The 144179-nt window shown below is 41.9% G+C and overlaps 1 long non-coding RNA gene across 4 annotated transcripts; it reads right to left on the reverse strand.

Moving 5' to 3' along the window:
* Positions 1-13125: 13125 nt before the first annotated feature.
* LOC130251535 (uncharacterized) lies at positions 13126-106618 on the reverse strand. Of its 4 annotated transcripts, none has more exons than XR_008840177.1 (5): positions 62283-62840; positions 60887-60980; positions 58099-58281; positions 55310-55391; positions 13126-13176 (listed from the first exon to the last, which is right to left on the reverse strand). It is a non-coding gene; the product is annotated as an uncharacterized LOC130251535 (long non-coding RNA). The 4 variants fall into 4 exon arrangements; XR_008840176.1 differs by lacking the exon at positions 13126-13176 and adding an exon at positions 53413-53680; XR_008840178.1 differs by lacking the exons at positions 13126-13176; positions 62283-62840 and adding an exon at positions 106535-106618 and having other exon boundaries at positions 53413-55391.
* Positions 106619-144179: the final 37561 nt, after the last annotated feature.

Here is a 144179-nt window from a genome sequence, read left to right on the forward strand (position 1 = left end):
AAGATGAGGTTTTGCTTCTCTCTCTGGCCAAACTGGCCTTTCAGTTATTTTCCAGCTACACCCATCAGCCACAAACTCTCAGCCCGGCTAATGTTTGTATTTCTGGGACCAAGGCAGGGGAGGGTGACCCCTCTGCAGCTGGCAGCTGCCCTGGCTCCTTGTTCTGCCCCCAGTTCTTGCTGTGCCGTGCTCTCCATGGCGTGATGGGGGCTGCTGGCAGAGCTCTGTGCGTGCTGCAGGGTTGCAGAGCACACCACTCTCTACTTTCTAAGAACAGCGTGCACATGATTACAGGGAAGAGTGAGCAAGTGCTTTTGCAACTTCCCTGCCTGCATTCAGCGTGCACAGCTGGGGGGAAGTGGCCACTGGTGAGCTGTGTGTGGGATCTTTAGAGAAGCAGGGAGACAGCAGTGGGGTGATGCAGCACCTGCTGATCACGCAGAAGGGCTCTCTCCTAATTAATGGGGTAATCAAGCCATAAATGAGAACCCTTGCTGGACAAGGTGTTAGCAAGGCAGAGTTAATTCCTGCACTCCACTGTTCTAACCCAGAGCTCCTGGTGAGGGCACAGTGGTGGTGTTTTGAGGAATGCACTTGTTGCAGGGTACTTCAATGGAAAGGTTTCCAGACCAGCTCTGCTCCAGATGTGGGTTTTTTTGCATTTTTGGGCAGCTGTTTTCCTCATGAGCTGAAAGGGTCTGTTGTTCTCAGCCCTTTCTGAAGGGACTGGGAGGTGAGTCTCTAAAGGCTTGGCACACTGCTGGGAGATGACTGGAGAGGTCTTATCCCCACTAATGGATAGAGATGCTTTGGAGACTCTGTGGAGCTCACAACAGCCCTGTGGAGATCTCAGCATGTCAAACACTGGGATCAGCACAGAAATCCAGTGTGTCTGGGTCCCTGTCCGCTCCCACACTGCCTCCAAGCAGGTCTGTGGTGCCTGGGTCTGGGTGGGCACACAGACCACTGCCACAGCTGTGTGATCCACCTACACCCAGGTCCTGGGGATCTGTCCTGGGATCTGTGTTTGGGGTGATGTGTGCCCCTGCCAGGCAGTGAAACCAGAGGTATTCCCTGAATCACCCATGATTAGTGTTTTATAACCTGCACAGGCCACAAGTAGCCTGATTCCTCTTCATTGTGGGCAGCTCCTTGGGAACCAAATGTCCTGATTTTATACAATTTACTTCAGACAAACGTCCCTTCCCTTTTTCTAATCTTGCCTTGCTTTTCCCTCCCAAGGCTGGCACATCAATAACTCATCTCCCTTGTATCCAGGAGGTTTCTACACAACAGGAAACTTCAGGGATGGGACAGAAACATAAAACATTCCTGCATGCTGTTTGCATCCTGCATGCTAAGAGAGGCAGTCTTGCACTGACTGGCTTGGGAGCTTTTGCTGAGCATCCTGGTTAAGCCTGGCTGTCATAAAACCAAGCTGTGACAGCACATATTTTTTTGCTTATTGGGTAATAGGGCTGAGGCTGGGCTTTGAGTGCTGTCTCATATGGGACATACATCCTTGGGAGCTGGCAGCAGCTGCTAATGCTGAACTGGGACAAAGTTAGCTAGAAATCTGCTGAGGATAGTGGCAGAACCCAGCAGTCACAGGCATTCAGCCTTTGCTCCAGGTCTGTCTTTAGGCAAGCAGGAAAAGCCTCTTTTCTGCCTTGCTCTTTGTTAGTGGTTTATCTGCTAGTCTGTGGCACAGAGTGTATCCCTTCATACAGATATTTCTCTGGGCATTTATGTATTTTTTTTTCTGCCTCATGACATAAATTTTCTGCCATTGCTGTTGTCCCCATCTGCCCACAGGATGGATATGGCAGACCTTCAAAATACAACCAGAAGTGAGGAGGACAGCACAGTATTTCAGTCTGCAAGGGAATGGGAGCCAAAATGCACCAGGAGGATTCAGAGTGCCCTTCTTGCCTGCCCTGGTGGGGTGTGTGCTGAGCAAGAGCCTGAGATGGGGGCATTGCCTGAGCTCTGCTCTTTTCTGTTGATTTTGCAACATTTCTTACACTTCTGTGCCTCTCTTACCCCTCTTTCCCTGCTCTGCTCTGTCTCTGGATGTGGGGCAGTGGGCTGAGCCCCCTGAAAGCTGCATGGCATCCCACTGCATTTGATGGTCTCCAAAGATAAGTTCCTAAGGAGTCCAAGCTTTCCTGGCCTGGCTGCATCTCCTTGCTGACAGGTCTGTCACTCTTACAAGCAGTATAGCAATTTCTCCATACACAGTCCTGACTTTACACCTCAGCCACTACAAATCCTCTTTTTACTTAAGAAAGATCAAAAAAATTCCTTCTCTCAGAACTTTAGTGGATGCAGACTTTCAAGGCTGCATTTTTTTCTCATTCTAAGAAATAGGATCATATTGCTCACATCCCCTGTCACCTTCTTATCCATTGCTGAATTGAATTCCAAACCACTTTCCTGCCCTGTAAAACCCCCAGGACTGTGCTTCACCTCCCCTCATTTCCTACCAGTGAACTACTCTCCTCCTGGACCATATTTTTCTGCCTTTCTGGGGATAGTCCATTCTGTTTCACTTGTGCCTGCTCCTTCTCTCTGCTTGGATCCAAACACCTTGCTCCTCTAAACCAAATCCTTCCTCAAACCTTAATTTTCTCCTTAGCTTACATTTGGGGGTGTGTTTTAAACCTCTGTATTTAAGATTATTAAACCTTTCGTTCACACACACACACACACACACTCATCAATTTTACCATTTTATTGGCTTTCTGCATTTGCACACTATCAGGAGCACCAGCTTGTCTCAATAGGACACAGGCCAGTGATAGCAGATAAAGCTCTGTGAGCTGTTCCTTTAGTAAACTAACAGGACAGGGATTTATCATGGAGGAAATGCATGGTTAGGTTAACAGCAGGTACATATAACATTATTCTGGGTGCGTATAAATGATAGAAATAATCACCAGAATTAGAGCACAGTTAAGCTGATTAATTAAAGCACAAACCCCAGATGCAAGTAGGGATGAACCCTGCAAAGATCTGCAAGGATGGGCTGAGGTCCCTGCAGCCCTGTCTGCACACACAGCACACCTGAAGGGCAGTACCAGGAAGATCAATAAAAACAAGTTTCAGATTATTTTTTCATTTTCATTGACAAAATGGCCATTTCAGCCAAACATTCGAAAAGTGCTTGCCAAAACCATCAGATAATCTGACACTTAAGGGAGAAGGGTGTGGGGATCCTTTTTTTCATTTTTAATGCTCTTTAGTGAACAGCTTACATATATCCTTGCACACCCACCCACCCACCCCCCTACCCATATATAAATATAGATGTATGAAAAATAATATGAAATGTAGTTCAATCTCATAGCACTTAATAATTAAAGACCCAATTTAAATAAGTATTTCAGCATATGCTTATAATCTACCTGGCTTCAATGGGACTTGAGCACACACTTCATTTCCAGAGCAAGCTTTTATGGCCTTTCTGAACTGGGATTTTACCTGAATGAAATCTAAAACATTGAACCTTTTCCCCTCTCTGTTCTTAGAGAATAAATGTCCTTTTATAACTGAGATAGGAGACTTTCAAGAGGAACAGACCTGTACAAGATTCCCAAATACATGGCAAAAGAAGTGATACTACACATTCTTCTGCTGGCAAGTTATTGTGGTCAACATTTGTATTTGATTTTATTCCATTCATAGTGTGAAGCAGCAGTTGTTCTGCCACAGAGTAAGAGTTATTTGGATCAGAGCCATGGTTTTGACTACAATAACTTTATTGGCCAGAGTCTAGTTTGTGTAATCACTAAAATTAACACGACTGTGTGAGTGCTGAGTTCAAAGCAGGAAACAACCTCAGATACAGCCACAAAAATTGCTCCAGTCCAATTACTGTAAAACAGATGAAGATAGTGTCTCAGTGAGTCACCCAGCCAAGATTCACATTTCAAAAAAAACCAAAAACAAACCCATTCCAGGGATAGAGATGAGGACAGAACTCTTTCAGAATAGCCATGAAAAATATGTGCAGAACATGGTCTGATTATACAAATTTGAACACTGTTCCCAGAAAAATGAAGCAAACAAAGATCCTTAACACTAAAGAAGAATTTCTCCTTGGTGAAGAAAATAGAGTGAATTTGGTCTAGTATGTTTTTCATTAGCTCTTTCCATTAAATGAACACATTGTGCAATGAAATTTGGCTTAATATTTAAGTTTTGATTATTAAATAACATTTCACAGTATTTAAGACCAGTAGAAAACATTTCTGTCATTTGTTACAAATCCCCAGGGAAATATTTAAAAACAAAATCAACAAGCAAACATGTTATTACTGTATTTTCAACTTGGATTTTCTATCATTCTGTTGAGCATGGCAATCTGAAAGTAAAATTCAGCAGGTATTGACTGGAAACCAAACTAAAAGCAGCTACCTGTGGTTCAGTCTTTATGCTGTCAGAACTGTGAAAGCAGAGGGAAAAGGGAGAAAAGGAGAGAAGAGGGGAAAAAAAGAAAATAAGAAAAACAAAGATACTGCAGAGAGGGCAAGGAGTAAAAAATACATCTGTTAATACTTTAATAACTTCAATTGTTACCTGAAACAGGCTAATTTTCTTGAAAAATACAGATTCTCCTGGTTTCAGGCATCGAATCACCATGATCAAACAGGATCCTTACTTTTATCTGATTTTCATTCATGCTAAGATCAATTGCTATCACTCCAGGCAAAGCCAGGCAAAGTGGACATAGAGATAATTCACTTTTGTTTTCAGCTCCCTTTTGCTGCTAGAGAGGCAGTCTGAGCACATGTGAAAATGAACCCCCAGATTATTTTTATTCATATCTTTAAAGACAGAGTATTAATGGAATAAAGCAGTATATTTTGTGCACTGCAAATAGTTCCTGTCATTTCTCTTGCTCATAACAAAGTGATGCTCAGCTGCTGATCTGCTTTCCCAAGGTTGCCTCCTCCTGAACCTGGGCTGGGCTGGCAAAGCCTTTCTCTCACCCCTGTAATGGAAAGAACACGACCCTCTCTGGTGAAAGCACTTTGGTGATGGGAGAGCACGCAGCTCCCCACAGCTGAGGTGCCTCCTGTGGTACTGCTGCAGCTGATGGGCTGCAAAGGCTTCCCAAGTGAAATATTTACTTTGTATTAGGTTCTGGTGTGCTGTACAGAGCTAAGGTCACCACCTAACATCCCGACGAAGAACTGAGCTGGAATCCAGGCTTTGAAAAAATTGGCTTGTTCTGGCTTGATCAAAAGAAGTCCAGACATGCAGCACTGCACAAACTTGGGCCACTCAAGCATTTAAATCCCTGTTTTACCTCTCCTTTTGCCCTAGACCCAGAGCCCTACATCCCCAGTAGTATTCTGTATAGACTGCTCTGCATGGTAACAATATGAAACAAAACCTCAGAGAAATCTGAAGACCAGAAAAAAAAAAAAAAAAGATTAGCCAATATAATATATTTTTTAACAAAACAAACCAGAAAAAGCAGGAAAAATGGAAAAAACCCTGTTGTATCTTGGAGGATGGATGGGAAAAAAGTATTTTGTGCTGCATTCCCAACTGGGGTTCACTTGGACCTGTGCCTGTAGGGATATGCTGTCTATACCATGGACATTTGTAATGTGCTTTGAGAGCCCTCTGAGTGCAATCTTGGAGCCAAGTAACATCATTATTATTACAGCCTTAGCTTCAGAGTGAAAACTGCAGACCCCTTTGTGCTGTATTCTCTCAATCCAAGGAGATAAGGAGCTAAGCATGGTGAAAAAGAACTCACATTTACAATAGGTAAAATAACTTTTTTTGGTGTCTCTTCTATGGAAGGAGTTAAGAGAGGGTTTGTGGCCATCCTGCCACATGGTGTCAATGCAATTAGTGCTGTCTAGGACAGCAGAGGTGAGCAAATTGCAGCCTGTTAGTCCCAAACACATTATGGCCTCCTAATGAACTCTATTTTATAGCCAAACTCCTTTAAATTGTCTCTTCCCGTGATTAATTCACCTCTTTCTCCCCTTCGGCAGGCTGTTGTTGATAGGGAGTGTCCAGTGTTGAATGAGTAAAAAGTACTAATGCATGTTCTTTCCAGGGAGAGATAACCCTTCTCTAAACATGATGAATGCATCTTTTTCAGAGGAAGATACCCTGTGTGGCAAGGACTTATGTATAAGCACTGGAAGCACGTCCTGTGGGGGGGCTGGTGCAGCTCTGTGCAGCTCCTGGCGATTTCCAGGGAGTCTGGGGGCTGCTATGGGAGCCAAACCAGCCTTGCCATGGTCAGCCAGGCAGGAGGGGACGGTCCTGCTCACCCCAGCTGGGTCTGGAGCTCCTCATCACTGAGCTGGGGACACCCCACAAGGGCTTTTCTGTCTGGGGACCTTTTTGGTGAAGAAATTTAGGGCCAGACTGGAGACGTCATAACCTGAGCTTGTCATTCCCAGTTCCCCTGCTCGGGGGGGCTCCTGAAGGACTCCTGGTTTCTGCAGTGAGTCCTGCAGGCTGGACTCCCCATTTTTAACCAGTCCTTGCTGAGGTCCCCTCAATGCAGGAGCAGAAGTGTGGCACGAGAGCTGCCTCCCCAAAAAGCAGCTCTGCTCTGCTTGCCCTCCTCTTTACCCAGATGCTCCCAGCTGAGGGTGGGAGTTAAGCAGACTCAGAGTGGGAAGGTGATGGCTCTTGGTATTCTGCAACACGGAGTTAAAAGGCCAAGAGGTGCATAAATACAGAGAGCAGACTAAAACTATGCACATATATTACCCATATATATACATATGAATGTCTTTATGTGCATACCCACACGAACAAACAAATAATATCACAGCACTCACAATTATTCATAGAGTCCTTTTCTTCCAACTCATCTTTGGCAAGAGAAGACAGAGGTAAAAGAAAGAGGGGTGAAAAAACCCTCCCCCAAGCTGATTATCAAATAAAATACTGTTTAATTTTCTGTCTAATAAGTACAAGAAGTTCCATAACTCCCTGATTAGGCATATTATCCTTCTTCAGAAAGTCAGCTTGATTTATGCAGAAAGTGATTTGGACATACTTTCCTCTGGCTATAGAGATTTCATAATTCCTGGTGTATGTCTGGAAAATCTCCTCTCGTCCCGAGTCCAAACCAAATTAATGTCTTCCAGAATGACCTGAGGAATTAATGAGGTTTTTGCTGTCAGTTCTGCCCATGCAGGGTCAAGTAAATCATTTGCTGGCCCTTACTCCAGTGTTTTTCACTGTCTTTCTGACTCCATGTACAATGATAACAAAGTTGCAGATGCCTTTGAAATACGGCATCACTGACACTCTCTGTCCATCTGTTGGGACATATTTTAGGCTCTGTTTCTCTGTCTGCTGTAAACTCTGCCTTTAATGGAGTCAGTAATTGCTGATAAATGGGGTATCAATGAAGTCAGTGTACTGTAGGTTTCCCCATTCTTTTCTGCTGATGTGTGCTATTTAAATCTCTCTGCCATTACTTACAGTTATTGTGTGTTCTTGTCTTTGATTCCAGCCCCAGGATTCTTGGCCCCAGGCACAACTTTTAATACATAGGAAAACTAGGTACTACAGAGACCTGTTTGGCAGTAAACAAGTTATCCTCAATTCCCCACTCTGCTGTCCCCAACTACAGAAAATGTGAAACACATTAAGAGTATGTACATTAAGTTCTGAGTAATTCACAGATTTTCTTTCTCTCATGTCATAAATATTTTAATTCTGACATTGCAGCCAAGCAATAAAAACCACCATCCATCCCCTCTCTCTGTCCTCTTTGGTTGCCATGTGATTGAATGCCTGAAGTAAAATGAGCCCACACTTGATCATACATTTTATATTACCTTTCTTTATAATTTACCACAGCTTTTAAAGGTATTAAAATATTACTTCAGATGAGTACTGCTTGTGCCTGTGACACTGTACGATCCATAATCTTTTAGGCTCTCTGCCAGCTATCTCTGCATTTATACCTCATTTTCTTGCATGAAAAGCAAGGATAATCTGAGCACATCTCAGCACAGAATAATGACTCCAGTCGAAAAAATAACAATGACATTTGAAGTAGCATCTGCATCCAGCTGGCCCTTCCCAAACACCCAGGCAGACAGTTCCTCTCCAAGCTTAAAGCTGAAGAGGCAAAAAGCAGAAGAAATAAATGGGAAAATCAGGTCATTCCATTGCTTGTGCCATGGTAGTGGCTGCAGCCTAGACCAGCAGGTCTAGGAAAAAGGTGTAAATAAATTAGTATAAAGTAATTATGGAAATGCTGTTACACAGGAGCACTGCTCCCAGTGCCCTTCAGTCAGGGCATGGTTGATGCCCAGAAACACAGGAAGCTGCTGGCAGTGCCTCATGGGTTGGGAGTGCCTTTGCATCCTGGCTCAGCCGTATGTTCTTTACTCTGCAAGGAATTTTGGACCTTTGGTTTGCTGTTTGAAGTCTGTTTCATAGTTCCCACTGCTCTCTGGGAATACTCAGACCAGCAATGCCTCTCTTTGGAGCTGATGGCACCTGACTTTGGAGGAGCAGTCCTCTGCAGCTGGCCCTTGGCATGGCTAAGATGACTGAGGCAGTGATCAGTCTGAAGTCTGTATTCCACTAAGCAAAATGTTATGACCTAAAGCACAAAAAAATACAATTTTTGTTGAGTTTAAAGCTTTGTGAGTGGATCAGTGAAGCAGCTTTGGGGCATGGAGCTGGTTTGGCCTGTAGAAGAGAGGCCAAGGCAAGGAGGGCTGCCAGGATTTCTGTGTGACCAAGGAGGGCACAAACACATGGGATGTGCACACTTTGTTCCCCCCTCTCTGGAACCTACGGGGTTACAGACTTGTGTGACCAGGGTGGGTGCCTTGGAGGAGAGTTAGATATCAACTGATTCTCCCACAGAGCCCTGAGGACCTACCAGCATGGACTGACAATGAACTTTGCAGAGAAATAACATTTTCCTTGATTAATTTTGAGTTTGCTGTCTGCAGTCCTTTGGATTCTTGGATTACAAAATAGAACTCAGCTCTTAGCCATATCCTTTCTACCAAGAGGCTGAATTTTTACATTTCTTTTCACTTATTCCTGATTATTTCTCCTATAGATTTTGAGTGCTTTTGTCTCTTTTCTACTTATTTCAGGAGGCCATAATAAAACAGAAAACTTTGGTGGCTAATCCTAATGTTAAAAAATGTATTTGTGCTCTTGCAGACTAAGTGCTCTTCAATTGCATCAATAGTTCCTAGGAAAAGGCCTTGCTTTGACACACTTGGACTTTCCCTGAATGCCTGATTTGAAGATACTTATCTGGGATTATTAATGTTTCATAAAATGCTTCAAAGTCTTCTTGTGAAAGAAGGATTACTACAACAAACTTGTAAATGGACAGCAATGTTGCATTTTGGCTAGAGGAGCAGTGGAAAGGATAATGCAACATAGTTCTTCATGTAATGGAGTAGCAGAAAGAGAGCTTTATTTAAAGAAACACTGCACTTATATAGGGTAGTTTGTGAAAAACAAAATAGAAAAGACTCATTGGTCCAAGAAAGCAACACCTCTTTGAAAACATGCTTTCTGCCAAATATCATGAGACACTCACATGGCTATCACATACCCTGCAGGTGCAAAACAATTGTTATATTTTCTTGTCCCTGTGCAGCCTGAGAAACCCAAGGTCTCAAGGCTGCTTTTTCCCCGTTCCCAGCAGTATCCAACTACACAGCAACATAAGCTTTGTTCCTCTTTATTAAGATTTTAAACAGGTTATATTTTGGTTATCTAATTTAAATTCCTGTCAAACAAAGCTTTAGTTTAATAAACCCCACATAAAAATATGTGTATCCCTAGATTTACCTAAAACCAACCTTCCAAAATATGTTCCCTCGATTCAGAGGCATCACATCATGGGAAAATCTGCCACTTGTCTTGGGATGTTGCTGCAAACAATCCCTGTTGCACCCAGTGTGCCTAAATTCTGCTGGCTTCATCTTGCAGCCACTAGACCTTGCTATATTCTTGTCTGACAGGGAAAATCTGTCTCCTTGTATAGATGGCTGAGGGGCAGTCAAGTCAGCTCTCAGGGATCTCCTGGGGAACCCTAGCAGATGTAACCTCTTAAGTCTCTTCCTGTCAGGCTCAGACAGCAAACTCATGAAAGAAATTCTCCCTCTTTGCTCAGGGGGAAGCCTGACCTGCTTTACACTCTCCTTATTTTGCTGAAAACTTCCTTCCTGGTCCTTTTCCCTGAAAGAAAGCAGCTTCTGGATTTTCATTCTATTGGGACAGGTATGGTGTGATGACTCTCATTTCCTCTCTTCCCTTTTCAGTTTCTTCCTCGTGCCTTTTTTTTTTTTTATTTTAATTTTTTTTTTTTTTTTTAAAGAGAAATGATGAATTCAGTGCTTTGTGCTGTGTCTAATTTAATGCAAGCAACAAAATCACATTCTGCCTCTTGGGATGATGTTACAAAATCTTCAGGAATATTACAGCATGTTACAAATCCTCTATTATTAAAAATTATTGTTGTTTGTACAACACAACAAATACACACACTCCATTCTGTTTTTGACTCTTGTCCAAATATTTCTACCCACTCTTTTTCCTCTCATTCAGCCCATAGCTTGTGAGATCATTCAAGTTCTAGCTCCCCCCAGCCTGGCATGACCAGCGAAGAGATTGTGTTACAAATTCAGTCACCTCAAATTTCTGCCAGGTATGTCCAGTAAGTTTGGGGTGTCTTTGTCCCCATCCCAGTCAGCCAGCACTACCTGGCTTATCCTGGCTAATGCTGGGCTGCAATGGCAAGTTTGAGTAGGATTGCAATGGAACCATTCAGTCTTGGATCAAGACTGCACTCTTTCTTTTTCACGAGCTTTCATCTTTTTTTTTCTTAAAGCCCTCTTCAGACCAGGCCCTTTGTTGTCCTTGTGCAATTCTACTTTCTTGTTTTATCATGATTAATTCATTTGGTCTTTCTACAGAAATGATTCATGAACAAAAGAGTCACAACTTCCTTCTTATATTTGGAAGAGTTGATTTTGAAAACCACATCTCCAGGCCTCTGTTCAGGGCTTACTTATTTTTTTTTTTTCCTGAATTTCACTCTTTATTCCTCTCTATTATAAGGCAATGACATTACTGTTAGGAGAATGAAACTTCAGCACTTGGCTGTGTTGAATCACTGTTTAAATGAAGGCATCTATTTGGGTTGTTTGCTGCTGTGGAACATGTGAAAGAGGCTTAGCCTTAATTAATGCTCTGTTTACTCTCTTCCAGAGCATCTCTGTTACAGTGCTTAAATATACTTGGTAGCTAGATCACAGTTTTCCAACTGCTTTGGAAATGAGCACTGAAGTCTGGGGAATTTCTTATGAACAGACACAATACTGAGCTGTTCATCTGCAGAATGTAGAATTTTACCTTTGCATGTGTGGGCATGGTCTGTCTGTGGCTCAGTCCCCATCATCTCATTCACATCAGGGTAGGGTTCCCAGCTTTGGAACTCATGAACCAGATGATTCTTGAGTGCATCATAGCAGGGACATCAGTATCTTGAGGAGGCTCAAAACGTGCAGGAATAACCATGTCTTGTGATCCTCTAATTTTCACTCCATCATCCTCCATTCTCCTTTAATTTCCTTCTTAGTTTTAAATGAGTTGTATAAAACCTAAATTCAGGGAAAACCTTCCCCTTGCCCTTCATTTGCCCCTCTGTGAAGTGTGTTATCAGAAACATCTTAAACCTACAGATTACACAACTCTTGTTCATCCCATTCATGCATGCTAACCTACACAGTTAGTTTGTCAAGCTCAGTTGTGACAGTTTTTTATTTGTTTCATATTTATAGTCTTTTTAATCTTTCTATTAAAGCTGCTTTAAAAATCTGTTATGGGAAATTTTGAAAAAAATAAGTTACTTTTTCTAAGTATATTTGACAAAAGACTTCAGTTTTTGATTAAAAAAGAAACCAAAAGCTTTAAAAATACAATTAAAGATTTTGTGAAAATATTTAGATTTCCATTTAAGTGTTTGTGGGATTATTGAAAATCAAACTATTTTACAGGGAGAAAAAAAAAAAGATTTCCAGTTTTTGTTCAGAAAATTTTAACCCTAAGGAAAATTTCCATACAAATGTTTGCATTGGTCTAGAAGTAGGTTTTTTGCCCCTCTTCTTCAGAAATATTTCAAAAGAAAACATTTCTATACGCTTCTTGACTTCCCTCTCACACCTGTGTAAACCAAATTCTATTCCATTGAAGTGAATGAAGCTATGCTGTTTGAAGAAAGAAAAAGTTTGAGCTTGTTGCATTTGAATAGATTGCTTTGTCTTTTCATAAGCTGGGTTTGTTCTAAAGAGGACACCCTAAATCCAGAAATTCAAACACCAGCAATTCCACGTTCAGCCCTTCATCCCTGCAAACAAATGCTTCTCTGGATTTGACTCCATAATCTTTCTTTACTAAGAATAAAAACAGCTGAGGCACAGAAACAGGAATGGATGTGGAGGATCATGAGCCATAAACCACTGGCCCCTCCTGAGGTGTCCTCAGTGCTGAAGTTCCTGGACACAACAATGTGGAAAGTCTCCACTGCTGCAGTTGGTGATGAGCAGAGATGCAGAGAACTGCAGTCCTCTTGTCCTGCTCCCCTTGGAGTCCTGCACTCATCTTCCAACAAATATCCAGGCCTGAATATCCCATAACAGAGAAATGAAAATTATGGATGTCACCACCAGCATTGATAATTTAGGATTTTTTTTTTTTTGTAGTAGGTAACCTTGAGAAATTATATCATAGGAATGGAGCTGAAAATGTCCTGAACTATGATAAGAAATATTAAAGAATAAAAAGCCTGTAGGATAATAATCTGTTCTTACCTGACATTGCCCAATATGCGCCATAAAACATAAAAAATTATTTTCTTTTTCTTTTTCTTTTTCTTTTTCTTTTTCTTTTTCTTTTTCTTTTTCTTTTTCTTTTTCTTTTTCTTTTTCTTTTTCTTTTTCTTCTCTTTCTCTTCTCTTCTCTTCTCTTCTCTTCTCTTCTCTTCTCTTCTCTTCTCTTCTCTTCTCTTCTCTTCTCTTCTCTTCTCTTCTCTTCTCTTCTCTTCTCTTCTCTTCTCTTCTCTTCTCTTCTCTTCTCTTCTCTTCTCTTCTCTTCCTCTTCTCTCTTCTTGTAGAAAAATGGATTAACCTTGTATTCCTAGGAAGGGAAAAGTATACAGATTTTCAGATTTTTGCTTCCAACTGATGCTTTTCATTTTGCCTTGAGAAGAAAGGCCTGGGAAAGTCATCAGAGTTTCCAAAATATGTGCCCAACCATTTTGGATATAGACATTTCCGGAAGAGCTGCCATGATTTTTGGTGGCAAAAATACCTGTCCACAGTGTTGTAAGTGCAAGATCTGGAAGCAGGGCAGTGGTTAGTGGGGAATCTGCCTTTAAGTTCAGAGTCTGAAGACTTGAAAGTTGAGATTTACCCAAATTATACCCCTGAAGACAAGTTTAACGCCCACTGGTCTTCACCGCAACCATAAAACTGCACAGAAACATCTTTGCCGTAGTCCTGTCTGCAGGGCAATTCCTCCTGATTTTTCCAGGAGTCCCACCACTGTTATTCCTGAGCAGCTGAGTTGACAGACAAGACTTCCATCTTCAGAGCCTCTTTCAGAGAGCTCCTTCAGCTAAGTGCCCTGTGGGTTTTGCTGCCTATTAAGTGTCTCCTTTCCCCCCGCTTCCCCCTAATTTTTTTTTTTTTCCCATTTCACAGGAATAAAACGAAGAAGGAAAATTAATTTTCATTGCAATGCGGTGAACTGTGAAAGAGACTCTTAGTTGTGGTCTGGAATGCAGACACTGCTGGCTACCTTCTCAGACCATGGCTAATCACACCACTGACAGACTGGAGCTCGCCGCTGATCCGAGCGCCTGCGAGCCTGGAACACGCCGGGCTGCTGAATCCTTGGAGTGCTGCATACAGCATGATTGCTGACAGTGGATCAGGGAAAACTCTTCTGGAGCTATTTCATCCTGCTAGGCACTCTGGTGGGGTTATTCTGCCATCTTTGAAATGCTCTGTTTACTCCCTTCTCATTAACGTGTAGGTGTAATCTTTTGTTTTGGTTTTGAAGGACAGCCTCTGGTATTTCCACAATAACAGACTGATGCATGTTATCCATATTAGCCTTGGAAGCAGTGGGAAAAGCATGTGGCTGTATTGCCCAAGCCCCTGTGTGCCCCTGTGGTTACAGCTGAGAGCACAGGGTGGAAAGACAATTGTGGAACACGTCCTTGGAACAATTCTTCAAAACACCCTGGTCTCAGCATGCTTCTACCACTTTCCTCCTTTTTGTCTGCTTCCTGAAAGCACCTAGATGGGGGCTGCTCAGCCTGTTGCCAGGTTCTCATTATTCTTCTTGCAAATGCCCATGTTTGCATATGGGCAAGGTACTTGTGTGTGAATACAGATGCTGGGATTAGCAATGGAAATATCCTCTCTCATCTATCCTGTTTTACTCACTTTACCACAGATTCAGAACAGTCCAACCAGAAGTGGTGACCAGCCTTATATGCAAAATAATGAGTGATTGGTCAGAAAAAAATGTTTTAAAAAATAAAAGGAACACTAGAAAGCTGAGCTGATCGAGAACACAAAATGTTCTGTAAGTATTTGCAAAGAATGGAAAACTCAACTCTGAACTAAATTGAACTCAAACTCTTTGGCTAGATAATCTGTGGGTCTGAATTGCATTTGTCTTTACTAAGTCAACTGCTTGCTCTGCTCCAAGTTGGCATTTTTTAGTTGAAGTGGATAGGAAACTGATGTGGAAAACCCAAGAAACAGTATCAACAGTAACACAAAGCAATTAAGCTAGCCATGAATATAATCTAATTGTTCTTGATTTCAGATGTGAGGTACATCCTCCTCCCCACATCCATACTTAGGAGCAAGGGAGGTGTAAATCACACGCTTGAAGGTCACTCACCTGTGTGTCTGGGTCTGTGATAGCCTCAGACACTGTCTGGTCATCAGCTGCTGGCTCTTAAATTGCTTGAAGACCAAAACCAAAGACTACTAAAATTTACCACACACACCTCTCTGTGTGTCTGCATTGTATCCACCACTTTTTACAGGCATGGCTGGAAAGGCAAGTAACCAACATCTGCCCCTTGTGCATAGGCCATACAGCCTCTTCCTTCCAGAAACCTGCATTTGGGATACCCCATCACACAAGTACATGGAGTGGCTCCAGGAGCAGGTTGTGAACCTGAGTCACTGCCAAATCAGACACTGACAGCCTCAGGAGATGTGGACAATGAAGACTGTCACCCTCCTGCTTTCCCTGTAAATCCCAGTGACTCTCTAAAGTCTTTAGAGGAAAAAGCTGCTAGACTGAAAAAAACCTTTACACTGACTCTGGAGCACCCCAATACTGCTCTGGAAGTGCACACCTCCTATGACAAAAGCCTCCTCTCCTCGGTGGGAGTGTTGGCCTCACTACCTGATGAACTCAGGAGGCTGTGGCACTATTTATTCTTCCACCCCTTGTGCTTTCTCCCTGAGAAAGCAGAATGAATCATGCCAGGTTTGAGATTCCCCAGAGGAATGGCTATATTTGGTACACATGACTTTAAACTCGTCCCTTCCACCCTTTGGTGATTAATGGCCTGTGATCCTTCGTGATTCATGGCATCCAGAAGACATTATTTTCTGGGATGTAAGAGTTGGACAGAATGTTTTCCTCATTAGTTACTGACTGTGTTTGTAAGTGCCTCATCTACCTTATCTGGGATGTTGGCTGTCAAAGAGGGAAGTGGGGAGATGGGGGAGAGGATCAAGGAGAAAGCCTGCTTCAGCACTGACTTGCTCGTCACTCAGGCATGACACTTAGAGCTTCTCTCAGCCTCTATAAGTCAAGTTTTTCCTCTTCCTGGTCTAGCCTGAGCCTTTCCTTGTCCTCACACTCCCCGAGACCCTTGAGGGGATGGTGTGGAAAATGAAAACCTTTCAGAGACAGCTTTTAACTTGACATTGATCCTACACACACCTGTCCATAGAGCTGGCTGTGCCAGATAGCTCCAACAGCTGGGTTCACACCTTGCCATGCAGAGCACATTTAGGTTGAATTACTACACTTGTACAAATTTTCATTTTCATGCACTTGATATACACTTTCCCCCCTGCTTTCCTCTCCCCCCACTGGCAACTTAAGGAGCCATTTTTCTTCCTGACGCCACCTTGGCACTCTCTCTACCAGCATGTGCAAACAGCTGAAGTTGTACATATGGAGACCTCATCCTCAGTTGCCTAATGGATTCAGAAGACATCCTGAATATTCATCATTTCTCTTTTTATGAGCACCTTGGCAATTGCCTCCGAAGCTAAAGGCTGTTGTAAATTAAGGAATGGCACTTGGTGAATACCAATTTATCCGTATTTCAAGACTTCCCTCACCCCCACCTCCCCTCCACACAATATTGAAGTTCCTATAGTCTTTGTGAATGCAGGGCATTGTTTCTGTGCTGCTGAGGCAGAATTGTTTGTTCATCCCTGAAGACTGTGAAATGTCTGCTCTGGGGCTGCTCATTTAAACTCCGTGCACTCACTGTACCCTCTCCGGAACTCCCTTCCTGGAGAAGCCAGCAATGACCTTCCAGAAGTAATGTTAAACACATGCTGAGGAAGCTTGGCTCCTAGACAGGCCCTTTTAATTATTAGTTGTAAATTAGCAAATATTTTTTTCAGCTCCATATCACTGCTTTGCTGTGTGTGGGATCCTCCAGGTACACAGTCCCCACGTGTTGCCTGAAATATCTATTGGAAGACTTATCTAGTAGTGTCAGTATTTGGTGCTTTTTAATTGTGTGTGATTTTTACACATACAAAAACATCACCCCTTCATTGTAATGACAGTGCAGAAATTAAAGCAGAGGGTTAATTGTGGTTGATAGTTACTGAGTGCTTTTTGAACTTGTGTCAAATTGGTGGGGAAAATCCCTGCTGCAGAGAGCACCCTGCTCATTGGAGAGCAGGAGAGAAGGAGTAGCTTTGTCCAAGGTTTACACATGGGACACAAAAATGTAGAAGATTCTCTCCTGCAAGATGCTGAGCACTCTTTCCTTGGTCTTCCCAAATTAAGTGGACTCAATATCTTCAGTGAAACTAAGTGGGATACACTGACCTGCAGTGATACAGAAATTCTGTGGCAAATGGAAGGATCAAGTCTGGATTTCTTAGGTCTCATTCTAGTCTTATCTCCATCTTATATGTTGATATTAATAGATAAAAATGGATGAGCCCTGAGCAGCCTGGGCTAGTGGAAGGTGTCTTTGCCCAGGGTTGACGGTTTGGCAAATGATCTTTAAAATCCCTTCCAACCCAAATCATTCTATGATCTTATTATATATTTCAACGGTCTTTATTCATTCCTGGGCCTTGCTAAGACTTTCATATATGCAAAGAGTGTTGCTGACATTCATAATTTTACTGGGGATGCTTGCCATTTTTTCCCCAAGGCTCCAGTTTCTGGAACCACATTTATATGACAAACTTAGCTGTCCAGGAATATAAATGGTTTCTAATCCTTGTTCTTGAAACAGAAAGCTTGGAAAGACAACCAGGAATGCTAGAAACCCAGAGAGAAAATGAAAACACCTATAATATATTTCCATTTATAACAATCTCACTGTTTCTAAGTCAAGATTTTGTACTTTTTGATTATGGTGTGGAAAATGCTGGTTCTTGCCTTTTCAATGTTCATGTCATAGGTAGTGTCTGGAGGGCGTGGAGGCTCAGGAGAAGGTGGGAGGTGATGGATCCCATGGGAGGCCAGCAGGTTTTCTGACCTGCCAGGGGGCTGCTGTGGAGGTGCCTGGCCAGGAAGGAGGCAGGCAGAGCCCCAGAAGATGGCAAGAAGGTGACAAGAAGATGTGGCATAGAAGGGGTAAATGTGGGTAAATGCCAATGGACAAGGCAGGAGGCTCCTTTCACACCTTAAACCAGGGCAATTCTCCCAGACTGTTCTCCAGGACCCTGGAGCTTTTTGTGAAGGTGCCACTTGGGGCATATTTGTGTTTCTCCTCCTTTTGCTGGGTTTGGAAGGAGCCTGGGTTGCAGTGCAGAGGGAGGTGCAGGCAGCTGGACAGATGCTGCAGCACTGGCACCAGCTGGTTGTGATGTATTAGGGCTTTGTTTAATACAATCAGCACATCTGGAGATACATCACTGTCCAAAATACAAGCACAGGTGTGAAATTATCCCCCAGGCATCTCTGCAAGCAGGGCAGGAAGGAGGCAAATCTGGATCCTTGCACTGTTGGTTTTTACTGCCTCCATGGGCAAGGATAGCTGTGATCTCCTCAGATACCTGCTGGAAATCACTTTTGGTCTGACTAGAGCCTCAGGGACGCTGTGGACATGGAAGACCACAGACCAGCTGCTCTCAGGAGTGAGCTTGATGCACAGGATAGTCCAGGGACTCAATCTGTGAGACCTGGGATGTGGGAAGCAAAATAAGCCCCTGGGCTTGGCAGCCCATTCACAAGGCATGGAGCCTTTATTTTTAACTTTGGTCATCTCCCAGCTGTCTGGGACATCATCAGAAGTCCCCTCTTTTGAGTTGTATTAAGAGCTGTCTATTAATAATTTAGCCAATCTCCATGGGTCTAGACCAAAAAGGAAAAAAGAAAGAGAATAATTTTGTTTAAAAGTGTTGTTTTAGATACATGTATATGAAAACATACATGCACACACACACACACACAATGTAGCCAGCCACAGAACTAGTGAAAAGGTATAAAAAAAAAGATATCAAAGGACTGTTGTCATTTTCCATTTACTTTTTGCATAAAACAGAAAAAAAAATAATCTCTGATCTGGGTGTCTGACCTGGATCACAGTCGCAGTAATTAGATCTTTCTTCTCTTTTTCTTCTCTTTAGGTGCTTTGTGTTTTTTTTTTTTTTTTTTTTTTTTTTAAGTGTGCATAAGGAAAGACACTGATAACAAGCTCAACACCGAGACTTCCAGGACTGTGATCAGCTAGGAAGAGTGCTTTGCTTTCAGGTACAATATTTCTGTTTTTGATTGCAAAAGGCCTGAAATGCCTCCTCAAACACAGAAGAGGTGAAATTACTGTGGTAGGAGGTAAGTGACTGCTCACTTGTACAGAATATTGCCTGTGAATCAAACTGCAGGAGAGAAGGTGAAGCCTGGGTGATGAAAAGCAGGATTTATTAAGGATATGGCTAAAACTTTGTGTGAGTCTTTGTCACACTTGCAGCAATTAATCTCCACAGCGATGAGAGACCGCAATTAGGTTCTTCAATGAGAGATGGGATTTGATTGGATAAACAGGAGAGAGAGATGGATGCAGCAAGTTTTAACTGGTATCTCCCTGGGTGCTTCCAGACAGAAGGGGGAAGTGTTTTTCACAAACAAGAAAAGAGTAAGAAAACTAATGAGATCAGTCTTATCAAGGCAGCATTAGAGAAGCCCTTTGCATGGGCACAAGTGAACAACAAATTTGAGGCTGATGCCTGATGGTGACTCAGGAAAGGGAAGCGGTTAATATAATCTGAACCGAAAAAGTTGGATGGGTTCAGATTTCATACACGTGTGTTTGTTCTTCCTCTCTCAACATGCCTCTTTATAGCTGAATTTAAAGTTGAATAATTATATTCCAATGCTGTAAGCACTTGATAAGCCTTTGCACTGCTGTGTATTTTTCATCTCTGGACCACAGAAAGCTGTCCAGGCACTAAATCAACTTTGCATAGGATGTGAAGCCAGCCAGTTTTACAGTCCTGTCTAGGGGAAATGAAGTACAAAAATTCTGGAGCTAATGAAAGCTTTTCTAAAGAAAGTGGCTAGTTAAAGATTGCAGGCAAGAATTGGCCAACTCTCAAATGGTACCTCAAATTTTTCTCTAGAATTTACTTTTTTTAATGTCAAATCTTGATCTTTTTTGAGGGTGCACATAGAAAGATAAATGAGACATGAGAGAAATCACCTAGTACTTTCTAGTCCAGAGTGTTAGCTCAATTTCTGAATGACTCAAAGACAAACTTTAAAATAAAAGCCAAAACTTCAGTTTAATTTTCTCTGTGAATGGTTCACCAGACCATATCTTCTGCCTTCATTCATTAGTGCTCATGTTGCATCATTGCTGTTGGAAACTGGTCTGTCTGTGGCTTGTATTTTTTCCTATGACAAAGTTGAGGGGAAAAGGTTTCTTTCTTTCCCATTACAGAAATCTGTGTCCTTTCTATTGGAAAAAAATCTATGTCTGACTCTAAATCAACTAGGTCAATCTTTGAAGATATATATGTGAACATATGTGTGTGACTGCTCCCAAAACAGAAATTGCCACTGTCACCAAAAAGCTATATAAAATTATTACTTCCTGATGCAAAAGGCTCTCTTAAGTTTGTATTCATCATGTTAAGTGATCATTGTAAGATATACATTATGTTCTTAATACCATAGAAGTTTAGGGGAATATTTACAATTGGACATAGTTGTTTAAAAGGTTATGTCTGGAGAATGCAGAGGAATGCAGCAAAGCTCTTAGAAGAACTTCAATTTGCTATCAAAAACCAATTTATTCAATGTCTCCTTCCAGAAGAATATATTGTTAGTTCAGCTGCAACTTCTTAACTTCATCATATTTTATATATTTTGGCCATCATGCATTGCCACAAAGTATATTATACAGTGTGATTTAAAATGTGTTCTGATTAAGTACACAGAAATGATCTTATTCACCGTGCAAGGAATGAAAGGGACATCATAAGTACCCACTGTGAAGGTGTAGATATATTTAGATCATCTGTTAGCTGAACCTTTTTATCCTATGCCTTGATCATGTTATACCTTTATTTATATTCTAAGGTATTGTTTCAATTGCAGACATGAAGAGCAGACAATGTCTTTCATCTCCCCCACTCCCATCACACAACCATTGGAAAGAAAAATACAGGAAATGTGTCTTCACGGGAAATGAAAATGGGAAAAATAAGAAAGGCTGAAAAACCATCAAGAGAAAGTGATCAGCTGAAAGATGGAGTGAAAGACCTAGAGAGTGGAATAAGGGAGTGTTCTGGGAGTATGCTGTTATTTTTATTGCTATAATGGTACATATCCAGGACCTAAAATTTTGTTGCATCTTAAAAACATGATGGGTAATTTAGCAAATGTAGAGAGAAGGACAATATAGACATTTGGAGGTTTCACTACAGAGAGGGGATTATAAGGTCTTGCTCTTTTCAGCTCAGAAAAGAAATGGCAGAGCTGCCAGACCCCTGAGAAATGCTGGAGCTGGCAGAGAACAGAAGGAGTGATCAGCTGCAATGTGCTCATGCAAGCACCAGTGACAACGTGAGGCAGCAGCTCCAAGGGCAGCGGAGGGATTCCTGGCTGCTGGCCCTCACAGAGACCAAAAGTACTGATGAATTCTGCAAGGGATGAGACAAATTAACTGGGAATAGGTCAACCAGTGACTCTTCAGAGTGATTGCCCATGTGTGACTGCTATCTCAGGAAATCCCAAACTATCGCTTCTCATAAACCAGCCCGCTCTAATGGGGATGAATCACCCTGTGATATGTGCCCCAGCCTGGTGCTCTCCTCAAACATCTGCTCCTGGGTCATCTAACAAGTAGGACACTTAGTCACATACACAGAGACTGAACTCACCATGATGAGCTAAAAATTCTGAGCCCCTGGTCCTGTATTGACCAGTTTCTGTAAGTGATGTTACCACAGAAATCCTTTCCCTTCACGAGGAGCCTGTGCCTTCAAAACCCTGAAAATAGACTTGTGTGATGAGCACTTCCTTCAGTGAAAATATTGATGGGAAAATGTTAAGAAAAATGAAGCAAGAAGGGGCTTGGCCCTAGTGAGACAGGCAGAAATATGCTTACACTCAAAATGTAATTATTAATATTTTAGCAAATGTGACAAAGGATATCTCAGTGCCCCTGCCAAATTTTTTAAAATACAGAGGAACTAACCCCTTCTTCTCTGGAAAGCTCCAACATCTAAACCAGCAACCATGACTTTTACTTGCAAGGGAAGAAAAAAGATTATTTGGGAAAATCCTCAAAATAATTTTTTAAGTGAACCCTAGGCCTTATCTTGCATGTCAGCCATGTTAATGCAGATGTTTCCAATTTGGAAATGAAGAGTGAGTTTTGTCTGAAGGCTATGTCTGTGGAGAGCCAGCTCTTCCCAAAGGAATGGGCCTCAGTTTTTCAGATAGAAAGCAGAATCCAGGAGAGTTAACAATAAGAAGACATCAGTGCTTAGGTTCTGATAATGAGAAAAAAATTAGATGAGGTTGGAATATTTGGAACAGACATTACAAAAAGGACAAAAGAAGAATAGAATAGAATAGAATAGAATAGAATAGAATAGAATAGAATAGAATAGAATAGAATAGAATAGAATAGAATCCTCATTGTTAGAAGCCTGTTAGATGTGAAGAGTAGCTAAATTAGACATTGTGAGATGGCAAAAGTGGTATCCAAAATCCTGAAGTCATGAACAAGAAAAAGAATTAATTGTCTCAGAAGGAGGACCCTGGTGCTCAACACCTAGACACAATATGGGCTCCCTCACAGCTCAAGAGGTGTCTCTATTGACTCCATCCTCATGTAAGAGTGGGAAAGGGGAATATTCCTGAAGTTATTGTGTGTAAGCCATCATTAATGCTCCCTGCTATCAGTGGTGTGGGGCACTGTTGAAGGGGACAAACCACAAACTCTGCACATGCGCATCAGTCCCAAGAGATCACGGAGAGCCACACAAGCTGGAGCTTTCTCCATGGGGTTACAACAGGAACACAGCCAGCCCAGGACAGCACAGAGCATTCCTAAGCCAGAGCTGCCCCTCCAGCCATCCAAAGGTTTGCTCTGGGTCACATGGGAAAATGGATGCTGTCCTGTGGCTGCTGGGATCCATAATGTGGTTGCCTATTCCAAGAGAAGACAATGAACTTCACACAAATTAGCTATTCACAGTAAGACATCAGAGAAAATGAGTTTTTCCCCCTCAGCTGAAAATTGCACTCATTTCTTTCCTGCTCCAGCCCTTCCAGCTTTCTAACCTGATGAGTTATGGACAGTCATTCTTTCCAGCCTTGGCTAAATTCTTTTCTAATTATACATGTTCTGAATAGACCTGCTGGTAGAACATTTGGTGCAGAGAGCACAATAAGTTCCACAGAGAGCTTGACGTGCCTCACCATAGATGCAATATTCATTTTCATCACCACAGAAGAGATGAGATGCTGAGCCAGAGTTCTAAAAAAACGTTGTGCTCCTTTACTAGGATGTGTGGGTGGGATTAACTTTGTTTGTTCAGTTAAAAGGCTGTGTTGTAAGACAACTTCAGTAGAATTAATATCCAGACATTTGTAAAGCAGATTTTACAAACACAAAAGCAGGGAAGATGCAAATAAAATCAGATCTATAAGGTACATAACCATCACAATTTTAACACTGCTTTGGGATAAAACTAAAAATAACACATAAAAGCATAAATTATGTCAAGAAATTTTAGCACATGGTCTTTTACTCAAAGATCTTCTCTCTGGAAATTAGGCTGTAAAGTGCTTAAAATAAAAAGTAGCTCTGAGAAAAGTGGGGGTTTCTTGTCAGGGAATGATTTATAGAACAAATATATTCAGATTTCAAGTAAAAAAACATTTCCATTTTTTCAAACACCAAGCCTGCAAATCCATCTTGGGACCTCCAAGCAGATTCTTTTCTTGCTTCTCATGGATACTAATAAAGTTTCTAGAGACCACCTGTGGCAAAGGCCCTACATGTGTACTGACTTTGCAAACTGAGTATTTGGATTTTACAAAAAGATGAAGAGCATATGAACAGAAGTGGGAATTTCCCTTCTTTTTATAGATTATCATATCCCAACTAACAAGATGATGGCAGAATATTTAGAGAACAGCTCACAAAAGATCAGCAGAAGGGAAAGGGAGGTGCTGTGCTTAGTGCATTAGGGCAGGTTACCTGATAAATGTACAGAAGGATGTTGGTTTTTAAGGAATACCTCCTTCCAAGGAGGGGGAAGAATGCCAGCCTTTCCTTTCTGTCCATTGCTGCTGTTTCCATGTATCATGACCTGCTCTGGGGAATTTGGAGACTTGAAAGACAATTCACTTTAGTGAACCCTGGTCCATATGACTGATTCACATGACTCTGCTTTGTGTTGGATGCATCTCTGCATTTTTGGCATGGTCCAGTGGCCAGGGATGCCAGCAGTTTCCTTTCATGGCTGCTATCATCATGGAGGCAGCAGCCACATTTCATCCTCTCACAGAGATGTAACTTTTGTTCCCTCTTGCTTTGTTGTTTCCCTTTATACATAATACGAGTCATTCAGAGTCAGTGTAAATGTTTGTTCAGAATAGGGGATGGAAAAATGTAAGAATAATTCTGGTAATGGAAGTAGAACATAAACAAAGAGCTTAGAGAAAGTGGAGGAGCAGTGGGGAGGTTTCCTGTTTAAAAAAGGAAAATGGAAAAGTTAAAATGGCTACTTATGGAAATGTAGAATAAACCTTCCTCAGCTTAATGTAAAAGGAAGAATTTGGATCTGCTCAGAGGTCCACAAGGTATTTTAACAGACAGTGGCAAAAAGGATAATCTTTATTCTATTGGAAAAATGACTTTTTAGTACTTAAAGACACAGGATTTTCATACTCATGAAGTAGAGTGTGAGCACTTGACAGCACAGTGGAGACATGGAGGTGTGTGGAGATTCCACCACTCCTGACAGCACTGGAGTGGGAAGGAGGATCAGCACATTTCTTTTAGTCCTTGCCATTACTGCTGGAAAGGAACTTCTTAGCCACAGGCATGAAGGATATCAAAGACAGAATTCCAGCCATGGATACTCCCTTCTTTCTCTGTGAGATCTTTGGATCACAGAACGCTGGAATGGTTTGGGTTGGAAGGGACCTTAAAGATCATCCAGTTCCAAACCCTTGCCATGGGCAGGGGCACCTCCCACTGACCTGTTTGCCCTATCCAACGTGGCCTTGAACACTTCTAGGGAAGAGGCATCCAAGATCCTAAAGATCCTCCCAAGACCTAAGTCTTGCATCTCTTCAGGCTCGTGAGACCCTCGTTTTGGGTCTTGTTTTGGAGGATGGAATGTGGTTAGGAGCTGCAGAGTCACTCTGATACTGCTGCATTGACTATTTCTAATGTGCTAAAGGAAAGGACATTTCCTAGGATTATTTTTTTGCTTAAGTGTATGTGTTTCACTTGTTATTTCAGATTTATTGGTGTTTACTTTTTTGCTGAATAATGAGCCTGAGGGTAATGGAAATCTTAATAGGTTAAAAAATTGGAGCCAATGTCATCAAAAGCTTCCTGTTCTCCACTGGTGTAGTGTTGCCACTTTATTTGCTTACTCTGCAGGACAAACGTGTTTGTTGCAACGTTTTGGCTGAAATCCTGATCACACTTTCAACAGGGCTGGGATTCCATCCTGTGAGCCCTGTCTGTGGGAAAATATGAGGGAGGAGGCTGTCCCTCAGCCCTGCAGCATGGCAGAATGTGTCCCCACAGAGCCCCAAGGGCTGGTGTCACACAGCAGGGCTGAGCCCACCTTATCCTGACCAAAGCTGACACTTCAGTCCAGGGAGCCTGGTGTGAGTTGTGGGCATGCCTGTGATGCAGTGGGGCCATGCAGAGGGTCAGGCCATGGCTCACATGCTCTCCTGGCCGATGATACTCCAGCCAAAATGCCACACGTAGCCTACAGATGCTCATGTGGTCAAGTGAAGGGGCAACACAAAAATTTGGAGGGTAATTTTACCACCTGCTACAGGCAGCTGATCACTGTTTCTACAATAGGAATCTTCAGTTTCAGTGCTGCCACTGGTTTTGTTTTACCTGTGGGTGTTTTGTGGAGATCCCCAGATCCCCATGACACGGGAATGACTTCCTGCAGCCAGCTGTGACACGAAGGGGACTGGCCTGCACATTGCTCTGTGTTTCTCCAGGCTGGATGGCATCCTGCAATGTGGGTCTCTCTCCCAGGAGGTTTCACTGCAAACCTGCACTGGGGGTGCTCACTGGGATGCCAGAGCCAAGCTCCCAGGGGGAGCAACACAAGTCCTTCCACCCATTTTTCTGACTGATCCAGTCGTTTCCATTTGGTGCAAGACACAGGGAAGAAGAAGTGTGTACCTACAGTCCTGATGAAAATTACTTCAGCCCAAAATTTTTAACACATCACCCAAACTATGTTTTCCAGCCCCTGTATTTTCAAGCCCCTGCTAGCAAGAAGCCTTGTGATGAGCAGCAGGAGTGCTTTGTAAAGGAATTTGCAGGCCAGAGGTGCCCACCATAAATTTCCTTCTGTCTACGATTACTATCATTGCATTTCTGAGGCACTTTTAAAATAAACTATGCAATGATGTAATGCACACAAAAGGGCTGGGGTGGGAGTGCAGAGAAAGGAAAAGAAGCAGCATCTGGATTTTGCCTGGTATCTTCCATAGAGCATCTTGATGTCTGTAATTAGTGTCATGTTATGAGAGCTTAAAAAAATAAAGGCGCCAGAGTTCCAAATAAAACATAAAATGGCTTTGATAGAATAAATGTTACTATCATTGTTTAAAAATGCTGTGACCTGTCTGCTATAGTTTCTGAGAAAGATATTTTCCAGTGCTGCTGCTCTTGCTCTGACTCTTTTTAAAATTCTATTATTACAGATAAGGACAGAGGAAAATCCTCAAGACAGACTTGTTTTAAATCTCTGTAACACAATGCCAGCATTGTCTCTCCTCAAGCTGAACTTCTAAATTAAAATAGGCATGATCTTTAACAGAGCTCTGAAACACTCTGTTCTACAGACACTTTATCCCCTTTATTAGAGAACATTAATAATTCAAATGTTATTGCTTAGGTTAGGCAGACCCATTTGTCTGGTGTTGGAATAATTTAGCTGCACTCCACTCTTCAGAGCTGTTTTGATAGCCAGTGGGCCAAATTCTGCAGCCCCTTTGAAAGTCATGGGAATTTTACCTGCATCTTGGTCATGTATTGGGGAGGAAGTCAAAACTGAGAAGTCTTGGCAACCTTTTCCTTGACCTTTAGCACACTCAGAGAAAGTACAAACTTGCTTTCCCAGCCCAATTTTGCAGACTGCATAAGGCAAGGTTTCAGTTCAGCCAGTTGGATTTCTGCCTCAGCAAGGCCTCTAGTTTTGGGATCTAAAAACTCTACATAAATACACTTGAAAAAACATGTATGCAACCCACCTTAGCAATATGACTTCCCCATAGCTTAATTTTACCATGTGTGAGGCAGGATTTCTGCAGCGTGCAAGTATACATCTAAATGTATCACATTTTCAAATCACAGGGATTTGCTGTGACTTTTTTTCTGGACCTTAGGAGCTGAGCCACTTTCTACCTACAGGTTAGATGTAGAACTCCATAACAACAGTGATTTCCACAGCTACACATCTCTGAAGTCTTGGGTATAGCTCAAATCTGCATGCAGTAGCAAAGAGATCAGTATATAAGCATAACTTTTCAAGGTGGTATTTTTTTGACATGAGACCAGCACTATTTCCAAATGCTCCTGTACTTGAAATACTTGGAATATGGAGCTGACTCTAACACTGATAAAACACAAACAATGCCCTGAAGAGGTCTTGTTTTATCTCTTTCAGAAGAGGCCACACTGATGGTGGACCAGGAAGAAATGGATTCTGATCCTTCTGTACAATTTATTTGGGTTAAAAGGGCCATTAAAGATGTTCTCAAAAACCCCTCCTGATATCTTTAGGTAGTCAAACACATTCATAATTTGACCCTGCATTTCCCTGACCTTCAAAACTGAAGATAGGATTCTTACCAATTTTGAGGATATTCTGCCAAGGAAAATATGTCAAAGCTGACTAACTGTTTCAACCATGGTAATGGGAGACTTAGTTCCAGAAAATATCCTTAAACCCATCACATATAGTATACCAGCCCAAATAAAAACCTCACAATTATGAAAATTATTCCAAGTTAGCCCTTTCTGCATGGCTGAACACATAATTAAAAGTTTAAATAGTTGTCCCTGGCAGACCTGGCAAAGGAGGGAAGTCTCCATCTGAAATTCCTGCAGTGGGGCCAGGTCCAAGTGTGCACACCTGACTTTTGGAGAAATTGTGTTTGACTGGCTGAGGTTGTGCATGGCAGGGCAGTAGATTTGACAGACAGAGCCTGAGTTATGCTTGAATAGACTCATTGATTCTTGTGTGACTTTTTAAGATCATGCTTCCACCTGTTTCTCTGAAGAACATCAGCTCTTCTCAGTGTGTTAATCCTCATTTCTGTGCCAGGAATTCAGATTCTTTGTCTAAGAAGAATTCTTTGTCTTGTTGCAGTGAAAGCAGTGACACCAAAGTGCTGCTGGTGGCCAGGGCCACCAACCCTGGAGCTGACTGCTGGACCTGCCAGTAGCCCAGGGAAGCCCCAGCCTGCTCCTCATCATCCTGTGGTGCATTGAGGCACTCCTGGAGATGAGCTGACACTTGTGGCAATAACACAGAAATGTGTGATGAGGCTCTGGTTAAAGAAAACAGCCACTGCAGTAGTGGAATCAGGAGGGAAGGGGGCAACTGAGACCCTGAAATTGAGACATGGTAGCCCTGAGGGCTGGTCTCAGCCTGCCTGGTCCCAAGCTTTCCTGGGCCTGCTCAACACATTCACTACATTTCTCCATCCCTCAGTCCTCAAGGGTTTCCTTAACAAAGCCCTCCATTAGTGTATGTGAAGTGCTGAAGGTGCATGGTTATCACATGTAAGCCTAAACACAGGGACAGCAGGGAAAGGAGCCTGACACTTACATATGCAATGTGAAAGTCTTACAAATGAGTAGGCATACACAGTTCAAATTAATCATTGTGGCCTTCAAATCTATTTAAATGAAACCTTGCATAGTCTGTTCAGCTGTTCCTCATGAATCATAATTTTAGTTGAAAAATGAAGTTCATATTTCTTTTGGGTCTTTGCTGTCCCATAGCCGAATTCCTGGAACAGTTGCAGCTTAAAGGAGTCTTCCTTGAGTAAAAAAATTCCATCCCTGGAAAGCTCTCAGAACTGGGGAGGAGAACTCTGGGAGAGAAATGGAAAGGACACCATGTTAAAGCTCTTATGCAGAGAACAACGTGTAATCTGCAGTCTTGGAAAATGTAGGTATGTGGTAAATGGGAGGATCTGATGGGAAGCAAAACACTTAATAAAAAAGTTAGAATCAAGCCTTTCTCCTCTCTGAAAGAACTAGGTACATTTACCAACTTTCCCCCAAACCCAATTTAATGTTTGTTTTGCCTGAAGTGCTGTAGTTGTTTCATGACAGTTGAGTTTGCATTTCTCTTTCTCAACACTTTACCCTGGAATGATTCCCTGACCTGGTAGAGGCACTCAAAGCCCTGCCCATCTCCCATCTTCCTGCTCAGAGACCACTGAATTGCCTGAACAGCCTCTGGAAGACTCATTCCTCATCCAAGGAGAGCTACTTCATTTCCAGAGTCTTCAGATTTGTTTGTGCACCCTTACAAGGTTGTCAGCACCACTGTGTTGCTCCTTCTTCTGAGACCTTTTGAAGGATGAGATGAGACCACAAATCTCTTTCTCTTTGGTTAACCTGAGGCCTTCAGTTTTGTTCCTTATTTCAGGCTGGATATAAAGAGATTAATTGGTCATTGCTCCTAAGGGAGTCAATGCCTTTTGCTATGGCAGCTTACACGACTTCTAACAAAACATTTCCAAAAAAATAACAATGGCTATGAGACTGCACCACTAACACACAAGTCTTGAGATCTCTCAAGACCATGTAGAAATCCTGGTGTGCAAAGCTGTTTTTGTATGAAACCAGTCCCAGTTTCACAACCATGATGTCACTTTTCCCACTGGATTTAATAAGTTCTGTAAGTCAAACTAGATGTGTGTGCAGGAGTTGAGTTGCTGGCCTCATTTGAGAGATGATGGAGTTGGCATGATGAGAGATGATGGAGCTCCAAGAAACCCTAGTGTGGTGCCATTCCTTCAGGTGCTCTATCCATGGCCTCAAGCAGTCACTGGTCTGAAGAATTTACAACCATGATGCTACAGTTGTTCTTCATGTTCACATTGGTAATTTCAAATCACACTGTTTATTGTCAACCTAACTCTCCTTCACACTTGCCAGTGCTTTTCACTGATTGCAAAACTGCAGAACCTCAACTTCTTGTTGAGAAGTGGGTCCAGATGTGAGTGCACCAAAGGAATGAGAGATTGTCAGGTGCCCTATCTGGGGAGAGAGATGGAGCAACTTCTTGTAGCAGGTAAGGAAAAACAAGTTACTAAGATCTTTGAGAATTTTACAGTACTTCACTTTATGAAGACATGGCTCTCTGTGGAGAGAAAACAGAAATAGCATTAATCAGCCATGTAAATGGTTGAAAATGAATCAGCTCCATCACAGATAGAGCTATTACAAACCTGGCAAATATGATGTTCTTCTGCAATTTCCATAGCTCATAATCTGCTCTCATGGACAGTCTCTTTAGCTGCTCTCCTGTCCTTCCCTGAATGAATCAGTTGCAATGTCTCAGAGTTGCTTTTCTCCAGACACTCCATGAGATTTACTTGCTCTGTTTCTGTTGCTCCCCAAGTCATTTGGCCCTCAAGTTTGGCTTCCATAACATGAAGGACTCAGTCCAGAAGCCCTCCACTCTTTGTGGCTCTCAGTGAGACACATCAGGTGGTCACTCCAGTGGTCTCCCAATTCTCAGTTCTCTGCAGCTCTTTCCATAGACCTCCCACTGAGCAAGTTTCCTCTTTCTCTATTTATTCACCCCCAAATGCCTCCACATAGTCTTAATTAGGTCCATCTGGGAAGCATATGTTCAGTTGCAGTGCCTTTGGACCCACATTAAAGGGCCAAGTTCTTCATGACAGAAAGAGTTAGAGACCAGGTCCTTAATGTTCACGGGAAGACAAATGGTGGAAAGAAGAGTTGTCCTTTTTGCTGACAGTCAGGCATTCTCTGGATGAATATATCCCACTTTTGCCAAACAGGATTGATATAGATGAGTGAGAAGAACTGGCAGCACTGTCTCTCTGATGTGCACAGTACTTTCAGGATCTCTTCCTCAACAGCAATTCTCCTGTCTGGTGGACAAGCAATGGAAAAACAAGATCAAGTCCCACAGGGGTGTTCACCAACCTTGAAGGTTTTCTGTAAAGGCCTACCAGACTCTTCCAGTCTGGCTCAATTAATAGGTGTAACTAAGGAGAATTCTACCTATGACTCCTAGGATGACAGGCTCTTCAGACTTGGCATGTTGCTGGAACTTCCTGTGCAGCAGTTTGTCCCCATTTCCTCTTGTCCTATTGACTGGCACGGTCAACAAGGGCCTGGATCCATTCTTGACATCACCCATTTGGATACTTACAGACATTGATGAGATCCCTTCTCAGTCATCTCTTCTCCAGGCTGAACAGGCCCAGTTCCCTCAGTCTTTCCCCATAAGAGAGATGCTCCAGTCCCTTCATCATCTGTCACCCTACACTGAACCTGCTCCAGGAGCTCCATGTCTCTGGTACAGAACTTTTGCAATATAATTATTTTAAAGCAGAGGCCTTGGGTGTCCTTAGGAAAGTCTCTTCTGGTAAAATTCACTTGCCTTAACATCTCCAGTGCAGGTGCTACAGAGCAGTTTCCTATACCTGCCTAATCTCTTCCTGGAGAGATAGAGGCTCTATGAAGACATGATTCATTTGGCCAACTTCATAATCTGTCTTGGAAAGCTTTAAGTCATGTTCTGGAAGAGTCTTTTCCCCCTTAGGTTGATATTATGGAGTCAAGAAGATTAGTTCAGGGCAGAAGTACCCCACCCTGACTTTCTAAACCAGCATTCAAGACCAACAGGGCTACATGGATATTTCTACACATCTTCTCAGGCAAGGCATCACCAGAAAGGAGTGTCTGGCTTTTCTGACCTTCAACACATTACAAAGCCTCTCTCTTTGCCTTGGCTTCCCTTAAAATAAGGTGGAGTGAGGAAGGTGTGAGTTTTTGTGGGACAGAGGGAATTCCTTTTTTCATAGCCATAATTGGATCCATGTAGGTGTTTTCACTAAAATGTGTGCTTTTAAAGGTCTATAGGTCCCACTTGAAGGGTTTAGTGGGTGATGTATACATTACAGCTATAAAATGGATATCTTCCTTTTGCAGCCCTTGGCAACATGGCTTGTCCTACACAGTGTGAAGGGACAAACCTCTGGCACTCTGCCCCTTTTTACCAGCTGAAGGACTGGCCCTATGTATGGATAAGTGCCAATCAGTGTGAGTTAGGGCTGTGAAATCACCTCCCAGAGAATTTTGGGAGCAGCCTCTTTCCAGTCTAAAGAACTTTCCTTAGGCCAGGTAGGAAAGCAGAGAGGGTAGAAAGTCCTGAGCCCACCCGCAATCACATTTCCTTGTCCAAGAACATCAGATTTTTGGGATATAGGCTGAAAAATAAAAACATCCTATAAGGAGACTGTTTAATAAGTTGAGGCAGCCAAGTATGTGAAAACTCCTGTGATCTTCTCAAGCCTTGTTGGGATTGGCAGAGAGGTTTCTGAAGCACAAGAAGGTGGTCAGACACTTGAAAAGGACTGATGTGCCAAGGGCCAGGTGGAAAAAACCCAATCTGTTAAATGTTATCACAGTATCTCTTCTTGGTGAGGTAAATTTCCAGGCATTTGTGACTTACTGTAGAGTAATTTCATGTGCTGATTCTAGCCATAAATGCCTGTCTTTATTCAGTGTATGTCTGCTTCAGGATTTTATGCAATTCCATGTGAACTCATTCCCCTCAACATACTCCATCAATACACACGTTCTGCACTTTGTGGCATCTTATTCCTAAAAATAATTGTGTAGCAGATAACATCTTTCCTGCACCTGCACTGCTGTGATTTCTCTACCTGCCCAGAGGCTTGCAGAAACAAATGTGTAGAAGCAAGCTTCCTTTCAGCTTTTGTGGCTTTTGAAAAAACAACCACAGACTACCTGAAACTGATGCTGCTTTAGATGAGCTGAACTAAGCAGTGCAGAGTTGAGTACCCATGTGGTCATATCATATTAATCTCATCAATATGGTGACAATTCCCTCTACCTAAAAGTCTCCATGCCCTGCACATCAAAGACTCCTGTAACCCGGGATCAGTGTGGGCACCTCTAGGTAGCTGCTTTCTAAAGGCACAAATCCCAGTACAGGTACTACAGAAAAACCCTTCTGACTTGATCTTACAGTGCTTTTCTTTATGAATCTTCTGTCTAAATCTGCAAGGTTTAATTCAGGGAAAACCTGCAGTAAGTGTAAACAAGAAAAATAGTCTCTAATAACTGCAGTTTATAGTTAATGGATCTATGAAAGTTTGTGAGGTTTTAATAAGTTGGTCTAATCAGCTGGAATGGTTTTGGTATTGGTGTTGGTGTAGACACACAAGCTGTTCCATCATTTTGCTGTAGTCTATATTGGTGTGTATGTCTACTGGCAAGAACACTGCCTAGAAGGCAAATTTCAAATTACAATTAAAGTGCTGAGAGTCATTGATGGTATTTATGAAAGTGCAATGAATCACAGAATTTAAGAAGTCATGAAAGTTACTGGCCTTAAGAATTTGTTAATTCTCTAGTTTCACAATCTTGATTTAGCACTAAGATTTCTCATGCCTTCCTTTTGCAAAAATGAGGCAACCCTACTGAAAGAACCATAAGCAATACAGTTAATCAGGTTTAGAACATGTACAGAAATTGTACGAATTTAACTGTGGCTTAATAGCATTTAAGTTACTTCCTGCTCCATTATTAAGTTTTAAGGTCTGGTTTCTCTGGTTCAGGGATGAGTTTAGGATCTCAACATACCTCTCTCAAGATACTTGCACTGTCAGGATGATGCATAAACTGATCCTTCTCATAGAAGATAAAACTGGCTGTGTGGATCACAGTGAAATTCACAGGCTCAAATGCCATTCTGGTATTCAGAGGCACTGCTGCTGGAGATCAGACCTTACCATGGAAGCTGGTGTTTGCTATTTTCAAAGGGGAAAGCCTGTGCCATTGAAGACATCTGGCTTGTTGTTGTAAACCTTAAAATTCCAGAGAGTAAAAGCCATTTTCAGGTACTCAATCACAAATCAGATTTGGGGTTATCAGTGTGTACATGTAAGGTTTAGGATACCTTTTAATCTATGTAAACAGTGTGCTTGAGAGCTGCATGTATTTATGTAGAGATCAAAGAGGTAGCAATGTCTATAGAGAATAAGCAGCAAGAAAAATCATAGGAATGGTAAATGATCAGTTGTGAGAAGGAAAACTTGAAAAACTTGTTTCTAGACATGGCACAAATAGGTTGCACTAAGATGTGGCTGTGACATGTGCACATGGGGGTGGCATGTTACCCACTGCCTGCAGCCTCTCTTTATTAAGGCTCACTGCACTAGGTCTTGGGAATGCAAAGCAGCTCAGCCTCCAGCTTACCCCACCAGCAGCTCCCTGCCTTTCCACCAGCTGCTGCCTGCAGCTGGAATTGCACCATGCAGAGACATGATGCATTCTCCCATGCCAGGGCTGGGCTTCTTTTCACCACCAGCTTTAGCCTTCTGTCCTGGAGCATGACCAGCTCTAGGGCCTCTTCCCAGAGCTCCCATTTTTTCTGCTGTCCTGTCTTCTACACTAACTCTTTGAACATCATCAAGAATGTGCTGAAGTCAGTGAGGAATTTCCTCTGGCCCTCAATTCCTTTCTCTGATGGCTTTGGGCTGGTTCTGCTGTGGCCTGAGAATGTCCAGCAAAGCATACAGCAACCTCCACATCCATGGAGACCAGCACACTCACCAGCTGCCCCACTGCTGGAACAATACTGGGAATCAAGGTGGCAGGGGCTGGCTCAGCCCTGTGTAATGTATGGGGCAAGGACAGCCCTGCTTGCCTCCACTCAGGCTGTCCAATTCCTGGCTCCATGAGCATTGTCTAGGTGAGGGAATAAACAACCTGCCTGGGGAAAGCCTTGGTTAATGACTGTAATAATAATGCACCCTTAAAGTGAGCCTCCTTTAGCACCCACTAGATTCTTTGGACAAAGGCTCCACTTGCTTCCCCGTGCTGCTCTAGCTGCTAGAAGATTGTGTCCTTCACAGCAGTTCCTTTCACAGAAAGCTGAGGTTGGCAGGGCCAGTGTGATGAAAAGCTGTTGAAATGTACTTTTTAATGAGAAAATGAAGTGTTCTCCATTGTGGTATGATTACTCTTTTTTTTTTTCCTCTCAAATTCAGCAAAAAATGAGGAAACAAAAAGAGGAACATGTGTTCATTTGTTGTAACTGGAGTTTGTGAAATGAGGTCTTCTTGAGAAAGCTACTAAACATTCATTTCAAAGAATATGGACGTTTTGGCATCCAAATATTGTAGCGTGTCCAGAATATAATTAGCTCCTGAAGTGGTTTGAACTTGTAAATATGTCTTTAGATCATAAACTGGTCCAGTAGCTCATGCAAGCTTTAAAGTTGACTCTTGGAAAAACAAGACTTGGAAGGAGAGCTCAAGCCACAATAGATATACACTGGGACCCGAGAGAATTTTCTTCGTGCATATGGTTCATCTATTTACATATTTTACTGTAACCTTTTCAAAACCCTTGTGCCTCGGGCAGTGGATGAGATTACTGCTAGAACAATATAGGTAACTGTGGATGGTTTGAACTGTTTAGCTGCCAGTATATATTTCATTCACAATTTAGGCTTTAATTTTCACCAGGCAAGTGAGGAAGAATGAGAAACATCTGCATCTGTGTAGTAAGTGTAAGAGGATCTTAGATGCAACATTGAAATTAAATCTCACCTGTGCAAATGAGGCTGAGAAACACGTTGTCTGTTGGGTAAAGTGAGGTAAAAAGAAGTGGAATGATTTCCTACAAATAGGCTCAGTGGAAAAAATTGAAAGAAGATCCCAAAAGACACAAAGGATATTCCTGCTTCTCTTTTCTGGCTTCTCAAATATACTTTCCAGGCATGAAAGAACCAATTCAGATCAAACAAGCTGGTCCAGACCATTGCCCAAAACCTAAATAGTTAAAGTCTGCATAGTGCTTTCAAGCTATAAAGTGCACTCTAAGTGCTAAGTATTATTATTACTTTGAATCAAACAAAACCCAAACCTGTTGGAGAGGTTCAAAAATATTTGCTTAACTTTTATGTATTTATTTTACATTCTGGACTGACTCTACGCTTCCTGTTGTCTCCTGGGACTGAAAGTGCAGATACTCCAATGCCACAAGGTGGCTGTGCTAGCAGTATTTCTGAGTTGGCTGGAGATGAGGTGCTCTGGAAATCTCACAAAAAAAGCTTCTATGAGACTCTCTGCACACAGCTTAATCCACCTGGAAAGCGGAGGGCGAGGTGTTCCCTGCAGGAAAAGCCCCTGCTGAAGGCAGAGCCAGCTGCTGGGGAGGAGCCAGGATGGTATTACACTTTCCCAGCAGGAGCTGAAGTTTTGAAGGTAGGTCTTTCCAGAGCAGGAGCTGATGCAAGTGTTTTCAACAAGGCCTAGATGACTTAGGGATGTAGTTACCTTTGATTGCTTCCCTGCATTAAGGGTTTTACACAAGCTGTGATCAGTGACTCCATTCCAGCCAGCACATGTCTTGGAGAAAGGGTGGGAAGAGCACCATCTGCACAAGACAGCCTCTCCTGTAATTAGTCAAATCATCACAAAGTCTATCTGCTTTTCTCATTTGACAGCCATCTGCTGGGCTCACCTCTGAGGTTTGTGTGTTGTTTGAAGTTGGATTGAGTCTATTAACCTCTTAACTGCTTCTGGCCCTACCTGGCAGAGCTGCACACTGCACTGATTCCTGTGGAATGCCAGGAAAATGTTGGCAAGGGAACAGATGCTGCTGGGACCCAGCAGAGGAGTGGTTAGCCACATGGATGTTGTTCAGTGCAACAGCCTGAAAGCTCATATTGTGAGAAGCACTTCTCACCATGTGTAAAGTCTGACACATATTTCAAAGGAACACTTTTTAATTACTGTTGGCAGGTCTTCCCCCTCGCTGAAAAGTGACCTAATTTTTGACCCCAGCAGCAGAAGAGTCTGTAAATCAAGCTGCCATTGTGGTACTAATTCAAATAAAGAGCTGCAGCTTTGTTGCCTGCACAGGACTCCTATGTGTGCTGAGTGTGACCTACCAAAATGACTATTCAGCTACAGACTATGAGTGGCTTGAAATAAGTCATCTTATACCTCAGTTTCCTCATTTGCAGAATAGGAGGAACAGGAATGTCCCTTCTTACAAAGTGCTGTAGGACCTAAAGGGGAGTGCCCTGTCCCAGCTATCATTAACTACAGTGTATTCAGATGATGGGGGCCACAGACATGACCTAACAAACTCTAAATGTCGATCCAGATTTGCAGTAAGACTGATTTCAGAAGTGTTTCAACTCCAGGTTTTAGTTCAGCCCAGTAATGTCACAGCCAGGATTAAAACTGAGTCTGGGTTACTCCAAAAGTGGGAAGTTCAGAGAAGAAGAATTTGGTTCAGAATTTTATTGCTGTGGGACAAGGGGTAACCTTTTAGCAACAGTGCAGCTCTTGAGCTGAAGTTTGAGCTACAGCACACCTAGCCCTAATTGCTGTGTTGCTCAGAACAGTGTGTTTTCACTCAGTTTGGCACTCCATCCTTAGGCTCCAGAAAACTCAGTAAAGACTGGAGGCTTCATGAATAGCACCATGCCAATGAGAACTCAGCCCATTTTTTTCAGACATAAAGGGAAACATGACTTCGGGCTTACTTCACTAAAATAATCTGAAATTGAGCTATCATCGTCTTTTGCTTGTTTGTTTTGTTTTCTATCTCTGCCTTGTGCAGAGCACCAACTTTTTCTCTGATAAAATTAGAAGAAAGAATACCAAAGAACTGAAATGATGAAAGAAGAAAACACTCAGTTAGGGGTAAAAGCCATATTTCTAATTTCTCATTTTCTGAGAAAACTCCAGGTGCCAGCAGGTACTTTTTAAAGGTGTCCACCTCAGCTAGACAGAAATTTTGGAGATTTTAGACAAGCCAATCCACAGACTGGCAGCTTGCTAAAACAATGTTATGGTGTGCAAGGGGTCTAAAAGCCCAGCCTATCTTGGAGCTTGCACCTTGTCCAAACCCAAGAAGATTTATACCTTGAGTGAATGTTCTTGGTGTTTTCTGGAAAAACAGAGGTGAGGGCCAGCACTCTCTGCCTGCTGTCACAGTTGGGGTACTTTAGTCAGCCCAGCTAGTCCAGTGCTTCCCCAAGCTCCAGCCTAGTGTAGGGAAGCCTCCTGGAAGTGTGGGTGCTCCTGGCCAAGGAATGTGCTGAATTTGCAGTCCTCAGGGGCTGCTGCCTGCAGGGCTGTGACTGGTACTGCATGGCCATGGGTGCTGATTTCCAAGGGCAGAGTGCTAGAATACTGGATAATGTAGGGCTGGGGATAGTTTTAGTTTCTTCAACTTATTTTTTCTTGTTTTTTCCAAGCCTGTCTGCCAGTCTGTTTTAGAAATGAAGACACCAAGCAGTGCTGTCCATCTGTGCTCTGTCTTGTACTGTAATTCTCATGCAGTGGGGTCCAGGCACTGGACTCTTTCTCTCACCCTCCCACACACCATTTGTTTTGCACCAGAGGAGGGATGTAGGGGGTAAATACACAGGGACAGACCTGGCAGAAAACAGTAACTGAGTGCCAAGTGAAGGAGAAGTAAAATTCCTCCTAGTGGCCATTTCAGAAATCCGATGTGTTTTCGTTACTATGTCAGGAAGAAAGTAGCAATGCACAGAGCAAGACAAACACAGCCAGAACACCTGGGCACCACGGTCACTTCCACCAGTGATCAGATGGCAAAGTGAGCTTTCATGCTACTGCCAAGTATCTTTCAAGCTGTTGCTCTTCCAAGACAAAAAAAGGGCATTGCAAGAAGCCTGTTGGATGATTTTGTTCTCTGACTGTGTCCTTTAGTGTGCTGCACTATGTGCACATATTCCTCAGGCACAGCTTCCCATAAATAATTCCCTGTCAGCATTCCACTTCAAATGATGAGTTTGGACCAGAAGCACCTCAGCTCTCCACTGTGCAGAGAAGGATGGGCAGCTGCACATGCCTGCAGCAGCACTCAGAGCAGGATGGATTACAGCAGGTATTCACTTTAAGGCTGGTGTGTTTCTTCTCCTTTGGCTTTTCCCAGAACAGCCATGCCAGGAGGCATCCTCTGGTCCTGATGGATTTTAAAAGGTGCCAGGGAGGACCTAGGCAGACAGTGTGATGTGGCTGTTATAGGTAAAGAAATGCCTAAACCTACAGATAGTTTTAAAATTCATTCCTACCAATTGTTTGTGTGAATACCATATGCAGGAGCTGGAGGACACCATCATATATATTTGTGACAGATGCTATACAGTGGCAGTACGTGAGAAGAATGTGAACTTAATTTTCTTGAAATTAAGAAAATTTCTGCAAGTCCATGTGAGAAAGAAAAAAATCTTTCCAGTTAGGAAAGTCCAGCTCTGCATGGTGCAGTTTTATTACCATAATCACTCTTTCACTGAGTTAATTCCATGGTTTGCAAATGTGCTAAAACCCAAATAAATTATCTAAACCATATCTAACCACTTATTATTTGCTGAAGCTTTTGCTGAAAAAGCTGACAACTGGAAAAAAAAAAAAAAAAAAAAAGCAAAAACAACCAACCAGTTGAAAGGCTCCAATAAAAAATTCCACCAAAACAAGGAATTAAGGTCAGTGTGGACAGCAGACCATTAAATCACTGCAGCAAGTATTGCTGTTGTGATGAACACCCTAGATAAGGTGTGGGTACTAAAAATAAGCCAGAGTTCCTCAAATAGCTGTACAGCATGAAAATGATTTAGGAGAGAGGCTACATTTATTAACTAGTTTATTATAACAAATCTGGTATGACTTCATGTTAAAATGTTGGCGGGGTGTAATTCTTCTCTGGTTGGAAACACTGAAGTTTATATGAGAGGCTGAGCTTTTTGGGCTTGAGCTTTCATTACCCTGCAAGCACTTGTAGCTATGCACTGACACCACTAGGATGATAGCAATGATTTAACATGATAGTAACAGCAATACAGTCAAAGCCCCGTCAGAATTTCCATTTTAAACTCTGTTTGTTTAGAAATAATATTTCAACCAGTTAAAACAGCGTCAAGCACAAACTTGGCATTTGCAGTCAGCCTGGATGCCTGGATATAATTACTTTCTGCTATTAAAAAAAAATAAAAAAAGAGTATCTCGATTTTTTTCATTATTTTGAAAATAAATTTTTCTCTGTTGTTGTTCTTGCTGCCATTGTCCAGATGAAAGAAGTTTAATCTTAAAAAACATGGCTTTGCAACCACACTGTCCATAAAGAAAACAAATTGCTTCTGGCATTAAAAACAGATGAGCAATTTAGGCCTGGATGGAGCTGATCCTGGGGCCCAGGATCAATGGGAGCTTTGTTATCCACACCATGAGACCCAAGAGCAGTCCTGTGCTGTGGAGATGGGAGATCTGAGCTCCTGGTATGCACCCCAGTTTTACCCCATCCATATGTCATTCCCAGGGGATGGAAAGGAGCAGGAATTCCCCATGCTGGGAAAAGATCTTGTCTGCACATCAGCACTACAACCCTAAGCTCAAGATGCAGCAGATTTGAGTGTGGAAAGTATTCCTGTTGCTCTTCCTGTACTTACTGACAAAAAGGTAATTCCCAATGCCAGATACAAGCTTGGAGATGGTGTGACTATAGGGTTGAACCCACAGCATTATTCCCAATGGGATAAATTCAAATTCTCAATTGGAATTTGCTGACTTTTTTTAAAACCTCAGACTTAGCCCAACCATTTAAGGATTTATCTATAATACATTCCCAGACAGGAAGAAGAACAAAACCTTACATTAAAATGAAGCCAAGACTGAGAACATGAATCCTTATTCAAAGGGTAAAAAGCCCAATGTGGTCATACCTTAACTCAAGCATTGTAAACGCCAGTCAAGACTGAACTCACAGCAAATCCAAATGCATGAAGGAAAAAAAAGGAGGGTAAAACCACCCAGGCAACATTAATCCTCTCTGAAATCAAGTCAGATTGCTGTTTCAGAGTTTATGACCTTAAATGAGAATGAATTGATATTAAAAGCCTCATTGCTTTCTAAAAATGTCCTTTTCCCTTTCCATGTGCCTGGACTTCAGGGAAGAATTAAGGCTCTTCAGGTGCCTTGAAACTATTTACTACCTCTGATGTATAACTTTAATTTTGATTTACCAGAGTTTAAAAAGTCAGTGCAGATCTGATCACAACAACTGTGTAAGGAAATGCACAAACTTTGGGCTCAGATGACTCATTTTTATGCTTGATTTGTGATTTAGCAGCAGCATATTAAAGTGGTGATACTTCTAAATACAACTGGAATATTTTCATTTCATAAGGCTGTTTAATATATAACAAAACACCATAAAACAAGTGGGAAGCTTGTCTCATTGATTTTAATGGGAATTTGTTTCCCAAGAAGAATTTGCTGGTTCAGTATTTTCCTAGTTGTGCAAAAACAATTTGCATGGAAAATAGATTTGACTTACTTGGGCTTTTGATGCTGCAGAAAGAGGGAAAAACATTTTTTGGGGGATTCTTGTGGGGCTTCAAAGAACCAGCAGTGATGACTGCAGCATTTGCAAAGGTGCCTCGGTTCCCATGGTGGGACAAACAGCAGGAGTCACGTTTTCAGGAGGAACCATCCCTGTCCCCTCCTTTCTGGCACAGCTGGCCAGCCCAGGGCTGCAGGCACGTGTCTGGAAGGAGTTGAGCTTGGGCATGTCTAGGGAGAGGAGAAATGTGTTTCCATCCACCTCAGCCCCTGCTTGACCCTACACACTGAACAGGCAGCCAGGAGAGTCCTGAGGAAATCAGAGGGACCATTCCCCTCTCTCATTTCAGACCACCCTGGCACACACCTAATCCAGCAGAGCTCTAACACTTGGCATTTGGGTTGAAATACTGACACAAACGGCTGAAAAACTGCAGGGCTTCCAGGTCAAATTTTCACAGGAAGGGAACGAAGTTGTGCATCATAATGACACTACATAGCATTGTGCAACACTCTTTGGAATGAAATTTGGGCCTGAATTATGTGGTTCCTGATGTGTTTGGTGAGAGTCACATCTTTCTGTGGACAGCTCTGGCAGCAGCCACACTGCTGCCTCCTCTCACCAGCATGTTAACCCCATCCTGCTGATATCTGTGGACTTATGGCTTCCACCACCTCTTTCCCTTCCTGCCTGCCCAGACTGAGACATGACCTTGACTGAGTCCCACACCTACAGCACATCTACAGCTTTCCTGCTGCCAGCTGGCAGCAGCTCCCTCCTCCGGGTGTATTCCCTCATCCTTTAGCCCAGCAAGGACCTCAGGCAGATATCAGAGCCTGGTGGAAGCAGCCTTCCCTGGACACCAGCCCATTTGGTCTCCTCAACAACACGCTGGCATCATCCCTCATCCTCACTGGAGCTGAGCAGGAGCCCTGGGATCATTCCTGCCCACTGCAGGCCCAGGACATCAGTGTGGTCCCCTCCTTCTCTTTTGAGGACAAATCCACCAAGTGGAGCAATACTTCTGCCTGCTGAGCTCTGCTTCCCATCCACTGGCATGGCTGATAGCACTGCTCCCAGTTTCCAAGGGGCTGTGGTTTTAAACAACTCTTCTTTTCATTGTAACTTATTTTATTTAATTTAAGACTCAGAAAATGACGCTGGTGTGGGCAGGAGCAGAAGAGATGGGTAAAACTTCATAACCTTTGGACTTTTTCAGATTTGCAAGATGATGAAAATCCTGGGGGAGTTTTTCCAATATTGTTTTCATACTCTGTGTAACTGGAAAAGTGAATGAGCAGGGTGAGGAAAATACTTAGCTGTGACGATGCTGGGAAAATCCTGAGGTTATTTTTATCCACGCATATAATTTCTGGTCGGAAAAAAAAATTGCTTCAAGTGTTCTGAATATGTGAATTTCTTATCTTCTGTTAGAAAACACAAGCATTGGCAGGAGAAAGCAGACTTTCTTCATTAGTGCCAGAATATTTAACATAGGTCCCTCAATATGGAAAAAAGAAGTCAGAAGAAAAACAAGGAAAGTCATTATCTGTTTTTTTCCCCTTTTAATAACCTTTTCAGTAGCACAATGCATTCAAAGCTAGGCACATTCCCCTCAGTGCAATATGGTCTCAAGACATGATTTAGATGGAAAATTTAAGTAAGATTAATGCAATTTATTATCCGCCAGGATATCCCTACAAACCACACTGCTTGGCTGAATTTTTGATTCTCAATCTAATATTTCAGATGAGATTTCCAGATGGGTGTCTTACTCCTCTATTAGTTTAGTGAGGGTGATAGAGAGTTTGTAAAACAGGAGAGGTTAAGCTAGTTTTAACACTTGATTAATCATTTAAATTACTTTGTTACTGTTTGAATCCATTGACTTTTGTTTACCAAGCAACTCCCTGAAACCCAAAGCCAACAGAAACGGCAGGCAGCTTTCCAAGTTGTTAATTTATTCAATGAGTTCTTCAAAGGAGTTCTAAAAGGGGAAAAAAAGGAGCAAATTTATAGTTGCATTGAAAGCGCAGAGCAATTCTTGTTCATTGCTTGCTAAAAATGTCTAGGTTTTTATGACTCAGAAAAAAAGCCAATATTCAAATATGCTGGCCAGCTCCTGGAGACATATTTTTTTTTTAAAGCAAATCAAACAAGTGCTTAATAGAGCCTGACTGCATGTTCATGCAAATGCTGATTGAAATAAAATCAACTCGTGTGACAAGCCACACATTTCTCTGCTTTTTATGTGCAAATGTGACTTCATCTGGAGCAGAATTCTGTTCCCCTGCAGGAAAGTTCAGCAGGAGCAGGATCAGGCCCGTAGGAAGTCAAGAGCCCAGGGACAAAGATTTTTCAAAAGCAAGTATGAATGGGTGATTAAAAAGCCCCCTTCAGTGACACAGTATACATGTGTACAGTTTACAATTGTCCTCTGGGGAAAGGGGAAAAAAAAATCCCAAGCCCTAAATCATGAAAAAAAAGTCCAGCTTTTGATTCTGCATATTACAGAAGTTTGGTAAATTGATTACAATTTCTTTACAGAGACCTATCAGGAATAAACCACTAAGTCTTAGACATAAATTTGAATTCCAGAGTCTCCAGCTAACCCAGCTCATAAATGAATTCCTAAATGCTGACTGTGCCAGAAGACCCAGTGCTGCAAAACCACTTGGCAGAAGCCATTAGTTTCAATGAGATGAACTGCTCTATTTAGCTCTCATTCAAAACTTTACAGAAATGCCAGATTTCCATAAACACAGGTTTCCTTGAATTTCCAGGGCTTTGATTAACTGGTAGATGAGGGTGTCTTACAAATATAGATTTGTATGCAGAGTTCAGCTCAGAAAGCAAGAGAGGCTGGAAAAGGACTGTAGGCTTTTCTTTATTTCTTTCTGACTTTTTCTCTTCCCGAGCTAACAGAAAGCAGGAAAACTCCTTTAGAATATTTTGGAACTAAGGCTCTAATAATTAATAATTACTCTGTGGTTTAACAATGTTGTATATCATTTTCCTGCCATTTATATTGTGTGTTAAGCTTTTTATGACAGATTAATATCCTTCAGCTTTTACAGTATGGCTTTAAAGTATTGAAGCAATGAAAGATGAAAAGGAAAAAAAAAGCCCTTATTTTTTCCTCTTAAAAGAAATCAGTTTTTGAAATCTATTAAAGTCAAAGACTATCTCTTTTTTCTAGGGACATTTTGATGTTGCTTTTTCTTCTTCTTCCCTGTACTTTTTGTGACCCACCCATCAGTCTGTTGTGTTGAGACCAGCAATGATTTTTGATACATTGACATTCATGTTTATGCAGGTTAGGTGAGGAGCAGATATGATGGCTGGATTTCTTATTTTTGTTTGGTTTTTTTTTTTTTTTTTTTTTTTTTTTTTTTTTGTTTGTCTGTTTGTGGGTTTTTTATTTGTTTTTTTGGTTTTTTTCTGTTTTTTTTTTTTTGTTGTGTTTTGGGTTTGAGGCCAAGTTATGGATCAATGACTTTTATAGCCTGATGTAAGAGCACTAAAGACTAGAAGATCTCTTTCTCTCCCATCTAATTTTTTCCCTCCACCAGCAAATGTTCCTAAAAAACACATAATCTCTATAGCACTATGGAAATCATCATAAATCTATGAATAAATGGCATTACTAGCAAGAGTGCAAGAGCAGCACAGATAATAATATGCAACTATGGTTTATTAACCTTAAACCCTCTTAAATCAGTCATGCAACCATAGCAGCCAAGAAAACTATTGTGGTCAAACCCCGTGAACTCCAGCTTGCTTTTAACACTCGGAATATTTCCCCTCTTCTCCAGCATTTCTACAACATCTCTGCTTCCCACCAGAGCTTCTGCAATAAAAATTGTCGTTTATGTGCCTGTTTTTTGGTTAGGCTCTGGGAGTCTGATTCAGCATTTTAATTTTTTCCCTTTTTCAGGGCAGCTCTGGCTGTGTGGCTGTGTGTGGCCCCGCGGCTTGGCGCCCACGCAGCCCAGTCCCGCTGCAGCTGGCAGCCACTGCTGGGATTTCGGAGCTGCAAAGCACCACGTTGGGCCTTTGGCATCACCCCACCCTTGCTGAGCACTGCCTTTGAATGAGCCTGTAGCCTTTGGCCACCTCTGGATAACTGGGCTTTCCAGGGCATTCTGCTGGGCTGCTGAATTGAAAAGGTTGCTGAAGCCCGTACGTGCAGAAATAAATGTGGTCTAGCTTTTCACTGAGAATTCCCCTCGTTTGCCATTGGCTTTTCCTGCAGGACTTGCTAGCAAGAAGTCGAGTTTGGGTGTAGGTGATTGACAGGGATTGTTGTGTGGACAGAGGTGGATTCAGGCAGGGAGGAGAATGCTGCCACCAAAGCTGCTCAGCAAAACCCACAGAAAACCAAAGGCATTTAATTAACCAAACTGTGCAAAAGATGCTAAGAAGCTGAAGACCTGAAAGGAACTAGGAAAACAATGAATGGTCCTGATGAAAAATGAGAGCTACAATGCGAGAGGTTCAAGAACTCCAAAAATGAGCTGAGAAGTTTGGTCTCAAACAGAATGGGAAAGTAATGTTTATAGAGCACTTAGAGTCATGACATGTATTGGGATACAAAATCCATGCCTCAAATATTCAGACTTCAGGTTGGGATAAACATAATATTGAGTATAAACTTCAATTTGACTATTGAAACTACATGATCCTTTTTACCAAGGAATGACTGGTGAAATAGAAAAAAAAAAACCCTAAACCCCAAACCCCAGAGATAATTTACTACTGTTGTATTATTTCTCCTTACAGAAAAATCTAACAGGAAGAAACCACTGAAACATGGTTTAGGTCTGAAGAACCATGTTTCTTGAGTATCTGTAAATCTACGAACATCCTGCTGCCTTGACAGGTTTCTGTGAGCCCTAAAGCCCCAGCTCTGATGAAAGGCCACACACAGATCACAGACCCTGCAGAGAAACCTTGCCTTGGCCTGGCACAGAGGCTGTCTGTCCATCTGAGACCCGGTGTCTGAGAGCCAGCCACAAACCTGGCCTTTCCCAAGAGAAATGGACTGATCTTTCTTCTATTAAAACAGCCAAAGCAAGTCCTGTATACCAATGGTCTGTGTGCAGAGCACTCAGGCTGGGGGATCTCTGCCAGTGCCTTCCTCACCTGGGTAAAACACAAACCTGTGCCTCTGTAAACCCTGGGATCACTTCAGCAATCATGCTGAGGTTTGTTGTGAGTGACAGTGGGGGAGTTCAAGAGTTGGGCAGATTAAGGGCCAAAGGGCAAAGACACATAAGGGAAAATTCTAATGCTCATTCTGAGAGCTGCATGCAGGTTTTCCAGTGCAAGCTTCCCTCATACTGCAGTGCTACAGGCAGGCTTGTGAGCATCATCCATCCATTAGTAGCCAAATCACTCTGCATTTTGGAAGCAATGAGTATTGAAGGGCTCTTTGGAGGAGTTTTGAGAAAAGGTGTAAATTGTGCTCTCCACTGAGCAGAAACATGTGGGATATATCATCACAGCCTTTAGTACATCATCTATACCATCCACAGGTGGCACAGATGCCACAGAATTTCCTTGACAAAGATTTTGTGTCTCCCCAGGATTAAGAGGCTTGTACAGAACAGAGGGAATGGAGAATAAGAGAAAGGCAGAATTGTTACATATAACACCAAATAAACCATTCCTTCACTTCATGTGTTAAATCTTGTGCCCTGCCAGCTGCAGTGTCTCCCAAAATTAGGGACACCTGACATCTTACTCTTCTTATATTTGCAGAGAGATATGCTGGTGACAACAGATTATTTTTATTGTGCAAGTGCAGCAAACCTGGTGGAGCCCCACAGATTATGGGCAGGTATGCAAGCACATGTACACGTGCAAAGAGATGTAAATCCATCAGGGGGGCATTTGTTTGAGAGAGGGATCCAGCTCACTCTTTTAGGAGAGGAATGGGGATGTCTTCAGATGTAACTCACCCTAAGTAAAAAACGCTTCAGTAAAATTCACACAGGAATAAAAATGTATGCATTTATAACTGGTTCCTAATTAAAAAAAGAAAGAAAGGAAAAAAAAAAAAGAAAATAATATTTTTCAGTTTTTCTTGCACATTTTGAGTGCAGGAGGAATTCTGCCAAGAATTTTTATTTCAGATAACGGATTCCAAGACCCCATTATCAACGTGGAGGAATTAATACCCTCTGTTCATGTTTTTGCCAAAACCAAATGTGGAAAATGCTCAAACCACACCTGTTTCAGTTCTACAGCACACACACTTCTGCTTGCCAGCTCCCTAGCTGTTAAAATTAGTTAGGGGATTTCTGATACTTTTTTTTTTTTCTTTTCTATGTTGTTTTCTTTTTCAAGGCAGTTACAGGACAACAGTAGCAAGGGCATGTGGTTAGCTCATAGGGATGTGAGAGGGAAAGCAGAAACACTTTAGAACTCAGTAGCACAGAGGAGGGTTTGGCTCTCATATTGAATGCTGGTTAGTGTGAGGGTGCTCCCCGTGGGCATCAGCGAGGGAATGTGAAGTTTCCCTGCTGGTCCAACTGGGTTTGTTCAATTCTCTTTTGAGGTATCACCTGCTGGGGCTCAGCACAGCACCTGAGGATGTCTGTGTTGTAAAGAAGGACCGAGAAGGAGAGGTTTTCTGAAAGAAGGTTGATGACAAATGGTGGCGTCATTCAGATGCTGTAGGGAAACTGATGCTTTGGAAATGCACCAGAGTGCTCATTTCTGTGTCCTCCCATCTCCTCAGGAATGCAAACCTGAATTTATTTATGTTACCCTGCTATTATACCCCCCAGTCCTTGTATCAGCCAAGTGGATAATCACCCCATTAGCACCTTGGATTGCTGCTCAATCCTCCACTATCCAGCCACTGGCCTTCCATGCCCTGAGTGAGCAAGTGAAATCTCCCTGGAGAGCAGATTTGAACTAACTGTGCCACATTATACAACAACCAGGAGTTCTTTGGTCCTCCCCCTAAAAATTTCTATAAAATGTGCACTATAAGATTTAGGCTACAAAGAAATATTTTTATACAGCTACTTTTTAGTTGTCTGTAAATATTTTTGTCTCTGTTCCACAGATTTCCTGATTTAAACTTACCATAAAATCTGGTTAAAGACGCACTGAAATGCACAACAACAAGGAAAAATATTAACCAATGAATTATATGTCATCTATACTACATTAGCACAACACATTACAAAACCAGAATTTCTGCTACAGAAATGATGAGTAAAAATAGCCTCAGAAAAAAACTGAACAACTTTCCCAGGATTTTTTTTTTCTCATTTTTAGAAAATAGCTGTCTTTAATTTGCTGCATAATGTCTGCTGGAAATACTCCACTCTTTTTCACTTTTGTTTATACTCATTCTCAGAATTTTCACAATAGTACTGTGACTTACCCTCTGCTATGGGAGGGATCTTTTGCTATGTTAAAATTAAAACACAAGGTACCTCATGCCCTCCTCCACAAAAAGCCTTTCTCATTTTGTTTGCATTGTAAGCAACAGTAAATATTATGAAAGAATCTTATGGTTCATAGTTTATGCAAAATTCTTATACAGAATTTTTCTTCATATTTCATGAAATAAGTATGCTAAACTGAGAAGGCTGCTCACTGTGAAACACTGAAATAAAACTAGGGAGCATCAGTACCACAGTATTATAAAAGCAAGGAAGACATATTTTTGCAAAACAATTTTCAAATTTGAATTTGACATTTGAATTCCAGAAATTCAGACCTAACTAATGGCTCTAGGAACCAAACACAAATGAATTTGCATTCTTTAATATTTATTCTTCAAACTAGCAGGTCTTTTCCTTTTTTTTTTTTTTTTTATTTGAGAAACCAAATCCCACTGTCTCTTCAGTGTCTCCCCAAAATTGTTAATTTAGGAATATCCAAGGGATAGTTTAATTGCCATTGTAGGGTAATGAGTTTGGGGCTAGGTGTGCAATATTTTTTGCAGATATTTAATAGGCTGTATAAACACCTGGCTCGTTTTTCTTTCCTGAAACACAAAGATTTCAGCAGTCAGCCACTTCTCCTGACCAATCACAAGAGGAGTTTAGAGCACCCCACCTCCCTGCCCATCCCCTTGATGGTGACTTTTTTTAGGGCCCTGATGTTTATTTGGCTCCTTGCACCATTCAGTGCATCACACACTCTATTATATTGTGTAATTTTTGAAAGCCTAAATGTTGTGCAGTAGTAGTCAAAAGCCTTAAAATGTCTCTTATATTTATGTAGTCATTTTTATCAAGTGAGTTATAATCTCACCAGAGGATGTAATCAGATCTGTCCAAGGAGACTGATGTTCATAAAACAATGTTGGCTAACATTATTTCTTTTCCAGGCTTTTACTTCTTCTTTGATTATATCTTGTGTCAGTTTTATTCCTGGTTCTGCAATTGGAAACCCACAATAACAGGGCTATAATGTTTCACAAATCTGCTCATGGTCAGCTCTCCTGTTGATTCAAACTGTGAGCATTTAGCTTTTTTATATTATTTTTTTTTTTTTTTTTTTTTCCACAAGAATCCAGAACTTATTTAAGTAATTTAGGAATCCTCTCAAAAAATGCGTGCAGAACCAAAGCAGGACACTATGTGCTGGCATTCAGAGATGAGTTATGGCAACAGAACAACTTACCACCCACCCTTTGACAAGCTGCCTGTGCTCTGTGACTCTGATGAGGCTGTCCTGAGGTTAGCTACACCACATGAGTAGGATGAGTTCTCAGCTCAAGCATTCCAAGGTGGTTATAGTGCTTTGGCTGAGGAATGGCAACTTCTTCATGGTGTTGCCATGGCATTGTGTTGAATCTGCAACGAGGAGTCCCTTATAAAAATGGGGCACGTGCTCATAAGTCCTTTAGGCTCATTGAAATTGCACCCACCACCTCATTCAGTGATCCAAACCCACATTCACACGTGCAAACACTCTTTTTTCCATTGACAGTCAGTCAGGCTGTGTAGCAGAAAGCTCTGCTAGCTCTGCCACTGGCAGGTATGTCCATGGGGCAGCAGAGCACACCCTGCACTGGCTGTACAACCAGACGGCTCCTGAGCTCTTCTGCATGTGCACCAAGTCTATCACAACTGTGAAAATCACAGTGGTACCCCTCGTTATTCCTTTCTTTCCTGACTATTTATGCAAACAGCATTTTGAAAAACACACAGAAACTATTCTTTCCTGGCAGAAGTGTTGGAGGTTCTTGTGTTTTTTATATTCTATCGGGTCAGGAATGCTTTTCCACTTAACACCTCCGCAAACTTTTTTTGGTGACACAATATCTCATCTGGTAGGTCCATTCTGAGATGGCTGGCTGCTGTGCCAAATATAAGCTCCAAACCCTATCTTCCCAGGTGCTAAATTACCTTTCCTGATAGTCTGAGCAAGATCTGAGGAGGTGTTTGGTTTAGGCTTGAATGGTACACTCAGATCTCAGCCATGACCTCTTTGGACACCCAATAGCCCTGTGAATATTCCAAACTGATAATGTCAGTCTGGTGGTCTGAGAAAGCACTTTTCCCTGCATTCTTCTTGAGCAGAGAACAAATGTGGGTGTTTCAGGGAAAAAATGCAGAGCAGAGGTGTGTGTAAAGTCAGGGTTGTGGATGTGCTCAGGCCACAGCTGCCCGCAGTGTGTCGTTTGCTAGAATGGGATAACACATCTTTGAACATTCACTTGAGCCCAGCCTCTGCTCTGGCACTTCTTATACAACTTGTTGTGACTTCCAAAGGGCACCTCACAGCCCGAATTGCAGCCATCCAGGAATGCCACCAGCTGAGCATGAACTTAGCCAGGACAGTTTTAGCTGGCAGCTCCTGGTGAGGGGGCCCAGCTTTCTGCCCTTGTACCACCCCTGTTCTCTGCCTCAGCCCAAGCAAATCAGCAGTCTGTCCTTCCTCTCCCTGGCACAAGAACCTCAGGCCAAACCTTGTTCCAGGTACCCTGGGCAGGAAATCACCCAGACATTACCAGAACCCAGTGCTGTGGGTCCATTCCCATCATGTTGGTGGGAAGAGATGAGATCCCTGCTCCTCAAACAACAGCTCATCACCAGCTACCTGGGCATCTGCCCTGATTATCCTTGCAAAAAGAGGACACTGCTTTGCTTTTATTCTTGGTGTTTTGTGCTCTGTTTTTCTTCACTAGTGTTTCATGCTCTCACACAGACGTATTTCTCCGGAAAAGCTCCTGTGCACAAGGATTTCTGTTTTCATTTATGACCTTAAGGGAAAACATCTGTTGCTGTTGCTGTCTTGCCATTTGTCTTCAGCTTTCCTTGTAGCTGTTGTTTTACTTGTGGTATCATCATTCTTTCTGTATCCCCACTATCTTTCTGCACTGTATCTCCCTGTCTCTGTGATAGGTCATATGCTGGTGTCAGTGTTTTCCGGGACAAAGTCAAATTCTTTATTTTTAAGAGGTGTTTAAGTTAATCTCTTGTCTGTTACTGCTCTTTGAGGTTTTAATGTTCTATTATCTGGTTCCAGATGAAATTTACTCATCTGAAATAGTCCCAGAGAGATAATGTGCCTTAAAATTTGAATTTGCTTGTTTTTCTCTTCAATGGAGAATTGCTGCACTTTCTCTGGCTTGTTTTTCAGCTTTTTAAGCTGTATTATTGGTGCCCTGATGATGTTTGTTAACAGCTGTTGTAGGAAAATATTGTAAGCAAAAGAGAGGCCCAGATTCATCTGATTTATACCATCCCTCTAAGTGCCTTGTCATTGTTTTATAAAGCCAGTAGGGAGAAAAAGAGGACAGCTAGATCTTAAGTGAGTGAATTTGTCCTCACTTCTCTTTTGAATAAACCACCACCAAATTACACAGTGAGACTGTAGTGCAACCATTCTGAGGCAATTCAGGAAAGGGTTAGGACTCCTGCATGCTCCAGTCTCAGGGGCTCTTTTCCTGTGCAATCAAATGCCTTGCCAGGCTGGTCTTCATGTTATTTCCATCACTAGATGCTCCTTGTGCTCTGCAGGCTCCCTCTAGTTTTTAATTCCAGCCAGGGTTCAAAAAAAGGATTAGATTCTAGTGGAAATCTAGAAATAATCTGTCAATCCCTTTCTTCCTAGAGTTATGAGGAGAAAATGACAGATGCTACTGCTGAGACACAAGCCAGTCTCTGATCTTAGCATATGAAATGTTTTCCTAGGGATCTCCCACAGCCTTTATACAAAGGGTTTTTCAAATTTCGAACCTAAGTTGTGAATAGAAATACTTTTCTAGATTTCCTAGATGGAAAGAAAACCTTACTGTAAATCTCTGATGGCCAATTCATTTTTCTCCCATAGTTCAGCAAAATTCCACCTGAGTGGGGCAGCAGAAAAAAACCCCCAATTTTATCAAAACAAAGCAATGAAATTCTTTTAAAGGTTTAAAAAAATTTTAAAGGGGAGAAACACCTGTATACACTCAAGGAGCCCCAGCTGGGTTAAAGACACAGACTGTGTGCTGTGGAAGCTCAAGCCAAGCAGTGAATGATGAAAAAAAACCCCTCATTTAATTTCTTGGCTTCTGCAGTCTTATCAGAGTGTTCTGCCCAGCAGCAATGAGCCCTGTGAAAAATGTACATCCCCAAGTTCAAATGTGCAGTGTAAAATAATATCTAAAAGAAGTTAATTCCATCACTTGTTCCTTAAATAGTTTTCAGTGCGAGAGATGGTTTTATAATCATGTGTCTGTGATCAGAGACTTTTGGATAGACACCAAATCAAAACATCAGCAAAGAGAATGGGGTGATGTGGAAAACTGATTTATTCATTCAGAGTCAATAAAGTAAGCATGCAGTAGCTGGATTGTAAATAGCCCTGTGGAGAAGATTTATAAGTCTTAACATGGGGAGACAGGTTTATCCCAGTTAAAAGCACATTTTGACTGGAAGAACCCGTCACCATGTTTATAAAAAGGGGCCTTGCATACAAGATGTAACCTTAGGCCTGTGTGAATTTGAAATGGGCAAACAATGTCATCTGCAACCATGTTTTTCATCTCCAAAGTGGAAAGCTAAAATTGACCTGAAAATATAAAGAAGGAAGATAAAAATGCTAAGCAAAATAATTCTAGGCCTCAGCAGGAATATGTACAGTGCTTAAAACTTCCCTTTGCTCCAGATTTCTGTGTTTATAAATCGAAATTATATGTCCAGTGGGGAAAAGGGAAGTAAAACTGTTTCCAAATGAAAAAAGGACAAGTGATTAATTTCTGCTAAAATCATAATTGAAAATACAGAATGTAGACATGCTCTTGGTTTACTCTTGTTTTTATTTGTAACATTTGCTTTGTTGCAGTTAATATGAGACTGAAAAAGAAACCATTTACAGAAACCATTCACCACTATAAATCTTTCAACTATTTGAAAAATAATACACATTGCAGGCTTTCTGCACCCTATAAAATAGAGCTTCATCTTTACCAGGGATAAATGCACTTCCTTCGATTTCCTGATAGAACAAGCCTTTCCAGTATTTCATTTATTAAACAAAAATATCTTTATTGACTGCAGTTATAAACAACTCTGAAGAAACCCTAGTGAAATCTAATGAGGTATTTCCCTTTGCAGCATGACAAGGTTCAAATATGTGCATGTGTGCAGTAAGGAAAATAAAATTGCCTCTGACAACCAGATACCCCAGCGAGCTTCTATCTTTGCAACAAATGTGCTCTAAATTCCAACGTGCTTTGACAATTACCATTTATTTCAATGCATCCTCCCCAGACACTCATTCTGGAGAGCCAAATCCCTGTCTGTGGAAGTCAGAGGGAGGCTTGCCATAGGTATCAGTGCTGGAAAGATTTGATCCTTGCTATGTTTAACAGCAATCAGATGGATGCAGAATGAAAGGAAATGAATGCTTTTACCCCTTGAAGTTCTGAGGACATTGGAAAAGCATATGTCTGGTATTTTTATTTTGGAGCTCTCACATGCTGACAGAATAGCAACTGCCCTTCATGAGTTAGCAAGATGCCTCTTCAAGGCCTTCACAGGCCATTTAGGGGTGCAGACAATTATCTTCCAGTGCAATAAGTCAGATTCTTCTCTCTAGGTATGACATGCCCTTCTGTTAGTAAAATATTGCTCCCAGGAGTTCAGCTGTGCTAGAGACTCTCCTAGGGTTTTGGCTAGACATAGAATGGAGTTCTTGGAATTAAAGATGTGCTGCAAATATAGCCCATTGCACCAAGAAGTGGATAAGGCTTCCTTATGGACAGGAAAAGTTAAAAGCAAAACAGAACTGTTGTGGGCATCTCTGAAAAAGGGGGACTATACTAACAGAGGGTTGTGGGGTGCATGTGAAATGAATCCTTTTGCAATTCAGTCACTCATATGACTCTCATTATCAATAATGAGAAGTTATTAATGATAGTAACAAAGAGATAAGGCAACAAAAAGAAAGATAAGGACAATTGTATTATCATAAGTTATTAAAAAATTAACATATGTTGAAAATAAATAGAGATTCAGATGTTAAATTAATTTAAGCATTTAAGTAGATATCACTGGTCTTCTGAGATGGCTGTGCACATCAGCAGGCTTAGGTCATGGGGTGAAGATAAAGAGTAAACAACCAGATTAATGCCACAGAGCCAGTCACCCTATAACTCTGGGAAGTCATATCAGTGAAGGAGAAATATCACCAACATACCCTCAAGTCTCAGTGACTTTGCTTTGCAGGATCAGCTCCTCACTTCCTCCATGTGACATCCATGACTTGTCACAGCTCAGCACTGCAGGAAAAATTGTGGACATTTCCAGTTAATTCAGAGAACAAACAAAACACAAAAGAACTGTGCTGAAACTGGGAACACCCTTCAGGCAATCCCACAAATTAGATGAATACTAAAGAAAAAATGCTCACTGTACATGGATCACATAATCCTGGGGCAAAGCTGGTTTCCAGTAAGAGAACTTGGATATGTGAGAAGAGGTGAAAATGGAGAAAAATCAGTGATTGCCTTTTAATATAGAAAAAAAAGTTTGAGCAGCCTTTGAAATGCAGTGGTGTGCTGTTGATTCCTATTTCATGGTTTTCATGAAGGGATGGTCCATGTCTCTACTGTTGCTCTACTATTGCTGAGGTGTTGAGACAACAGGTAAAAGGAAAAGTGTGACAACAAAGGAGAGTCTCCCTTTCTCAGAGGTCATGTTAGTACCTCCAAGCAGCTCTTCAGCTGAGGCCTCTGGTATTTTTATTTCTATTCCAGCTGTTCCTCAGAATGATTGGTAGAAAGGTGTTACCCCAAGGAAGGCTAGAATTGCTCCTCCAGCTGTTGGGTTTATTATCTACATTTTAATATGGGCAAAGAGAAGATCTTTTGAAGAGAAGACCTTTTGTGGCACAGCTCCAGCATGTTGGTTCCACCCAGCAGAGTGCAGTGCACTGCACTGCTGGTCCCCTGCACTTATCTCTGACAAGCAATGTAATCACTACAGGCCTGACAACACTTCCCATTTCCTAGAACTTCTCCAGTTTAGAGTAAACCTCTTTTCACAAAGCTAGCAATACAATTAGTAACACTTCCATCAAGTTGTTGCCACCCACAAGGGGGGCAATGAGCTCAGACAGTGGCAGCTCAGAACCACACCAGCTCCTTGTGGTACTTGCAACTTGCTAAAGAACTTTGGTGGGTGAGTTCTGGTTACTCAGACTGACTTCTGCTGTGCAGCTCCCAGAGGGACATTAATAAATGTGCTGTGGATTGGGATGCACTTCACAGGTGTGACAGTAGAGATGCTTTTTCAGAGCAATAAACAGAAATGTTTTCACATAGTCAAAGCAGAGATGAGGAACTGGGTGACAGAAACATTGTGTGACTTGCCCAGGGTCATACAGGAAGATTGTGTCAGGGCTGGAAACTGAATGTGAAATTTCCAGCTCCCAGCTAGCTCATTAATTATTTTATCATCTTCTGCCACAATAGGAAGATTACTGAGAGTGCAGTCATTCCTCACATAACTGCTGGGAATGCTGAATGATTCCAAGTGTACATAAATATGTAGGGAAAGAGTAGATTTGAAATAGACTTGATAAACATTGCATTCGAATCTGTATTTCCTCATCTGTGTGTTCAAGTGGCCTAGCTGTAATGGTACTAACACTGCATATCAAAACCCATCCAAAAACTCTGGAACACTGCCTTCAATATGTTCATATTGTCCTCTGCAGATGGCAATTTCTGTCCTCATAAAACTGTGACTTGTTTTTTACTTATGTGTAGCAACACCCCCTGCCCATGAAAATATCCTCTTATTTCTCATCTTCTACTAAACAAACCACTCAAACAAGTGAGAGCTTGTGGCACTCACCAGCTTTGAAGGTGAAGCAGTTAATGCAGACTCCTACCTTAGCCAGCCTTCAAACTGCTGGTTACTTTGCATTTACTTGATGTTACCACCTTTATATTTTCCTTGCTTTATATTGTTGCCTATGCTTTTTTAAAGGTGAGTCCATTCCAAATGTACTTGGTGGGGCTGTGCTTAACATTTGCCAGTGGTCTGAATAGATTTGAAGTAGATTTGAGGTGTCATAGAAGCAGAAAGGATGAGCATGCTATCTAGTCACACTTTTCTGTGCAGCCCCATACTATAGAATTTCACTTACCAGTTCCATGACACCCACAGTTCTTAATTATTAATTGGGATTTTTGCTAAACCAAACAAAGCCCCACAGCAGGAGCCTTCTAGTTAACTCTCCTACCCAGCCATGTTGTCTCTTGCTTTACCTTTTATAATTGTCTTTGCAGTAAAACAGTAATAAACAATGCACAAAGGCAGAAGAATATCAACTGGAAAAGGGTCACTAAGTAGTTGGACTGTGATATATGATACTCCTGAAAAAAAGTCAAAGCAATTTGGGGAAAAAATGGTATGATGAATTACAGGAAATAGTAAATTACAGAAAAGTGTATTCTCTGCTACTTTTTCATAAATCCCTTGAAACTATTGTCATGAGACGATGATTAGAAATTTCAGTAACACAGTGGTAGAAGCAGCCTGACTCAGAGACTGCATTTTTGGTTTTGTCTGCAAAACTTCCATTGCTGAATGTGTGAAAAGTGCAATATGTGAATTAACATTAATCCATGCAAACAGCAATTAATTCAAACAATGTAATTTATCTTCAGATAAATTATTTGTAACCTCTAAGCCAGGTCCATGGAGCTGAGCTGATATAGAGCTCAAATTTGGCCTTCTATTTTCATTATGAACCACCATTACAGGTAGCTGAATAGAATTGTGTAAATAATTTACACTTTTATAATTTCCCTTCAATCTGCCAATGTTTCCTTGAGCACAGTTTTTTATAGAAACACCCTTAGCACCTTGGCCATCCAAGTATAGCTAGCAGCCAATCTCTCACAATTTACCATGCTTTTATCTCCTGTTGTGCCCTTTTGTAAACAGACAGAGGTTTGCAGTTCAGTATTTACTTACTCGATCTCCATGCAGCAGTGAACTCAAGTCCTTAATGTGCATTTCTGCTTGGAGTGCAAGTCTGCAGTGCTTCATCTATTTACAGGGCACAGATCTCTATCAGAGAGGTGCCTTCTGCATGAGAGTAGATTCCTCATTTTCCCTCTGTTTATTTTTGCCCATCAGGAACTCAGACAGTGCTCCCTAAAATGGACAGAAAGACACCTGTTGATTAACTGGGTTTTCTGACATGCTCCAGGAAAATGAGAAAGGCATATTGATCTTTGGGTTTGCTTTTAAGGCACATTTTGAAATTCTGTGGTTTTGGCTGGCACTGTAGCCTTGGCAGGGGCTTCAACCTGCAAAATTAGAACCTAAAATGTGCCACTTCCCCAGCTCACTGCTGTTCATTGCTCATACCAGGAGAGCTGTGGTTCTCTGATGCAGCAGCTGTCAGCCACCTCAGATTTTCAGCTGCTGTCCTCCAGACCCAGCCCTTACCACCTCCAGCACCAGTTAGATGGCATTCAAGATGATGGCAGCAAGTGTGTGCTCTGTCACACACAAAAAATAATTTTAACACATCTCCTTTTGTAAGGGAAGAGATCTCTGGTGTTTCTCAAAATTCCAACTAGTTCCCATCTTCTCCTGAAACATTTCCCTTCACTGACTCTAGAATTAAATGACTGAGCACACGACAATGTCCACAACAGCATTTCCAAATCTAAGTGCCAATGCTGGGATCCTGGGAGAGGCTGATGGGAATTATGCCCTTAACTTCTCCTCACAGTGAGACATGACCACATAATTTGCATTCCTGCAGCGATCTCACCTCAATTCCATGTCTGTCAGTTGTAGGCAGCAAAACCTCAAATCCAGCACTTCACCCAAGCTTGTGCTATATTTATAATTATATGAAAGTTCTGATTGCAGCCCCTGCCACAGCCTGAGAGTCTCGTATCACCTGATATTTTAACTGTGCTCATGAGTTAGGTCCTAATTTCAAAGCCAGGCAACCAAAGAAATTAAAAGTATAATTTTTTCACAAATGCTTCAGCTGGTTCCCTTTAAAAATGCTGCATGTCTAATAAGGATTATGGTGGGTTGCTATGGGCACCAAAATTTGGAGATGTTGGCCTAAATGACACGGATAAGGAGAAGTGTTTTTTACATGAGCTGTTAAATAAAACTCTTGAGTTTCAATAAATAAACGCATCTATTTAGGAAGTGGTGACAATGTGCAATCTGCAAAAATGGGAAGCCTCAGAGGTGCTGTGGTAATAATGCAGTTACTTGAAGCACATTGAAGATACAAATATCTCTGTGGTTTTTTATTTGCTTCCACTCTTTGAGTCATTCTGAGAAACCAAGTTGTGCACATTCCAGCTATGGTCAAAGCATGATGCACTTCTCACTGAATACAAAAAGCTTTACTCCAGAGGGCTGCAGTGTGGGCTGAGAAAAAGTCTTTTCCAGGCACTGGAAAATGCAGATTTGAAGCACAATGTAATGGAGAACTTTGTTTCATGTGTATAAAAGAAGAAGAAAGGCAAACATTCTTGGCACAAAGAGACAATTAAAAAAATAGGGAAGTGGCTACTCTCAAGACTGAGGCATTTCTGTCATAACATGTGCTGCTGAAGTCACCAGAATGTGGTGGTGGTGATGGTGTGGCTTTGTCCTAGCAGGGGAGAGACTGCTTGAGACTAGTGTTTTAGGTATTTATTACAAAATCATGAGCACAGACAAACCCCTCAGAGGATTAGGGAAATTAGATAATGAAACAACAATTCAAAATAATTTTACATCGCCCAACTTTGAAAATCAAGGAATAGACCCAATGAGATGAATTTCCAGAAGTCCTCAAGAACAAGGTGGCAATGGAAAGGAGCTGATTTGGCCCTAGAAGATTCCAAGACAGGAGAAAAGCAGATACAAATATCTTCAAATAAAGCAAACCACCAAAGCAATCAGCATGGTTTTGTTTATATTGCTTAAATAAAGACTTTTTTTTTTTTTTTTTTTTTTTTTTTTTTTCCTCTGGATTCACTATGAAGCAGCTGTCTGGTGATCAGGATTGTTATAGATCCAGATCTGCACAAAATCAGCTGCCAAATGCTTCCTAATGCCTCAGTTTACTCAAGACCACAAACCACCCCACCATAAATATATCTAAGAATCATGACTAAAATAATCAGCACAAGCAGAGATGCTCATGATCATTTCTGAAAGACAGCATTTTTGTTATGATTTACTGAGGTCCACAGGACCCTTCAAGTTTAGTCAGAGTGTGCACTGGAGGTCTGTCCATGCTCCTGCTCCTTTTCAGCCTTTTTCTAGCTTTCCCAAGAGGAGCTGCTAAACTCTTCCAACCAATCTGACTCTTCCCTCACTTTTCTCTGAGCCATCCATCTTCCAGGTCTGTGCTGATCCCAGAAAGAGCCCAAGGCTGCCATGCAGACCCAGGAACCTGCCTGGGAAGGTCCCACAGGTCATTTAAAAGACCAGCTTGGGGGGTGCCTTTGAGTCCAACAGGAAATTCATTCTTGTGCAGGCAGGTTAATATCCAAATTTGCAGAGCAGCTCAATTCCCCAAACATTACTGGTAGCAGTGCTAAGTACCAGGCAGTGTTTCAGTGGAGAACTGTGAAACCTCTTCAGATAACAAACCCAAGCCTAATTTTGGGCTTGCTGGAGCAGTCCCAAAAGCTGAAATAAAGACCTGACCCCTGTGGCACACACATGTGGCCCATTCCTCTGGCAGCTTGTGGAGGAGAGGGCTGGAGGTATCGAGCATGTCAACACTTACCTAGGTTTGGAGGGCAGGATGCTTTCCCATAATCAGAGGGAAGTGTTGGAATGTGTTGTTGCTATGTTTTTTAAGTCCTTTTGAAACTGTGGCCCTAAGGAAATGAGGAAATACAGAGGATGAGGTTACATTGTTATTATTATTTCACATTTTTTGAACACAGGCTTGTATGGCTGGATTCATATTATATTAGCTTTCTAAATCTTTAAAAACACAGGGCTTATGGTGCACACTCAATACTTTATTCATTAAATTAATGTATTTCTATTTTCAAAAAATTCTGCCTAGCATTCCTTTTTTGCACTCTTCCTCCCTCATATGCCTTGGAATATTCTCATCTGAAAACACACATGTGTAAAGTTTTATAAAATTTAATTTTTGAGTCATAAATCAGTTTTCTGTGCTTTCCTTAATTTTTGACTTGATGTTGACAGCCACTCTCTGACCAGGTTTCCCAACACAGTGAGCAGCCATTGCCTTAAAAACAAGTGGGATCAGTCCCCTCAGGCATCCAAGTGGCTATCCTGTTTTCCAGAGATGTATTTTCCACACAGGAATGTGTTTCCAGGTGCTTCAAGTAAAAAAGGCAAGAAAGGCAATCTCCATGTTTCCCCTGAGACTGGGAACCTGAGCCTACCTCCACATACATCAACTTGCATGATTATCAGGTCTGGTGACTGCAGTGGAATTGTTCCTGAGTTTTGCCACTCTCAGGAAGATCAGAGGAAGGCTTGCTGTTCCCTAAATCCCAGCACAAGAAAGATTATGATATTGAAACTTACAATGACACTGCACTGTCTCTCTCCTTCTGGTGCTTCTTTTTATACAGCTATTAAACCTTTCTACACTGATTTCCAAACCAATATGTATTTATTTACTATGTATGTATTTATTATGTATGTATTTATTTTTAAAAGAAGTTTTGTGTGTGTTTTGTAGTGTATAGTACATAGCAGAAAAGAGTTGAAGAATCACCTTGCTCATGTTAATTAGCCAACCTGGCACTGTTCCTCTTCAATGGAAGACCAGAGCTGGTTGACTGACTTAAAACATTTCAGTGCTGTTGCTGTGTCTTTAGGTAGCTGTAGGGATAAATGGAAATGACAAAATACATCAGGTCTTGCTTCTGACAGCTGGCCTAGGAGTTGTTAGAGATCATCACTTGTCTTCCTCTGATGTACAAGCTGATATGGCAAAAAGCCTTGTCCCCTTGGATATGCCCTTTTCTTCCTTTCTGACTATTGTCTTATCCTCCTGACAGCTGTATTTGTTCTGATTTTACTCCTTTTCTCCCCTCCTCCAGTTGCCAGGATTCTCTTTGCACCACTAGCAAATTTAAGTTTTCTGACAGCTCACCATCCATCCCAGCAGAAACACATTTCTTCAGAAAAATCACCTTTTTCTTCACCTTATTTCACAGATGAGTGAGAGAGTGAAAACTAGTTGACTTCCAGCTGCCATCACAGTATTTCCTCAACAATCCTTGGGCAGGCACTTTTAAAAAAAACACTGTAAATGAAAAAGAAATCGTCAGGAGCATTTCTAGATTTCAAATAACACAAGTCAATGCTCCTGCCCAGCAGAATTTCCTCCATAGTACATAGGAAATTTCCCAGCATCCAGAGGAATCACTTCTGCCTTTAGCTGCTCCTTGAATAGCCACTAAATAAACTCGAGTCATCACTGAGCTGAGCAAAGGGGACAGGCTGAGCAGCACTGGAGTGCAGTGCTCTGCCAAGCACCCTTTACTCTGTGTCACAATGGCCTCTAGTGGATTAGCAGCAATTGACAGACAGCTGTATCATCCACCCCACCTGCATTTCCTTTATGGTTTCCTTCAGAGTAAAGGGAGGACACCACGCTGACACGTGCACCTGCTGAATTAAAGTCAGAGCTGCAGCAGAGTAGAAAGGAAACCACTGTCTTCTCTCTTCTCTTCTTCCCTCTTGCTTTATCAATAGAGGATAACTGGCTTCTCAATGAAAAAGAAAAAATAAATAATTTCTAACAGGCTTATTTGGCTCCTACTGTTTTTAATGTCATTTGATGCAACTTCATTGGTACTGCTTCTTTGGATTTCTTAACAACGAGTACAAATTGAAGAGATGAGGAAAAATTCAAAGGAGAATGTGTTTTGAAGTCAGCAAATGTCTTTCACAATACTGGCTTTTGAAGGTCCACTGTTATGTTTGTGTAATTTATGCTTCCTGCTTCATAGAACACTCTGCCTCATCACTGAAGATTTTGTGCTGCTATTTGTCTGGTAATGGCAGGGCAGGGAAAGCTCTGCCAGACAGTCATCCTGAACTTCTATCTGTTAATCTTCCTTTCAGGAGTCAGCAAGGACTCGTTTTTTAGCAGTGGTTCATCCCTCAGAGGCACATTTGGGCTAAAATGCAAGGTCCAGGGTACAACCAGCAGCATCCCCACCTCCAGAGAGCTGTCACAAGAGTAGCTGAGACTGGGCATAAACAATCTTGAGGAACTGTCTAATATGGGTTAGGGAAAATAATGGCAACTTTTCAGGAAGAAAAGTCACGTGAGCAAGCTCCTCTTTGTCAGGGTCCAGCCTGATCAGCTACTGCAGTGAGGAAGGTTTTTCTCCCCTCAAAATGCAGTATAACATTCCAATATATCATTTACACTGAGAGAAACCTTCTTTTTGTTAAAAAAAAAGGATGCTTTATTATTGGCTTCACTGAGGTCTTTGAAGGCATTAATCAGTCTTCTTGCAAGATAACAATGTGACTGAGAGAAAGGAGAACTAAGCTGCTGCTTATGCCACAGGATGTCTCAGCTTGTTCTTAAAGGTTTGAGGTACAAGCCAAGGTGAAGTATTGTCCTCTGGAGAACCATGTGTGGTCCCTCCTACAGCACTTCCCACAAAGATCAACACCAGGGATTCCTTATGGGCAAACAGACCATGGAATTGGAAGAGGGAGTAACAGCTTCTTTAGGAAGTCTGGAGCTTGGTGTAGTTTATACCTTGTAGGCACACTCAGGTAGAGCTCAGTCTTATGCAAAGAGCACAGTCTTATCCAAACTGCATTGCTCACATTCAGGGAATCACATACAGAAAAAGGCAAGCCCCTAAGGAAAAATGGCTTTTATCCTGGTTTCAGGAGCATGAAAGGGCTAACAGCTCACCAGCAGCTGCTCCTGTTCCACAGTGATGGTGATGGACACAGGGAAGGCAAGATGATTCCACAGCCTCTTCTTCTGGGTAATTTGTCTGGCTTATAAAAGGTGATTTTCACTCCTGTGCAACACACTTAGATGTAGGAACCAGTACAAACACTTCTAGGTTAAGGGTCTGATGTAAGAAACTCCTCACAACAGCTACATTGACAGGGAACATTTTCACAGCCCTAGGTCCTGGGGGAACTTGCTCTAGCAGAGATTTCTTTAGTTCCAGACATCTTGGGAATCCCCAGGAGCACAAGAGGACCCTGGTGTGAGTCAGTGCATGGGGCAGCATCTGCACTCTGCAAAGAAAGCTGCCATGCAACACAACTCCTTCAGACACCTCAGGCTGCTTGCAAATGAGAGAAGATTAACTACTCTGAGCAGTTATGTTCCCATGTTTGGCTGCTTTGCTACTGAGACAAGTTCAGTGCTCTGCTCTACCAAGGAAATAAAAACTAAAGCTTTAATTTTCTATCAGAGGGCCTCCACAGCAAAGAGATAGAAGAGGAGAAACAGAAAACACACAATATAAAGGCAGGTTTGTGTCTTTGCTGAATATTTTCATTGTTTTCCCTGGGAGGCCAGTGGGTTTTTACACACAGCACTAGCACATTTCATTTTGACAACAAGTCAGACTTTCCAAGTCACTACACCTTTCACAACATTCTGCAAACTGTCAGTGTGGTAACTTCCTTAAGTTTAATGAAGTTACCTTATGAAATCTCTTGAGAGAGCTGGCCCAAACCAAAACCAACCAAAAACAACAACATCTACAAAAAAAAATTGCCACTCAAAACTGAGAGGAGTCCCTAATGAAATGTGATACATGCAATCTGGAAAACTTCTGAGAGGAGAAGGAAGAGTTGTGTGCTGACAAATGGTCCAAACTTCTGGCTAAGATTAGGCTGGATTTAGATAACTGGCTCAATTTTCCAGTGGACTGAATGCCTGCTGTCTCCCAGTACTGGCCCTGCAAGCCACAGGTAGATCACTCAGATTGTGAAATCCAGGCACTAAATTTGAAGCTAAATAAAGCTCCAAGACTGATATGCTCTAGAAGACTCAAAGAATTGTTATTTGTAGCCTAAGTCTCTGGGAGGTCTTTTTGCACAGCCCCAGGTCTGTTTCTAAGCACCCATTTAAAAAAATCAGTCAGTCTACTGTTTTTTTGGGATAGCCACAGGATGAACATAAGAGAGATATCTTACCATCCACTGTACAGCTGAAGAAATTCCAGGATAACAGTGACCAAAATGAAAGCATGTCTGTCAGTGAACTAAAAGCAGAGACACCCACTTAGACCAGATTAAAAAAACATATATAATTTAAGGATTAGCAGGCTAGCAGAGTTGGAAGGATTTCAAGCTCTTTACTGAGCTCAGGAGGAAATCTCTTTTAATATTCTGTGTCATTCAGAAGTAGTCAAGGATTAGTGGTTTCAGAGGAACAGGTCAATACTGATGCAGGAAAATGCAGAGGAAGGTCAGCACTGTTTGTCCTGGGTGCTGTGGAAAGAAACAGGTATTGCATCTTTATCTGTACTGTTTGAAGCTGAGTATGTAACAGGAGAGACTCCTTCTGAAAAGCTTTGTTTAAACTGGAACTTAATTTACAGATGTCTATGCTGAGAAAATCTGCTGCCCACTATTTAATGCCTTTTTATGTTCTCTCCCTTTTATTTTTTTTTTCCTGGAACTTTGTGTAATTTATTCCTACACAAAAGATTGTCTGGGGAAATCCACATTTTGATCACTTAAGGACTGATCCTGTGCCTTCAACAACACCAGGTTATGTTTACTAAAATCTAGTTGAAAATTTTTAGCAATGAAGAACTTTAAAACAAAGTCAGTTTTAGGAACAGTACTTGAGGTTGCTAGCAAATTGAATATGGTTTTGGTTTTTGGAGGTCTTCTTTTTTGTTTTCAGTAATGGAAAGAGCAGGGCTTGGTAGGCTGCTTTTTCAGGTCTTTGTGGCTGATTTTGCTGAAATAAAAAAAGTATGTATTTTTCCAGAGAAAAAGAAATTTAATTTCCTGAACAGTTCTATAAGTGATTGCAGATCCTGATCTGGGCTAGAGAAAAGCCCTTTGGACTAGTAAGGCACAAGCAGAGAACTGAGCCATCTTCCTGATAAAGTCCACTCAGACCTTGGCAGGTGGTTTGTGTACCTGGAAAGCAATCCCACACTCCCAAGTTTTTATGTACCAGCAAGTGAAACCAAAAATACCATGGTTCTTTTAAAAGCCTTGTCCTTGCATTTATTCTCTGTTGCAGCAAAAGCTGCTAAGAGGAGGAAGAAGAAGTTAACAGATGAGCAGATGTCAAAAATGGCTTTTGAGAAGGCATCACTGAAGTCCTGATTCTGTGCTGCTGAAATTAGCAGGAACCTAACTGAGGGGGATGGAGATGGAGACATTAAAATCTCTATCAGCAAAGTGAAATTTCACTCTGCTCAGGAGGCAGAGACTTTATCAAATCTGAGGGAAAGGTAAGGGGAAGGACATGGAAGAAATTCTATGAGTTTCTGAGTAAGGTAAAGCCCTCACTTTGCAGCTCTCTATTGCTTGAATCTATCCATTTATTCCATGTAAGAGAAAAACTTTGAGTGAAAAATAGGGTGAGACAGCTTTCACATCTGCAGCCATCTGATGGCAGGTTTGGTCTTCAGCAGCTGCTTTTTGAGGAGCTTAAAGTCCATTCTCAATTTGTAGTCACACATCCTCCTTTTGATGCTTTTCTACAGCAATGACAGCACAGGCACTGAACACTCCTGGCAGCTGGGATGAGTTCCCTTGGCAAGCAGTGAGTGAGATGGCTTTTGTGACCACAGCCATTTCTGTGAGCAGCTTTCTGTGAGTAAAATTTGCTATTTAAGCAGCAATGAAAAGGCTGCCTGTGTACCAGCTGGTTGATATTTGAACAATTAGTCTCTGTATTTATCTCCTTTACTAAACTTGATCATACTGAATATGATGATAAATAAACCCTGATGAAATATTGCCTCATTTGCTAAAAGCTTGTTTTAAGCATAAAAACACTTTTGTCAAGTGCTCTTTAACCATAGGGCTGAACTCCCAAGCTAGCAATATTTAAGAAACTTTCCCTTCCCTTGTTTTTTTTTTTTTTTTAAATCAATATCCACTATTTATCATACTTATTCCCATGGGAAGGACCTAGTTTTATAACTTCAATTTAGCATTAGAAAATCACTGCTTTTGAAGCCAATGTCAAGGCATGACAGAAATGTGACATGATCAAGCTGTTATTTCACAGGACACATAATCATCACAGCAGCAGGATAGCACTGGAAACAAGGCAAAGAAGACAGGAGATAGGTGCCAGGGGGCTATTTGTTATTGTGTGCAAGCTCCCCCATCATGTGGTACAGAGCCCACAGGTACTGCTCTGCTCTCTGTCAGGAGTCCTGCTAGGTAGATGGGACAAAATGTTTCTACTGGGACAAAATCTGACACTCCAAAAACTTATATTCTATTGACTGGCTCCAGACACCTTCAGCTTTCCTATGGTAACTTGTACTTTCCATTTTGCTTTACTAATCCTTTTCTTTTCCTCTTTTGTTATCTGAATGCATCCAGTCCATGATACTGAGATCTGGTGAGATGGATTAATTCAGGAGGACATGAAACTATGTATGGCTGTGTTTATTTGTGTGCAAAAGTCTCTGTCCATAAATTAAAAGCCTCTAAAAGAAGCACGTGCAGACACACGTGCTCTTGCACACACTTAAGATTTTTCACACCCTGTAGAAGAGAATCTCAAGCACTTTACAAATCTTTAAGAGTGCATTGCACTCCCTTAAAATGAGTAATGACTGAGAACACATTTGTAGGACCTTAGTTTGGCCTGCATCACACATCACATTTCTGTGTCTGCTCTAGGAATTACCCAGTGGGATTAAAGAAGTTCATTTAGTCTGGGAGTCAATCTAGCCAGTTACTAGAAGATGATCAATTGGCTCTTTTGACATATAAAGAAATGCAAAGAACCAATATTCTTTATTCCTTCTATTAGTTTTTTAATTATTATTTCTTCTTTGTGTTTCTTGTATTAGCCTTTCTCCTCTAAAAAGAACAGTTCCAACCTTTTCAGTCCTTCCTATTTGGAAGTCTTCCAGTAATCACTGTCCTCCTTTGAATAATGTATGCATGTTCAGCATCAAGTTCAAATTTATTATGATGTGAAGAAAAGATAACATTTATTTAAAAAAAAAAATTGCAAATATATTAATTTGGTATAGAAAGTCAGTATTTACAGGTCATGCTGCTCCCACAGGAGCCATGAACTGAGGGAGTGCAATGTTAGCAGTTGGATGTTGTACAAACCATCACTCTTTCAGAATCAATTCATTAAATACCTAATTGATGACTTTTAAAAATCTGGACCTAAATGTTTGCCTGTAGAGCAACAGAGGGAATATGCAATAGAATCTGAAATAGATTTCCAGTCTTTTCATTCCACTGCTTGCTGTTTCTCCAAAGTGTTTGCAGCTCTGAAAGCCCAGGGACAAGCTCCAACTGAACTCTCTCTCACATGGCAGCACTTGACCATAGAACCACTCTCTTCAGGAAAAAATGAAGGTGGGACATGATGGTCCAATATATCTGAGCCTAAAAAGGCACCTGCTTTTTTTATTAATATTTTTTATCTCAAAAGCACAAATGGAAGACCAGCTCAGTCTTTAAATACTTCCAGGATAGTTCCATTTCATCAGAGTTGGTGGAAAAATTCTTAAAAATAAGTATGGAGATAAAGTGACATATTTATGAGGTGAAAAAATCAGTGGAGAAGCTGTCACAGGGATCTCTGTTCATTAGGCAAGTGTTCTCACGCTCTCATGGCACCTCACATTCAGGCTCACTCTGGGAAAACCCCAATTTGGAATCATGATGCACTCCTGCCTATGACTAGAAATCAGTTTACCAAATCTTACATTCAAGATAAGCCTTTTTTATTGTTCTTCTTGGACTCAAGAGGCCCAAGGGACTTCAGCAGGTGTTTGTTCCACACATGTGAGGAACTCCTTTATATTAAATTTGGAGGGAAAGATCACAATAGAGCCAAAATCAAGACAAAGTCAGGACAAATAAAGCCAAGCTTGACTTACAGGGGAAACATGCTAAGAAAGTTTTAAGTGGTGTAACCCTAAGTGCTAATAACTACACATAAACCAAATTAGAGTAGATTTAAGAAGTTGGGCAGCATAAGGGCTTTGAATGGCTCAGATGAACTTTTGATCTGCTAGACCAAATGAGAAGATACTGCTGTAGACTCTGCATGTAAAAACCATATCTGAATTTTACTCTGCTACAAAGCTGCTCCCTAAAACTACTTTCAATAACAATTCCTCATTCCTGCCCATGTGTGACCACTACTGACCTGCAGTGCAGGAACCATCTGTGTTTTTGTGAGGTACCACTTTGTTCCTGTGGTTTAGAGCTGTGTGTACAGGGTTCTAGGCACCAGGAGAATTGAGGCCATTCAGCATTTCGTGAGACAGAGTGCTGAAAGTGGAAAGTTAGGTTTTTGCCAAATGGCAGATAGTAAATCTATGCTAGAGAAGAAACCCTGCTCTCCTTGTACTCAGAAAACTCTGAAATCAGCCCTTGGTTATGCTACATGCAATGTGCACTAACTTTTGGATACTTTACACTCAAATGCAAAGCAAGATGAGGTAAATATTTATATCCACTGCAGTGCAGAAGTGTGAGTAAACTCCTACCCCAGAATCTGCCTTAATGACCCTTCTCATGTCACTTGACATTTCTTGCCCTATTTCTTCATCCTAAGCACTGCAGATATTCCTTCCCACATCACTTGCATTGGTGTAAATTTGTGATTTGCCACAAAGGTCTGGTGCAGTGAGAGAAGCATCAGTTTCCTCATGCATTTGTCACTCCACTTTCTAGATAGTCTCTGCTTGTAAATTTAAAAGAGGAAAATGACCCTTTATTTTTACTGGGTAAAATGATGGGTAAAGTCAGGGAGCCAAAGGAAGGTCTTATAGGAAAGACCCGTGGGGCAAAAGTAATTTTTTTTTCCTAAGGAAAAATACATCCCTGGGAAATAAGGATTTCAGAGCAGTTTTGTCACTCATAAAGAAAGCGTTCCTTTCTGATGAAAGGTGATCTTTCCAGCAGATGTGCTGTGAGGGTTGGTGAAAAGACTTCATATCTCTCTTACTTAACAGCATTTTAATGTACATGAAGAGGTAAAAAATACATTTTAGATTATAATGACTACATCTTTTTGGATAAAACAGATGGATAAATCCCTTGAGTCTGAGCCTGATCTTCCATCAGATTCACACTGATATCAGCAGAGCTACTTCTGTTTTTTGCCAGAAACACAGCCACATAGCTGTAGCCAGAGGTCTGGAAAAAAACTCCCTGAAAATTTTCAGACAGAAGCTAAATTAATTCTCTGGCCCATATTTCAGTTATCTTAGATTTCACAGTTGTATTTGGATTCCTCTTGCTTTCCATTACTCTTAATGCCCCACAGTTTAGCAGTAAGAGAAACCCTCTGTAGTGCCCTGGCCTGATGTCAGATCTGCCTGGCAGTGCCCTCTCCCTTGTGAAGCACAGGAGCTGAAAGAATGTTGTGGGGATGACAAGACTGGATTTAGCCTTGAGATCAAGGCCATAAAACGAGGGTGAGGCACAAAACTGCAGTCAGTCTATAAAGAGAGGAAAAGCAAGGCTGGGCAAAGAGAGCAGAGGCTGAGGCTGAGCTGAAGGAGCTCACAATGCTCAATGCATTGGTGCCTTGCACGAGTGCAGGGCACCCATGGGCAGCTCCTGGAGGCACAGCTCCCTGCAGGATTACCTGCCCCACCTCCCAGGGCATTCTCAAGCCTAGCTTCCAGCCCTGGACCTAAGTGGATCTCCAGTACTGGACTGGAATAGTTCAGACCATGTAGGAGAGCACTTGTGGGTTCTTTATCCTTACATCACTTCCCTCTTGGCCTGGCATATCCATGTGAGACAGTGCCACAAAATTCTGTTCATCATTTCTGAAGTGGCAAATCTCTGGTAGCTCCACCTGCATACATACACATATCATTTGTAATGAACTCATATTTTCCTATAGCTTCACCATAAATTTAGGTTCACTTTTTTGGCAAGAACTGGAATTTGCATATTGCAGTCTATTTTAGTCTTCTTTTTCTCTATTAACTGTTCCCCTATATGTAAGCTCAGGAGGAGTAAGTTCCACAGCACTCAGGAACTTTTATTTTTATATGAGTGCAATTTCTTACATAATGGTACAACTCAGTAAGAAGAAAAGATTCTTTAAGAAGAAGATAAAAGCTACTGCATAAAAGATTAATTTACACAAATGTTTATCATCTGGAATATCATCTGCCTTTCCATTTTTTAATACTTTCAGTGCAAACAGATGTCTAAGGAATCCCCTTTTTTATATTTTTTCAGCAACATGTTATAGATATTCTATGTGCAGTGAATGGAAGAAAAGCAAAATTGACTTTTGGCAGCTTCAGTCTATCAAGTTCATAAACTTTACCGTGTCTGTCTTGTCCAAGATTAGAGACAACCTGCTCCAAGTCAGTTTCCCATTTGCACTTAATTAGGGAGTTCATTTTAAAGGTCAATGAAAAATAGCAGAGTACGTTTTCATAGTAACTCTCCACACAATAAAATTATTTCTCAGGCACTTGTCCAATTTTCTCTGGAACAAGGGCAGAAATAGTGGGGACACAAAATAGAGTTATTGGATACCTTATCTGGAACTACCCAACACGTTGTCCATTATCCAAGGAACACATAGTACATTCTGGATCTGAGGAAAGAAGCCAAACATTGCATCTTTGCAGACAATTTTCCTATCCACACAGCTTCATTTTCTTTAACAACTGGGACAGATATTTTGGAAATGTTCTGCGAGGTAGGAGACAGTCTGCACAAGGAGCTCCTCAGTATCAACCACACTTACATATATTCAAACTGCTGTGGGTAACAAAGTGCCCTTGTGGGAAAGGCTGGAAGGATACTGGGATTCATGAGGAAGCAGAAGTGAAGGGAGACTTGAACAACACAGTGCTGTTTCACACAGCATCAGGGTGCTGGCATTGTTGGCAGGAGGAGGAGCAGTTGAAATGATGCCCATTAGCCACTTCATAAAGTTCCTCAGAGGCACTTTCAGCATCAACTTACTGTTACCAAGCAGAGAGAGTGACCAGGGTGTGAAGATGTGCCTGAACATCCTCAAGAGTCTAAGGGTGCATTGATCCTGGATTTTGAGCTGATGCCAGCCCTATTTTACAAATTTTCCTGAAGGAAAACTATTTTGTAGAAGGAAAACTATTTGTCTTTTTCCTTAGAAGAAGACATTCCAGCAGTTCTTGGAAAGACAGATTCTACTCACACACCCTGCCAGTAGAAGAAACAACAGAGTGCAGAGACTTGACATGAAGTACCTTGAATTTGATCTGGGTGTGAGGCAAGGAATAAGATAATTTGTACTTTGCCATAACCAGTGACCAAGTGGTTACAGATTCACATACATGGAAGTATGATTTCCTGGAGCAAAATCTGGCCAGGTGGGTACAATCTTCATTTCTCTAGTGTGGTTCTTGCAACCATGAAGAAAAAAGGAACACACTGAGGAAAGCCTATCGATTGTTGGTTAATGAAAAACTTGAGATGGGAGTTTTGGCATTACAGGAGATGTGTTTGACCTGTGCAGAACATGGAATTGCATAGTCACAGAGTGTGTCAGGTTGGAAAGGGCCACAGTGGGTCCTCTGCTGAATCAAGGTCATCCCAGAGCACAGGGCACTGGATTGTGTCCAGATGGATATTCCCAGTGAGACTCCACACTCTTTCTGGGCAGCCTGTTCCAGTGCTCGGTCACCTGCACAGAAAAGTCAATTCATAAATGCCCAGACAACCTGCATAATATCCACATTATTGACTTTTGCTACACTGAACATGCTGCAAACACATTTACTTGCCATTTTAGATAACATTCTTTCCTAAAGAGCTAGTTTTTATGTCATAGAGGGCAAGAATCTTAATTCACTTTGGGCCTCATTTTCTGTCTCTTTACAAAGACCTTAGATATAATTTCCAGTTACCTGGAAGGATATGAAATGTAGAAATAAGCATAACTTGTACCACTGTTTCAGGCTCCTGCCTGACAATGGTTGCTCCAAAATGGAAACACAATCATATACTTTATATACATTTTTATACAGAATATATACTTTATATATATATATATATATATATATATATATAAAATATACTTTATATACAATTATATACAGAAATTCAGCAGCAACGACCTCAAAGATAAACAACCAGGGGACAAAGGCAAATTAATAAACTGTGCCCAGAGGAACTTGGTGATTCCTTTTTTTTTTTCTTTTGGTTTTGTTATTAAATGGAACACAACATAGTAGCTTTATTCAGCACACTGAATCAAGGCAGGCTGTAATAGTTGTAGGTGCTTCCCTAAATCAATTTTCTTTTTTGGCTCAACATAATTCCTCCTGAAGAAAGGAAAAAAGATGTAAAGAGTGGTTCAAACCACCTTGCAATGCTGTATCACATTTCAGATAATTTACACTCTCAGTCATGTCAAGCAAACAGACATTTCAGATTGATCAATGTAGTAATTGGAAAAGCAAGAAAGAACTGGAGGTTATTTTGTCAGCAATAGTGTTCCTTATGAGACTGAACAGTGATGCCTTAAAATGGGATGTATCCAGGGAAAGCAAACTTCCTGAAAATGTTGTAGCCATTACTTTAAAATAATATTATTTAGCCTTCATGCTCTATCCCTTGTGGGCTTTCAATTCCCTAGAAAACCTTCTTTCCAATACATCTTTGATCCTGGTCTCAAAACCCTGACATTTTCATTTTGTGAAGACTGGATATACAATGGACTAGTCAAGAACAGAGCTGGGTGACCCAAATTGGTGCAAATTGGTGCTGCTCTATTGCCCTCCACACTGATCTACAGAAGACAGATCTGGCTGAAAGCCTTGCAAAGCCTGGCTGCTCTGCTTTGCTGCTTCATGTAAACACTTCAGTTTTAGTCTTTGTTCCTGAGGAAATGGAGTTTATGTGATTGTGTTCTCTGAGTGTGTTTGTGGGTGTCAATGCACAAGTGAATATTTTGCTTGTCCTTCCCATCAATTACTTTTGAATCTGGCAGTTCAATCAATAGAAACTGGAGAGGACAGAAGGTCTAAAGGGACAAAATTCCATGCTAGTATTCTTATTGAGGAAAAGCTAATGAGCTGAGTCGTAGCATTCAAAAAATTTGCACTGGCAAGGACTCCTTGGATTTGACTCTGTCAATTCTGGACCTCTCTGAGCCACTTTCTCAGCTAAGCAGCTTTGCCATATCAAAACATGAGCATTCAAATCTTGGATCAACCCTGTTTCAGTGTTTCAGAAGAGCTTGGTAAGCCTGGTTTTCTCTATTTGCATCAGAGCACATGTACACTGATTATCTCATCTAGCTGAATTACTTAATCCTCACCTGGCATTCACAAGCTTAGCACCACCATTGAAGCTGCTCCCTTTTCTTCCAGCTGTTGAGCAGAACAAGATCAGGCACAGCATTTCCCAAGGTTTTATATTCAGTTGCACTCATTCACTTCTGCTCTCACCAAAGTTCTCAGGCAGAGTGAGCAGACAACAAAGGCAAAATTAGAGATAATAATTCACAAACAGCTTCATAAAACTATCCTTATTATTCCTGTATTATTATTCCTGTAAAAAGTAACAGTATAAAATGCTAACTAGTTCACTGCTGAATCTTTGTGACAGATGAAGAGGTCCTTGTAGCAGGGGCTACAAGCATTGCTTAATGGACTGATGTACTTAGCAAAAGTGAAAGAGAACTGTAAAAGAGAACAAAGAAAATTATGTGAGAAAAAAAAAATCTTACCAGTTACCAAATAAATAAATAAATAGTCTTTGTGTTTGTAAAAAAAAAAAAAACAAAAACAAAAAAACACACATCACATCAAACAAACAAAAACCAAGCTGCTGGTTAAGCTTTATTTGATAAATGTGGAATGGGGAAGTTATGGCAAACTACAAAAATGGAAATGAAAGATATTCTTGAGCAAATTATGATCTGGAACTGAACAGTAATCTGGTATGCAAATGATGTACTTATGAGATTCAAAAAGCTGTGGAGAGGAAAGCAATTTTTTTCTTCCCCATTGAAAAGAGAAGAGCAGGTGGAGCTCTTCAGCAGTCCTTTTTATTTACTTCATGAGATAGCTCATGCAAAGAAAAGAAAACACTGAGGGCACCCTGACCCACAAAAGGCTCTTTCCCTGTGTGCAAGGCAGGTCCTTTCTGTGGGAAAGCAGCAGGTAATGACAAACTAAACCTGTGACATTTTCACATCCTGAACTGCTTTGCTGAACTGGGAATCAGCATCCTATGGAAACAACCTTTAGATCACATGTATTCTCTTAACCTATGGGCACCATTAAGCCTGAAGCACAAATTAGTCCTCTTGTGATGCCTGTCTGACCAGGAAATAGGTGTGCACTGGCCAGACTGTGATCCCCTCTATTGAAACTTACTCCTCTACTGATTTAAATAAAATTTGAACAGACCTTTTTCTTGCACAGCAAGACTTGCTGACTGCTCATGGTGACCTCATCCATCTGGCAGACAGTTAAAACTTTTTAAAGGGCTACCAGAATAATTTTATGAGGTTGTTTGTGAATTAGCACCACTGCTTTGCCCTTTGCCCTCTGGTGTCCTATTTAGCTTGGGTATCCTGTTAAGTGTTGGACAAAAGAAGATCAAATCAGGAGAAAACCCTGGGAAGTGCTGTGCATGCCTGTCCTGCTTTCTACAGTCACAGGTCTCCTGGTTGTTAAAGCTTTGTGCATGGGGCTATGCCTGTTAACACCAGAAAAAGGTGTAGTCCCTTAAATCATGATGCAAAGTTTGTGGACACAAATTTTCCTGTACCTCTTGACACAAACACAGGTACAGAGAAAAAACATGTGATCCATACTGGGATGTGTCAGGTAAGTTAACTGAGCCACTTTTTATCCATAGGTAATCAGTACTTTTACAGAAGATTCATTGTTCTCACTGTCCAGAAAGAGAAATTGAGACAGAGGAAGCTGAAATGACTTGTTCAGCTCAGTCTGTATGCAAGCAGTTCCTATTTCAGAAAGAACAAAAAGTTTGAAAATAAAACTGAATGCAAACAAACTGCAGAAAAAGCATTCTGTATCTCTTTTAAAAATAAATAAAAGCTTCAGAGCTTATTGGACAGCTAGACATTCTTAGGATGAGGAAGGTACAGGTGATGCAGGTGTTTGCCTCACCTGAGCTGAGTGCTGAGAAACCTCAGGTCACCTCTTAATTTTGCTCCTGATTTTCTGGATAGCTTTAAGAACCTATATGTGTTCAGCTCTGCAAACAGGGTTTGAAATTAAAGGCCCCAAAATACTCAACAATGAGAGTTTTCAGCACCCTGAACCTCAGCCCTGCTCAGGTGTAATGGACATAGTTACACTGCTGTGCCTCACAGTCATAGCAAGGTCAAATATATTAAAATATATTTTTTAACCTTAGATTTGAAACCTATAAGGAATTTTGCATTGATAAGAAATTTGTAGGAGTGAAGGTACAGTTTTCCAGTTAGCCAGCCATGGTTGGATTTCTAAGGATCCTTCTTCAGCAAATATTTAAATACACATTAACAATGCAGGGGTGCTTTGCTGAGCACCTGAGGAAAAAAAATAAGAACATTTGTTCAGATAACCCAAATTACTTGAAATAGCAAAACTGAACTATTAATTGTCAAGTTTGGTGGACAAACTTTCATGCAAGATGTCCAATGCTCCCAGGAAGAGGAAGAAAACAGACTGTTTCCTGTTGTGGTTGTCCTTGCAAAGCAATGCAAATGCTGTAACAAAGATGATAGCTTGCATAGCAAAACACATTGCACAGCAAAATAGACTCAGTTCTGCAGGAAATCTCTGAGATTCTCTGAAAGGTCTGTTTAGATGAGAAAAGATAGGGCTTGAGTGAGTTAAAAATACACTGTGGAATGCAATCAGTGCAATGTTATTCATTTTGATATTAAACGAGATTTATTTGACAGTAACACCATATGCTCAGGGGTGCTGTCCACAAGATGACAATTCCATTTTGTAACAACTGTTGAAGTTCAAAAATTGTTTTCATTCAGCTTTGGAATAAAAACAAAAAAGCCTTTCAGATCTTTCTGGAATGGAATTGCACTGAAATGGTTGATTTCAGATAAAAAACCCAGCCTTGTCTTTTGTAAGGACTTTTTGCTTCTAATGGGTTCCTTGGTCACCCAAAGGAGGACAGGAGGAAATGGTCTCAAATTACAGTAGAGGAAGTTTAATTGGATATTAGTGAACAATTCTTCACTGAAAGGATTGTGGAGCACTGGAATGGGCTGCCCAGGGGAGTGGTGGATTCACTGTCCCTGGAGTTATTTAAAGGATGTGCAGATGTGGTGCTTACAGACATGGTTTAGTGGTGGTGGCCTCGGCACTTCTGGATTAATGGTTGGATTCAATGATCCCAAAGGTATTTTCCAACCCAAACAATTCCATGATTTTCAGGGGCAGGACCTTGGAAGAAGACTGGAAGAGCTGGGGCATGGATAATCTGTGAATTTTCAGAGTCCCTGATACTATTCAGGAGCATTGCTTGGTGAAGTGCCAACCTGCTGAAAACATTTCTATCAGCACTAATATTTGGTTCTTGATACAACTAAGTTTTTTTGCATTGATTAGGCATGATTGTAGTATGCAAGCTTTGTAGAGGCTGAGACAGGAACCCTTTTCTGATGGGCAGAAACAGGATTTTGGCAACAGGAGAGCTCTGGAAGCAGCTGCAGTGAACATGGCAAAAGTTGGGTGCTACTGCTAAAATGTCCAGCATTGAATGTCTCACAGTGTCAGTGCTCAAAACCATCAGGATAGTTTCAGAATTCAGTGGATTAGAGGGATCAAGTCTTTTATTGACTCCACCTGAGGTTTTCTTATACATCAATTGTAGACAATTGAAAATCAATTAAGAATCAATTGAGAAATGTCAGTACAAAAACATACAAATACCATCTTCCCATTAAAAAATGTGGCAAAATACTTTTTTTCTCATAGATAGTTGAAAATCTGGGGTTTTATCCAAAACACCAGCAATTGTAAAAACTTCAGGGCTGGGGAGCATTGGAAAGAAGAAAGCTTCAATTAGGAAATTAGTTTCAATTAGGAAAATTGTCTGCTATGACATCTTGTGGGGATTGGTTGCCCCAGGTATTGATTCATGTGAAAGGATGAGCACATTCCCAACTGGCTGACATTGTGCATCCCTCCTAACCTGCAGGCACTCCCTGTCTTGAAGGAAGGATGTCATGGTGCATTGTGGCAGTTCTCCCTGAGGATGATCCTGGAGGAAGTGTTTAGCTGGGGCTTCTAAATCCTTGAGAAGACTGAGGCAGACAATTACTGTTCCTGTGAGCTGACAGTAACATTTCTTAGGAAAAAAAAAACCTTTAGCAGAAAGTATGCATTGTGACCCAAAAAAAAAAAAAAAAAAAAAAAAAAAAAGTTTAACATAAAATCCCCTACAAAAAAAAAAAAAAAAAAAAGTTTGACAGGAATGACCCTTTTTAACCAGTTCTGCAAATAACTGGAAGGGCCTTTCCTGCAGGACTGTGCCCTTCCCCACCTCTCTGCTGCTCAGTCAGACACAGGGCTGACTGTGTTTCCCAGAGCACACACACAGGCACACACACTGCCAAGTTTTTAGCCAGACCAGTTTGACACTCTTGGCTCTGGCTGTCTCAAAATTGGGCACATATGGTTAATAGGCAGCAGCACCAGGGGAAGAGTGGTACTTGCTTTGAACTGGCAGGTGACAGCAGCAGAAGTATTTGGCAAGAAAAGCCCCTTGTGGTGGTCTTGTGTGTGTGTGTGTGTTTTAACACTGTGTTCAGTTTCCCAGCAAAGCCACAGGCAGAGGATGATGCCTGCACAGCCACCACAGCCTGCTCCTCCCTGGCAGGGAGCTGGGATAATGCCTGGCCCAAGGGCATCAGGCAGAGAGAGGACATGCCACCAGTACCCAAGGAATCCAGCCCTTGCAGGTGCAGAGAAGGTGTGAAATTACAGTTTGGCTGGTGGAGAATGGGTGCATGTGTCCCCTCAAACTGCCTAATAAATACAGTCATCCAATAAAGAGGAATTAATAATAATTATTCATTAACCAATCAGGTACTAAAAAATTACTCATTTAAGACAATCACTGTTACTTCCTCAGCTTTTCACTTCACTGCTGCTTATGCAAGTAAAAACAACAAACTAAATGGAGACCTTATGGGCACCAGGGACCTATTAATGCCACGTGACTTCCTCCCAGGCTTCCATGAAAATAACTGTATTATAATGGTCTGTGATATTAATATCAGCTTTGGGAAAGTTAGGCAGCAGCTCCATAGGGAAGGATGTAGCATGAGCAAGCACCCTGGAATGTGCAGTATTTGACAGAAGAGAAGTGGTATCTTTTTATAAGTTGCATCTCTTCTTGCTATTGAAACAGGAAAGTCAGCTAGAAAAATACAATTGCCTGAGGGAATCTGTGCAATTTTTTTGGAAGATACATTTCCAGTATCTGTTGGAATAAACTTCAGAGCCTCCCTGCTTTTAATGCATTTATCAATCTACAGATTAAGTCTAAGGATTAAATTCTGAGCTGAATTTGGGGTCCTAAATTTATTTGGAGTTCACTTTTCAGGTTTTGCTCTCTCAGAGCTTAAATAATCTGAAGGATTGGCTTTTAATCTCATGGCTGTATGGAAGCCCATGAGATTTTTGCTGCAGAGTATGTGGCTGGGAAGAAGCAATACTTCTGCAGATATAACTGCTAAACTATGTGAGGACTGCTTCACAAGAAGAAATTATTTTGCTTCTTAGGCTGGCCTGACTGGTTTCTGCTATTTCAAGCTGCACCTTGCACTGAGACATGCAAGGGATGGAATTTATTGCTCTTCTTACATTGGTGATGTAAAGCAGCTCTGGGCAGAACCTGTGGAGGCAGTCTGGGGTAAAAGCAGTAATGTCCCCATCTCAGTCTGCCCCTTGGACCCCACACTTCCTCCTCTGTTCACCAGGCACTGTGCCTGTGTGCTTTTCCAGCCATGGCTTCTCATGCTGGACTTTCCTTGAAGTGAAGCCCACCCTGTCCCTGTCCCCAAGGCTGGGCAGTTAAAAGGCAAAGGTGAGACCCACCAGCAGAGAGAGAAAGCAGCACACAGCACTGAGACCAGAGGTCTGGCAGGAGAAGCAGCAGCCACAGCAGCCTGGGTGAGTGCAGCTGTCCAGCCCCACATCCACACTGCTGAGCCACATACCTGACTGCAAAGGACAGACAAAACAGCTTCTTGTGCACGTCAGAGCACTGAGTGGAAAGAGCACAAGGAGAGCAAGTGGGAGGAGAGTGGTTTCAGTGCTTTCATGATGACTTTGGCCCCAGTTTCTGCAGCCCCACAGTAGGAATATTAACTCCAAAGATGCACGTTAGTAAGCAAGAGCAGACAGGGTGAAGGCAGTGTAAAAACTGAGCATGAAGTGGGTTAACTGAAAAAGTGGGTCTAAATAGCATCACATTTGGAGGAGTGATTTGGGTAAGAGGCTCAGTTCAGCTCAGCTCTGGAAAGTTCAGATACTGGTTAAACTTTGGATAAACTTTTGACCCCCTTTTCTTGTAGAAATCAGACTGGAATCACACAAACACAGACTCTCTCCTCAGCTTTCCAATACTGCTTGTTTTTGACTGAGCCAGTAATAGAACAGATTCCTTCATTATACTCCTGTACTTCTACTTCAAACTCACACGCTTTCTTTTTCTTCTCCAAACCTGAGACATTTTTCATTCTATTCCATATAAGGTTTTGATGTTAGCTGAGGGCAAGTCCTCTGACAGAGATGATTTTCTCATCTCTGGGAATAACTGTCATCTTTGCTGGCCTTTTTCCCATCCAGTGTTAAATATTTTCATTAATAACTGGAGAATCAAGACAGAGATTTTGTTTCCCAAACATCAGCTCTTGCTCTCCTTCCTACCAGAAATGTATGGCTCTGATGGCCCTCATCCTGGACAGCTCTGTATCACCTGATGCTCCATAATTTTTTCATTCTTTCCCTCCTAGTCTTCCTCATTTGGAGACTGCCAGCCAGCTTTTCTTGCTCTCTGTACCTTTTGCTCCTTTTTTTTTCTGTGCTCCTGAGTCCTCTTTCCTCATGGCTCAAGAAAGAAGCTCCCACTAGTTACATGTGTTTTCCCCCACCATTGCTAGCTAAAAGGGGAAGAGGGAAATATCTTCTGAAAAAATCAGCACTTTCTTCAAACCCACTCATATCATCTGTTTGCTGGTTCCTATCCTGTAGCCTGTGACCTCAGCAGTGCAGGAGTTTTAGTTCTGTTTTCTTCATCAGACTGATTACATTGTCAGCACTTAAAATAAACAGGAATTAATAACAGTAAAATTAATCAACACTTGGGAGTGTAACCACCCTTAGAATTGATGGAATCAACTGGTAGGTGATAATTAGAACCAGCCAGAAACTTCTTCTCAAAACTTACATGTAAACTTCCTCCGTGTTAGAAACCACACATTAAAATACTCTCCCACAGCAAACAACTGTCCTTATTTTTTTTATATCCTCACAGTGTGGAAGGTCCTGTATAGACCACAAAAACAAAGTAAGAGTATCCAACCCTCACCAAATATTGCTTTCACATATTTCTGGCTCATCCAGACCTAGAAAACCACAGAAACACAACTGAGCCTGAACTTTGGAAATTCTGAAAACTGTTTTTCAATCCCAAGAGAGGAAGGAGGAAACATATCTGAGCTCTTGGATTCTTCTTCCAAATGGATGTTTCTGTGGTTTCTCTGCCAGAGAGTGCTGCAGTGACTGGGACTGGATGCTGACATCAGTATCCCTCGTGCTGCTGTCTCCACCTGGGTGGGGAATTCAGTGTCAGTGCTCAGCTGGGGGGTGCCAAGCCCAGCACTGTGCTGTGCACCATCCCTGCAGCCAGAGGTCAGGTTCATCTGTGTTGGAGATATTTAAAAGTTATTTAATGATTTCCATTGCATAGTGTTTGCCTTCAAAGTGACCCAAGTTGTTCAACTGCACAAAGGACACAGATTTAACTAAGGGGGTTCCCTCCATGGAGGTCGGGGTACTGACTAGAAATGGCTTTGATTTTGTACTTCTGGATCATTTTCCTTCCCTTCTTCTTCCTCCCTTTAGATGATGGGGAGTAAGGATTTTTGCTGCTGCTGTTGGTTGAAGTGAGGAGCTTGTTCAAATCCTACAGGCAGAAGCAAGATGTGAACACCCCAGCTCAGGAAACAAGTGTAGCAGCTTTGCAGTTGTGCAGGGAACATCATCTTCAGAACGACTGAGTGTTGTGGCTTTGATGATTTCTTCAGACACTGTAAGTAGACTGACAAATTGACTTTCAAGTGAAAGGTCATTGAAAAGAATTGTGGATAAAAGCATCTGGATTTACAATTGAAAAGCTACAGAAGTTCAGTTTACAACTCTACTGGGTTCTGTGCGTAGGAGTTTCTATCATATAATTTGGCAGCTTCTTCTGCCTCCTGATTGGGGTTGTAGAAAATAAAAATTCTTTGTGGTTTCTTTCCTTTTTTTTTTTTCCCCTCTTTTTAAACACAGTGGAGAGTTGTGGTGTTTTGGCAGGTCTGATACAAAGAAATATTGTACTGGCATTGTCTCATATTGTAGGTGACCTCAGGCCTGAACTATACAAGGGAAAAAAATAGGTCTCAGTTGAATAGAGCACACATGTGCTTGAATCAGCTCATAGAGGGAGTGTGAAAAGCAGAGCACACACACATGATACATTTATTACTGATGTTGTGGGCTTAAGTGTAATGCCCAGTTCTCATCCCAGGATGCAAATCAGGACTGTTAAACCTGCTCTGCTCTGGTGGATGAGGTTCCTCCTAGTATTCCTCTCCCTATGCTCACAACTATAATAAAAGGATATTTGCAGGACAATTAGGTGGCTGAAATTGCTTAATCTGTCCAAACACTCACAACACATGACTCCAGTGGTTTGTTGGGTCACAAACATTTTCAGAGTGTTTCTGACACAAAGGTTTTTTTTGACAACTTTTTTTTTTTTTTAAACTTCTCCCTCTTTCACGAATCAGCATAGGAACTTAAGTCCTGGAAAACCTTACCAATAAAAGCAAACACTGCATGCAGAAAGGCTCCCTGGCACTCCCTCCTCCCTTCCCCTTTTTTGTGGGACATAAAACTAAACTAAACAGAGATTTGTGCCTATCAATATTGACCTGACTGATTTCCCTTTTCCTGACTTCTCTAATCCTGTGGTAGATTTTCTGTGACATTTGCTTCCGGTAGCAGATTCACATGAATGTTCTCTCTAGAAACAGAACATTTCCAAATGTCTATTAAAAAGCAAAACAATGTGGTTGAGGAAAATAATGGGGAATGTTTTTCTGCACAGTTTAACTTCAGCAGCTTCCTCTATTTTCTTCCTACTTGAAAAAGTAGTTTTCCTCCACTATGTAAGGGTTTCCTTGTATAAGAACACTTACTCAATAGAGCTATTAAGCAAAATAGTGTACCAAGGCTCCTTGCACTGTCTTCTTTGCAGGAATTAGTCACCCAATATGCCCCAAAGTCTAGACTGCAGTCATTAGCAGAAGCCTGACAACCCAAGTTAGTACCTAGGGTGGAGCTGAGACAACTGCACTCATTTCCTTCTCTCCATCAGAAGACTGCTTTGTCCTCAAGGAATAAGACAGGGAGTGCCCTGATTTTGCTTCCAGATGCTTCTCTTGGTCTTTATGTGGCAGGAACTAGGCCTTGGAGCAGAACTCCTGCTGCTGGATTAGACCTGTCCCCATCACATTAGAAATCTCAAGCTGTGGCCAAAGCAGAGAACTCTACTCTCAAAGTGCTTTCAGCTATGGTAGAGAATATTTGGGCAAGGTGTTCTACAACCACTAGAGCTGGAGTGGGAGAAGTCTGCCTGCTTCCCCTTCCTCTCCCTTGTTCTGTCTCCTTTTGATGCATCCACATTGCACAATGTGTCCTACATCTGCACTGCACCCAGACTAAGTGAGAGGGAAGAGCTGATGACAAATTTTGAAATGTCAGCAAAGCACTAAGCACGAATCTTTTATTCATTTTTTTTGGGGTTTTGGTCGGGTTTTTTTAAGCAGTACATCCCTATTTCATTAGTAAATAGCATAAATATGCCCAGAAGTAGAACAGCTCAAGCCCTCTTGTGCAGGACCTACAATGATACAGCCCTCAGAGAGAATTTGGTGGTCACTGAGGGGCCATGCTGCACATCCTTCTCTCTTCCAAATTGTTGTACTCAAACTCTGGATAAACCTTTTTTTTCTAGGGAAGCTAACAATTAAATATTCCCTTTCTGCTCGGAACCAGCATTGCTGGGAAAAGATGCTGTCAGCCACAGGGCACATAAGCCCTCCTGCAATTCTTTCCATGACAGCTGATGATGAGATGCTGCTATTTTTTCCTCCATGCCACTGCTCTGCAGATTTAAACTTAAATCTTTGTTGTTATACAATGATATACTAAAAGGCCATGCTTTCATTGGGGACCCCAAATACAAATAAAAATTGCAATGGTTTCATCAAAAAGAGTCCTCTGGGCTTGGAAAATGTCCCTTGAGATGAAAGTGACCCCTGGAAGTTTGAAACATACTTTGGTTGTCGTAGGACCTGGGCAGGAGAGGAATATATGTTAGCACATGGTCCCAGGGTTTTTTTCCGTTCCTAGCTTCTCTCTCTTTCCTGCTCTAGTTCCATCCTAAAAGTGAAGAATCCTGGGAAACACATCCCACTTGCAGGATGAGGGCCACTGAATGATCTGGGAAAGCAGAAGAAACTTGATTGTTCAACTGACTTGCAAACTTAACACATTTTCCACACAGAAACAGAGTATGGCTAAAGTGAACAATCTGAGATTTCTAATTTTGTTTGGTTTCTCCCCCTCCCCCTTTTACCACTTTTCCTTCAACTCTGTTTTCCAGCATCACTATGTTATTATTATCCAGATTCAAATCTCACAGTTTCACTGAAGGAGAACGTGTATTAAAATACCAGATCTACCAGAAAACATCTGCAACTTGCAAGTCTATTGTACTACCATTATATGAGCAAGCCATTGTAAATTCTTTTAAGTCTGTAACTTATTTCACGTTAACACACTGTGTGTTTTACAGCACCATTTCAAAGTTTATGGCCTTTTTTCGTTAGCCTCTTGTTCCAATTGCATCTTATATTTCATCAAATATGGTAAAGAAACCATGAGAATAAATTGATGCTCCATACGAACCCCCCCTGCAAATGGATGTTGCCAAATTGCTGCAAAACGGTTTTCCTTTTGAGCCCTCCAGAATTGTTAGTAGGTTTCTGAGGCTCAATTCTACAGGGAAAAGTTATGACCATTTAAGGCTTCCAAACTTTATGCTTCAGTACAAAAGGCCTAAGGGCGAGGATTTAAAATGGATGAAGTGGAGAAATTTGCACTTCCTTAAGAAAACACAGAGCATTTCCTTCCGCATGTCAGAAACGAAACCAGCAAATACGAAGTAATTTGTCAGGAAACTTTCCTTCCACAATTCCCTCTTCAGCCCTTCCTCTCCCACCCTTGCCTGCTCCCACTGCAGCCCTGCAATCCTCCTTTTCCCCTCCTTGCTGTCACTTGGTGGCTGCAGGTCCCGGCTCCAGTGATGGACGGCGCTCTGCTCCTCGCCTAGTGCTCCCAAGCTCTGCTGTAATGTCTCCTCGTGTTCACAGCTTGCTCCTGCCACCTTCTTCCCTGCTCACCTCCCCAGCCAGGCTCATGCCTGCAGACAATCCTTCAGGAGGTAAGCACCCTTCAGGGACACCCGCTCAGCCCCATCATTCGGCTCTAATTGGACGCCGGTGTAAAAAGAAAAAAAACACTTGTCATATTTATGAATTGCTGTGAGTTAATAATACACTGGGATCCATTAGTTAAAGTACATTTGCTCCAAACATGTGGCTTCAGCTTTTTGTTTTTCGTTCAAGCAACGTTTTTTCAGATGAAATGCAGTTGCCGGTTTTCTCCCAGGCACTCAGTGAGCCTCAGGGAGTTACAGCATCAATTATTTCTCTCCCCATATGTGGAACAAAATAAAGAAAAAAAACAACTGAGTGTCCTAGCCAGAGAAGTTGGAATTATTATCCAAAATAATAATAAAAGAGTATCAAAACATCCAGAAATCAAAAGCTGCAGCCAGCTGAATAAATGTAGTTAAAATTGAAAACATAAAGTCTGCAGAAGATTCTTTTGCAAATAAAATGGGCTCTGCTCTTTGTATTTTTAGCAATGTTCTGTCCTGCCTAAGCCAATTCTTTTTCTCCCAAGTCTGTCTACTTGAGTGTCTTTTCTTTGACTGTATTTCAAATGATAAATTCATTAGTGTCTTGCAGGTGGATTTGCCTGAATTTGAAAACTTCAGAAAGGACTAAAATGACAAGCAAAAACAGAGCACGAACAGAAACTTGTTTTCATACTCTTGCTTCGGAAACGGTGCTGCGTTTATGTGCAATAAAAATCAAGATGTTCATCTTTCTTCCTCTCTCCCTCTGCAATATTTTTTCAGTGCTGAAGATGTCAAGAGCAGAATTTACCCTTCCCTTGATGCCATCTTTTTTTTTCCCCTCCTGTTTCATCACAGCTGCATGGACTGCAGCCAACTCAAACTGTACCTTCGCACTTCGCTGCTTAGGACTCTGCTGCACGTCCAGCTTGACAAGACTTTCTAATGCAGATAACTGAGCAGGCAGACTGAAACTTCAGGCTGGTAACTGCACACCCCAGGATGCCCACACCTCACACCTCACACCTCACTATCTTTACATTGGCTGATTTCTCTCCCATCAGGAAAAGGCAACACAGCAAATTCTATGAAGCCCTGCTTGCTCTCTGTACCTGTGGCTGAATTTGGAAGCTCCACCTGCTCTTTGCTCATGATGTATTCTGCCCACTGTGCCTAGAAACATTTATGGAACATCTTGCGTAAATGCTGCTGCTTTATTAGTAATAAATTTTCCTTTCATTTATAAGCTTGAATTAAGCAAACAGCTCCTCCACTGCTGACCCAGCCTCCAAAGCTGCACTTTAGATATGTCAAACAACATATATAAATTTATAAGGTGAACAATTGTATTTAAGTTGCATTTAAGTACTGATTTAGTAATCATGAACTTCGCTGGCAGTATCCTTTGGAAACTAAATCCATAAATTTTATTAGTATTAAATGTTTCTAATGGGAGTTGACAAATATTTGAACTGAGTTGCTTTTTCTCCACACTTGGCAAAAGGAAAGGGACAAAAATTCTTATTACACAATGAGAAATGCATTAATACCAAAACCCATTCATCTCAATTTTCTACAAATATAATTTAAGACCTTTTACAACCATTGGTGAAATTACAATGTGCTGTGGGGAAGTTGCAAAAATTTTATGAGAGTAATAAAATTGTCATTGTAATACCATTATAGGGTGCAGGGACAATATAGATATTTGAATTACCTATTGTTCTTATGCCAGGCTGAAAAACCTACAAGCAGGAGTTATAGCATGTAATGGAGACAACTGCTGATACAAACCAGAGAAAGGAAATCCAGGTCCACTTTAGCTGGCCTAAGACAAATCCTCATTAGGATTCAGAATACCCTTCCCACTTGTGTCAACAACAATGAAATTTAAACGGGTGGACTGTTTTACATTTGTGTCAATGGTAGCACAGAGACCAACTAATTAAGCAGAGATTATGTGCAATAAAACCGTGTCACATCCAAACCCTGATGTTTTTAACTTCTGTACCATACTTTCTAGGGTTTGCACTCAAGCCTGACTGAAGGTAATCATGGTGGTCCCCCTCGTTCATAGCCAAAAAAACTTCTCAGGTAGCTCATGGCAAAAGCATGAAATCTTACCTGGAATTAAAGTGGTGTTAACTTTCTAGAAGTGGAAATTCCTTTCTCTGAAGAATAGTGTTGCTGGGCTCTGTCCAGGGCAAGAGTATTGCTTTCTCCCTGCCTGTCCAAAGGACAAACAAAAGGAAAAAAGAGAAGGAAAACAAGAGAGGCAATTGCAGCCTTGTACGTTAGCAACATTTCACTGGCTGCATTCAGGAGAGTAATAAAAGAATTGAAATAGTTCAAGCATCTGCCCTTGGCTGAGGGAGTTGTAATTATACACTACAGACTCCATTCCCTTGGAACAACTGTCTTTGATTCCTATCTCGTCTTTTATTACAGCTGAAATACAAGACTCCTGATGAAACCATTACATTTCCATGTGAAATTCACAACTACAAGGGGAAACCTCTGCAAACTTGCCAGACTTTTGAGGGGGGGCAGAAACATACGGGCAAAGGTTGTAAAGTTCCCTTCCAAGTTTCAAAGGTCCAACCACTAGGGGCAGCCTGTTCTGGAGATGGAGATTTATTCTCTTCATTTTAGTAAACATTTTGGAATGGGAGTAAGGAAGTTAATTTTATTTTCTGTTTATTAAGAGTTACCGTACTGTGAACTCCTGAAGTTCAGCTGATCACTCTCCTGAAAGTCACTGACTGTTTAATCCTCACCAGGATAATGAGAATCATGGCAATATCACCCAGGAGACATTTTCAAACAGTGAGTCAGTAAGATCTACTATGCTTTTAATACCCCTTAAGGTTTTTGTCCTAACTTCAGATAACATTCCTCCCACAGGTGGGAAAGACTCCTAAGCCTTGTTAGGGCCCTCAAACAGAAAACTGGAGCTGGCTCTTTGCCCAAGTCTTCCCCAGAGGAGACGGGGAGGGAAAGAAGAGGCAGAGATATCAATGGGTCCACTTTGGGGCACCTATTTTGAGATCCCCAGGACACATTTTGAAATCCCCAGGGTACATAGCAAGCGTGAGTCCTGCAAAGAGGGTTCTGGTCAGTGATTGTGCCATTTTGGGTCTCCCTGGAGGGAGGGAGCACCCTGAGGACTTCCTCTAGTGGTTTCTAGAGCTGAGGTAGTGCTGCTGCCTCTCCTGTGTCCCAGGGAGGTGGCAGTGCCAGGATCAGCCCTCACCAGGAGAAGCTGCCTCTCAACTGGCCACAGACAAAGCATCTAGCAGAGCCCTCTCTGCCCATATCCACAAGCTTGATATTTTACTGAAAGCAAATTCAGAGCCCACCTTTCTGTGCCCTGACAGCCTAAGCCTGCCCCCTCACCCAGGGAAGCTGCTCAGCAGCCCGAGCTCCCGTCGCACTTATTCCCTTGTTTCACACGTTGCCAAGAGGCAAGAAGGTATTTCCCTACACTGCAACCTTTTATTTTCTGTTCTTTTTAGTCTGGCTAATATGTCTTCTTGGTAACCACAGTATAATAAATTTCATAGAGCATGACCAGCATACTTAGTTCATATTATTCATTTGCAGTAATTTATTTTTTCCAGCTCCTCTTCCACTCTCAGTCCCCTCTCCCCAGCGCTCACTCTGTGGAATGATAATAATACACACAGAGTGCTGGCTGGCTGAGAAGGACTTAAAAACAACAAGTAAGAGGATCTTTCTGTGCTCACACCTGTTTTAAGATTTGTTATCCTTAAAAAGAAAAGCTGTAGGGATTCACTGTCTTTCTTCCTTGTAGACCCCAGTGGAATATACCATTAAACCACAGGGAGGAGAGAAAGCCTTCAGTGCACTTAAATATACTTATGTCAAATCCATCTCATTCTTCCTGCCTTCTTTCCTCAATCTAGCCACCGTTCCCAAGGGCTGGAGAACATTACAACCCATTCACTTTATATGAATGGGCACAGACAGACTTTTTCACCATTTCAATATGTCTACATTTGCAGGCATATCCTGTAGGCCAACTGAAACAGCCTTAATTTCAATTTACTGTCTCCCTGAGGAACATGCCATTCTCCTGAAAGTGGAAAAAAACCCTCAATGGCTATTCCCTGCCCCCCTTCCCTCCACTTTAACTCAAGATCTGAATTGGAGGGAAAATTTCTCCCAAGATTAATGGACTGCCATTCTGATGCATATAACAGGACACATGATCTTTATTAAACAAGTAACTAACAACTTTCACCAAAATACTGTATTTGGAAGGTGCTCAGTGTTACTGGACACGACTCATCTAAATCTTTTCCCAAGTCCCTGTAGATTGGTGTTATATCAGGAAAAAGAAAACATTCCTCAGTTGTCATTTAACTGCCTTGTTTTTCAGCAGTGTTATCAGTAATGACAAAAACAACACTAATAAAAAAGTGGACAAGGTCATGGCTTGCTAGCTTCAGATGCAGGCTAGGATCAGCTCAGTAAAGCCTAACTGGGAGATTCTCCCACCTTCCCAAGCCAAGTGCTATAAGTTAGCTATTAATGCAACAAACCAGAAACAAAACAGATAACAAATAAATATTCAGTGGATAGCAGGAGTATGAAAAATAACCAGCACAGCTTGCCAGACCTTGTTGGTCACAGCTTTGATTTAGAGCAAAGCAACATGCAGAAAATAGATTTAGGGGAGGAGAAAGAGTCCCTTTGCAGAAGCACTGATGCCTTACTGACATTCAGGCTCTGCTGGTACCTGGTATTACAGGATTTCACTGGGGCTTTGGCAACTGTCTGGAAAAACAGACATAGAAGCCAACGTGTAGCATTGCTGGGGTGCACAGCCCAGCAAGTTTATAATTATTAATTTATCATCTAATGGCACAAACCCAGTCATGGCACAAACCTAGCCCTATCTCCCAGTGCTGTAGATACCATGATATTCCAACAGGCTCCTTAGGAACAGGACATTGGAGCATATGGCCAGACAGTGATTCATCAGCCTTGCTGAACACTTAATGTTTTCTGTGCAGTCTCTTTAGGGAGGATGATAGTTCAGAGATTGATGGGCCTGGTCCAAGTTGTCCAAGAGGTCTGATGCTGTAAATTTGTTCACAGAAGTGCAGCATTTAAGGCAGCTCTTTCTGGTGTCTTGTATTTGAAGTGTCTGGTTATGAGCAGGCATAGGTGAGTATAAAGGGGAGCATCTCTGGTGATAGGAAGTTAGATGGACAAGCAACTGTCAGCCTCCCACAGATGGGCAAATTACAATTACATTACCCACTTCCATTTTGGAAGTTGAAGCTGTTCCTTTTCCTGTTGTAGGCAAGCATTTTATTTATTTTAGCTACATTGCAATTAAAAATAGCAGCAAACCAAGAAGTGGTTAGAGTGAAGGCACAGAAAAATTGGCCTCAGTGGAGAAATGAGCTTTGCTTCCCACAGTTACAAACAGCCTCTGCTTAGCAAATTGGATGTCTTTTCAGATTGCAAATGACTCCAGAAAAAACAAAGTCTCAACTGCAACATGAAGGCCAGAATTAAGTCTGCTGTACGTGACCATAACTAAGGAAGGAAGACAGCAGTCTCAGATAGCATTTTCTTCTCTGAAAATGCCCATCTTTTGATCTGCTTTTTGAATTTTCCCATTATCATTTAATGGGAATGGTAAATCTTTCCAGGGAGTATCCAGAGAAATTCTTAGACACAGTCAGATTCAGGATATGGCACAAGGCCATCTCTTAACCAAATTAATAAATACTTTACAGCAAGCCATGAAAAGTCTTTGGAGCCATTATTCTGAAAGTTTGTTCTGGTCATTGCTTCTGTGTTAGCATTACTCCATAGTTCCACTGCAATCACAGATGCTTTCATAAAAGAAACATTATGCTGAGACTAATGCTTTTCATACTTAGGAAATCTTTTTCTTATTAGAAGCAAGCAATGAGGAGAGTATCCCTCTCCCATGTTGTTCTTAATGTATATCATGGGCTTTTAAAAGAGAAATATAGTTAAAGAAGGGCTAAAGCCTGACCTACAATCTGTCAGAGACAAATTTCAATGCTGCATTTGCTCCTTTTTGGATGTGCCATGGGCTGGAGGTTCTGGAGGCTGCACCTGAGAACTGCACAAGGAATTCTGTTTGACCTGGGTGGGAAGTGCCCTTTGCAACTCCACTGCCAGTGGATCAAGGCAAGGCAAGCTCCTGCAGCAGTTTGTACTGTACATGTGACCTTACAGCTGAGTGTAAAGCATTTGCTATTATTAATCAACCCAGGTGTTATATTAATTGGCTTGATTCTTAACTGAGGGGAGACTGTTTTTCAAACACCCAGGACAAAACCTGCTAAACCTCAATTAGCATGCAGCCAAAGAAAGTGCAGATGAGTCTGGAGTAATTACCAGACAGGGGCTGACAGGCAAGTTCCTGTATTTTCAGCCAGAACAGGTGATTTTGAAACCTGACCTCCAGCAGCTGCTGGCTGGGCAGCACATTTGCTCCTCAGGGGCTGCCCAGGATGGCCTTTGCTCTGCTGACAGCTCTCTGCTGCACATCAACAACTTAGCACCCAGTGGGTGAGTGAGGCTCTTGGTTTTCATACCCAGAGGGTGGCAGTGGCAGGACCCAAACACAGAGACATCACTGCAGGGAAATAACTGGGGGGCCATGGAGCAACCTCTGTGCTGCTGACCCACAGCCCTCCTGCAGGATAAGAAAGAGTGATAAGGAACTGGGCAACCTATCCATCTTTGTATACATGAGTGGAGTGCCCCCCTTGTCCCAGGGGATCATCCTTGTCTGCCTGTTGCTAGGATCTGGCATTCCTGTGCCACACAGTCTGCGTGCTCAGGAAAGGGAAGATGGGGTTATGGCCTTTTGAAATGGGCTTTCTCTTGAACTAGAAATGAATTTTGTCCTCTCTATGATCTCCAGCTTCATGCCAGCATGTGAAGATAGACAAAATGTGGGGCTTGTAGGGAGAGGCTACATCAGTCCTGAAGAAAACATGTATATCTTGAAGAAACAGGCAACCTCTCCTGTGTGTTACATTGCAGCTACTGACATGGGAAGGACTGGGTGTGCACTCTAACACCCTCACCCAGAGCTGTCTCACGAGCTTGAATAGTTTTTTCCACATTATCCCCATTTCACATTCAGAAAAATGAAGCTTGGGGTAAGGGATGAACTTGCTGAAGTTCACCTGGCAAAGCACAGGGTATAGAATACATTTTGTGTACTGCCTGGTCTCTACAGCCAAGGCAAACATATTCATGTACATTAAAAGAGAAAGGATCCTGTGAGCAGAGCTGGAGCTACAGACTTTTCTTAAACACACACTCAAAGAAGAAATCATTTTCAGAGAGGAAACTGTGCACCTGGAAAGCATACCGGGTTTTAATGGATATTAATGTCTTGCAAAAACAAAACAAAGCCTGGAACTTAATAATTTGCCTAAAAATAAAGAACATTTTGTTTTTAGCGTTAAACGAGAATTAAATTATCCAGCACATGTTTGATGCTCCAATCTGATGCACAGACAATAAATTACAGAGGCAGCATGGTGCAGTGGATGGGGGGTGAGGGGACAGGGGTGAAGGTGAGCACACAAGTGTGCAATGCCAGAGCATCACCAGCGCTGGCTCCTGAAGGGAAGCTGACAGACCCCGGTACCAAAGGCAGATGGAAAAAATGGGAATGCAGTCCCATCTGCAGATACTGTTTCTTTTCATGGCTCTCACTGCCTGACCTCTTTTTCCCATCAGTTCCTCAGTGAGGAGATCAAGGTGAATTACTCTGGATGGGCTGAGTCTCGACAGAGCAAACACAGCTGCTGGCGGGGAGCTCTGCTGGGAGAAACAACATGGAGAAAGCAGGAGCTGAAGGCTTTTATAAGCCAGCCCCACTAGCAGCACTTCTCCTTTTCACTCTCCAGGGCTTAGTTCCTCTCCCACTGCAGTCAATGATAATTTCACTCTTGACTTCAGTAGGAGGATTGAGCTTCTGGAGGGCAATGGCTCCTGACCCGGTTTCTCCTCCTGTTATGTTAGGCACTAAGCCTGAACAGCTTCTCCTCTGCAGTCTTAAGTGTAGCTGACTTGTATTCCCTTCAGAACAATCTTCCCAGCCCTGATTTGTCTTCCCCATCAGCAGGTTCAGACAAAGAAGCAGCTTGCACTGTGCTGTGGCATTGCCAAGGTGAAAGGAATCTGCTTTGCCCCAAGAGCAGGTTTGGGGGAGAGCCTCAGAGTGGAAGAACCCTCTAGGAAAGAGTTTCTGTGCCTTTAGTGAGAGCATGGGTGCACTTCTGTACATGTAACCAGCCAGAGTGTACTTCAGCTTTGTTCAAGTCTCCCATGTTTGTCCCAGCACTGAGTCACATGCATATTTTGCTATGCACATAATGCATAGCTCGGCCAGCAAAAGATAGGAAGGGTAAATGATGGTATGTTTACCTTAGCTCATGGGGATGTCTTAGTGGTTTAACCTTCAAATGTGGTGTGCCTCACTTTTCTCTAACCACAGGTCCAAGTCCCAGCTGGGCTGACTCAGCCTTTATCTTCCTCAAGATAAATTCAGCACCATTCACTTCACAGTGGGTGGGTGTTTCAGATGAAGCTTTAAGAATGAGAGTTTTGTCTGGTCTGGATGGACCCTAATGATCCCTTAACACTTTGCATGAGAAAAACATTGGTTGTGGGCCAGAATTCCCATTCCCTGCTGCAGGAGCATAGTGGGAGCATGAAGAGAAGGCTCCATCAAGCTTGGGGTGGAAAGACACTGATGTGGTGGTGAAGCAAGCACAGTGAAGCTCTAAGCCAAGATTGCTGTACCCCAGGTATGCCCTAAAAGAGCTGGGATCTGAGGTCTCTAGCTGGCTAGAAGGTAGAATTTGGTTGCAAGTGCTTTATACTGTGGAATAAGAAGCAAAAGCAATCAAATAGCTGCATGAGAAGCAGAGGATGAGGTGTATTATAAGTCACTTGCATGGGGATGAAAAGGCTGATTTTGTCAGAGTCCCCTCAGAGTATGTGGGAAGTATAAGGATGTTCATTGCTCAGTGGCTCCAGACAAAAATTCCAACATGTTCCTAAGAAGCCTTTCCAATGACACATGTCTGCCAAGGTCAGTGTATTCCTGCAAAATTCTTCTTTAGGCAATTCACCATTAAAAAAAAAAATCCCAATCAGACATACCTTTCTGACAGCATAACCACAGAAATCCTGTAATTAGCACAGCATTGTGTTCCTTCTATCAGCTGCAAAGGGAGCAGTCCTTCTCCACATGTGACAGGTTTAGGGGAGTGGGTTAAACAAAATAAAATAATTCTGCACAATTTTGCCAGAGCCTAAACAATTATTGAAATTAGTCAAAAAGAAAACAGTTTTCCAATTGAATTTTCCCTCAGTTCATCCTTCAAGGCTTAAATGCCTCTGTCCTTCCAGGACTAGAAGCATCACAACAGCACAAGAAAGGATAATGGCTTTGTATTTCTGTCCAAAGCAAAAGGAATGGAAAGATCATGAAAAATTATCAGTTTGCCTGAGATCTCTATCCATTTTGCAGGCAACAGGTGGTCTGATTTAACATCTGAAACACTGGACCCTGAAGCAGACCAAAAGCAGCTTCCAAGCCCTGGGGAGGAACCTGTAATTAGCACAAAGAATGGGCAGTGCTGGCGGGTCATGCAGAGCTGCATTTCCAGAAGAAGGCATTTGTTAGTGTAGTCAGCACACTTTTGATAAGGCAAGCACAACTCAAGCATTTAGGCTTAAATAAACACACTGATTAATGTCCTGGAGGTGGAACATAACTTTCCACTGAACTGAATCTCTGAAAGTGTTTTCCATTCTAGCAGGCAGATCTGTGCAAAACATTGTAAAATAAGATACCATGAATATGTTAGAGAGGGTTTGGAAGGATTGCAATAAAAGCTTAAAATTAATAGTATGGTACAATCAATATCAGGGAATTTTCTCCTTGGCTTCTTCACTATGTGGCCTATGATATGTGTGACTCAAACAAGGTTTCTTTCAGCTCTCCTGGTATGGTGAGGGGATTGTAGAATATTACTGAAATGTGAAGAGCTTTGAGAGTGTGCACCAAGTGCTACAGAAGTGCTAACTGGTATTATCAGCTGTGAATAGATATTCTTATTATCAGCAGACACTCTTCAGCAGTCCTGCTCTACTGTGCATCTGCAGCCAGCAGTGATCTCATTTTATACAGCAGCAGCCAAAGAAATAGGTTGGGTTCCTTAATATTAAAATGCATTAGGGGTTAGTAAGCAACTGCCTAACATTTTTTTTAATTTAGAAAGGACATGGCTCAGTAAATTTATAAATACACAGCATTACTAGGTTCTGTTGGCCAAGTCTATTTTATACTCTAAAGAGCTTAGTAATAGAAATAATTTAATTTAGAAAATGCTCCTTCAGATAAAAGGGGAGAATTAAACCAGTAAACTTTTTCATGCTCCAGGGCCTGACTGAGCCATTCACGTGCTCACCTGTGCTGTGAGAGCTGGCAGAAATCTGGCACAACTTTCCAATGGCTGCATTCATCTCACCTGTGTCTGAAGGAACAACTCTAACATATTCCAGACAGGACTGCAAATAGAGGGATATGTAAAAAGTACATTTAAAAGCACAGGGCTTGGAAGGCTTGGCTTAATCAGCAACAGGAAAAAAAGACCCTGAATTCTGTTAGTAGCTCTAAAGAGAGATGGAGATGAATAAACCCCAGGAACTCAATCCCCTTCAAGCTTCAGGATATTCAAAGGGGAATGTTGCAGTTTGGACCTTTCTCTTGTTTTGAGCTCCTCAGCAGCTTCTTGCTGTGCAAGGATCATAAAAAAGAACCTCCCATGGGGTTCTGTCCTTGTAATCTTAGTCAGATGTTAAAAACTAAATTTTTGAGAGGTCACAATCATCCACAAAGGAGCTGAGCAGTGAGCATAACACTTCTCTTAAAAGGCTGGTTCTGCAATAACTGCCACAGAATGCTTCAAACTTTGAATCATAGGAATTGCCATGTTATTCCATGTTGTCTCTCCCAGGAAAGCCAGGTTTTAAAACAAAGCAGTAAAAAGAAAAAAAAAAAAAAGACTGATGCAAGTGGAAAGGCTGTACTTGCACTTTGAGAAATTGGACAAAATCAGGTACATTTAGAACCCTTCAAAACATAAACTGATATCATATTTTCCTGAAAACAGGGTCCTAGTGAGCAATGGTGGCTTCTAAGCCAAGAGAAGGCTTCCTGAAATGGACACATTTCCCTTGGAGCAATCCTTTAACTTGTAACACACTTTTCCCCTTCATCCTACAACACAAGACCTTTAAACCTTGCTCTCATTTACTCTGGAAGCATTTTCAATTGATAGAAAAAAAGCCAACATAGCTGTGCTTCTTTATAGTAGGGAGAGCTCTGGTCTATCAATGACAGCAAAGTATAAAATCCTGTCTAAATGGATGTAATGTAATTGATGTTAAAATGCTAAAGAGCAGATTTGCAGTTTGCCTTATCACCATACCCCTATGGACTCAATGTTACAGTTCTTTTCCAGTGTCCTTCCAATGCATTATATCCAGCTATCCAAAACATTTTTGCACAGTCACTGTTTAGTCAGAAAAGGGTTCTGTCCTGGGTGTGGACAGGAAAACTGGGTCAAAAACTGGTGCAGGTAGGAGGTTTAAAATTGATTGCATTGATGGTCAGTGGGTAGAAAGCCAGAGAAGCTGGTTGGATTACTAACATTTGCTCTTCCTAATACTGGGCAATATTAATAAAAATGGAAACAGCAGCAAGCCTGGCTTAAATGAAGAGTTATTGATTTGGTCCCAGAGCATATTTAAATATTTTACTGCACAGATGGAGCCCCTACAACTTGCTTTCCTTCATCCCATAAAGGCCCTGTTTTACAAGGATGCTTGCTGGCCCTGGGGAGGGCTGGATCCTGTTTCCTCTCCATTTATGTGTGTTTTTTTTGGGGGAGAGGGCTTTGGGCTCAGGTAAGGAGAATCAATTACTCATGTGCAGGACAGAGAAGCTTTTCCTCATGCAGGCCCAGGATTGCTGTTTTTGCTCTTCTCCCACCAACCACCTTCAGGGCATGGATGTCCAAGGGGTGTTTGCCTGGCTGCAGATCTCCCTCCCACCTGTGTGATGCCAGCTGTACCCATGGGGAACACACTGCCACCTTCCAGACTGGAAAGTGTTTAAAAACAGACTGGTTAAAATCTCTACACCCAAAAGTCATCCCTCCTGGGCATTTTTATTTCTGCTCTCCCTGAAGGAAGGTTAGGAGACTGCAGGGGAAGTTACCATCCTATTTATTTTAAGGTTTTCCTAATTCTAATTTTTCAGTATTTTGGAATCTGACAGGTCTGCTAAAAAGCAGAATACAAAAGATAGGTCTCTCTTTCCCACACCAAGAAACTCTTCAGGTTTTCAGGAGCATCTTTCTTCTGTGTCACCTGTTTGCACATTTCTTGCATATTACAGGATCTTAATTTTGTGATCATGAATGTCCCATGCTAACTTCATCCATTTTGTCTCCTTGCACAGTATTTCTATGGAGTCTGGGATATGTCCTGCTCAGGATGCAATGCAGGTTTTTTGTTTGTTTTGGCTGGGTTTTTTTTTGTTTTTTTTTGTTTTGTTTTGTTTTGGTTTTTTTCTGTGTGTGTATAGGTGTCTGCTTGTTTTGTTTGTTTGGGTTTTTTTGGTAGAAAAGAGAATTTTTGAAATTATTTGCATGAAAGAAGAGCTCAGAGCCTGAATGGATGGGTTCCACAGACAGAGCAGGACACATGGGGAGCAATAAGCTCTAGCTGGCTTGTGTAACCAGGGAATTTGGAAAGCTCTCCCCCAGCTTCCAGATAAGAGATTTCCTCTTGCAGGCAGTGACAAACACCATCCAGACTAATTGTAGCTCTTTGCTTAGCAGCACATCACTTAGAGTGACAAGCAGCAGACAGAAACTCCTCCAGCAGGCATCACTGCTGAACACACTGCATGTGTCATGACCTGCAGGGAATGCAGCCTGGACATAAATCATTTAAAAAAAAAAAAAAATAGAACCATTAAAGGATTGCAAAAACCCACAAACCAAAAAACCCACCCCAAAAAGCCCCTTATGCTTTACCTGACTTGTAAAAGTAGAATTTCTGTGGCTCAGTTGCCCCGTAACAGAAATTCTTAAACTACCAACAAGTCACTTGCTAACAGCACAGTTCAGCAGGAACAGAAAGACAACCCATACTTAAGAAACCTCATCAAAAAAGCCATCTCAGCAGTCACCAGCAAATTCTGCTTGATGAGGACATAAACTCTTAGCCTATGTTATGCATTCCAAAGGGTAAGGATAGCTTTTCCTTAGTCATTAATTTCTTCTCTTTATGGAAAATAAAGCAGGATGTGTACAGAAGGGTAGGAGTGTTTCTTATGTGTTTCTTGTTTGCCTATTTGTTGCATGTTTCAGGATCCTGATCTCATGGGTACATACATTCCATGCTAACTTGATCCATTCTGTCTCCTTATGGCCCCTCTATGGAGTCTGGGATGCACCCTGCTCAGGATATGATGCAATAAAAGACAGAAATAGTCTAGGTATGCTTGAGCTTTCTATGCTCAGGAGAAGGACCAGATCTTTTCCAAGAGCCTCTCACACCATTATTTCAGGTACTGTGATATTTGTCAGTGAGCTCTTACTAATAAACAGTACATTTTTGTTGTCTCTCCTATTCAACACAACTAATCACGGTGGAATATGTGATAGAGTAGGTTTTCCACTGATAAAGTTAGATGCCTAAATGTGTTGTGCTGCAAGGCATGTGGGAGGAAGAAGTGGATAAACTTCCAGAGTGGATGGTGAGAAACAAGTAAGCCCATTTTACCCATGTTTAAACTTGACAGCATCACCTTAAAAAGTCTCTTTCACCTGGAGAGCAGGACAGGTAAACCCAGGCTAACCCATTTTCATTTCAGCCCCTGAATTATGCCTTCATTTTCACACTAACATAATTTCCCTTTTTTTTGATGGCTGAAATCTGGGCACTGGGTCCATATGCCCCAAGCAAAGCTCTGCCTTTGAACAGGGTCTCTGGTAAGCAGAACCAGTCATGCTGATTGTTCACATGCGTGGAGAAAAAGCAGAGCTATAGAGAGTGACAGAAGAACTGTTCTGAGTCCAGCATGAACCTTCACTGGCTGCACTTAGCCACAGCCAAGTGACATTCAGCATTTCTGAGAGCACTGGAGCTGGGGAAAGGCAGCACTGGCCTGGTGCCTCTGGAGGCAGGAATTGTGCCGTGCGCTGGAATGGGGAACGTCACAAAACAAAACAAAGCTGCTTCCCACTCAAGCAGACAAGAAAAACGGCAGGATTTTGAAATGCCTGGACATTCCCCACAGAATTTACCCAGAAGTATATCAGAGTTTGTTTTGGAGTAACAGCTACATGTCATTGAAAAATTACTTTTCCCCCCCAGATAATTTCTAGAGTATCCAGGAGTGACCTGTCGTCATGATCTCTGCCTTGAAAGCAAAACAAAAGCAAACAATAAAGAGTTTTGCATGAATTTATGCTGAGATCAGCCCTTAATTAAGCTGTCCAGGAGCTGCAGAGCATCCAGTCTGCTCTTAGGGATGATGGCATAAATCCAGAGCAAGCCTAGAGAAGTGCAAGTCCTAATGGGAGTGGGAGAGATTATTTCTAGAACTAGGAGAAAGTCACAACATCAAAATCCATTTGAAACCAGAGAACCTTGTTAATGGAGGGTGACAGACTCATCTGCAGATGACACTAAGCTGGGAGAGTTTTTCATGGAAAGAATAATAAAGTATTGGAATGCTTTGCTTGGGGATGTGGTGGAGTCACCATCCCTGGATGTATTTAAAAAAAGACAGGATGGTGCTGCAGTCTAGTTGAGGTGTTAGGACATGGGTTGGACTTGATGATCTTGGAGGTTTTTTCCAACCTAGTTATTCCATGATTCTGTGATCTGTACTGTATCTATCTCATTTATTTGCTTGAAGCACTAACAGTTTGCCTTTGGAAAAGCTGCAAGCCATCTATGTATGAATGTGTTTTCTGTTCCTGTTCCATTTGGCAGCAGACAGCAATCCAGCAGAGAACAGTCCCCTTAACAAAGAGCAAAATTATTGTGAGGAAGAGCTTTACACAATCTCCAATTGACTAGTATAAAGAAGACAAGCAACAGAGACAAAATTCAGTATAAGACAAGTGCAATGGGTGAATTCCACTCCCTGATGGCCCTTCATGCTTCAAATGGCAGCACAGATTTAGGCAGAGGTACTAGTTAGTACTAGCTTGAGAGACCTGCCTTTCAGAGTTTGCAGTCAGTTGTGTGAAGCTCTTTTCTTGTTCTGAAATGAGATCTCTGTGCACATCCTATATTAAGTCACAAGTCTGTTTTTTTGTGGAGAAAACCCATCAGCTCTACATTTCCAGGACCCTGGTACAATAGGCTGCACCCCAGATACTGTGTCCAACCTCATCCAACCAATGAAAGAATAAGTCCTGGTTTTCCTGTGCCTGGGCAATGATTGACAATGCTCAGACTGTCTCTTTGGGGCACCTGCAGATGACCACCTGAGATAGATCAGCACAGGAAACCATTTCCACACAGTGTGAACATGCAGGTGGTGAGCAATGTAAGGAGCATGATTATTATCCCTTTTCTAGCTAACTGTTCTGGGCCCCCTGCATGACGTCTGCATAGTTGAAATGTCATCACTTAGCCAGATGTTGAAGTCACATCTATCTAAATCCAGCTGGATATATGGAAAGTATTGTCTATTCTGACAGGCATAAATCAAGGGGCATTTGTATGAATAAGGGATTATTGCTAAATCGTGCACTTTCTATTAATAGATCCCTATTAATGCTGCAGGTGTTAGCAGTAACTGCTCTTTGAAGCATTACTTAATCAACCCCTTTGCAAATCCCCATAATCTAGCTCTCATAAAAATACATGGATTATTGATTGAGAGGACCTCTGGGATCCCTAAAAGGAGGTTCAGCTCAGATGCCTGTGCAGGGCAGGAGAGGCACTGCAGATCGCTCCCTGGAATGTCTGCCAGGTGTTTGCAGTTTCATGCATAGTGTGTCTTGGAAATAATAAAAGAGGTGGGGGTGGAGGGGAGGTCATTCCCATCCAGGAAGACCAGGCTCAAGCAGAGGAAGGAGAAGGAGGACCATTAGTAATAGCTGGAGAGGTTGGAGGTGCAGAGGTTATAGGATGGGCTACTTTTCCCACTCTGGGAAACTTGTGATAGTGAAAATAGAGAGCAAGCAGATCAAATATATGTCAAATTGTCCTCAAAACTAACACACAGCACCCAGTCAGGTCTGCAATGTGCTTATAAAGAATACAAGCAATTGGGACAAGCCCTTAGAAACATGCTGGGTACAGGTAGCTGGAAAGTTAAATCAGTATTTAAGAAACACATGAAGAGTCTTAAATAATAGATTATCTCCAAGTGCCCAGTGTTGATATTTAAAGATGATGCAAAGCTTAGCTCTGGTGAGAAATGAGGGTGAAGCTAAAGCACACTCATTCTCCCTCCTTAGCAGACCCTGGGGGTTGAGATCTGCTTGGCTAAGGTCTGCAGGACTTCAGAGCCATTTCAGTGGGGCTGGGGCAGAATGCATTTGCTTAAGGGTGGGCCAAAGCCATTCTGTGTGGGCTAGAGACCCACAGATACTTCAGATGTGAAGAATCAAGCAAAGTTTTATGCAGAATGAAAACAAAGCCAGCAACACACCCTGCAGAGTCCCCAGCTCACAACACTACCCTGCTTCCTGAGCTGCTGGCTGGGGCCCCACTCCACAATAACAATGAGGAGCTTAAGAAACCTTGAAGAGATATCCTTGAAACTGTAGTCCATCCCATTTCATGGGCACCTTTGCCAATCCATAGTATCAGGCACAGATATTTGCCAGTTCAATTCAGCTCCTGTATAAACTCCATCTCACCAGGCTGAGAAGAGCAGTGTCCTCACATCATATTGCTGTTGGCTGGAATCTCTGAATGGGGTGTTGTGCAGCTTCCCTGGCTGGGCCAGAAGGGACCATGGCTCAGCAGTCTGGTACTACAGAATGGGAGAGAGACAGGATCCCCCACACCTCTCCTTTCAGGGAGGGCTGAAAAGTGGGAAATGCATAAACAGGACATTAATCAATCATATCACAGTCTTCAGAAAGTACTGGAAGGTGAAGAAATTTTCTCAACAAAGAGGAATAAGAACAAAAGTCAATCCTTCACAGAACTGCATGACATAGCTCTATTTTCCAAGGTGTCACCATCTGGTCTGTTTTATGGGGAATAACCTTGATGTTATTACATGATAGGATCATTAATATGCAGTAGTGTGTTAAATCTCAACCAAATGTACCAAGTGCAAGAGACACAAGTAATATCACCCATGGCTGGAACAACAAACAGAAAAGCTCAGGAAAGTGCTTCTGTGGGGATGCAGGATTTGTTAAAGGTGCTTAAAGGTAAGCACATTCCCAGTGGAGGTGCTGAACAGACTCGTTTTCTTAATCTATGGCTTCAAAGTCAAACTCTCCCACCCCAGTTCTCCAGCCTTCCACAGGGAAAGGGTGCCAGGGCTTGATCTGTGCCTCACCAAGCTGCAGCTGGTTCAGCAGACTGGTACCCTACTGACCCTGTACAGCCCCTCATGGCTCTTTTCTTTCAAGAGCACCAGTCTGAATAAACAAGTACTTTGTACAAGGCAAGGAGCATTGCTGCTCTGCTGAACACCTCTGTCAGGTTTCTGCACCAGAGGGGGAATGGAAAAGATGTGAAAGTGCTTTCATGCTGTACCCCAACATAATTCTTAGGAGAGCTCAACTCATCATTCATATTACAGCACACACAAAACACCCCCATGAGCAATAGAAAAAACCATAGCTGTTATCCTGATGTTTCTGTTTTTCCTTTTCACTCCTGATGTGGGATTTTTTTTTCCTGTTCCCTTTCCACTTTTGCCTTGAACCTTGGAAGATGAACAGCTAGGCTTTCTCAGTTAACTTTCCCAAATCATCTTGGAGGTTTTTCCCCTTCCCATCCTAATTAAGGGTATATCAGTGTCCCTTGGGACTGAGGCAGTTAACGAACACCATCCGGCAGGTCACTTGTAAACTATTTGCCCTGAGATTGGGGGCAAACTCTGGTGAATTCCCAAGGAAAGAATCAAATGAACCTGTTAATGAGTGGAGCATTAGGAGGAAGAAAAAAATAAGGCAGGATCTGAAGCCTTAAGGAAATGTAGGAAATAAAGGTTTGTTTATCTAATGGTTTTACTGGTGTCAATGCATAGTACTCCCCCTCCATTTTAAAGCAGTTGCAAACAAAAGATTCAGTTGCAGATAAGCTTTGGGACTTGACTTTTACATGAGACACTTGTAAACATTCCTTAAAGATGGAGGGGAAGAGGGATGTGTAGCACATTCATTTAATATAAAACCTGGCAGCCAGGTTTCTTTATAACATCATTATCTGAAGCATCAAAATGAGTTTTAGCTCCACCTTAGCCTGTTTTATCTCCCCATTTCATAAATTGGATCCTTTTCCCCTCAAATGTTTAATTAAAGGTCTTTACTGAAATTTTAAAAAACACCACACTAATGTGAAAAGCAGCTCTTAGGGCATTGCCAGCCTATAAGATATTTTGTAAGAGCCTGGTTTAGTGAAATTTAATAGGAGATTCAGAGATCTCCAGTGTTAGTTCACCTGTCTGTGAAATGATTCAAGGATCAGAAAAAATCCACCCTTGTCCTTGAAAAAAAAAGAAAAAGTAAACCCTGAAATGCATCCAAAAATTCACTTGTTGTCTAAGAGCAACTAGACTGGCTTTTGTGTCTATGCCAGTGAGTGGGGTTAGCCCTCACTCTGAGCTGGCTTAGGATGGGGACAGCATCTTTAACTTAGAATTCCCTTACTTATAATTCTTGTAATAATTCTTCATTATTTGCCTTAAAGCCTGACATACAGTACAGCCAAAAGCTGCACTGCAATAACACAAAAATGGGTCCAAAACTAGAAAAAGTTTGACCTGATACAGCTGCATGATTAATCATCTTTCAGATGGGAATGAAAAAACAGATGCTTAAAAAAAAACCCAAATCAGACAATTTCTAAAAAGAATTAGTGTTTTAGTTTAAGTATAGGAAAGATCACTTAAAATACTTTATCAGAGCTTGTACTACAGGCAAAGGAACGGATCCTGCATTGTCCTAATGTGGTTTTGTGACAGGACCTCCACTGGCATTCCTTGTATTGGTTAGAAGGAGACCAAAAGCACCACATACTGTTTTTTCAAGCCTGATGTAGCAATGCAGAGGGGAGGACTCACTAAGGGTCAGAAGCTTTGCAGTGAGGTAGAAAGGAAGAATATCAATGAGATTTTCTCCTTGTCTAAGTTCTTCTGACACAGAACAGAGGAAAATTTCTTAGATTGCTGACAATTGTCACACATCAGGGCTAGAAAACACATCTTGCCTTTTCTAAAGCTACAGCATGACCCATAAAACCCCTTGTTTATTATTTTTGCCAAAACCAGAAGGTCCCCAGAGAAAAGGTAACAAAGAAAGGTGCAGAGGTCCCTGGAATGGCTCTCTGATTTGAAACAAGTGAGTATCTAAACTGTCCAACTGGTGTTTCCCCTAATTCTGGATTGACAGCCTCTTGGGACAGGGCATCCTGAAAGTTTTCAGCTTGGCTGTTATCCCCTCCTCCAGGTGGATGGCATTCAGGTTCTTGTGTCTGCTGAAATGTATTGTCCATATCCTGCTCCTCAAAAGAGCTTCCTCCACCCTTTGTGGTGTCAATTAGCAGAGGGCTGACAGGCACTGAAGGTGTCTCATCACCTTTCAGCCACCCTGGGGGAGCACTGGTGACAAAGATGGAACTATGAAACAGGAGGGCCCCACAATTGCTGCTCCCTGCTGGGCAGTGGGGAATGGGTGCTACACACAGTCAGGAAGGGTCTCTGGAAGCAAAGACGACTGGCCTCTGCTTCTGGGCTTTTGTGCTGTCCCCTGGGAGGTGAATCCACATGAAAGCTGGGATGCTGTCCCTGCATGATGATCCCTGCTCCCAAAACATGGCACTGCTGTTGAGCAGTCCCTTCTGCATCCTCCAGCCATGACAATCTCCATGAACCCCAGGCAGCTTCACTGGCAGGGCCACTTCACAGGCAGCATCTCTACAAGCTGATATTTGGCCCATTTCTCTCCCCATGCCACACCTACAGGATATTTTCCATTTACTTTGCTGAAGCCAGAGGCCTATCTTTTTTTAGTGGGGGACACTTTAACAGGAACATTAAATACGGTATGGATGAGGACAGCTAGCCAGCAACCAATAAAAGGGAAAACTTGATGAAAGGCAGGAAATTGGAATTTAATAAGCACAGTAATAGGTTCCTAATGTCAGTGGCTCCCCCTTCTCAAGCCCTTACCTGAGGCATAGACAGTGCAGCACTGATGTTCCTGTATTGACTTTGGAAGAGATGAGTGATCCTCACTGGAATCTCCAATGCTGTAGCCAGGGGATCTAAAATGTCTAGATTTTTTTGGTCCCTTATCTCCCAGGCTAACCCATGCCTCTAGTTTTTTGAGCCAGAATTCCATGTTCAGCTCAAACATAAGTCAACTGCCTTGACAGAGAAATCAGTAGAATTTTCTAGCCATTAATCCCAAAGGAATTGCTCCATATCTTCTTACAACACTCACAGGACTATGCAAGTTGCAACACCAAGGTACAAGAATTATCCAGCTGGCCCCTGCCAAGCCTCATCTGGATTCTTTGTCTCACAGTGACCAGACCCAGCTGCCTGGGAGGAAAACTGGTTTCTACCATAGCAGTGGTGTCTACCATAAGTCACCCCCATGGATTGATATGCTGCAGTGGAGGTTCAAGAGGATTTTCACTTCCTCACGTTGTCCTATTCCTATTTCTGTATTTTACCCACAATTCAAAACATCAAGGGAACTTTCAAAGCAACATTCTCTATTTCACAATGTAGCGGTAAATCAAACATATGTAGACCGAAAACCTAATAAAAAAACTATGAGGAGTTTTAATCAGAAGAGTATATTGAAATGTTGATAGTAAAACTGCTGTAACTAACTGCAGATGCTAAAGAAACTATAAAGCTGCAGTCAGCATGATTTGCCACATTACTGTGTTAGAGCAAAGACTGACTATAGTTTTACTATTCAACTTAATAAACTGGCTTTTTTTTATTACATAATGCACCAAGTTGCTGTAGTTTTACTATAGTAAATACAATTCAACCGTGGTTTAAAGAGAGATGGTGTTTCCATTTGCTTTTTTAAAGAAGTGCTTTTGTAACACTTCTGTGCCTTTCATTTACTTTCCCCTTAACTTTGTATTTGAATATGTGATTTCTGTTTTTGACTACTTTGCATTTTGTTTGTGCTTTCCTTGAAATAGGAAGTTGTCTTCAGTGGTTTTTTCAAGTACAAGGGTTTGATATTTGAGACAGAGAAGAGTGACAACATTTGGATTCCACTTTCAGACAGATATGATGGTTTCTGCATTTGAAATACAAGGTATTTTGCCCAATTCTCATTCTGAACTTTCTGTATGAGAGGTCTATATTTCTGGGTAGTAGTCATTTGGTCCATCTGGAAATCAGCATACTTAGAGACAGAAGGATGAGCTGTAAGGGATGCCTGGTTTTCCTTCTGGTGTTATATTGGTACACTCAGCTTAGCTCTTTCCCTCTGTGATTGCTTTCTTTCCTTTCCACCCACCCAGAGAGCAGCAGTGTGATATTCTCTGAGAATTATGTGCTGGTGCCAGACTGACAGTCATAGAAACCACAGAAACAGAAAAATATGTAGATCTTACTTTCCTACTCCCAGAGGCTAGGATGACACAGCTCCAGCATGGATGAAGAGAAGGCATGTTAATAAAATAAAAAAAGTCACATTAATCATCAAACTAATGCCAACTGACAGTGATTTTCTCCATGTGTCATTGTTAATTGTACTCTTACTGCTTTACATGTGAATATACATCTCAGTAGTCAGCCTCTGCAGCCAAGGAATACTACAATAAAACCCAGACACTCATTCAGGCTGGTGCATTGATCTGAGATTTTAAAGGTTTCACTGGAGTTTAGTATCACATGTTGGGTCTCCCTGTTTTCCAGCAGCAATTCACAGCAGCTCCCTGTGGTCCAGGAGCACCAGACACCACACACCCCTCATCCTGCCCCAGGACATGCCCTCTGTAGCATGGGAGATAGTCTGCTTGGGTTTCTTACTCAAACAATCACAACTTGGCCAGGAAATCCTGGCACAAACAGCCAGAAATCCAAGCAAGTCCTTCATTCCTTGTGCACTGCTCCAAAGGCATTTGGATAAAGTTGAGGGTTGACTTACCTGTTTTCCTCACTGTTTCTCCCTAAAGCTGTCATTGCCAAATTTTGTCACTGGCCAAAAAAATATAGATTTGAAATACATCCAATTATTTTGACTGTGGGGTTTTTTTCTGTTTTGTTTTGTTGTTGTTTTTTGTTTGTTTGTTTGTTTTTGTTGTTTAGTTTTTGTTTTTGTTTGAATTGATGAAGGTAAGTGGGAGTTACTTGTTTTTTTTTTAATTGTACTTCATACTATTTATTGCCAGGGCAATGCCTGGCCAGAGGAAACTGAGCTGACTTTGTTTTGAATAAAGACAGTTCACCTCAGCAGTCAATGCCATTGTTGGAAAGCTCTGGTCCCAACCCAAAGCCTGCCACTGAAACTGGCTCTATCACTGACCAAATGGGACCAAAGGACTCAAAACTTAGACAAGTTTTGAGTGCAGGCAAATTCATAGCCAAATACCAAGCTCCTGCAAAAAAGGAAAATAAAACAATGCAACAACCATTCCCCTCACTCCTTTCAGCTGAAATGCTTGGGAGAAATTAATCTTCAGACCAAAATCTATGAATTTAACTTTGCATCTTGCATGTCAGCTGTGATACCTCACATCTTCTTACTAGAAGCAAATTAATTCTTTGGATGTCATAGCATCAAGTCAGGCTGACTACTTAGAAGCAACCACCACCAGAAGGAAGCAAAATAGGCATTGCAGAGCCACTAAATATTTAGTCATATTCTGCTCATCTTTTTCATTTTTGCTTCCTCCCTCAGTTATCCTCCCCTCAGCAGCTTGGAAAAAACTGGCAGCTATTTTAGTGTCCCACTGTTATCACTGAGATGCAATCCCTGCTAAACCAACTATTTCCAATGCATTGCCAAGTAAACCCTGGGCTGACCTTTGACTTCATCTTCTGAAATATGACCATAAAAATAATGAGCCTGTAAACTGCTTTTGGCAATTATGCTGCTGCTGGAATGAAAGGACGTTGTCATTAGCATGCAGCTTATGAACCCCAGCTTGCTGGTCCTGGCAGGCAGCCAGCCTGGGAAACTGAGCTGGCCTTAAAGCTGACACAGGTTCAATGGGATAATTAGGCAGCCTTTTTGTTTGAGTTTGTTGATATAAATGTGGTAGAGATTAGCCTTTTCCCCCTCAGCTCTGGGTAATGGTCAGGGCTAACAGGTGTCAGGCTAATGGTGCTGCGGGAAATTAATACTTGGTTTCCTGGTACCTTCCTTTGTTGTTTTTCCCCACAGAGGAATTCCCCCAAATCTTCTAGCACTTTGCAAGCTCCCTCCCTCCCTCCCTCCCTCCCTTCTTTCCCCTTCTTATTTATCTTTGCCCAAAACATTTTATCAAGAAGAGCACGCCATTGAGTCCCATACAAAAAAACTGGGAAGTGCTGACTGGAAAATAAATTACCATCAATCACATTGGTCAATATGCCTTCCATTTATTAGGTTAAAGAATAAAACTTAAATTTTCAAACAGCAATTGGCCAGATTTTTTTTTTAAGTTCATGGGAAATCTCCAGGGAAATGAGCCAAAGCAGAATAAAGGACACCCAAAACGTCACACAGCTCTGAACAAACTACAGTTCCACTTATAAAAGCGTTTGGGTCACTTAAACATCTGGTTATCTTAAGCAACTTGGAACAGGGTTCTTGGCACTCAGGAGGAATTGAAAATGCCAGATCACCTAACAGCTCTCTATAAGTCCTTAAAGCAGAGTCTATCTGTGCTTTATGTCAAAGTAAGTGAGACAGCAAGAGAAATGGTGAGCATGCCTCTGCACATGCTGTAGCCAGCCAATAGCCCAGGCAGAAAGCAAGCTTTCATACTCATTCACACTGCCTTTTATCTCAAGGGTTGCCAAAGCACTGCAAAGGGACAGTGAAGCCCTATACCAAAATCACTTTGCCCATTCCCAAAATGGAGCTGCTTCTGGGGAGAGACCTGCTAACTTGTGCATCAAACACACATGGCAGCTTAGATGGGAGAGGTAAAAGCCATATGAAAGGATATTTTCCTGGTAACATGCCATTGTTTATGCAGGATATGGTGTTAGGTAGACTTTCAATTAAAAGAAAACACAGCAGGGAGGACAAAATCTCCATTCCGTTAAGACGTGGCAGAGACCCACCAGCAGCACCATCTGCTGAACCTCATGGTGGTCTCAGTAATTGTGCAGGCTTTCCCTTCCCTTCTTTCCCTCTGCTTTTTCTTTTTCCCCATTAGTATTCCCTTTCCACAAGACCTACAACCCTTGCCTTCCCAGTTTCCCACCCTGTTGTTGGCTCCACACCCTGCACCCACTTTCTGGAATACACAAACCACTTGATTTCTTGCTTCTCTTTTCATCACACTAATCTTTTTCTCTCCTGATCTGTGCTGTACCTCATCACAGCTCTGCTTCAAGGAGCATCCAGCCCATGAGTCAACTCCTAGGTATAAAGGCCATAGTTTTTTCCTTGCTCCCCAAGAAATGCTGCAGGGGCACCATCCCTTTCAGCTCCTTCATTTAGGAAAGGAGCTCACCTTCCCAGTGGTGCTGGCCCCTCTGGTTTGCCAGAGGCACAGAAGTACACATCTAAGCTGGGAAGGATGAGGATTGCTGTAGTCCAGCTTCAGTCCTGCCTGCCTGCAGAAGAGAGGTGCTTGTGCTTTACAAAGCCTCTTGGCAATACAAAGTGGAAAGAGTCACAAGAAATCTCCCCTTCCATTAAAGGCATTTCTTGAAAATGGGCTTGGGCCACTTTGGTGCAGCCATGAAACCATGAAACTCAGCCCAGGCTGCATTTCCCAGCTTTGCAGGTCCATGTCATGGGCTGTGCCCTGCCCAGACCACTAGCCTGGAAGACTGACATGGCCATATCCATCTGCAATGTGGTCACAATCTAAACCCACCTTTACCATGAGACCTTCAAAGAAGTCAATGTATGGGGCATAGGAAAGAAGAAGCTAAGAGATATTTTGCTGTCTGTGAAGAAAAGAGAGCTAATACAAGCCCTTCCTTAAACAGCTGAAAGTGAAGATCCACTGGTTGGAAAGTGAGAGTCAGCAAACCTTTCAGTGGGAGGTAAACTGTAAGCTTTTAATGCTGTGAAAAAGTTCCTTGGAACATATTACAGTGGAAAATTCTCCATTTGTTGGAGTCTCTAAGTGAAGAGCAAATGCATTTCCAGTTTGAAATTTCTGACTGAAAACAATTTGTTGGGTTAAAGGCCAAAATCACTGCTTGAAATCTCTGGCTTTTGTAATAAAATGGATCAGACTAGATAATCACAAGCATTTACTGCAACCTAAAAATGCATTAATCTATCTATTCTAGAAAACAGCAGTGAAATAATATTGTACCTACAAAGTCCTGTTGCATGCAAGAGGTATATCTGAGTTTGTGTACCATAGCAATATCTGAGTTTCCTCAGCTTTGGGCTTATCACCCGAATATGAAACACGAAAGAAAAAAAAAGGTAATAATCAACCCCCCCTTGTCAGATTGCCATATACTGCAATATAGAGGCAGCACTCATTTTACAGAGCTTATGATAAATCTTTCCCTTAGCTTCTCTTACTGTAAGTAGCCCAATAATGAATTTACTATGAAAGCCAAATGGAGAAGGGTGATACTTCATTCTGATGAAGTCTGACACCAAGAGAAGATGATACAGCCTGCCCTACCATGCTAAAACCACTGAAAAAAATCCCATCCCAAAAACCACATGCAGCAAGCAAACAACATTCATTCCACCAGCAATTTTGATTAAACTAAAATCCCTGCAAAACACAGCTTATGATTTTTCTATTCGTGGAGTGGTTCAAAGTTTTTAAGGCACAAACATAATTTGTTGACGAAGAAGAATGCAATGCCAAGACTTCTGAGAGATAAACATCTCCTTCAGATAATTGCCTGTGGTCAAAGTAGTGCCCCAGAATCCAGAGTGGCTGTTTTAATGCCTGGGTTGCTCCAAACTGGCCCTGGTTTTGATTTGAGGAGGTGCAAGCAGAGCTCTGCAGGCTCCCAGTCCAAAACAGCAAAGGTGTGAGGAGAAAGGAGAAAGGAAAACACCTTTGCCAAAGGACACCCAGAAAATCAAGGGACAGCAGGGCAATACTCTGAAACAGAGAAATGGCAGAGCAAATAGGACTAAGGAGATTTACTGCTGATTCCTAGAGGATGCCAGCAGAAGAGCATTGGCAGGATTGCATTTACAGCATCAAGGCAGCAAGTGGATGAATTAAGGATGGCAGCCTGGCAATAGCACTGCCATGATTTAACAGTAGGCTGTGGCACAGAGGATCCTGCCAGCACTGCAGGTGCAGGTTCAGAGTTTGCACCATGACATTAATTCACATGTAATCAAAGTCTCCCATAAGAGAAATATCTCTTGCCCCATTCACAGAGTATTATTCATGTGCTACACATTAATCCTTTGCTTAAGTTACTGTCCTGGTCTGAAGGAGTCCTAACTTGAATTGCTACCTTCTATAAGGTCCTTGAGTACCTCAGCACTCAGAATATAGTTTTAAAAGTCAGTGCCAACAGAGATAGAGCAAGAGGCACATGCAAAGGATCCACCTGCAGACACAACCAAGTGTCTCCAAAAAATAAAGAGGGGAGAGGAGAGAAAACAGTCAAAATCCCCAAATAAAGATTTAAACTCTAATTTCTATTGACTAAAGATGAAAAAGAAAAAAACCAAAACCACTATGTCATCATTAAAAAGTGGATTCCAGGGAGGGAAAATAAAAACATTCAAAACACCACTGAAATGTGGAAGATGGGAGAGTTCAAAGAGGATTCAGGTCTTGCCCTGGAAAAGTTTGTTGTTACAGACAGAAAAAAAAGAGAGAAAAAGTTGATGGCTTGCTGTTTCTTCTAAAACAGAGTATTTAAGAGATCTTTTAGAAGCAGGGTAGTGGGAAGTGTGGGATAGGATTTCACAGCTTTTGGCAGCTGTCTTCTGCCTTCTTTCCCCATTCACACTGAGAACAGATTTCTTTCTAAAAGTATTGACTAATTCCATAGGGAACAAGGATGCCACAGGAGTAAAACAATGTTGGGCTCCCATTTGAAACCAGTTTTACACTAAGTTTACATTCAGTTGACTCCACTGGCATTAGACCTCATCTGTACTGACCTAAAAAAACAGAACAAAACAACACACCAAAAAAACAGCCTTGCAAAATCTTTACAAAAGGCAAGCTGATCTAATGGTTGGGGATTTTTGTTTCTCAGTATGCAAGAAGAGGCAATCACTTGAGCAAGAATCCAAGGCATCTTCCAAGTCCTTATATCCTATAAGAACTGCCTCTCTCTGAGTCACTACACAATCCTTTTCTTTGCCCAAGAAAAAGTGCTTTTCCTTTCTTCACAGAAATCTCCCTAAAGCAATCACAAGTGAATAGTCCACCAGTAAGGAAGGGTTAAAAATATTTCCAGATGAGCTCTCTTGTGGATAGCAGTTGAGAAAAATCTACTACATGATCCTGGATACAGGATACACAACATCAGTAAATGAACCATCCCACACAGAATTCAAAGGCCATGCTCACATGAATTGGGTAAACACAGAGACTTGAGAAAAGAAGCAATACTTGCTGCTGGGATTGAGGTGGGACTAATGATGACTAATGCACTTGTTATGGAGCATTCTTCAGTTAATTCCCCTGGGAGGCAGTGAATCTTGTTATCTAATCTTGCACACACATCCCTAACCTGCACTTATTTTCCACAAGTATGCTAAGCACTTTCTGTGTCTAGAGGAAGCCAAAACATGTATGGATTTCTGTGAGAAAGACAGCTAAGGTGTTTCCCTCAGAGAATGGCAGCATTCTGCAGGCTGAGAAGGAAATTCAAATATAGGCACACTGTCTAGAAGTCTGAAATGGGGTGAATTTGGAATAGGTCATCTCACAGTCACATCAAGACAGGGAAAGATGCTTTCCACCTGGAAAAAAAGATAAGGGAGCAGATTTTCAGCTATACCAGGAATAAAGATGAATAGCACTTCCAATAAAATATCCCAACAATGGTTTATGGTTTACAGTGTGATCACACACATAAAAAAAAATGTTATCATAATTCTTTGAGAGGAAAGTACTGTTCAGGCAGAATATTCTCTGAAGAGATCATGGAAATCGTTACAGTTCATTTTGATAATATATTGCCTAATAATAGTTTCCTCTTCCCTCATGCTCCCTTCAGTTGAAGTGATTCATGATGAATTCATACTACATGATGAAGTCATCCAACAATCTCTAAATAATAGTCAAAGATGTTGGTACTGTTTATTGTTCTGGCTCAAATGCAAGAAGGACCTAATAACATAAATAATAAATATTTCAGTATTTCATAAGTACTGTTCTCTGCAGAAAAAAAATATATATAAGTGAAAAATATTGAAACCAGAGGGGGGAAAGGCTGGAATAATAAAACATCATAGATAAAAAATTTGTATTGTGGAGAAATTACTATTTATTACAGCTGCATGTAGTAACATCTGAAAGGTAATATATATAACTTTAGGCATATAGTTTTTATCTTGTATCAGATTTTAGTCAAACAAGATCAGGAAACTCACTAAATGTTGTTACCATTTGAGCAGTTAATGACAGGTTTGATCAGATCTGGGCAAATACAAATGTCACATAATTGGTGAAAAATGATTACCACTGCTTACATTTTGGATAAAGTGCAGCTGTTTAAAAGTGGATGGATTCTAAAGCCATACCTGCATATTACCCAAGAGCCTGAATAGCTATTAGTTCTGATTTTGCTCATTCCTGATGTGTGATTTTTCCTGTAGTAGGATTTTGGTTAGCTGGAAAATACCTACACTGTAAATTTGTCCTTGCAGAAGTCCATCTGTAAAATGTTTGGGATCTATAGTTCCAGTTTAGAGTCTGGCCCCAAAGAAATATAAAATTGGCTTGATGTTGGCAGGTGCTGAGCACTAGGAAGACTGAAAGAGTGGCAGGTCCCATGTTACCAGACCCCAGTCATTTGGCTGTGACATTTAGGCCACCCTTGTGTTTAGAGAGCCGGGGAAGCCTCCACCATATTTTTCCCCTTCTTCCTCAGTGAGCTGCCAAGGCAGAGAGTCAAGAGGGAGGAAAGCAGCCCTGGAGCCCAGGCATCCAGCCATGTTTCATCCTATACAGGCATTTGGGATCCAGCTCTTCACCCACATCGGCTGCACAGAGATTCTGCTCCAGATCTGTGCTCTTAACATTTGGAACAGGCAGTGTTTCAGACTGGCACTCTATTCCTACTTTATTAATAACAATAACCATACACTCAAGCATAAGCAGAATATCTGTGTACGTGGCAGAGTAGGATCTAAACACTCAGAGATTCTAAGGATAAGAAGGTTTTTATAAACAGTGCATGCAGACAGGGAAAACATGAATTCCAAATGCCCTCAAAAATAAAAAAGAACCACAGAGGCAAATTCAATTTCCATTTTTTTTTCAGCAGTACAGCACGAAATAAAGAGGAACCCCTCCCTCACTTTCTTCATTAAGATCAGTCAAAAGCTGTGCTTAAAAGACCCTCAGTATTTAATGCAGAAATTAGATACTCATTAAATGTTTGTTCTTTAAAAACTCTCACTCTGTAAAGGGAATTCAATCTGGTTCTCTTTAGATCCCTACGTTAAAGGGCCTTATGGTGGGTTTCTCATAAGTAACCTCTTAACCATTTCAGCTTGCTGAAAGTATAATGTGGAAAAAAGTGCATTTGTTTAAAAAACAAATCTTGAAAGTTTAGCCATTAGCCTCAACACCAATAAAATCTTCTGGCTCAGTCTGGAGTCTCTCAGGGGTAAATGTACAGGTGCTAAGTGCTGAGCAGCTGCAGCAAGTGATGAATTTAGGGAATGGTATGGAGTTTAAAAAACAAGATGACCAAATGAGATACATTTTACAATCAAAGCCCAAGCTTATGTTAAAAATTAGAATGCCTTTATAGATGCTTTTGTTTTTCCCCTGAGCCTTCTAAAATCAGTATGGCAGCTGATGCAGAACTAACAGTCAAAGTATTGAGTACTTCTGGCAAGTTCTGGCTCAGCGAAAAGCTGAAGCAGAAAACATTTGTGGATTATTATTATTTTTAACGTGTGTGGTAAAATGAAAGGAACAAGATTAATGCTCATACCTTACTCATTTACATAAAAGTCTCTTCATCCTACTCCAACAGCTCTAAGAAACTACAGAGTGAGAGTGAAGAAAATTTGCACTTTTCCCTAACATCTCCCTTTCTGGGTCCCTTGATAGTGAAGTAGAAAGAAGTAAGGCTAAACACACAGAGGAAGGTTTGGGTCCATTCTTGGGTTGACAGTACCTGTTCTAAAGCTAGGCAATCAAGTTAAAAGCACAAAGTCACATTGTATGATATTAGAGACCTTACAGATATTGTCAGGGTCTTACCTTGTGAGACTATAGATAATCTCCAATTACTTTTCTTTTCCAAGTATTTTTTCCTCTGATCCTTCCCATTTTTTAATCTCTGCTCCTTTATTTATTTATTTGTTCTTCTTCTCCCTATGAAATCTGACAGCCACCAAAGACACAAAACAGAGCTCCTATTTCTGCTTTGCTGCAGGCCTCTATGAAAGGAATGAAAAGGGCTTCACAAGCATTGGGTCCCTCTCTCTGCTCTGTGGGAATGCAAATAATGTTGGGGTTTTGGGTACACAGCACTGAGTTTTTAAAACTGTGATTTCCATGAGCATGGAAGGTCATTCCAGCACAGAGGATACACAGGAACTCCAGTCAAACCACTGTGATGTTCTAAAGAGATGCATTGAAAGGGAGTTCCAGCAGACACAAAGGCTTTCAAACCCCTTTGCCCCCATTCCCTCATCTCCCAGTGTTCCTGAAGAATACTTGATTGGAAACAAAATCGTCATATCCTTGTTTTGAAAAACAGCCTTTTGGAATATTTCCTCTAACAGGACCTGCAGAACCAACTGAGAATCCAGTTCCACTGACAAGGAGAGAAAACATCTTCTATTCCCTGATCTTGGCAGTCACTGACTGGATCCCTGCACCAAGAGATACTTGAGGGAGGAGAGCCCAGATCACCCATAACATCTGCATGTTCAAACTACTGATCCCATTCCAGTAAGGCAATGGACAGAGGGCTTCATGGGAAATTCTTGTTTCAGAAGGAAAAGAAATGAGGTTAAATTTAAGTGCACATCCTGACTATGCCTGCACTTGGTAAAGCCTCAACTTCAGAGGGCAAACTCCCTTAGAGGACAAGAAAAGGAAGGTGAACTGGATACAGAATGATGACAGGAGGCAACATTCCCAAGCAGCAAGAAACAAACACTCTGTGCTCTGGAGTTATTGTGGGGGTCTATAATAGGCAATCCAACCAGGATGATGACCCCAATGAATGATTCTGTAAGGGAGCAAGGAATAGTTCCAAAAAAGTGCCCTTGTCCCTAGGGGGGAGTGCAACTTGCTGGATGTTAACTGGCAACACCAGCCAGCTGTACAAACTGCTCCAGGAGGTTCCCCAAAATACCCACAGGAAAACTGCTTGAGACAGAACTTCAGTTAGTGTGCCACAGCAAAGCCACTCCCTTGTGAATCCACACTCAAGAGGAAGGAAGCACCCAAGATTCATAAATGCTCCTGATCAAAAGGAATGACAAAAGTCACAGGGTCTGCAAAAACTCACCAAGTTTTATGATTAATTTACGTACTTGGCATGAAAATGGCCATGACAGACCCTGTCTAACTTACCCTATTTAAATGTGGCAGGGGGTTTGGGAGAATGTGGTAAGGTGAAAGGGAAGGGAGAAAAGAAAAGTTAAAGAGATAGAGCGAGAGAAAGAAGAAAGAAAGGAAGATAGAGAAAAGAGAGAGAAAAAGAGATTAGCAGTCATGGTTCCAGCACTGATCTGGCTGATGGGGACCTCATCCCTGGTTCCAGCTTCAATCCTGCTGATGGGGATGTCTATCCTGGTTTCAGACCTGCTCCAGATGATATGGATGTCATTCCTGGTTCCAACATTGATCCATATGATGGGATGGCATTCCTGGTTCCAGCACTGATCCATGCAATGGGGTCCAGGCTCCTAGGAGCACTGCCCAGGCTTGAGGGGGGTCCTTTGTATGCAAAGGGTTCCCCACCCTGAAGACAGGTTTCTTGCTTTCTAGGCAGATCTGTTGTCATGCACAGGCTGTTCTTTCAGGCATCCCCAGACACGGGTCAGAAGAGACAGGGCTCTTGGGTGGTCCTGATTCTGCTCTGCAGTCCACACTCACTTCTTGGCTTCATTGCTGCCTTTCTGGGGTCCTCTCTTGCATTTATTTCCAGGGACTACAGTAAGGATGTCAGTCCCAGAAAAGTGCTGTCCTCCATCCTCATGGCCATCCTCTCCAACAAGTTCCTTCTCAGATAATTACAAGAAGTGCTGAGTTACTCCCAACAGCTCTTGTGTGCTCTGACCAAGGGTCCTTGGCTGACTCCACAGCCATCTAGCTAAGGATGTCTGTCTTCTGGGATTGTTCACCTGTGTTGCTCCCATGGGATGCTGAGCAGACCCAGGATCAGCCAGCATGTTGATGTTCTGCTCACGTGGGTCAATGCCCATGCAGAGCTCAGTGGGTGCCTGCATGGGAACTCAGAGCCCTCCTCTCCCTCTGCACTGCCCTACAGGTTTGCCTGTAGAGGGGCTGCTTCACTCAGCTCATGCTGCTGGAAATGAGAAAAGGCTCCTCAGCAGACCTCTGATTTACACAGCTTTTTAAACTGGAGCCATGATGCAGGGCCATGGCTTTGTGCAGAGCAGCATGGCATGTGCGGGAGGGCAAGGAGCCCTGACAAAGCATCTGGTGGGCAAAAGGAAAATCCTGTACTTGGATGTGCTGAGAGAATAGAAAGCAGCTCAAGAACAAGCCATGATGTTTTGCTAGAAAATCAAGCTGAGAGTGAGACTTCTCACTCATCTTTCCAAGATGTCTCTTGAGGCAGAGTAACTTGTTTGCCTATTTGTTGAATAACATCCCCACAGTAGCACACATGAAAAACCTTACACCTTTTCCCTCTATTTAAATACCTGCCTCTATTACCTACATGTCAGGCTTACCCTGAAATTTCCTCCAAGCTGTGTGTGGCCCCTGGCAACACCGCAACATGGTGCAGTTGACAGAAGTGCTCCTTCCAGAGAAGCAGGAATCAGGCCAGTCCTGAAGCAAAAAACATGTATTAAAAACATCAGTCTTCCTTTAAAAGTGATCAATCTAAATGTGCATATTGAACCAGCCATTAGCAATGTTTTGCTTTTATTTTTCTTACAAGAAAAATTAAGCAGTTCATGTAATGAATTAGTGATTTTCTCTTCCATCATTAAGTAATTTATAGAAAGAAAAAAAAATATTCCAAGGCCAACTGTATATTTATCATGTTCAGTGCAAAATAAATCCCATACCAGGTCTTCCATCCTAGGCTTCCCAAACTCTTGTACACGCTTTATAAACACTATTAATCATGCAGAACCTGTCAGCAGTGTTAGCAGAGCACATAATGTATTTGGAACATTTGCAGCATAACAGCTTTGAATGTAAAGGTCACCATCTCCACATTAACTCCATCAAAATAATTGGGTAATTTTCCTTTAAAAACACACAATGCAGTTTCTCCCGGAGATCCCATGTGGCAGCTGAATCTGACATCTGTTAAAGAACGCATGGAGCTGCATGTATGGTATCACAAAGCTGCTTGGAGGATCAAAAGAATGTATTTGCTTAGGTTAGCTCCCAAGCTATGTCAAACCCAGGAATTACACCAATGCATCCAAGTCAAGCCCATGCAAGCAGAGCATTTTTTGCAGGAATGATGTGGCCCGTCTCCATGGGCGAGTGGGATCCAGCTGGTGTGCAGAGCGCCTGAGGAGCTCCTGTGGCTGCATAAAGCCCCCTTCCTTCTTCCTTTTCCTTCTGCTGACCTCCTCTGAAGGCACACCAACACTGGTGGGGAAGCTGTCAGTGTGTCCTTCCTCACTCCTGCAGCCCCTTCAGCTCTGCCTGTCCCACGACCCAGGGCTGCACCTCAGCCTTGTGCTTCTCTCTACAAAATCTTGCTCCTAACTAAGCTGATGGTTAGCCCCAGACACACAGCCCTTCCATAACTTCAACTGTAAGGGATGGATGACAAAAAGAAGGCATCATCTGTCTCATCCACTCTTGCTGGCATAAATCTCTGCCCTGGTCCTTCTGGACATGCTGTTGCTGATAGTGGCCTCCTTGGCCACCTGGGCACATGCTAGCACATGTTCAACCAGCATCCCCACATCCTCTCCCACTAGGCAGCTTTCCAGCCAGCCTGGAGCACTGCAGGGGTCACTGTGGCAGATTTGCAGACAGAAGGGTGCAAAGGTGACCAGACAAAGTGAGTGATACCACAAATGAAGAAACACACAAGCACTTCTACCTAACATTTAAGGCAATTACTGCAAACACCAAGATTTCTGCAAATAAGATGAGCAGGGAACCAGAGGCCCCACAGTACTGCAGAATTCTACTTGTCTGAAGATATAAATGCTTTTATGCTTTATCCATATAAGATACATTATTTTGTGTAGTCAATTATCAGTACCACAAATTAATTCCAGCCAGTGGGCCAGTTTTGAACTTTCCCAGATTTGTTACCCTGGAGATTGGAAGATGACTCTTACTTGGGGCATCCTACAGCAAACAATTTTCATATGCTGGTTGCTTCAAGCAGTGTTGTGAATCCTGATATCTCCTTCCCAATCAGACAGCCATCTTCCTCTAGCTTTAAAATAACTCCTTTCATAATGACATTTGGGAGGCCACACCAACATGCAACACATACCCCTCAGAGCCAAGTTAGCATATGTGTTACCATGGGTTGGAGTCATGGAGAAATATATCTTCCATTGTTTGTGCTCTAAACTGAGAGTTTTACAGCTCTGGGAATATAAACCTGTCTGAATGAGCTGATGTTAGAGAGCAGAGTCAAAACATCCAGCCCATCAGGATGACCAGTGCTACTGATAGAATCTTCATGGAATGAAAAGTTATAAAATCCCTTAAATCTGTCCAAATGGTGGGCTGGAAAATTCATCAAGTCTGTTGTACCCAAGGAAAAAGCCAGAAATAAATTGTTTCATCATCTCTGAATCCTCATCCAAAGACAAAGTGGTGGTTTTGAATTTCCTGGTGTCCTCATCCCTAGGTAAGGTCACCATGTCCTCCTTGGCACTGCAATTGTTCCCTTCCTAGAAACAGGCTAGGCCAAGCAGCTCTCATGCTGGCCTTACATGGCATGGTGGGAGAAAAAGTGCTTTAGTTCACAGATATTTGATTCATTGTTGTCACTTTTAATGAGTGCTAATAGCTTAGATTTTGCAGAGGAAATAGCTGCCTAGCATAACTGGCCTTTGGCCACCAGTTTGTTTTTAAACAACATTGGCTTGCTTTGACCATTAGCCAAATCCAAATCCCAGTCTGAGGAGGGATGAGGCTCTGCATTTTACTGTTCAAACTTTGTCTTGTCCATGGACCACTCTTAAGCCATAAAACTATACCTTACAAAGGGACCCAGATGGGGCAACAAGAGCATGATCCAACATATTGAGAAGGAGATAGGGGGAGTGACATGTTCAGGAGTTTTCCATCATAATATCAGATGGCAGCTGCTGCTTATCCTACCAAAGTCACAGTACAGGGCTGCCATTTGTCAGGACTTCCCTGGCAAGCCTACTGAACACTAACACAAAGCCAAGGCACTGACCACAAAATCCTGGGCCCATGAAAGGAAATGGCAACCATTCCCTCCCAGTATCCCACCTCAGAGGCAGAATTTTGGCTTCAGACTCTCTGGTTAGCTCAGCAAATTACCTCTAATTTTGGAGGAGGAGGTCCCATTACCTTTCCCAGGTTTCCAGCCTGCAGGGAAGCAGCACATTTCCCCCACTTTGTGGAGGTGAAGAGGCTCCAAAACCTGGCTAAGCACCCATGACTCCTGTTGCCTCCTCCTGCTCAAAGCAGAAGGGAAAATGCTGAAGCTGGGACTGCACAACAAGCTAGCACTTCTGATAAATATGATAAAAGCCTCCCCAGCAATCAGTAAACAGTGGTATAATTAGCAAATGTTTTTCTATTTACTTCCTTTAATATGCAATAGGGGGAAATGAAATAAAATGTCAAGGACTTCATCAAACAGATGGTTCTGCACTTATTATTTTTCTCCGCTGTATTGTTTGCGTCAACTAAAGAAGAAACTCCTTTACGAAGTGTGACTCATGGATTCCTGGGAAGCTGCATTCTCAGCAGGGGGAGGACAGCAGGGAAGGGCAGGAAAGGGGAGGGAAGAGGACTCAGCTCATGAGCTTTTATTAGGAGCATTATTATGTCTCATTAATTAATCTGAGCGCTGCTTTAGTGACGTCTCGGTCTCATTTCACAGGAAAAAATTACTCTGGATTGCCAAGTTAAATAGACAATTACAGGAAGACCAAATTATGCCTACATTGCATTCCCTCAGGGCACCAGGCCAAGTTCATGTCAAATCCATAATAACTAGACTACCCTCACTAAAAACAGCTCCTGTGGACATACGTCACGAGCCATTTGTAATCTACACAGAGGATGTATTGATCTTCCTTGGGCTTCCTTTCTCATAAACTCATAATAGCAAAGGCAGGATTTTTTAAGTGTCTAACTCTCTGCAGCACATATGCAGAGCATGAGCTGCATTAACTCCAATAAAGGCTAATTAAAGTATAACCATTAGCTGTTTAATTTCCTTTTCCTATCCCAAGGGGCAGCTGCTTAGAGAACAGGAGGAGAAGCTTAGTACATTTCAGAGGAGGAATGCAAAGAAACCCTTGTATTTTCCCTGAAGACAGACATAAAGGTAAAACCCAAGAAAGGTCTCTCTTTACCTGGTGAAAAAAACCCATCAACTTTCCAGATCTGCTTGGATTACAGAGGAGCTAGGAGATCCCTCTGAAAAGAAGGGATGTAAAAATATGTGTCCAAGAATATGCAATGCCCTTAAAAAGCAGTTGACATGAGAACTACTTACACCTTTGAATCTCACTATCAGAATTCCTTCTCCCACCTGCAACCCCCAGCTCTTGGTCTATTCTTTCTCTCTTCCCCTCACGTGCAGGTCTGTCCTTTTCCCCTTGCCCCCACCTGACAGCTCCCAGATGGAGGGGGCCACATTCTTCCCAGTCCTTGAACATTCCCTGATCTGTCCCTTCAGCTCTGGTGTTTTGGAGCCCCCTTTCAAGCACAAGTTTCCTTACTCAGGACAGTGAGTGATTGAACCAGAGCACCAGGAGCCTGGCACAACCATGACAGTGCAAATCATCCTTCTTCCTTGCAGTCCCAATTTTTCTCTGCACTTCTCCCAGGCCAATTGCAATCTGTTGTTGTTCCTCCCCAGCTTAGAGTCCATGTATGAAGAAATGATCTGGCTGACAGAATACCCCACTGATCCACCCTGGGCAGCTGCCCACTGCAGGAGATCTGGGTCACTGTCCCTCCTCTGGCACTCCTCTCCTTCAGAGGAGCAGCAGCCTCTCATTCTCTTTTCCAGAAAGGTGGAAGTGAGCTGAGCTCCATGTGGCTCTGTCCCACCCAAACCTGGCAGGTCACCACCACCACTGCCAGTGGCAGGTAAAGTCATCTGCAATGCAAATCCCAGCAGTTTCCAACTCAGAAATAACACCTTCCTCCTCCCTCAGCTGCAGCTACATATCACCAAGCACACCAGAGACTATTCCCTTCTGCTTCACACTCTAATATTCACACACTCATTTCTTGCCCCATTCTCCTGTCACCTCCCTTCCCCTGCCAAAGTTTGGTTTGTGTTCTAGATTTTTTTGGGTTTTTTTGGTAAAACAATGAGACAAACTCAACTGCATGGACAGCCCCCAAAGAACAGCTGAGTATGAATGTGCCTGCCAGCCTGGTGTAAATTTTGGAATGGTATTGCACATCCCTTCCATTGCTCTTGGCAAGCAAGGGTGATGCCATTGCCACACAGTTCACACTGGTCACAACTGGTGATACAAAAAAAACCAAACAGCCTCTTCAAAATGCCTTCCAAATTATGGTGGGGATCCTGGAAGGGGCTTTGTTTTCTCCTCCTTTCCTTGATGCTGTACAAACGAGCAGTGAGCGTTATTAAACCTCTGCTCCTTCCTCAGGCAGTAATGCTCTTTCCCTTTTTCTTTCTACTGTCCCAGTTTAGGATTTTTCATGATCCCAGCCAACCTATTCAAGTGACAAAGCAGATTGCTTTGCAGCATGGCCTCCAGCCAAAACTGTGACCTTTTTAACAGCGAGGTGAAATGGCAACATTTTGATTATCATGATGATTTTGTTTTGGAGCAAGGAAAATTGTTTTTCATTTGTTAAACAACCAAGGAGCTTTTTACCTTACCAGAGGTTGCTTGGTCTAGAGAAGCAATTTTGCAAAATTGTCCAAAACCAGTGACAAGCTATTTCATGTTTCTCTCTGACATTTATTAAATGTTTTGTCAATTTCTCACAATCCTGTTAACATTTCCTTTTAAATAATGCTGTTGGATTTTTAAACAACACTTCTGTGAATTGTAAGAAGACCCTCAGCACCTTATGACTTATTTTAAGATGCAAGAAGCCTGCTTTCTTATTATTTTTAAAATTTGAAAATTCATTAAAAAGGGAAAATCCCACTGAAAAATGGAAACTCCAAACAGCCTTTGTGGTGGGGGCTGCTCTGCAAAGGGCTGCACACTGATAAAGGCTTTCCTGTTCTGAAATAGCAATAGGAAGAGGTGGAAGCATCAGCTTCTTGTTTGGTTCTCAGCTCCAGCTCTAAGCATAGGCAGCCTGAATCATGTTGCCCTCTCCTTTGCTAACTTTTGTAAATTTAACCTTGATTTTTTTTTTTTTTGCTTTTTTTTTTTATAGAGAGTCCACCCATTCTGCAGTCAGTTCCCTGCAAAATTACTGAGGGGTCATCAGTGAAAGGAGATTTTCCATCAGTAAAAGGAATTTTGAGGCAAGAAGAGAAACTGCATGTAGAATGAAGCTCTGCCTTTTGATTGCTAATGCAAATATTAACTTACAACCATCCTTTAAAAAGATTTCATCTAATATTGAGATCCACAGAAGAACAGAGGGTCATACGATACAAATGCTCAAAATGCTAACTTCCAGTCTGTAAAGTCAGACTCTTTTTTTTTAATACCAAAAAATAAAATAAATCTTTGTTCAGTCTTCAGCACCCATCAAAGGATTCTGTACATATCTTGCAATAATTTTACAAGGAATGGAAAATTTAGAGTAATTAGGGCAGCAAAAGTTTCTTACAGCGTAGGGCTTTTTTTCTCTTGGCTTCTCCTACAGAGAGATTTGGAAGTAATGAAGAAAGGTTTGTGAGTTTAGGAACATGCATGTTACCCATTTTACCCATTTCTTAAGGCATTTACACTATTTACTAATGAAGGTGTAGACAAATGCACCAAGTCCTGACTCTCTAGGAAGGTATAGTCCACCTTGCACAACCTCATGCAAAATAGAAGAGCTTTTTTTCTGTAGGTGTGGACATCTGTCTCATCTTCTATTCTGGTCAAATAACCATGGGCTCCTGCATTATTTAAGTGTCCTGCCCAGTGGAGAAGGTGTTTGTGAGGAGGGTGTTGCCAAGCTTCACAAGTCAGCAGTGTAATCTGCTGGTACATGTTTTCTCCAAGGCCTTCCCTCTCTTTATGGTCCCCCTGCCACTGAGTGGCCCAGGAGAAGGTGTTTACAGGCAGAGGTGCTGCAGCACTTCACCTCCTCTGGCAGCATTAGGCGTTTGTAAAAGTCATCATGTAACGTCTCACTTCTCCAGGAGATGTCACACAGCATGATGAAGATGCTGTCTGCTGCACACTCCTCCAGCAGGTCACGAAGAACATCTGTCACCAATATTTCTGCTGCAGCTCCATCTGCACCTGGTTGCTCTTTCTGCAAGTTCCTGTGTTATTTTTCTTCCATATACTCAGACACCCTGCGGTGAGTTTGTTATCTTATACGGATTGCCATGGACAAAGTGTTTGTCCAACAGATGCAAGAAAAAGCAGAGAAATTAGCACCAAGTAACAACACTTTTTCCAGAACACAAAACAGATGCTTTTGTGGCTCCCAAGATATTCTACATATCTTGTGTCTTGAAGTTTTCTCTTTTACAAGGGTACAGCAGGAAAGGCTCAACTTCTGGTCCATTAGAAAGAGCCATGGCAGCATGTTTCAGGGTGGTAGGATAGCATGAATACACATTTGTTCCAAATGCTGTCAAATAAATCTTAGTACTGAGGACAGGAAGGAACCACACTGCAAATAAATTGAAAACAGGGAATCTGTAAGGAGACATCAGAGTCAGGATGAGATAACAGACTGGGCTTGTGATGCCTACTGCACAGAGGACTCATCTGTCTCTTTCACCTCCTTCTCTTTCAGTATAACATAAGGTTTGAAAGACCACAGTTCTCCTTGGAAAGGAGGAATTGTTAAGATGTTAGAGGCAGAAAGTGTATTTTATTTACTCAATCCTTGCTTGTTAAACTCACAAGAGAAAGCTGCACACAGAGCAGTTAGTGCTTTATAATTCACGTCCCTTATCATGCCCTGAGGGCACGTATTGTGCGTGACTCATAATTAGTTTGTGTAATAATAAAAGGAAAACAAGCAGCCCCATATCTCTGCCACTAACAATGAGCTGACACATACTTAATCAAAATAGAGGATGCTGAATTAATTCAAAGAGGTTGACTTGCACGAGGGACAATTGGAAAATTCTTCCAGAGCTGTTAGTCACTCAGGCAGAGTTCAGCCAAACACATGATGAAATCTGTCACATTCATTCCAGAATTAATAATTTCCCAGAAATTATTCGGTTGCTTTAATGCATTTCCAGACTTTGCCACAAAGAAGAGGATGAATGAAAGAGTGATGCATCCAAATACTAAGAAGCTCAGCGAGAAGAAAAAATCTGCAGGGAAGTTTGCTCACACTTCTGACACTAAGCCAAAAGCACCTTCCTGTGCCCTGGCAAAGCCTTCTTCAGTGGAAAAGTTTAGGGCAAAAAAGACACCCAGTTAACCAGTTGCAGAGAAAAAAAAAAAAAAAAAGATGAATAGCATCGTTTATCAAAAAACATCATTTTCACAGCTGGCCCTTTGTAAAAGCATTACAGGCAGAGGTTGCTGGAGCAGGAAAACAAAGTAATTGCTGGCCCTATGGCTGCTCTGCACGTGCTCAGGATGGGACTGGCTGTTCTGTTCAGCTTTAGGTATTCCAGAAATACTACATCATCTACTGAAGCAACACAGGACATTTTGGTCAGACTCTAAGCAGCACTGTGAGGTATAGAAACAGGATGAACAGATCCAGACACCATATCAAAGGATGACCCAGCTCAGCAAAAGCCTGCTCTACTTACCTGCATGAGACAAAAGCAGAGGAAAGATCTTCCATTTACAGAGAAGAAAGAGAAAAAACATGGTTTGCTGGAAACCTAAGTTCATCCATGATGGCTTCTTTTTTACACTTGAGCAAAATATACCTTTCTCTAAGGCTATGCAGGACCCTTGCAGAGACATCTAAGTTCAGCATTAAATATGGCAAAGACAAACCATCCCCTCACTTTATATTCTGTACTGTGTCCTCTTTTCAGGCTTATACCCTTTACTTGCTTGCCCAGAAAATAGTAATTTGTTACACAGCATCAGATCAACATAGGTTCCTAAAAATTACATAAAAAAGGATAAATACTTAGAAGTCTGATGGAAGCACCTTTGGTTTATCACATTAATAATACCCAGGTTTTCTCTTGTAGGTAACAGGGGAACAAAGGGGTGGTGGTTTTATAGCTCAGCAAGAGTCACTCACATGTCTCCTGAATTAGGTTAGTAATAAAACAGTTATGAAATGCATTTGGAACAAGTCATACTGCACGTGCCTGACAGTCTCTTTGGAAGCTTAATGCCTGCACTCCTCAGTTCTGCTTCCTTTCAGACAGTCTGGGTTTTCCTGCCCGCTTGCTCATCGGAGCTCTGCCGGCGTTTCCAGCTCCGCGACGGAAAACACGCACGGGCTGAGTCAGGAGTGAGCCATGGGATGTTCCTAAGCACAGACTGGCCCAGTCTTCAGGAAAAAAATATCCAGTGTCAGATGATTAGTGGTATTATTTTCATTACTCTGAGCAATTAATTACTCACGTTATATTTGCAGAAGCAGAGAAGGAAAAAAAGCATGTCATGACTTAAATTTGTCTCTCTTGGAGTAGGTAAAAGTACAAATTAGTGGAAGAATAATGCAATGTCATGGGCAGTGTTGCTTTTATTTCAGATTTCAGCACATTTTTGAGGGATTAAATGTGATGAATAAACAGTCTTTCCCAGCTCTGCTTGAAAAGCTATGGCAACTACAGTGTTAATTCACATTATTTGACTTCTTCAGCCTACCAGGGAGCTTCCTGGGGAAGCTGGAAGAAGGCTTGTGGCAGCATTCAGATTGACAGTGAGTCCAGCTTCACGACAATGCATTTATCACCAAAAGGACATCTTGACTTTTGGTCAGTAGTTTGGCAATTTATTCCCAGAGGAGGCTAAAATTTCCTGTGCACACAGATCATCTCATCTTGTGGCCATCTGCTGACAAAACCAGGTAAGCCACCCTGTGTCTGGCCACCACTCAGAAAAAGTCAGGGTGTCCTCCTGGGGGTTATGACTCTTCACTGTAGAAGTTCAGTTGTTTCCAAAAGTAACCCTTAATTTACCCAAATGATAGCATGATACAGTATTTAAAAGAAAACTACAATTTTAAAACTAAATAAAAATGAAAGTCTTAACCTAAATCTATTTATGAAATAGCTACTAAAAGAGAGTACAAGCAAATTCAAGGAACTTTTACTGTGTGACTACTCCCCCATCTGCACCACAAGTGTTGTGACAGCCAGAGTCCTCATGGTCATTTGTCACACAAGGACCACAATTCAATTTTCATATTCAGCAGAGGAATGACAGCAGCAGCCACTGCTTCCCAGCAGCCCCAGCTGTTTTGTTTGCAGCTTCCCCCACGTGCTGTGCCCTCACTGGGTGCCTGCAGTGGCTCTTGGGCTTGGCTGTGGGCTGATGGCACTGGGATGCTCTCCTCACTGGGGTGAGCAGCCCTGCCTTGCTGCCAATGCACGTCAGGGTATCCACAGTCAGAGACGGCACAGAGGTGTCCACTTCACCTGCACAGCATCTCTCTGACCATGCCTCTTACCACCCTTACCCAGGGCAGCAGCACAGCCAGGCATGGTGCTGTGGGATGCCCCAAGACATGCCAGAAGAGGATGCTTTAGCCACCTGCAGTCACCAGCAGCAAGCAGCACATGGCCCAAGCACCACCAGGGAAAACTCCCCTTGGTTTCATGTCCTTGCACAGCCCAGCCTGCTTTGGCACCCTGTCCAACATTCCCTGAGCCTGTCCCAGGTCTTTGCTACCAAGTCAGTGTAAATCAGAGAAAACAGTGTTCCCAGCCCAAGCCCTGTGCCAAAATCAGTTATCAGAGTGCTCTTGCAGCAGTGAATGTCATCATTTACACAGCAGCTAGTGAAGTTCATCCTCTCAGTGCAAATATTTATATGAAGGACCTATGGCAAATGTCTCCCTTCTTGACACTTCCCTGTATTTACATACTTAAATAAAACTCCTCAATGACTCCCCAGAATGAGCCATACCAAACACACTCTGGACTCAGAGTTAATGTCACTTGTAATCCTTCTCCTCTGAAGCAAATCCTCAACGTCCATTAAAACCACTTAAACCATCCATTAAGAGCAGTCTTCAAAGCCTGCCCTCAAACACCCTGTCCCCCCTAACTAATCATTCCTCCTGTGGTCCTCCCTCCTCCTGACCAGCAGGAATCCCTTGTAAGACACACTTCAAACCCTGGCATACAATTGCAGCAGTTTCCTACTGATCCCATCACTCCTGTGCACACCCCAGCACCACCACCTGGGCTGCATTCCAGGCAGATGATCCTTCCCTTCTTCTACAGTCATCTCTGATTAGAGTAACTTCAGAAAGTCCTTGAATAAGAAAGATAGGGGAAGAATATGAAGCAAGGTCGTGTAACAGGATATAAAGTGGGATAAGCAGGTTGCAAGGCTACAGAAAGCAGTGCCTCTTTAAAACTTAGCTGCACACTAGCCTGTAGTGAAATTCAGGTGGCTGGTAACAAAATTGTGGATCTTTACTACCTCCAGTATTTCCCATAGCAAAAAAGAAACCCAAAAAACAACCCCAAAACCGTACATAGAGAAAGAGAACCCAAGGAGATGAGAAGACAGTGACATGAGAAGAAAAACCCTTGGGATCATAGGCAAAAAGTCATATAGAGATGTTCCCTGGGGCTCTGGTGGCCAGCCTGTGGTCACACACCCATCCACCTGCACAGGAGATCCTCTGTGACTGTAAAGAGCCCACAGCTCTGAGAAATAAGGACACAGCAGCAAGGTCATAGTAAAAGCTTGGAAGAAACCAGAGGATGATAAGATATCACCAAAAGCAATGCAACACCAGACTGGTGGCTCTTGATCTAAAAAAGTACTTCCCACAGGTCTTCCCAATGACATAGACTGGTTTCTGCACTTGGCCACCAGACAGAGAGATTTAGCACTCAAAAAAGAGGAAGGAAATTGGTTGTTTTGTTGTGTATTGCAGCACAAAAGCAAGCTTGGCTCAAGAGGTATAAAATGCATAAATCACATCTACATGGCAAGAATTAATTTATGACCTGTCCTTGACTCTTTCAACTAAAAAAACTACTCTTGATCAAAGTGGACACACACATTTGGAATCTCCTCTTTTCATATGGGCCACTCAAGAAAAGGTACAGAGGGAAACGTCAGAAAAAGAGAAAAAATTTAAACAGGTCCAGATATTTATTTTAAAAGCTGATTTTTGAATATTTTTTTTTTAAGAAAAAAGGCAAATTATTGACACCTTAACATTTATGCATCTGAGTAGAAGTGTCAAATCAATTTTGGCAGCAAAAGTGTCTTATCTCCAGGAGCAAAACAGCAAATCAAAAGAAGAGAACTAAGGTTTTGGGTACTAACCAGGGACAGAAGGGTCTCCCTTTAAGCTCCACCTCAATGAAACACTTGTTGTAGAAGAATCAAGCAGCATTTTGAGGTATTCCCATGAATGGTGGAAGAAAGACAGAGAAGAGGCAGGTTTGAGATCCTGCAAGCATAAGGTGTTTTTGTGGTACTGTTGGCAGACAAAGATATTAAATCTGGGAGCATTTATCTCTTTTCTCTCTACCTGCATCTCTCTTTTATTTTTATTCCCAGCAAAGCATGTGGAAAGGTTACAGCTTTCTTCCCTGGGTAGAAAAGGATCATGTTCTGAAATCTCAAAGTTTTGCAGGACAAAAAACTCTCTGCTCAACTCAAAGGAAAAAACCACATCACCTACAGAACCTGCACAGCCACACTCAGAAAATATGACCCTACCTAAAGCTTACTAATGCTACCATAAAAAGAATTTTTCAGCCCCTGCAGAATTCATGTACCTTTCTTGGCTTTATGACTTTGGCAGTTTCTTCCATATTCCAAGCAATAAGTCTTGTCTGCTGCATTTCTTTTCTTACATGGCTACTTTTATACAATTGAAATATTTTCCTGTGATCATTCTTTGTCATAGATATGGGTCAGACTTCAAAGAAATAGTCAGACTACTATATTTGAAATTTTTCCTCCCATATCCTGTCCTGGTTCAGCAGCTGGTATTTTCCAGTCTCAATCTTTTTTCCTATTCTTTATAGAAAGTTTCTATAATATTATTTTAATTCCTTGTACATAAAAATGGAAAACCCACAATAAAACCTTCATCTTTCCCTTCCCAAGAGAAATAGTCTAAAACAAGAATGTATTTTTTTTTTAATACAGTGTCCTGGATTAAAGGTATTTCAAACTGAGAAATTTGGTTGCTAGAATTTGATTCCTGAAGCTGTTTTCATAGCTGCAAAGGAAAGAAGAGAGTTTCTACACATAGCACAGAGAGGGTAGAGTCTGAAAAAAATCACATGAAATGTCTCTGAAAGACACAACCTATACCAACATCACAGATCCCAGTGGCATCCAGGACCTGACCCATCCTCACTGACATTAAATCCAAGTCAGCAGTGTCCATGTAGATCCTGCCAGGAGACCTTCCCACCATCCCCCCACTGCCTGGGGTGTGATCAAAGCACTCACAGAATCCTGGGCTTAGTATCCCAGTATCCTCACCCAACAGAGCTGGCCAGAGGGAAAAAGCATCTTCTCTGCAGCCTGTGCCCAATGATGGGCTGGCCACACCTTTCACCTGGGCAAGGCAGCAATTGCAAGGAATTATTTCCCTTCCCATGCAAAACCCCAGGGACTGGCATCATTATGTGTCCAACAGGATGGGGAAACCCTGCAGATGCAAAGCAGGTGCTGAGCTCCCACCCCCACATCTCACAAAAGGCAGGAGACAGGAGTCTTCCTCGTGGCCTTGCTCACAGGCAAGTCTGCTCATAACCCTGGCTATGGGTGGCCAAAAGTTGGGGGGTGAAAACTCCCAAAGCTGTCATCACCCTCTTCTTCACAGTCTGGGGAGGAAGAGAGGGAACCTCACAGGTACATGGTGAGCTTGGCTCAGCTCTCAGGGGGATACTTCTGTGTCCTTGCCCCACTTAGGTCCTGCATCAAAGCCAGAATTGCCCTTTCTCTCTCCTTTTCAGCTGATTGTGATCGTCACTTGGGTCTCATGGAAGACCAACCTGCCAGGGCATGTAGGGTCAGCTGGTGGTCCAGAAGATGCAAAATGAAAGAGCTTCAAACAGCTCTTGGAATTGCAGCTAATTTCTCTTCCCCATCCCAACTGGGAGTACAGATAAGCACCTTAGAGGATAGTGTAGAGTAATTCCTCAGCCCATTGCAAAAAGATGCTAAGAAGAAGGTACATTCCAGAATAGAAAAGCTGCTTTATGACTTCCAGACACTCACACATACTGGGACTTCTTCTGCACCAGTTTATGAACTGTAATTCAAAGACAAGTAGTGACAGCTAATGCAAAGATACCCAGTCCCCCTGTTTGCCACAATTCACATGTGCACAATAAGTACATAGCTCCCATACCAAATGCAAAGCATATAATCAGTTCTCTGCTCTACCAAAACAAAATTACTCAAGACCACATCCCAAACAAATGACACACAACTTGAGCTCCATAAAGCTCTTTGAAGAGCCAACCTCCATCTCTGTAGGTCTGCAGTATGTAACCTACTTGGCTTGGCAGAGGAAATCTTCTGGTGTGCCACCTGTGCAAAGAACCACCACTGTCTCCAGTGCTTTTCTGGCAACTGATCATGCTTAATCTGCTTCATTAGTACTTGTCAGAGGAAATGACATTTCTCCTTAAAATGCCAGCTGAGCTACTCTTACCAGAAAGTTTTGGTTCACAAAAGTCTCACTGTGAAACTGTAAAGAGAGGGAGGAGGGGGGAAACTCACTTCAGACACAAATCTTGTGGTTGTCTTTGACAAAAAAGAAAAGGCAACCAAGAGAATCTGTGGCAAAGACCAAGTTCAAGGCTGTTTTCCCTGCTGACTTCACAAACTAAGTTTGTGTAGAAGTTACAACTTTTGGGTTGAAGTATAGCCAGTCAAATGGGTTACCAACACACAGCTGAGAACATAGAGATACACAGAAATCTCTGCCCATGGCAGAGGTTGTAGGTGATCTTTAAGGTCACTTTCAACCCAAAACATTAGATGGTTTCATGATTCTGTTAAATACCTATGACATCTTTGTTGAAAGCTGGAAAAGGAAATGCTTGTCAAAACAAACAAACAAACAAAAATAACCAACCAGTAAAAAAAATTTAAAAACTTCTCAATTAAATCAACCATTGGACCAGGATGCAGTGTGGAATATGCCTTGAAAAGGAGACTAAATAATGACACTGTCCAAAGTCACCAATAACTAGAACAGAGCAAAGACCTTCTAAAATGACTCTGCTGCTTATCCATGCATCTGTAGTGAAATGGAAAAAAAGGCAGATTTGAGTAAGGATAAAAACAGAGAGAAACAAAAATCACATTACTTGCCTGTTATGTACCAGGCCTCTGGGTGGACATGGCAGAAGAAGGGATGAGCTTTGGCTGACAGTGTCATTAGATAAAAATCATTCCAAGACAGAAGAGGTGGTGAGGATTAAGGGATGGATGGACTGATGGAGGCAACAGTGAGACACAGCAGATATCCAAGTCAAACAACACCATCCTCTCAACAGCCTGAGGGAGATGATATGATCTGCATCAGGCCAAAATCAGACCCCAGCCTATTTTCCATTGCAGGTTTACTTCTTAGTAAAGACCTGACAGTATTGAGACCTAGGCTGAAAAAACACACTGCAAATTTTCCTTTTCAATGGGAGGAAAGAGAAGATTTAATCCAACCATACAGATTGTCTTTTGCCTTAGCACAGCTCTCCTAAACTCAAAGTCCTTTTTAATGTTTTGAAAACAAGAGACAGGGTAGAGATAACTATTATCCTCACAGGGAGGTGCAGGGTCCCAGCCTCCTGCCCAGGTTTGCTTGATTGTACCCATGAGACCACCCTTGAAGGCAACTCCCTCCAACTTGGGACAGCATGGGGACATGGCATTAGAACACAGTGACAGCAAGGGACTGGGGGGCCACCATGGGGCTGTGACCAAGTGTCACTACCCAGCTCAGCCTATGGTCCCACCAGGTGCACCAAAGCCACAAATTCTGCCAGTTATGTAAAAAACAACTTCTACATGGTTAAAAGATCTACCCCCTGACAATTCTTTCAGGCTATTTAAAACTCCTATCAAGGAAGAAAAACAGGAGGCTCAATGCACAGAAACACAACTCCCACCTGGAAATAATGCTATAAAAAGGAAGTAACTTAAAATAGGAGTTGGGCTGCAAAGACATTCAACCTCCAGCTTCCCAGGCTCTGTGTGGATCCAGAGCCTGGACTGTAATAACTGCTCCTATTTCAGCAGCAGGAAGAAACAAGACAGGCCAATGTGTGATGACTTGTCAGTGGTTGCTCAGCACTTAAAGGCAGAGCATCCCCTACATCTTGGGACCCTCCAGTTCCACCGTGTGTGTGTGATACAGAGGCCAGAGCACCCATGGCCAGTCAGCTGCTCATTTTGTGCTGCTCAGTGACTACCCACTGCATCAGGGCAGTTTCCAACAAAGACCTGCTGAGCACTGCCCAGCTCTTTGTGAGCTGCTCAAAAAGGGAGGATACACAGCCAGAACCTAGCAGGCAGCTTTGCAGGTGCTCCATACACTGTGATGGAGCCAGAAGGTGAATTAGGGACAATTGTGTTTTGTTTTCATTTGAATGCCCCTCCTCTCCCCATCAGTCAAAACTGACAAAGGTCCCTGTGCCCTTTTGGCTGGTCAGTTCTCCTATTAGCACTCAGCAGGATTTGATGAGCAATTTATATCTGTCTGCAGAATTTCAAGGGGTGAAAAGCTGTCTGACACAGGATCTGAAAAATCAAAAGGTGGCCTATGACTGTAATCACAACAGCCTTCTAGGCAAGCTGGATTACTTGAGTCCATTTCCATAAACAAGCAAGAATCTGGAATGAGGCAGGAGATCACTGGAAGCACGTGAAAGAAAAGGGATAAACACTCTGTTTGGCTGAGCTCTTGTAAGCCATCATATTACATGCTTGTGGTCAGAGAAAGCTGTTTTATTGGAAAAAAAATGTTTCTGAGTAACTTTTCTACATAAAAATAACTCATTAATGGAGGATAACCCTGGGAAGCAGCTGGAAATGTCTGCAACTAAACCTCAGTGCAGAGTGAACCACCTAAACCCCAGAAGAGCTATTGTGGCAATATGGGCACGTGCTCATTGCAGGACTGCACCTTCAGGTCACTCATCCCTCTTCAGTGTCCCCAGAGATTATTCTTGTAGATCCTGAGACATCAGGAGTACAAAAATAATTTAATAATTGTGGCTTAAGAAATTGAGATGAATAAAGTTCCACTTAAAAATGACTGAATATTGAACCAAAGGAGCAAACAAGAACATGGACTTCATGGTTTTGTTTCTGTTTTTTTTTTTAATTTTTTTTTTAAAGCAGTTAAAAATAGGTTAATTCAGTAGGGAATCCTTTAATTTTCCATCTGTATTTTATTTTAACTTCAAGTTGTTTTCCTTTTTCTGGGCTCTCTTCTCAAAGGTGCAGCAAAAAACCCCTCAAAAATCCCATAATATTCCTCTAGATCATATTTTTTCTCCTTTGGCTGCCTCTCATACCAGGAAAAAAAAATACAATAAGATCTGTTTGAGGTGGCCTGGTCATGTTGACAAGTGAGTCTTTAACCAGAAGTAACACAAGTATAATTAAAACCACATGGGACTATTTCAGGGAAATGTGTGAGCTGCTGGAGAAGGATCTACTGTATTTGGACAAATTGGTGTCCCTCTGCTGTATTCCTCCAAAATGGCACAAATAATCTTCCAGGGTTTTAGGGCTGAAGTTTGCTGGCTTGGATAATTTATTTACGTTCAGCCCTTGCCAATATAAGAAAAAATTTGACCGTTCTTCACCTCAACATTAGCAAGAACACACCCCACCTTCTTTTACCCAGCTCTCAGAGGTAGTTTCTCCTGGATAAACACAGGAAGAAATAGCAAGCAGAGATCTCACATAGCCTCTAGGCTACTAATGGATCATTATCTACACAATGCTTTTCTTCCTAAAACCCACACATTGTCAAGGTTATTTATAGGAGTTCTCCCAGCAGTAGCAGCTAGCAATATAAACACAGTAAATTTCAGGGGTGCACTGAATGCAAAGATAATTCTGGTTTTGCACTTTCACTGGGTATTTTGGGAGGTTTTGTCGATGAACTTGGAGCCTTGTGGGGCCATCAAAGCCAAAATAATAAAATTCACACTGTTAAACGTTATTCATTGAGCTGAGAGGTTGCAGCATCATGCCTGGAATGGTGGGTGGCTTTTTAGCAAACACCCTTTGCTGCTGAACGGGGGGCAGATCCCAAACTGAAAATAGCCTTGTGCTTTCGTGAAGTTAGGGTTTAGTTAAGAGAGATTTTTCAAAGGTGTTACTGAAAGGTAACAGCTTAAATGCCCCTTAGTGCTTTTGAAAACCTCTTCTCCTTTATGACCCAGTTCACAGGTGCAGCCCCTCGACACTGCTCAGGCAGAGTGGCGCCCTGGTTAAACATTTAAGACTCAAAGCGGTGCCAGGAGCTCCTGTGTCTGCATCCACACACTTTTCTGGGCATGCTGTCAGCCTGAGACAGCTTTGCACCATGTGTGGGCAGCTACCAGAAGACTTCAGCAAGTTCTCTCTTAGAGGATATCTTGCAGTAAAGTCTAGAACCAGCTCCAAGATCCATTTTCTCCATGTTGCCCAGAACTTCCCACGGCTTGGCTGCAAATGCCTAATGCTTCTTTTCTTCTCTTCCCCCAGCTCTTAAATGGGAATGAGACATTTTTATTTGAACACTTGGCCTTCCCTGCAGTAGTTCTCATGAAAAAGTCAGCACACTGCCTTAGAAGCTGACTGTACAAGCACATAGGACACAGGACTGGGAGTCAGAGGTGACAGCTTTCACCCCAGCCCTGTTCTAGGCTGGGCATTACCTGCAGAAGGACTCTTTACCTCTCATTTCCATGCCAAATATTTGGACTGCAAGCTCTTTGGCTTAAGGATAACACCTCCTTACATTTTTGGACAACACCAGCCTCAGCAGAACTCTGTTTTTAGTTGAATCCAAGCACAGCAGTCCCATAGACAAGGCACCAGGATAATGAACATGATCAATACAGCACACAAATGGTTTTCACCTGAAGACACCAAGAACTAAATCCAGTGAAGTTAAAACAAACAGTTTCAGTTGAAGGCACTGACTACTTGACCCAACAAAATTAATGATCTTGTGCCACTCTGCAACTTGAATCTTCCCTACTATTTTCACCAAGTCATTCCTGCTACCTGTCAATTAAAGTTTGCTACTTGCACAGCTGTGCAGCACTGACACTAAGACTCCTGCTGCAGAAATAAACACTTGGGCAATTGCTTTGGATTTAGGCAATAGTTTTAATTGCTACTGTAAGGCTATTTAAAGAAGGTGCTCTTCCTGTTAATATCTAAAACAAAACAAGTTGATGGATCTGTCATCATTCCTGATGGGTGGATGCCAGCATCACAACTCAATCCCATACAACTGGCTCTCAGTAGCACCTTTCTGGGAGAAGAAAGGTCCATGCCTGAGTCAGGGGGATAACAAGCTTTCCCCTGACTCTATCACTCTAGACACTGAAGCTCACAGATACTGCAGTAAAGTCAGTTGGTCTGCAAGTCTAAAAAAATTATTGGGAAATTATGATGCCTGATATTTCTCTGAATGCTATAAAAAGTGCTGTGTTAACTCACCACCTGGTTCATCAAAAACCTGTGCTGTTGACTCAAAAGTATGCAACAAGCAAGGCTCCAAACAAGAAACAGAGAAGGGGAATATGGTGGGGATAATGAGGCCAGGCAGAAAATCAACAAGAAACAAGCAAGTTTTCAAACTATCACGTGTTCATGGGAAGTTTTTCATATTAACTTGGATTCACCTTTCTTATCTGATCTCCTATCTTCAACTTTCTTCATGACAGCAAGTATTCAGGGTTGATATAGACAGTAATTTGTAAAACTGAAAGTAATTTGCTCAAGAGAAGTTGCAAAAAGGCTCCAAGCCAGGACACAGCAAGAGGAACAGCTATGTTAGTCCCTGGCAGAGGAAAATGAGCAGGACAGGGCTGCAGAAACACAGCAATAGGTAACTCTTTCTTGGAACAGATTACAATGGTGCTATCTATTGCACAGACTATTCACTTACACACTTGATTTTCCTCATTAAACTTCTGGGCTTTATTTGCAGAGGGGAAATGAGAGAAAGACAAAAACAAAAAAAGAGCAACTTCCTGAAAGAACAGGAAGCAAAAGTAAACCCGCTTCAAAATTTTTAATGGTCATCTACCCCTTGAAATTGGGAAAGTATAGAGTAAGATGCAAGAATAAAACTCTTCTTATTTAGGAGACATCTGAATACATTCCTGCATAATAGGTGGTGATCAGATTTTAGCCAAAATAAGAGTATAGAGACATGGAAACCCAGCAAAGGAGTTGATGTCAAATGCCTCTGTGACATGACAGGAACATGGAAAATTTGGAAGTAATACTTAGTCAAGCTGCTCATATACTTTTCACAGATGAACTGAGAGCCTTTTAAAAAACATGACAATGTTAGAAGTGATCTAACAGATCTAGAGTGATCTTTAACAATTATTTGGCTCCATGGCATTGGTAGCTTCTGGGAAAAGCAGCTTGGCCATAAGAAATCCTTCAAGACCTACTGTCAAATTGGCATTACAGTGGCTGTTCTCTTTGAAAACAGGTCAGTTTTGAGGGTGCAAGTGTTTGGAAGAGATAGACTGATTGTTGAGTTCCCAAAAGTGTTTTTCATCCTGCACAGTGCTTATAAGAAGAAGTTAAAAAAAAAAAACAAAACCAACCAAACAACCAAACAAAAAACAAAACAAAACAAAAACTAATAAAAATAAAACAAAGTCCCAACAAACAGTTAAATAGAAGCCTTACAATCTTTTGCTCAATAAATATGAAAATATATTATCCAAAATGAGAATGTGTTTGCCAGTACCCTGGTGGGGATGTCAGCCTGGTGGCTGTGCTGCAGCAGGGTGGGCTCTGGGACACAAGGGAAACTCTGTGGATCCAGGTCTGGGATGCTCACTGCTTCTCAATGACAGGCAGTGGGATTAACTGCTTACAGTTATTTGGTTGGTTCATCCCTAAACTTATTGGGCTGAGATTTACTGTAGAGTGAATTTTAAGTGGATGTCCTCAGCTGTAACAGCATACTGCATTTTAATTTGGTTACTTAGAAGCTTTCACCAAGAGTGAGCAACATGCTGTAGGAAGAGAAGCAGATAAATCTAATTTAAGTACCTTCCCTGTTTTGTCAGGAAAAGGACAGGTCACCATTGTTTGGGAATAAAAGGTCAAAGTCCAATCTTTGCCCAGTCATGCACAATCATCACAGAAATCCATTCCTCACTGTCAGCAAGAGACAATACAGAAATAAGTGCACGATGACATCTACTTGTGTTAAAAATAGCAACACAAAATAAACAAAAAAACCCCAAATTAAACAGTGGCAGCAGCCTGTTTAGTTCAAACATCATGGCACTGGCCCCTTTAAGCAGATGGGATTTGAGCCTCTGGGAGTCCCTGGGTTGAATCTCCCAGGCTCTTGCAGCCAAAGGGTCTCTCTGTCACTTGCTGCTCTCCTCTTCCCTCCATGTGCAGTCTCACACTTGCCCCAGGTGGCTGAGCTCCAAGGCACCACTGCTAGCCAATTGCCTGTGCTGTATTCTCCTGGGTGGAATAAAGATCCCTTTAAAAATAATTGTTTGAGTGAGGAGGGAGGCAGGAGGGTGTGCTAGACCCAAGCACAAGGCTAGAGAGCTGCAGCTAGGGAGAAGAGTTGGTCTGGTCTGTTTGTTTGCCTCTCTGAAGGGCTGCTCTAGGGTCTGGCTCCAAGTTCAAGATTTTCCATGCTGAACCTGATTTGAACCTGACTCAGAGCCCAAGTTTCCTTTGGCCATAAATCCCTTTAGGGACAAGATCTGCCCAAAGACACATGTGAGCAACTCCTGTTGAAGCTAAAGGCTGATGTGTGCGTGCACATGTCTGGGTAACTGGAGGAAGGTCATGACTACGTGCCTATTTTATAAACTTTGGGTACTTGTTTGATGTGTTTTTTGCCTTTCATTGTCTCTGTGCTCAATAGAGATTCTTGTTTCTCACTGTTGGGAAAGAACAAGGCTTCTCCTGACACTAGCTGTTCATCACAGAATGCATCATATGTAATTCTTGCTTGATTTCCATCTCAGTCAAATGTTTAAAATCAAGTTCTAGAAATGAAAAGGTCCAGGGCTATGTTCCTCTGCCTGGCATGCACATGTTGGCTCACTGTGGCTGATCAGAGCGAGCCAAAGCTATTCAGGATGTCCTGCAAGACTGAAAACTTTGAATCATCTTCCCTGTACCCTCTACACTGCTCTGTGCCCTGTGGGGCTGCACACATCACACATGTACAGCAAGCAGTTAACCTGGAGCAGGTAAAGGGTTTTATTTTAAAATATAGCCAATAAAAGTATTCCCCCTCAGAAGAGCCATCTCACAAAAATTCTCACCCATTCTGAGATGTTTTTTTCTCCATCTGGAAAGAAGGCCTCTGGACTTGAAGATAAATCTAGAAGTGTTAATTAACCTGCAGGTATTACAAAGTAGGAATAAAAAAGTTACTGGGGGAACTGTATAGCATAAGCATGGAGCATGTGGAAAGTTTCTTACCAAAGATTTTTCCCACTGCTCAAGAATAAAAGCCAGCTTGAAGTGAGAGTGGCATCCACACCTTTACTAAAGCAAAGACCCTGGAAAAATACAGTGTTAATTACTTCAAGGATCAGATGAAAGCTGTGTATCACAGGCATGTCATCAAGGGAGCAGTCTTGATAAACATGTAATGGTTGCTCTATTCTGGTCCTCCTCTAGAAAGGGCCAGTCCTGTTTCTATGGTAGATGTGACTTAGCAAACTCCATCATTTTCTTTCTGGTTATGATAACCTTAAATATCTAACAACTGCCTTTGTATACTGCATTCAGGAGCTTTTTTTGTTTTTCCTCCAGAAAATTATAACAAAAATAATTTCAACATCAAGCATAGAACAGCTCTGTGTGTGGAAAAAAAGCTAATACCTCCAAGAACAGCACAGCATGAAGTGGATCTCCATACCTTCCAGCTCTCAGGGAGAAGGGAAAACAACACTGGATCATATTTAGCCTTGGCACAAGCGGGTGCAATTCCCAGAGGGATTTGCACCCGCTTAAGCCAGGACTGAGTACAGCTCATGGAACTTCTAGGGTGGTCGTGTAATTAAATTAGGGGCTGGTTTGGTGCATTTCTACAACGCCAAATGATGCAGTATTTTTTCAAAAAGGACAGCTGTGCATTATTTAAAACAAAGCAATTGATTATCTTCATTACCAGCTTGCCCTCAATGTTCAGCAGATTTTCAAACCATCATTGAGGCATCTTAAGCTTTTGTCTTTAGACAGGAGCACTGACAGTCTGAATTATACACTGCTTCCTCCTTATTAGAAGTTACTTATAAAAAAAATACTGCCACTGTGGTCTACAGTTCAATGAAGTCCATTGTAAACTCCCCAGTATAACATAAACCTCCCTAAAACACATAAAATTATTGGCTTCCAAGACCAGTCTCACTGAATGAAAGCTCTGTATTTAGTCTTTGCTTAAAACACAGGTATTTGGTAGGATGGAATTCAAACTCCCAACTCAGTTTTAAAAGGTTAGGTCCAAGGAAAGTTGACACAGACCATGTAATTTTAATTAAAGAAAGATTTTGCTCCTTTATGGCCAACAGGGGCATTGTAACATTGACATATTGATGCTAAATAATTATGAGTCCATAAATAATTCAGTATATAAAAATGCTGTATGGCTGGTGCCAGGTAGCAAAGGGAAATAGCACTGAAATAGCTGCTGTGCCAGGTTACTGCTACAATGCCAGGGGACAGACAGGTAATGTGATCTAACAGCTATCCAAACAGGGAATGCCACAGCTACACTACCCACAGAGAGCACTTGGAACTGGAAAACCAAGGGCTATCCAGTTTTGTCACCTCAGTATTTTAGCACCACTGTCACAGATGAGGATAAAGCTTTAGGAGTGGTACCAAGTAAAAAGGCAGTAGAAAAATCACATGCAGAAAGAGAAATATTAAAAAGCAAATTGATGATGAATTTAAGATTTTTTTTTATTATTATTCTAGGAGCTAGGAAAATACCACAAACTTATTTCCATGGACAACCATCCTTTAAGACAGAATTCAGTTCAGATGTGATCCTGACCCTTTGGTTTTCCCTCTCTATGAACTTTCAGAAGTCAAATATTCATTGGCACGGATAACTGGGGAACATAAACTTTAACCTCTGGCTCTGGAGTAATGATGCCAGAAAGATGGTATTTTAAAATTTTATTTATTTTAAAGTTTGATAAGGAGTCTTTCAGCTCTGGACCAAATGAAACATGTTGTGTGAGTTTGTAAATGGAACCATACCCATGGGGTTTCCCAAATATGTCTCTGCTCTGTGCTATTTGCTGTGATGACACTTCAAAGTGTCTGTGGCTATTCTGAGATCAATACATATTTTAAACAATGAAAATGAGGATGATGGGGAATCAGAGGCCTCAGGCAGGTACAATCAAGCAATCTGTCTAAAGCTCCACAGAAGGTTGCACACAATTGAACATTAAATTGAAATGTTCCTCACTTATTTAACTATAAGATAGTAACCATATGCCCAAGTTTCCTAGGAATGCTCATCACCTACAAAAGCTCCATGGCTTAAGAAATACTTTTCCCTATTTGTTTTCCAAGATTATCCTTCCAGTTTCATCTGCTACCTTTGTGCTCCTTTCCCTTTGGAAAGGCTTGGTGACTTCAAGTACCTCTTGATTCCAAGAGTTACAC

The sequence above is a fragment of the Oenanthe melanoleuca genome, chromosome 3 (genome assembly GCF_029582105.1).
Source record: "Oenanthe melanoleuca isolate GR-GAL-2019-014 chromosome 3, OMel1.0, whole genome shotgun sequence".
In the NCBI taxonomy this organism is placed as follows: domain Eukaryota; kingdom Metazoa; phylum Chordata; class Aves; order Passeriformes; family Muscicapidae; genus Oenanthe; species Oenanthe melanoleuca.